This window comes from Balearica regulorum, chromosome 14 (assembly GCF_011004875.1).
Source record: "Balearica regulorum gibbericeps isolate bBalReg1 chromosome 14, bBalReg1.pri, whole genome shotgun sequence".
In the NCBI taxonomy this organism is placed as follows: Eukaryota; Metazoa; Chordata; class Aves; order Gruiformes; family Gruidae; genus Balearica; species Balearica regulorum.
Window position 1 is genome coordinate 17,485,776 of NC_046197.1, and position 144,179 is coordinate 17,629,954.

A 144,179-nucleotide genomic window follows, 5' to 3' on the forward strand; every position below is an offset into this window, starting at 1 on the left:
TTAAAAAATACTGTTTAAAAAAAAAAAATCTACTTCCTCTCCTTTTGCATTTACATTCCAGGGACTATGAAGGCACTGAGGTTTCTTATATGAATATTCATGACAAGCAAAATCCCACTTCATCAGAGCGCTTCTCATCTGGTCCCAGGAACACACACAAGGAAGATGCACACTGCGTATTAATGTGCTATCAGCAGAAACGATGTTAAATTCATGGTTTATTCTCTAAGCCCTGTTTATAAGAAATTAAAATTAAGAAGCCTTACTAAAAGATCCCTGAGAGAACTTAGAGAGTTTGAAGAGGAAAAATTAAAATAGCTGGATCCCAGATCAGATTAGACCTGAGATGTGCAGGTCTCCTGCCCCATGTCCCATCACCTCATGGCAGGCCAGTGTCACATCAACCCACCTGCTGGGTTAGATTTGATCCAGTCTGTAACAGTTCTTATTTTTGGCTTTGAAATACAGGATTCAATATTCCTTGGACGAATTCATACTGCAAAGGAATGGAACTTTGTCTGAACTCTTTGTAGACACAGAATTATGAGTTTTTATGGGAAACATGTTAGAGAAAGATGAAACTAACCTGAACTCTTCCACACAAGGGTGAGTATTCTCCAAGAGATGGTCCTAATTCTGCAAATCCCGCAGGCCAATCAAACTAGAATTTAAATAGACACCCTAAGGAAGATCAGAACAAAGCCATTAACTAGCCAATATTGATTTGCTGAGTGCCCAAGTCTTCAGACAATTGTTTCACACCTGGCAAAGACCAAACCGGTCAGCTGCTCCTAACAGGAAGGGAGCAAACAGCACAAGCCATTAACACACCTTTAAATAGCTGAACTGCAAGGTTTTAAGCCAGGAACCCCTGCTGACCAGAGGTGCAAATCCTGACACAAAGGAGCTGCCCCAGGGCACCTGGCATCATGTCACTGCTTGCAGCAGCACGGGATGGGCTTTGCAGCCCACGGGGTGGAGGGGATGTTTCATACACAGCTTTGCTTTCACCGCTGGACTAATTCTGCCTGAAACTTTACAGATAATGACTAATGACTACTGTGCCCAGTTCCCACAAAACATGGTTTAAAGGTAAATAAAAAGCGAGAATGGTGTCATGAATAATGGCTTAGAAGACCGCCTGCATCCTGACCAGAGCTCACAGCACATTAAATTGTCAGAGCTAGGCTTTTTTTTTTTCTTAATTAATCTACATGAGAAAAGCATTTCCAGCAGGCCAAAAGAAATTGCCCTAATTAAAAGATATAAGAGATTAAGGATCACTCATGAAGGACAAGCCAGGACACAGTCCATCACCACAAACGCAGGAGACCTGAGCAGCGTGGACAGGGTTTTAACCACATCTCCTGCGGATCTCTGCCCACACCCGGGGCCAGGTCTGTGCCGCATCCCTGGGCTGCAGGTGGGGACGGAGGAGGCAGCATCAGTCCTGCGTCGTGGGCAGCACCGTGCCGCAGAGCACCTCTGCTGCCTCGTGCCCCAAGCAGGAACGTGGCAAACAGGGCTTCAGTTCCTAATCTGGTCTGCATTTGCCTCCCTCTCTAACCAACAGGTGGGGAAATGCTAGTCGTGACTTCACAGCCAAGGCTACCTGGACTGTCCTGCAAGATGGCTTTCAGATGGGGACGACAGATGTTTCCTCTATTCAGACATTATAAATACTTTCTCTGTGACGCAGCCTGACCCCTAAAAGCAGCTCTGCCCTTGCTTTGGCCAGAAAACTCTCACCGCTACCAGAGGCAGAGATGCTACAGCCAGTAGGTCCCATTGCTCCCTTCTTCACCCACTAGGTTCATGCCCATCATTTTACCTTGCCAGTGACTGGGCTGTGAACCCTGCGGGTGGGAGACCTGGTGCTGGACACCAGCCTGCACAAACTATGGCCTTAAGGAACTAACTTACATTTGGAGTAAAAAAGGATAGAGAGGGCACAGGAGAAATAGCCCTACCTTCCAGTGAGGGAAGGGAAGCAGAGAGAAATTCAGGGATTTGCCTCAATGAGCTGGAAGCCAGGGGCCAAAAATGGGACTGTGGCTCTGAATCTTATTTGGGGCTATATATATATATATATATCCATCAGCTTCACCCTCTCTTGGTCCCTGTTCTGCATCTTTGTAGGGCACATACTCTGGTGTGAGAGGTAAGATCTGCCAATGCCCGACGCAAGCAGCACAAGAGCAACAATGGGAAAAAAGAATCATTGCCTCGCTTATCATATATCATTTTGGGAAGTGATTCCCTCAATCTCTGGGAGGTTTTAATGGCTCCATACCAATAATGAGATCAGTCTTCACTGTAGTTGAATTTAAATAAAGCCAAATAGAAAGGGAGATAATAACCAAAGGGGTAAAATAACTAAACTGGTTCTGGAATTTGCAATGCCTTTAATAGCAAACAAAAGGGCACTCGCTTAAGGTCATTTGAGACAGATATTTAACACAACCCTGCAGTGTGGTAAAGGGGATTTGGAAGGGCTTAAAAGGTTAATGAATAGCTAACGAGCTTGTTTAATATATAACTAATGTTTACTATAATACAGACTAATATTTAATTCCCTTACTAATGATTAATTATTCTGCTGCAAGGGTTTAATTAGGGCTTGCACAGCAGGCGTGCAGGGGGATCTGGTGCTGAGATGAATTTCCATGCCGCAGTTGCTGGCCCTGACTCCGGGCTCTGCTCCGGCAGCCACCCCTGCGGCAGGCACAGCTTGAGGTGTCACAGCGTGCACCGATGTCGAGGACACAGGAGACTGATGGCTGAGATCTTCCTTAGGACGAAGGTCATTCTCTTGTACATCCAAACGGGTGGCACACAGACTCCATAGCAAGTTGCTTTTGAAAACAAGCAAATAAATCCCCGAAGGAAACCTCTACCTGTACCCCGGCGGCTGACAGCATCGTGCACTGCACCCGTGCCCTCCCATCGGAGCAGGTCTCCCAGTCTCATTATCCTGGTATGCAGCATCACTTCTGATTGCAAGAACTGTGAAACAGGGATTATGATAATTCATTCCAATGTTTTCATTTGAAAATGAGAGCTTCCACCAATTTTAAAAGCTGATTTTATGCAAAAAAAATTTCTGTAAAAAAAATGTGCTTTGGACCAAATCTCCATGATGATTCCCAAACACAGAAGTGCACACATCCTATAAAGAAAGTTGTTGGGCACATACATTTAGAAACAACACTGAATGACCTGCAGCCAGCCAGGACAGACAGACATTTCTTCAGCAAGCTACTCTAAGACCATGCTCATCTTCCCAGCTCTGCATTTGCAGCCAGCCAAGTGAGCTCACAGCTTAGTGACTTTTATTTCGGTCTTTTTTCCCCAAAATCCACAGTGGCACCATATTCATGTTACAGCTCTTAGGACCATCAAACAAACTTGAAGCCTGTTGAAGTAACACTTAGGCAAGCCTCTCGCTGGAGAGAAGCCACCTATTTTATTTCAGGGGCAGTCACTAAGCACATCCAAGAGCAGTTACTCCAGCTTGTGGCTTTCTGGTACCTGATTTCTGCAAAGCAATGTTATTGAGATTGAAGTACAGCGGTGAGCAAATAATAGATACCTCATCAGAAGCAATACTCACTGCAGAGTAGGACACAACTGGAGGGAGACTTTTGTTATTAAACATGCTTAACCATAGGTTGCGTACCTAATAACACCTGACTCGGTCCCTGCTACCATCTAGGCATGACACATTTTTCATGGTGCTCCACAGTCACTGCTTGTGCTGTCATAGGTATCGTCGTGGGAAATCCGCTACGGGTGCGTGACAGCAGAGGTAGCTCATTGCAGGCACAGGAGCTGCAGAGAGGAATGAGGTCCTGGAGCAAACCAGCCACCGCGTTGCTGCAGGGGAGGATGGAGGAGATGATGTTATGGACCTGAACCACAAACTTTCAGCAGGTTTTACTTTCAGAGCAGGGGAGGGAGAGCAGGAGTCTGCAGGCAGGAGAGCCGGGGAATGAGGGCAGGAGATTTGTGCCCACAGCAAAATGTACATCACCTGTGGTGTACCTCACCTGGCTGTGCCTGATCACCCTAAATTATAGCCCCTGCCCTCTGGGTTTTACTTTTTTTTTTTTTTTAACTTTTGAAAAAATATTGTGGAGTTCATGTTCTTCAGCCATCCTACGGGGAAAATGAGGAGGAGGGAAAGGTGCAACTTGAAGTACAATGAAATGAGAGGAAAAAGTGTTACAGAGGGATGTCAGCAGACATAAATTAAAATAATAGCCTTCCTCTTCTGGAGTTAAATAAAGCCAACAGCATGCCCTGCAATCTTGGAACACCTCTCCCCAAGCTGTCCAGACACACTAGCTGGCTCAGGGATAGTTCAAGGATTTAAATGTGGCATATACATACCTATAGATTCTGCTAAAAAGCAATCCTCAACCTAGGTGCTGGGTATAGCTGAGAGAGAGCATCATAATGTAAAAGGAATAATTGTGCCTGGTTATGTCAATTAATGCCAGAGCCTGCAATAACCCCACAATCCCTAAGACCCCCCATCAGTCTGGCGCTCTGAGAGGAGAGCAACTATTTATTTTCCATTGTTTCAGGAGGTTTTTTTCTGGTTTTTGTCTGTAAAAGTTCAAACCTCTTGTCCCTGCAGAGACCTGCAAGGTGTTTCCCTATATATTCTTCACACTAAGGAGTAAAAGCCAGGGCTGTCTCGTAGGGATTTCAGTGGGCAATTCTATTGCCAAGGGAAAACAGACCGAAGCATCCCCAAACTCGCACACAAACTCGAGTGGGTGCCGGAGGAGGGCTCTGCCCGTGGCTGCCGGTGCGGTGGGAGCCGGCAGGCTGTGCTCACCAACAAGCAATCCGCAGCTCAGCCTCTCGCAGGCTCTGAAGTAAAACCAAAGCTACAGGAGGGGGAAGGAAAAAAGAAAAAAAAAAAAAAAAAAAAAGACAAGAAAAAAATCCTCTTTCTGCAGGGTTTTTCTTCAGCTCATTATAGCAACCTGCCTACATGCTTTAACGACGCATAAAGCCACAAGAATCTGGCGCTCATTAAACTGTGTTATTAAACCAAATAAATGTTGAACTGCTGCTTTCTTGTTAGAAAGAAAGACAATATTTCTTCAGCTGACTTTGATGCACTCAGATAGGTTTTCTTCTTTGTACTGTCTGACTCTTTTTTTGTGTAAATGTGTACCCTGCTCCCAGGGGATCACATCTTTCAGTATCTCGCACTCATTCACACCTGCACAAAATAAAGATAAAAAGCTCCATAAGCAAAATTTCCCCTTCTGCTGAATTTTGTGTTTAGGACCTACTGTGGCCACATCACCACCTGCTGCTTCCCCGAAGTGGAGATTGAGCTATTTATATTTATTTTTAAAAAAAAGAAAAAAAGAAAAAAAAAAAGAAAAAGAAAAAAAAATATTAGGTTCTCCTCCAATCCAAACCTAAGCCAAAACCAAACTGCTTTAAACTTGAAAACAAAGCCATGTTTCTGCTATCATCTCACATAATAAGAAGGGCTTTTACCATCCATCATTCAAATTTTAGTAGTATTACTAACAAAATGTGGAAAATACCTAGATCTGAGGTATCAAGACACTTGTGATAGCAAAGTAAGTGACAGCTCTTTTCAAATCCTAGCAGGGAATCCCTCCAGCATGCATCCTTCTTGGAGCTGGGATTTAGCCTTTAGCCTTTAGTCTTTCTAGGCACCAAGTCTGTTCTCGATTAAAGCCAACACTTCAGTCCCAACCTAAACTTCCATAAGTACAGTACTTTATTTCCTGCTATTCTTGCAGCAGTGAGACAGAAACCTTTGCGTTACGACAGCTTAAACCAACGAACTTGATGCTCCCAGATGCAATTAAGAGACAGGCAAAAGCTGAAGAGTCAAGTGCACCTCTCCTGTGCCGAAGCCAGTGCAACCTCATGCCTGGCATTTAGGTCTCCAGTGATACCCAGATGCACTGTCAGTAATAAGGGACTCCTCTGAGGGCTGGATGAAAGACAGGAGGGATGCAGAATTATTGGGATGACACATCCACCACATTCTTCAATTTTAATTGGGGTTTCACAGTAAAAAAAGCTGAGTTGTCCCAAATAAGGAAGTTCAACTGTTTCTTGGAAAAAAAGAATAAAGCGAAGACCCATAAAAAGCATGCTGTAACTGAATTAGTGAATATCAGAAAACCTAAAACTAGTCTATCAACAGCTCTGTGTGTCAGCTCCACTCCTTCACGTGCCGCAGCCCTTCTGTTCTGCAGCACTAGAATTGCAGGGACCTGGAGCCACCCCCACAGGCACAACCGCGTATCGGTGACGTACACAGCATAAACCACAGCCTGCATCTTGTTCAGGCAGAGGACTGCGGTTCAGAAACATATTGTTATCATCTAAGTCAACCAATTCCAGCAACTCGCTTGGAAAATACCACCCACATTCTATAAAAATTCAGATTTGAGATGCAGCCCACAGAGATTAATGAGGGTTTGAATTTATTCCTCAAGAGCTTCTAATAGTTTTATTTTTCTGCTATACCACTATAATCTTCCTATACCTGAAGGTTGCTCCCATACTTCCAGCTAGGGAAAGGGCTTGATTTCACAGCTAATAAAACTTGCATTCAGGAAAATAAATAAATAAAGCAATTGCTATTGCTCAGGCTGTATTTTACCACAAAGCTTAGTTACGTAAATTGGTGTGTAGTGGACAAACTGATGGGTGGGTGATATTTTTCTCAGTTGAAGCTTCTGCGATGCGCAGGTGGGCCCCGTGCGAGGCACGAGGCAGGGCAGCGCGGGTGCACAGCCCTCCCGTCCCCGGCACTTTGCAGCAGGCTCCGTAAAGCTGTACGCTATGGGGAGGGTGTTCCCTGCAGAAAGCTTTTTGCTCGAGGTTTGAGAAGCGAGGTCAGGAACCATAAAGCAGTGGCGGCAACCAACAAGACCCTTCCAGCATTCCGCAGCTGGACAGACCTCGTGCTGATGCCTCGCCACTCAGGCCGTAAACCTTGCTGAAAGCCATCCCACTGAGCGTGCCCATTAAAAGCAATCAAGCACACTTCTATGCTTACCAGGCACTTCAGTACCAGTACTAAACAAGCATGTTAGTTTGGGCAGAGCAGGCTGGAAAACATCTCTGTGAATTTATATTTTACCCTGTTATACTACGGACATAGACAAGCTCTAGCGGAGAACCAGGAATTTGCCTTCCTCTGATAATTTCATTTTTTCCAAGTTTGAATTGGACATGCTGGGAGAAAGGAGGGGAAAGAACCCCAGTATTGCCTGAAAAGCCAAATCACCTTATTCTCACAAAGATAAGAAAACCTGTCTGTCCTCCGCACCTCCTCTCACAAAGAAAAGAGAGAGCATTTACCTTCACTTAGCACTGAATATCTCCTGTTACACATTTCTGAGTTATTCCAGTACCTATAAAGCTGTAGGAGAGAAAACACATTCTTCCTCTCTATACATGTCAGAGGTTAGACACCCTTAAATAGCTCTCAGGACTGTTCCGTAGACCAGGACCAGAATGACGGTGCAAGCCATCGCTGTCTGACACTTGTGATATTCCTGTTTCAGCGTGTGCATCTGTTTGAGTTGCACTGTGCATAATTCAGCTCAATTGTACACATTTCTTGGTTAATGTACTCAAAATAAGCATTACTCAGCTTGATGACTAGGTCTTCGCTTACAGCCATCTGGATGGTTTATTTTAGAAAGTGATTTGGAAGAATAGTGCTTTATTCATAATTATTACGAGGGCTCCGCGAGAACACGAGGGCTGCAGGGATCCAGCTCCTTGGCTTGTCTTTCTCTCCTTAGCCTCCAGCTTCAGGTTTGCCTTAGCAGTTCCCACATTTTTTTGAAGGAGGAAGATAGCATTTATCACTAACCACAACACGGTCTCATCATCAGACTTTGAACAGCAACACCGTAAAGGCCACCTGGCTCCAGAGATGATTCACCACAAACCCACCTACGGAGAGTCACCTCTTACACACCACCAGCACGTGTCGACCTGCACGGAGCTGCAGCCAGATAACACAACTACGCTTAATATTGATGCCAATTAATGTCCAAACGACTCACTCAGACCTTTTCTGGAAGTGCCACCTTTCGGTGTACCGCTTGCTGTGGCTGGAGCTGTGCCTGGCAATGGCAGGCTCGGGGTGCCACCACCACGGGTCTGAGAGGCTGCAGGCCTCCTGCAATGCAAAAAGGGAGAGGCACTGTAAATTTAGGAGGGGTTCTTACGTATCTCAGCCAAGCCTCACAGTACTTAAATGATTTACTGTTTGTTTGCCGCGTTATTTATTGTGTCCCTTTTGCCCACACGTGCAAGGAACATGAGCTAGTGGCTCTGCCACATATTTCATATATCATCCTAGCTTAAATGATTTCTTCCAATTTTCCTCCGAAGGACAGATTACCATGCTGTTTTCAAGGTAAATATGTTTTCCCTTGGGTGCAGAGGTTCCCTTGGGTGAAAAGGTCTCAGTCAACCTCTGGAGAGGGCAGGAACATGCCCAGTAGCCATGGCGAAATGAGCTGAAATTATCACAGAAGGTCACTGAAAGAGTTTTTATTACAAACACGGTGCTGGTCACTGTGAACGAGCAGCTCTCTTGCTAACCACAGGGTATTACACACCCAGAGGGTGACCACAGGGTGTTTACATGGCCCGGAGGGAATTGCTGGACCCTCCTGCAGTGGTTTTCTCCTTGGAAGAGGCCACGGGCACTGCGGAGCGTTTCCCTTCTCTGAACCGCTGAAGGTTTCGGGGACTGGCTTTGCTGCCCTGCGCCGGCTCCTGCCGTGTGGGGCAAAGCCTCTGCACTGCGCGTTTCCCCCGAGCCAACGCTGCCTGTTTAGAAAACCTTTCCATCTGTAATTACTGCACAATGGGACGAAGCGAGGGTGCTTTGATCACATATTCATTATATCTCCCCTGCTTTGAAGATAACTCTGCAGAGTGACAGCAGCTGTTTTAATCCCCAGGTGGTGCCAATAAATACAGGAACTGGTAGTTTAATACAAAGCTATCTGTGGTCTCATATTCCTTTAATAGCTAATAATAGAACAAAACTACAAAATATAGCAATGATCCCACAGCTGCAAACTACCCATTAAACCAACGCAAGACGTGTAAAGGATGGCTGTTAGCACCCTCAAAGCCAGTGAATCATCCAATGCCCTCCCATCTGCACAAAGGATTGCAGATTTCATTTATTTCTCCAATACCTGTCAGAGCAGAAAAAGAAGTGCATTTTAAAAGGGTATCAAAAATCATCACTGTCAGGACCAGGATGGAAGCTCTTAAATTGTCAGATTTCACAGCAGAGACTGCATCATGACACTTCTGCAGGTCTTTCATAATCCTGCCATGTCAGAAAGTTATGGGGCTGCTTGCAATTTGATCTGTAAAGGAATTGCTAGTTGGGAAAAATAAGCAAGGCCACCCATTATATTTCAGAAAGAACAAAACAAATCAAAAATATAACAAGACAGAGGATAGATTAGGCTTGCTGAAACAGATGGATATTCCCTCAACTACATTGCCAGCCTCGGGAAGACACACCAGCGTCTTTCCCACTGTGGATTTTAATAAGAGAAACAGAAGCAAATAAGGAGGGCTGATAGCGTGAGTCTGCAAAGGCGTCTGTAATCTCAAGTGAGGCATTTTTTTGCCTATAGTTCTCACTGTGTGGTCTCCAGGGATGTGTTCTTAGCCAGCATTAATTGGCATGGAAAATCAATGCAGCCATGTGTATAAGCTGAGGTTGTTGTCTGGGTCTTTCTTTTCCTTCCCCTTCGCTTGCATAGAGGTGTTGTACACTGACAAATTGCTTCTTGGGGTGATCTGTGCTAACTCCACAGTCCCTCCAGTAAACTAAATTTTCTTTCATCCCCTCCGGTGCAGAGGCTTATGAAGGCAGTCGTGATTCCTGGATCCCTGCCTTTGGCTACACCTGTGATTAATACCATTCCCGGAGTCTTACAGACAGGATTTTAAGAATATGGTGGGAGAAAACTTGAATTTGTCAGGCCCCAGGAATCTGAAGTGTTTTGAGTGACACATCTTTCCTGAGTGGCATTAGATTATGCTCATTGATTCATTATTTTATCCGGACTTTATATTTCAAACAACAATCCTTTAGGGGTCCCTTGTATCCATTTTTTGTTAAACATGGAGAAACACACTTGTGGTCTTTTGCTGCTCTTTCTCTTGACACTCCATCCCTTTTTGTCTCTACCTTCCTGCTTATTTTTCTCTTATTTAAACCTGAGAAGTTTACTTATTTATTTATTTATTTCTACTCACTATTTCACTTCTTTCCTTTGGGTGTTTGCTTTTCTCTGGTGCTGGAGTGAGCATCCCAGAGAGGGCAGGGCTGAGGTCACGCTGTCCCGGCAGAGTGGTCCCCTCCTGCAGGACCTGCAGGATTGAGTACCGTTCCTTGCTTTTTACCGGAGATCTATTAAAGGCTGAAATAACAAATGTGACTCTCAATCATGCTGGTGTGTAACACACACATTCAAAAAAACAGCTGGGGGAGTGAGGCTGGTAGGAGATGTGGGCAGAGGAACACAGGCAGCAAGTCCCAGTGCGGCTCGGCCAAGGGCCAGACACCCGTCAGCTCACCCTGTCCCAGCCGTGTGCTCCTCGGCAGCGAGTTACCACATCTTCTTCTGGAAAAAACAGCAGTGCAATCAGCACAGGGTTAGAATATCCCTTGCAGAAATCATTTTGCTGTCTGTATTCTGCAGGACTGTCTGTGGAGAACTGACTATTACCACCGCAGGACAAAAGGGAAGATAGACACCTACCAAGAACAGATGGACATTCAGCAGCAGACATCAGATAAATCTAGAAGGCATATTACATAGATCCCAGCAAATCTGCAGCATAAATCAGAATTGTGACCATCCTGTATGTGGTTAAGAGGGGGCTACATTGACCTCTATCTTTGCTCTCAGTGGTTTCTCCAGTCCAGTGTCAGAGGGATTTTCCTGACAGTAGCAGAAGCGGATTGGAACCCACAGTTCAGATGAACAATATAAACAGGGAAACGATAAAATTGGTGTATGGGTTGCATTTACAGGGGAGTAAGAGCAGTAACGGTGGTGTAGCCAGGATGGTGCAACTCCACAAACAAGAGTTTGTAAGTGTCCCGAGGAAGGGACTTTCTACTCAAAACCTTGTGTTTTCCCAGAATTATCATCTGGTCTAGAGAAATTTGGTGTCAGTCGTGGACAACACTTGACGCAGGCTTAAGCGAGTGTTAATCCTCAACTCTTGTCATGAGAAGCGTTGTCCTCATCGGACGCTGCTGCAGGCACAGGGCGAGGAGCAACACGTCCAGCCTTGGCTCTCTGATGCTGCAAAACAAAGGACAAAATGAATCTGACTTAATGACACTATCCAAAGAGAAAGTGCTCATGTCTCTGAGGATTTAAATTATTCTATCAGACATTGCTCCTGGCATGAACTGTTGGCATGGAGACTGATGTGGAAAGTAATACAACATAAATAAAATATTAATGACATGGGAGAAACCAGCCGTGATTTAAAGGGATACTGAGCTGCCAACCAAGCTACAGTTCGGAGTTCATCCTGCAAACAACAGGGAAAACTATGATTAAAGCTCTAAAGGGCAATGGGGAACAGTCCCATTCTGCCAAAGTCTTCTGGCCATCAAAAACATTCAGAAAAGTCTGGTTTGGCAGAGCGATGACATGAAAAGCTTCCTAAAAATGCTTTTCCTTTTTTCTATACAGAAATGAAAAGTAGGCTCCTGCATCACGAGCCGCAGGGCCAGGTCAGCAGGCTGTGGCACATGGCTTAGCAGTGCACCAGATACAGCACAGCACGCACCGAGATCAGAAGAATGCTGTCACAGCTCTTGCCTCACAGTCTTCACAAGAAAAACCAATACCCAGAGGGGAGGAGACAGGACGTTGCTGAGGTGGGGTGCCGAGCGCCGGGAAGTATTGCTGATTTTATTAGCATGGACGTAGACTGAGAGATTCAGGCTCAAATCCCTGTTTCAAGAAGAAAAGTGTTCCAACAGGTTCATCTAAGCAAGAGACTAACCCCAGATTAGCAAAAGCAGTGTTAGGGTGTTCACTGGAGGGAGGAAAAGGCAGCATGAAAAATATATCCCGGTCTGGCACACCCTGAGCAATCACCTTTCCCAGTAGAAATGTGGCTTTTAGTGGAGCACTCCCAGTTTAAGAAAATTTTTCTCCTGCAAAGCTATTGCAATTTCCAACAATCCCTAATTCTGAATTCTCACGCTAAATTATATTTGAAGTCACACACTTCCAAAGCATGCAACGATAATTAGCATTTGGCACAACCTAGAGCACGATGCAAAATACTAAGTGAAATCTGATTCTTATATGAGCTTTTCACAGGCTCAGATAATTGCAAAGCTGTTGATAAACTGTTGGAGAGAGTCAGCAGAGGGGCAGAAATGATGAGAACGGTTCCTGAGCTGGTGTAACCAACACAGAGCTCAGAGTCAGACCAACTTTATTGAAACAGCGGATTTACATCATTGGACATAGAGGCAGAATTTCATCCCAAAACAGCACATTTCTTATTAATGTCTAAAAGAATGGGAATTAAGTCCTTTCCACTCGCATCCCTTTTCTCTTTGCAAGGCTTTGTGATCTGCATCCTCTACTCTAGATCCTCTTACTGGTTGTATGTAAACAATATGAAAAAACAAATACATTTTCTGAAGCCTGATAATTTGTCATTTACATAAATCATAAAAATTTCTCTTGCGTGAATTGGAAGAGGAAGACTGAGTGGTTTGGGAATAATGTAAGTCTATCTGGACTAAATATCTGAGAGAGAGCAGGAGATGAAAGACTCCCAGATACAATTCAAAGTATTAGTCATAATTTAAAAGCCCTGTCTCCAGGAGATAAAATTGTCCCAAGTAACTACTATAAATGCTGAATTTCTGATACAGAACTTACAGCACTTCTTATTGAACGCTCTGTGCATCACAGAGCAACATCACAAAGTGCTACTGGAGGAGGACATTATGTTGGGTGACAGTGGAAACCGAAGCATAATCACTGGCGATTTGCGTACCGTCATTAACTTGCTATTCAAAATGAACCAGAGACAACTGAGAGAATCACGTCCTCCAGAGCCACAGGGCAACTAATTCAAGGGCCTTTTTCTGTTTGCAGGTACAGATAAATCAACTGTGTGTTTGTGCATGTGCAAAATTTGTCACAGTGCCTTTTGCACAAACTTGTGTAACTGTATCTAAACTATTTTAAGCATAATCTGATTCTAGAAAGTTTACACAGACAAAGAAATCACTAGGAATTATTATTCTTATTCTTATTATTATATTGAGACAATATACATGGAACAAACTAAGTTCACATTTCTATCAGTTATTCAGTGAATGAGAGCCAATGTTTGGGCTGTCCACAGCTGTATCAGTTTATTACGCACTATCTAGAAAGCTGCATGAGGTGCTTATTGACTCATGGGGATGTGGGGAAATACAGAGAATGGTGTGGAAGTACTCATTAAAGCGTTTAGCACATGCACCTATTGTGCTTGTTTTCCTTCTATTGTCTCTTGGGCAAGTCAGGAGGCTGGGCCGTTCTCCGAGAGAGGATGTGTGAAGTCAACATCAAAAATATTTTCCTGGGAAATGGATGCTGCATTTATAAACAAAAGTGCTCTCAGTCAGAGGCCAAGTGTCCTCATTGCCTGGTTAACGTCACCTCTGCACCTTCCACCGTCCCTCTGAATTCTTCCCACAGAGTATAAGCCTCCTGCCTTACTTGCTGTGGATGAGCATCTGCAAAGGGCTTTGCTTCGCAGTAGCGATGCTGAATACCTATTTCTCTATAGCTTCTCCATATAACTCCCCTCTGAGGACTCTATATTTTAGACTGAAACTGTCTTTATTCAGAAATAACTACTCTGCAATTCTCACGTCATTGCAGAAGAACAAGACAAAGAAAACCAGGATGTCTTATTCAGAGCACCTGTCACTTTAAAAAAAAAAAAAAAAAAAAAAAAAAACCACAAACCACAAAAAAACCCCAACCCAAAAAGTAATGAAGAAAAATTGCCCAATGAAAACAAATACCCACTCGTGGTGCTCATGACCCCTAGCCTGACCACGCTTCTAAGAAAGGGTCCTTATCTCCCGGTGCCATGCACTCCCCTCTTCTGCCGTGTCCCTACGATCTTCCTTCTCCCTGTGCCCCTTGCCTGCTCACAGGCAGTGCAGTTCCCTGCGCTGTAAGCTCCGGCGAATCCTAACGAACATGCTGGTTTTGGCTGGGGTAGTGTTAATTTTCTTCATAGTAGCTGGCAGGGGGCTATGTTTTGGATTTGTGCTGGAAGCAGTGTTGATAACACAGGGATGGGTTCGTTGCTGCTGAGCAGGGCTTACACAGAGCCAAGGCCTTTGCTGCTCCTCACCCCACCCCACCAGCGAGTAGCTGGGGGTGCACAAGGAGTTGGGAGGGGACACAGCTGGGACAGCTGACCCCAGATGACCACGGGGATATTCCATACCATGTGGCGTCATGCCCTGCAACAAAACCAGGGTGGAGGTTGGTGGGGGGCGGGCTGCTGCTCAGAGACTGACTGAGCATCAGTCCTTTGGTGGAGAGCAATTGTTTTGATTTGCATCACTTGTCTTTCTTGGGGTTTATTTATCTCTGTTTGTTATTTTCCTTTTCTATTATTGTTATAATAATATTTCAATTCTTAAGCTGTTTTTATCTCAGCCCACGAGTTCCCTCACTTTTACCCTTCCAATTCTCTGCCCCCATCCCGCTGAGGGGGAGCGAGCGAGTGGCTGTGTGATGCTCAGCTGCTGGCTGGGGTTAAACCACAACACTACCCACTTGAGATACTAATCCCACTCAGATCAGTCTTCTTGTTGTCATCATGCTATCATGTTGCAGTATATTTCCATTACTATAGCTTCAGATGTTACTTTATTCTCATTAAGTGCTAGCAAGCTCATTTGTGAAGGCACATGCAATTAGGTAAACAATTATAAACACATTTATAATAATTCACCTAGGATGCAGAGCATTAGGCTGCTCAGGAAAAGCTCATTTCCAGGCAGGTGGGTCTCCACAGCACTGGTGCCTTCTCACTGTGGAAGGCAAAGGCGATTAGAGATGGATACCTGGGAGGAATGATCCCAGCTGTACTCCCAGCCTGACACGTTTTTCTCCAACAACTTCACTGGACGCTGAAGACAGCCAGCACAGAGGGCAGTCCCTCACTGCTGACCCTGGGGACTCGTACAGTCCCCGTGATGTATTGTTCTGGAGCACGGCCCCGTAGGAGTGTATTTTCCTAGCTACCATCTGCGGCACTGGGCAGAGCATCAACAGCATCCATTGGAGGAGCTGTTGATGAAAATCATGTACATGGCAGCGCTAAAATGTAATATTAGCACTGGAAGAGAAAAGCTGCAAATATTTTTGAACAGCAACAGCAAGGCACGAGTGTGCGAGAAGCGCAAATGAGCAGTCTCAGCAGCATCTCCTATTTTTCTCAACTGCTTTGTAACATCACACAAAAGCAAGATCTTTCAGCAGCACTACCAGAAACTATTCCCTAAGTTGCCTGCTGAGCAAACCTGAGACACTCACCAGCCCCAGGAAACCCCCAGGAGTCAGCTGCCATCCGCTTCCCAAACAGCATCACGTACCGCTCTCTTCAGGAACTGCAGTAGTGTGCCATTTTTAAACCACGGCTCAAACACCTTAAAAGCACCCACGTTTCATCAGACTTCTCCACAGGAGACCTGCCTGGAGGAATTTAGAAGTTATTTGCATCCCTCCTTCCACCCCAGCCCTAGGGCTGTCTGCTGTCACCTGGAGGTGCAGACACCGCCAGCGTGTCTCCCCTGCCCTCGTGCTAGCTCAGTCACCAATGGTACCAATGAAGGTTGCCAGCTGATTTTGTGCAGAAGTAGAAGCCCTTGTGTAGTTTCTGTCAGCTTTGGCTATGACAGAAGTTATCATCAGCTGAGGAGTCGTAGCAAGCACCAGGTGGGGATGGTTTCTGCAGCTGTTTCAGTGAGGTCACAGCAGACCTCCTGGCTGTGCCCTCTAAATGTTTCTCTCATTGAACATCCAAAAGCTGAAGGGCTCAGACACATTCTTTGCCCCTCATTTCATCTCAGCTGACCCAATAACATACAAAGGGAACCCATTTGCCTTTTGAATGCCAGATTTTGCAACCATGGCGATGCGCAAATGTGTTTCCTTCCCCCCTTCTCAGCGAAACAAACGAAAATACAAAACCATAAGAAGAGAAGAAAAGTTTGCGTGCTCAGTGAATCTGGCAGTCAGCAGGCGGTATCAGCTGTGAAGGACTCGGCAGAAGTGTCCAAAAGCGCCTAATACAAATTCACTACCAGGGACTGACAGCTTCGAAGATTCATGCATGTTAATGTACTCAGCTGAATTGCTATAGGCTTGGCTCAGCTTTTAAGACTTGCTACAAGCTGCCAAACAACCAACCCTGCCTGATTAGTTACAGTCATTCCAGCGCAACTTTTTGAGTCAGAAGAATTTAGGCTTTCTATTGCAGAAAATGATAGTTCTGCTTTGTACGAATAATGCTTGTAGGCAAGGAAAAGTCAGAACCTGAGATGAACCTCACTGGATTTTTCACCTCATGCACCCCCTGAGCTACACGGGTTTGTTTTCTTTAATGAGAAAACGCTAATACTTTATAGATACAAGCTTCTTCACAGCAGAACAAAATGTTCACATCTTTAATTAAACAGGCTCATGTAGTCTGTGGCTCACTTCGGATGTTCATCTCACTGATGATTACCACCCTAGTCTTTTCACACACCATTTCTCCAGGTGATTGCAGCCTATTTTCTAAAGGAAATGTAAAAGTCTCCTTGAGACATGCAACAAAATTCCTCCAGGTAGATAGGAAAAAACTTCCAAAACTGCTCTGTGACTGCTCTCCAGTGAAAGCTGTGCCTTTCCTTTCATGCTGGTCTGTTTGCATTGCAACAACAGAGCTGCTCTTCACAGAAATTGCAGTGTTTCACTCTCCCACATCCAGTTTCCCTTTAGTGTGTATTTCCCTGCCACGGATGCAAGGCGGCAGATGTGCGGGTACCCGGGAAGGCAGAGCGGACGCTGCGCTTCATCCCCCAGCCCACCGGCGCGAGTGAGCGGCTTGGCTCCGATGCCACTGCGACTCGCCCGCAGGCTTTGAGCCCCACACTTTTGACAGTGAAAGGTAAAGACGACGGCTCTTCATGCACTGCCTTAGTCATCACGGCAGAAATCATTTCCGTCTCCGTGTACCCACCAGGAATAGCTACAGGAACATACTGGCAGCATCCTGTTGTTTCTGAAAGAGAACTGCCCCACAAGAGCTTTCACATGTTACCTCACTCCTTTGCTATCCAAAGCGTCCGTCTGTCCTTGCTGGCTGGGAGAAGCTTTCTGGACACAGAGAAGGGCCCCGGGCTGTCCTGGTGGCAGCGGGGCACAGTGCTTAGCCACGCTTACTCTGCTCCTCGCAGATCGCCAGGCACATCGCTGGCTTTCGAACCACCGTGTTTTACAGGAGGTGTGCGTGCGGGTTTGGAGAGGACGCCCAGCTCTGACACAGGGTGAACGTGGGGATCCTGCTCTCCCCACCATCTGTCCCACTGACAGTAACCTGCTCTGCTGTGGCAACTCCTTTCTCACCGCGCAGCCCCCAAACTTGCAAAAGCCCACAAACAAATGCAATTCAATAACGAGGAGCTGAAATGCGCTAACGCGCGCTTCAGTGTAGAAGCTGCTGTTGCTAATAGAGGCAGACGCTCCATTTCCATAGAGGCAGTTTCCTCGGTAACTGATGCCAACACGGGGCCTCATCCTGCACGGTGCTGACTGCTCAATGGGAGCAGAGAACCACGTAGGAGGTGCTCAGCGTCTTTCCATAAACGCCCTATTAAAAATAGGCAGTGTCTGTAGCTGTTTCGAAAGTGGAGTTTGATTTCCCTGTAGTGTGAAATAGTTACAGGAAGGAGGAAAACATTCCCCCATCAACAGGACATTTCAACAAATGCTCTGATAGGAGAATAGTCAGTAGTCTGCAGCACACAAGCAATGTCACGCCTTTAATCTCACATTTTAATATATCATGGTGACTCTTTGCTGCTGTTGGCCATTAGCTTCAATATCAAAGAGTAGAAACCCCACAGGAGTTAAATAATATTAAGGAATTTATCTGGGCATTTATCAAATGACACGTGGGCCACACAGCTCAGGCCCTCCCTGTGTCCATACTCACCTGGGGATCCCAAGGGATCCCTGAGGGCTTTTCTGCAGCAGTGGAAAACTGTGGAAACTCATTCTGTTGTGACATGGACACATTCACAACATGGGATTCCCTGGGTGCAGAGGTCCCAGGGGTTACAGGGGCAGAAATGAGCAGGTGGAAGTTGGGAGGTGTGACACATCCTGCCATTTCGGGGCTGTGGGTCCCAAACCCAAGTCTGCGCCTGGTGACAGGATCTCCAGCCATCTGCAGACCACCGCAGCCGCCTGAGCGTGCCGAGCCCCGCCGCTCGCCCAGCACATTTTCCACCCGCCCCAGGGAGGAGGCGGCTGCCCACAGTGCCCCAGGCTGGCAGCCGCAGCCTGCACCCCGCGGGTCACGAAACGCACGGTCCTGTGCTCGTCAGATTACCTGGAATATCCTGCTCTGGGTTAGCCCAGCCCTCCGGAGGCAGCCGAGGTTGAGGAAATCACAGCTCACGCCCCATCCTTGACTGGTCCCCCAGCCAGCAGCAGGCACAAAGGTTGCAGGAGTCTGAGACACATCCAGAAAATCACACGAGACATGGAGCCTTCGACAAAGAGAGGTTGTTTCTCTAACTACTTGCGTGTACTATACCTGCTACTTTTCCTCCCATCATGGTCTAAGGGGCATGCATCCAGTTAAGCTCTTAACAACTGTTCTCAACTCCTATTTAGTTTTGAAGGTTGCTGTTCCTATTCACAACCACTGGGATGCTGAAAAGCTCTCCTAATTTTCCAGTAGTACCAAATCATCTGAAAAAAAGATTTTATCTCTGCCTATAGACCTTGCACTGCCTAGTCTTGAAGGCACTTGACAGGTTATTGGACAATATAAAATCCAAAATTTTATATCAGCCTTTAATCCTGTTTGAATGATAGATTCTCCCCTGATTTCTATAGATGTAGCATCAAGCAATAAGAAAAACTGTGATTTTACTGAGTTGCTTTTTTTTTTTTTCTTCTCTCTATAGACATAGTGTGAAGAGCTGTTACATTTTCCTCCCTCTGCCCTCCGATCTGCCTGACGCCTCCCATAAAGAAGCAGCCTCTCTTTATCCTGCTGGGAACTAAACAGAGAGCAGAAAGTATGGCTAAATGCATGCTTGCCTCTCCCGCAGCCGTGGGAGAAGACACAAGGTCCCTGCAGGACAAACAGCCACCATGAAAGCTCATCTGCTTGGCAAGGGAAGCCCCCGAGGGCTGTGGGTTTGGGGTCAGAGCACTCCCCTGATGTCGTGTCCCCCCCCTGTATTTTATGGGCAGCTGTTTTACTGTTAACTGCATTCACCGTGCAGGTACCGAGGAGTTCCTCCCAGTTCCCAGAGGAATGATGTGCCTACCCCGCAGTATCTGCTGCCAGAGAGCCGCAGTGGGAGAAGAGCAGCACGTGCTGTGGCTGGCCCTGGGCTCTGCCTGTGTGCTCAGTACGTACAGCAGTTGGCCAGTTTGCTGGCCAGGCAGAAGTCTCCAAGCCTGTACCTCAGCTGGCTGCCTCCTGTGTTGAGTGGCAAGAGACCTGGGAGGAGATGTTACCTGTAAAGTCTCTACCTGCAGTCCTGGGGCGAATGCTGCTGGGGATGCAGCAGACAGTGAAGGCCATGGGACACCTGACCACAACCAGAGCTGGAGGAGACCTCCAGGGGTCATCTCCCCCATCTCCACCCCAAAGAGCAACGAACACACCAACGTCACTCCTGGCAAATGCTTCTCCAGCCTACCCTTAGCGATCCCAGTGACAATGTCTCCAGACCCACTCCCCAGGTTCATAGCTATGCCGTTACCCCCACCAGTCACTCAGCTGTCTTTTGCCACCCTCCCTCCCAATCAATCATGTTTTGTCTTCGTTTTTGTTCAGCTCCTTTTTCTGTTCTCTCCCTGCTTGTTCTTTCTCTAATTCCTGACATTGATTTGTTTCTCTTCCAGCTTTGAGACTCATCGGAGCTTTTCAACACCTTTTGTTCCTCCTCATCCTTCTCTTCCTTTCCCCCCTCCCAGATCTTCCGCGTGTCGGTCTCAAGCACAGACCAGGCTGCGGAAGGCAATCAGCTCTGAAAGCCTTTCCGAACTGTATTTTTCTTCTTGGAAAGAATCCCAAAAACAAATAATAAATGTTTATTTTAATTAGTGAGAGGCCACTGGCCTAGTATTACGATCACCTTCTTCTGACAGGATGCACTTAACTGACTGCTGCTTTGCTCAGTCAACGGGGCTGCTGGATTCTTTCGTTAATTCCAGCCGAGAAAAAAAGTCGCACAACAGACTTGGCTCTGCACATAAACAGCACCCATCATTATGGCAGCACATCTGTAGTTAAGGTTGAGCCAGTCTGCTTCCACAACCTGTGATTTTCCAGGCTTCTAACCTGGCAATAATAGGACCTGCTGAATCAAAACTTCTGCACTTTGCTCCTCAGCGAGTCTCTCTCCTCTGCAGCAGCACTCCAGAGAGGCAAGAATGCACTTTTAAGCCAAATGAACTGGCAATTAAGGTAACTGCCCACCCATCGTGTTAGTCTTCCCATCAGAGAGCTGCAGTGAAGCAGGGAGCTTGACCCCCCTTCCCTGTGTGCAGGCACATCGCTGGGACTTACGGAAGTCCCTCCCCAGGCTCTATGGCTGGGTCTGTCTCAGATTTCCTCCGCAGACAAAAATAAAATATGACCCAACCTGAAGTTTCTCGGACTCCCTGGGGCAGGACAACTCACTTGTTTCATCTTTACAAGCACCTTCTCTTAGCACCAGTGATACCTTGGTTTCCCTATGGAGGTTTTTAGATTGATTGGGAGGGGATGTTTACCATCGCCATGCAGCAGACCAATGTTGACCTTTGCCATGTCACGTTACCTGTGCCTTTGTGTCCTCCTAGCAGTGGGTAGGAAAGGTGCTGAGCAAGTTCCTGGAGTTCATCAGGAGATATCCACCCAGCCCTTCAACGTCTCTATCTCTGAGGGTATCAGAGTATTCATTGACTTCATCTGATCCAAGAGGAGACACAGCCGTGAGCTTGGGCAAGCAGATAGACTTGCTTCGCTGCAAGGCATCATGTGCTGCAGCTGCCAAAATCCCCCCCAGGAAGATGACCCCTGGAGACTCACCTTTAAGCCTGGCACAGCCCAGACCTGGGGAGGTGCTGGGGTGAGCGCTGGTAACGAGGCCAACCTTGCCCCAGACAGTGGGGGCTCGTCTGTTCCTTGCAGCCACCTCTGCGATGAACCCAGCAAACGAGCTGGGTTGCTTTGTGATTCGTCGCACAACCTGCACCGTGTTACCCCAGGCAGTCATCCTGGCCGAAACACCTCCAAATGATACCCCTCAGAACAGTTTTTCCAGACGGTGTTTGCAATATGCCCACTTACAAAACAGGTGATGCTGCTTTGGGTGGAACTGCTGCAAGCTTGCATCATGCTCCAGCAAATCTGCTCAAAGGTAGAAAAGTTTCTAACCTGCCTACTAAATTGTTGAAGGCAGACTTAAAAAAATTTTTTTTTTTTTTTCTAAGTTTCTTTTAAATGGCAAGCTCCTTGTCTGCTGGATTGAAGGCTGATACTTCTTGTTTAAGAGAAGAAGCCTGGATTGAGACATCAGTCAGCATTTTGCTGGCTGACACATCCCTATGGACTGCGACAGGCTCACTTGTTAAAGTCCTACTGCCACACGACAGCAGAAATGTTTTGTGTGTTGTTCAGAAGTTACATCTGAGTAACGAGGCTACAGAAGGAGAGCAAGGGTCTTTAGCAGAATAATGATTTTAAAATATATGCAGGTTTGTCACAATGGGCTGTTCTCTAAATCAATATGATGGCATCAAGTGCCAAATTTCTAGTAAAAATTAGAAGATCTTTAGAACAGACCCCAATAATGTCCCATCCATTTGCTGGGGAAACCTAACAGCCAGCTAATGCATCAATAATCGCACATTCAAAAGAAACCGGCACTGTTTGTCACTCTCAAGCATCAACAGGGAAAAGTTTGTAGCCACTCTGCTACGTGCCCCCAGAATGAGGAGGAGGAGGATGTCCAAGGGCTGAGTTTGCAGCTTGCCTTTCTCCCAGCCAGTCACCAGGTAACGTCTCGGAGCCAGCAACCGTCAGGCTGGAACCTCTGCTTCTGACGAGCTGCTCGGCAAAGGTCAGCCACTTAGTGATGAAGCCATAGACATCAACGGCACAAAGAGAACACAAATGACAGGCAGTTCTGGGAAACAGCAGTCCCTGTGCTGCACATGCCACAGGATCTGTCAGCAACAGCCCCTATTTTTAATTTGCCCCGTGCCCCCAGTGAAGAGAATCAGAATAAATCAGGGAGTCAAGATGGGAAGTCATCTGCCCACGTTTCTTCTGCTCCATATCAGACCAGAACCACATCTGAGGCTTTCTAGGAAAAGGTTCAGACGTGAATTCACTCGCTTCATGTGCCACATCAAACAGCGAGCACTCATCCTGGCGTGCTCCTAACGCCACCCTGACTGCACGGGCTGAGCTGCCACCTCGTCCTGCACACAGGGACACACACCCAGGGCTGCACCCTTCCTTCTCCATGCTGGTGTCTCTGACGCATGACTTCAGTCACTTTTTGTCCATCATTTATCAGGCAGAGAGAGTCTCTGCATTTCTTACCAGCCAGAGGAAATCCTTGTAGAAGCAAATGCCATGATGACACATTCCCAAAGATGCCACACTGTCCCACAGGGATGGTGCCACGTGTCACCTTGCAGTGGGTACAGCTGTGATGGCTCTGACAGACCTGTGAAGATCTTAGCTGGATCCAGCATCACACCATGAATTATATTTATCCTTATAAATATGTGCTTGTGTAGATATATATACACATGTACACACATGCACACACACACACAAAATACAAAAAATACAGATATATTGTATCAAATAAATGATAGCAATGGACCTGAGGGTGCATTAGTGATTACCTGGAATAATGAAAGAAGGTGGCAATTTATTTCTTCCTACAGAAGAAGGGTATTTAACAAAATTACAATTTAAACATTATTTATAGGGTAACCTTGTCTCCAAAACCTCTTACAGTGGAAATAAATTGAGGCTCATCCATCATGAGCAAATGCTGCTGTTCCAGTCTCCTCTGGCGGCAGTGTCATACCAGAGTAGGCAATTTCCCAGGATTTCACCAAGCACCTGGAGCTGATCCGATCTCGGCTGCCTTGGGCCACGCTCGGCTGCGTGGTTAATGCACCCTGCCCGCACGAGCGGTCCCGATGAAGTCAGCACAACATTAAGGTAATCTGGAGCTTCCTGGTTCAGATAATCAGAGTCAGATCCCCAGGGCTCGTCTCCACTGAGAAATCAGTGCAAAACATCCAGGATGTGAACTGTCAGTGCCACAAGCATTTGCATTAAGTCCTCCTGCTCCCCACTAAAATGAATTTCTCCCAGTTCAGCCTAACCCAGTTCCCAAACTGAACTGAGCTCAGCGACACAAAGGTAATTTCGGAGAGGAGTGAAGGTGTTGTGGTGGAAATTAGTGCAAATAGCTGCAAGTCAGCAGTATTGGCTCTTTCAGACATTCCAGATGGGTCTTTGGACATATTGCCATTTGAAGGTAGGAGAGTCATCTTCCCTCACTTCCTACCCACTATCTTATTTTAAGTAATGAATCACATGTTTTACTTTTTCCTCCTTTTCCCTTATGAAGCTGCAGATGCAGATCTAGCTTTTCTAGTCCTTCGAAGCTACTTCTGCAACATCAGCAGCAAATAACCTCTGCTGCTATTAAACATTATTTTATCATTGCTACGTGTCATTTGTCATAGAGAAATGACACTTTTCTGATTTCTTAAAATATTCCCCATGGTGACAGACCTTGGTTTTCCTCTAATTAGCTAACTTACTTCTGATATTCAGAAATAAGGGAAATATTCCACCCTGAAGTTTCAGGATTAACTGGAGGTCGCATCCAGGATGTCTGTGAACCTCCTAAACCATGAAGGAGGTGAGAAGACTGTGCACGGCATTGGATCTTTTTTTTTTTTTTGTCAGAAAAAGATGATTTTATCTACTTTTATAACAGAACATGAGACCTTGGAAATTATTTCTGTGTGAAAAATGACAAGGAAAAGCAAAGCAGCAAACAAAACTGCCCCGGAGCTGATGGCACGTCACCAGTGCAGCGTGCACGATGTCCTTCAGCTGACAGCAGTTTCATTAGCAGCTGAGCACGCTACGTTTGCTCCAAGGTGCCTAAAACACGCCAGACTGACAGCTCTTCGGTTGCTTTATTGGGCCCGTTAGAGACAGTAGCAGGGAATCAATTAGCAGTCAGAATAGTTAAGTTGTATGTGACGGTGTGGACAAACACCCCAAAGTGACTCCCAGCCCACTGCAGAGGCTCGACCAGCGTTTCGGCACCCTGAGGCTGCAGGCGGTTTAAGCGAGGAGTCAGAGAAAACGATAAACAAGGACAATTTGGGCAAATTGCACAAGAAGTTGCCCCATCATGCAGATGGAGCCGTTAAATCTGGTCTATCCCACAGAGGAGGGATTTGCTGTGGGGCAGCTCGACCCTCTGCCAGCTGCTAGGAGCCACGTTGCCCCTGCCCCCCCAACCCTCACATTTTTTAAATCGCTTCACTGGTGTGAAAAACCTTTGGGGACTTGGAGGGAGAGAGTTTTCTGGGTCAATCCTGTCAGTCAAGTGCCTTTTACAGGCAGAAAATTAATTTCCGGCATAAAAGCTGAAAAATATGGAAACTCAAGAGGAAACAGAAGGTAGGAAATCTAGGAAAGTAATTGCCCACTTGGCCAGACTGAAAGCAGCAGATTGCTTTGCAAGCTCATTCAGACCCTAAGCAAGTATCCAAGACTTTTCTCTTGTAACCGGTAAAATAATCAATACCTACCCACTTGTGAAGTTTAGTGAAAAAAAATGAACTGGTGAATATTTATAGCAAAAGCCATGGCACATTAGGTATTCCAAAGGACTTATGTAAGCGCCACTTTCTTTAATACAGCTTTAGAGGAAACGCTTTAAGAAGCTTTATCAGCATAAAACATATTTTGAAATTCATGAAATTTAATAATTGGCATAGCAAAGTCAAAGCCATCTAAGTGGAATGACTTAACCCTGCTAGACAGTATTTTTCACTAACTATAATGGTTAATCTGTCAGTTGAGAGAGGAAAATTCTCTTCTATCGTCAAATGCAATGAAACAAAGGAGGAAACGTCTCCAGCTGATGGGGACTTTATAGTAATAAATGGAGTATGGGAAGTTCTATAGAATAAGGCCCATTCTTCAAAGTAAAACCAATTAAACCCAAGTAATTTCAGGAAAATGAGTCAGAGCAATTTCCTTGTGCCTGAACTAAGCGCTGAGTTTCAGTCTGGCCTCAGCCTCTATCTCCTCAGTGGGCATTTTCTTTGGATCTGACCCCGTGAGACTGGCACGAATTTCCCAGCAAAGTCCTTTACTCTGAAATATTTGCACTGTTTTCACACCCATTCAGTGATTGACTCCAACATATATGTTAGCATACAAATGGCAGAGCCTAAGGCTTGGATTTTCCTCCAGGAAGCTGTAGCAGGTAGTCCCTGCAGGGGCCAGGGCAGCACAGTCCTGTGCTGCTACGCATTCCTGAATTTGCTCAATTAAATGTATGAATTAAACACAAATTTACATATGGAGAAGTGTGACAAGGCCTTGTGCAGTTTAACTTATTGAGCTTTGTATCTTACCCTGCCATTCTTGCAAAGAGCACCCAAACCCCATTTACCACAGTAGATGGATTTGGAAGAAAATTCCTCTCTCTTGAGTCTCAGGATAATTTTGTGCTTTACAGAGTTGTTTGGGGTAGTTAAGGGCACCTCAGGCTTGGGATGCATCCTTCTGCAGCTACGAGCCAGCTCCTGGTAGTAATCATTCCTTCATGGAGAATTCACTTTCTTTCAATCATCAAATACATCTCTCATAACAACGAGCAAATGATGATCCCTGCCAGCCAAACTGAACAATTTTTGCTTCAAACCAACTAAATGTCTTCAAGCTTTCTCCTACTAAGGGCTGCAAACAAAAGTCTCTTATTTCTCCTGAATTCAGTTAACCTCTCTGTGGCTAGTTTCCTGCACGTTCTCCATTCTTTGCTGAAATTCTTTGCTGAGACCAGGGACACTGCTTACCCTGTTATATTAAATGGGTCCTTCTTGGTTCCCTGTTTAGAGAAATCCACAAGTGCCAGGGGCGAGTGCCCTGGGACGGGATGGGATGAGCTGACCGCAGCCTCCTCCCGGCCATCGCTTCTTGCTGACTTCTGCTCCTCCCTTAATCTCACGCTGCCATCGTGTTATACAGACTTCTCGGAGCTGTTTCAAAAGAGATCATTTTGGATCACAAGCTTTGCCTGAATCCTTCCCTTTTCTGGCATTTATCACCTGCTGAATTTTTGGGTTCTTCATTGGAAGAAGCCAACATGTCAAAGCAAGAGTGGTTGCCAAGGCTTGTAGAGTTTGAAATGAAAGCCACAAATACCACCAAACCACGTAGGATTTGGCTCTGAGTTAGAACGGATGAAGTTTTGTAGCCTACTAAAATCTAAGATCAAATGAAATCTCCAGCCTCTCTATACAACTAAGATGAATCATCCCCCTCAACAAATTGAAACCACTATACCTCCCAAGGTTCTCTTTGTAATCTACTCAGCCAACAGTCATTTCTACTTTATATATATAATTTGCTTTTGTTACAAAACCGTGAACTCCGAGGCACACGCTGTCCACCTGTCACTGTCTTCCACAGCCTCCAATATAGAACTGATGATGCAATTTTTCATAGAAACACTTCTTACTCTTCATCATGAACTCCTTGGGGCAAGGAATGATTTTATTTTTTTTTTTTTCTCTTTTTGCGTGTTGTGCCTGACACAGCAGGGGCCAGATTTGCATTAAGAAGCATATAATAGGATCTACAGCATAATACGGTATAATGAGTGGTAACAAGCAGAGTGCTAAATGATGTCATTTAGTGCATACTATCCCTGTGGTTCCCTACCATCAGCTTTTTATTGACCAGGCTTGTCCTCACAGTTTCTTACTGATCTAAAAGTTTTCTCTGGCATTACCCCTGTCTGGGTGCCTATTTAATGTTTTTCTGCTGCAGCTCCTTTTCTTCTGTCCAGCTTTCTCAGACTGCTCCAGGATGTTGGGGATTACATTCCTGTGTAACCCTTTCTTATTTTTTTTCTTTTCTTTTTCAATTTCCTTCGCTGCTTCACTTCCCAGCTTTGTAAGCAATGCGGGCAGTCAAGTGCTTCTGCAGGTCAACACATGATTGGCCCCAAAACCAGAGGCGAACCTCTCAACACTCCTTCTGCTCCCTCCAGCGTTTAAGAATCTAAACCCAAACACTCTGCAGAGCACATCGCTGCCAACTCTTCCTCAGCTCTCCTCAGCATCTACTCAGGCTCCACTTGCAATTCTCCTTCCAGAGCAAAACACGCACAATGCGAAGGCAGCTCTGCTCTCACCTGCACCCTCTGGCTAATGCCTCTGCCATGGACCTGCCTCCCACCAGACCCAACAGCGAAGGGGCTGAGGGCTTTCACATCCCGAGATTGTCGTCTCAGGTTTTAGCTTGCATCACTCTCAGTCTTCTTCCCATCTGTGCCACCTCCTGCTACTTCCATCTTCAACCCGCACATTTCAAAACAAGCAACAGGAGCTAATACAAGGCTGCTTGCCTGTATTTCTATTAATCATCCCCTCGTCCCATCTGTCACCTCTCTCTTTCATTCTGGCCCACCCAGCTCCCAAATTTATAGCACTCACAATGCAGAAGAGTTAATCAAATCCAATTTCTCAGCAAAATCTCTAGCATCTGCTGTTCCATATTTGGTTCCCAGCAAGGGCTGCTCAGTCCCAGCCTCATCTCCCCTGTTTGTACCACGGTTCCCGTTAGACCAAATGAAGAGCGTAATTAATTAATTGGTACCCAAACTTGAGCGTTCCACATGCATCATTAGAAATAATCAAAATAGCTCTGCTGTATGTGTAAATATCTTTTGACTCTGTCTTATCATTTACTATTTGCACGGTAGCAGTAGCTAGAAGCCCCAGCTCACCCTAGGATCTCATCGCTGCAGGTCAGACGCAGGCGAGAGCTGCAGACAAACAAACGGAGGGAAGGGAGAGCAAAACAGGGAAAGACAGGCAAAACTTCTCCATAGTCTATACCACACGTTCACTGGAATGACACTCATATGAGTGTGGTTTTATAATAGAAACCATTAAAAAAATTTTTTAAAAATAATCAGAAGCGGTATGTTCACCTCTATCAGGCTTATCTATTTTTTTAAACAGAATTTCTCGACAGTTAGTAGATTTCAAAGAATATATTTTTAAATTCAAAACACAATGTTTGATTTATCACAGATACTGAGGCCAAGGTGTTCTCTCTGCCAGGGCAGGTGCGGGCAGGGCTGGGGCCAGGCAGCTCTGAGCACTGTCGGATGCAGAGGGCGAAGCCCCCACAGCCCCAAACTGCCCTTTTGTACCAGACCCAGCTGTGTTTCCTGAGTTTCTTCCACGTGTCCCCCCTTGGAGAACACCTTGTCCTGCATTGCTTTTACCAATCATGGATTTCAGCAGGTAGCGGTGCAGAGCACATCTCTCAAGGAGACTTGTTAGCCCTTTGTGAACGAACACCATTGGTCTGCCAACACCAGCTCAGTGAAGCAGTGGGCTGGGGGACACTAATGGAAAACCCATTATCCACCAGCCCAGTCCCGCTTCTGCTCTCTTTTGGAGGATGGTACCTCAGGCATTCACTTATTTGACATTCATTGTTTTTTCTGGAGCCCAGCTGCTTTAGCTGTACCCGTCATTTCTTTCCTTTGCGGCGCAAATCATTTAGATGCATGCGTAGCTCTGAAACAAAACAGCCGTTTCTTCCTGCACAGCTCAGCCCGGTGCCTTCTCCTGAAGATAATTCATGTGCCTACTGTTCTCAGCAGCAGGGATGTAAAGGGAGAAGTTTGGGGTATGCTTAATTAAAATATATCTTATACTGTTTACTGACTGAAGAGTTGTTCGACAGATGCTCCATCCTTAGCTATGTTTAAATTATTCCCTAAGCAAACAATGCAAACTGCACACTTCATCTTACCCAATAGAAAAATAAACAGAACATGCAAAATATATGGTTCTGGTATAAGATCCCATACAAAGAACACTGATTTCTCCTTTGCTTAAATATTTTCTGCACAATGTTTGCTCAGTAATTTATTCTTCTACTGGCTACAACAAATTAAATGTCCAAATCTGTTTATCTTATGAATTTTCAAGACTAATAGTGAGTCTCCTATTTCAGCTTAAATAACGTTGTTGGTGAGGTACCTCTTGATGGATTGTATAAATAAAGCCAGATACAGAGATTAAAAAAAACCCCACAACCAAGAGCTGGTTTATTTCCCATTTTTCTTAGTTTACCGAAGAGGCATGTGAATATTGCAATCAATCAGCTCTATTTTCCCTAAAACTCCTGGGGCATTTGGGTCCTTTATAGAGGAAAGAAAAATCACCACCTGAAATGGATCACAGAAGACCTGCTTTGCTGCTTTCAGGTCCTTCCCACAACATCCCCTCTGCGTCCTGCCTCGGACACGGCCGAGAGGCAGGAGGGGATGGGGTGAGCTGGGGGGTTCACAGGGCACCAGGCACCCGCCCCCCCCCCCCCCCCCCCCCCCCCGGCATGACCCGAGCTCCGTGGGCAAGTGGCCCCCCTGAATCCAGAGCGGCTGGCTGGAGCCAAGGAGGCCAGCCCAAACCACAGAGCCCCCCTCCCCTCCAGCCACGGCCATCCCTCAACCGACTCCGGTCACCCTTGGAAGAGCCAAAACATGTGATTTGGCCATCAGCCCAGCCTTGCAGGACATCCCTGTAGGGCAGTGCAGATGCTGCCATAAAGACTGATAAAAATCACTTTTTACCTTGGCCTTTGAAATCCAGAGCTGCGTCAGACATGGCAGACACCAGATTAGGGAGCAGGAAGGAATGTATCTGAGGCAGGATCGGACCCATCGCCCACCACGGCCCTTGATCTCATATCAACCCGTGCTGGGCTCCCCAGCACTGCCAGAGAGCCTGGAGAGAAATCCTGGCTAACACACTTAGTACAAATGTTCCCCACTAATTAAATTATTTGTTCACAATTTGTAGATGGACTAAGCCTGGCAAAGACATTTCATATCTCTATAGCCACCTCATGTTAATTCACAAACAATTACAGCAATTTATTTCTCACGAGACTTAAAAGGCAGAGGATGGAAGAGTCAATTTAGAGACATCCTGGCACCGCTGCCAGGAGCTTCCTATCATTTTCACTGCACAAGCAGAAGCTGGGGTGTTCTCTTGCTTTCTTGAAGCTCAAAAACAAAGCAACATTTAATGTCGCTCTCGAGAGCCACCATCCACCTGCTGCCAGCAGTTCCTGCTGGTTGCCATGTGCTTGGAGCCCACCCAGGACAAAACTGTGAATTTTTGTATGGAGACTTTTGTAATAGGGCCAGGGACAAGTTCCTGCCTTGCTTTCACTGCTGGCAGACTTAAAATTGTCAGCAGGAAGGAGCGGAGGGGCAGACGGGAGCCTGTTTCCTAGTGTGTATGTAATTCACGTGCTGCGCCACGGCTTCGCCTGGGGAAGTTTCGATATTGACGTTTTGGATCTGTCTCACCATGTCACTTCCCACCAAATATATTTAAAGAGAAGTCAAACAAAAGAATAAAACATCAGGGAGCTAATGGGTCTGATTCATGGTGGTGTTTCTCCAGATTTAGGTAATTCCTCTCAAAACTCCGCTTCAGAAATGCAGAAAAACTGAACGCAGAGACCAGCAGTAGGAGCAGAGCAATTTCTGTGACTAGCGATGCAGGAACAGTGACACAGCCCTTGAGGGAAAGCAAGGATGCAGGTGGAAAGGGAAGAAAGAAGATGGCTTCAACTTATCGGTTACTAATACAATGAACAGATCAGCAAAACGAGGAGGGCCCTCAGGCAATGGGTTAGGAAAAGGTGCACAGTCTTGGCGTGAAAATTAGCAGCACATCCGAAAGAATTTACGAGCTGCCCTCCCTCTGCCCTGACACGCAGGGCTGCAGCCAGCATCGGGCTGTCCCAGCTGGAGTAAGGGCTGTTTCATGTTTCGCGAGTGCCGAAGGAGACACCCGCTCTGCCTGTCATCTGCCGGGGGTCAGACCAGCGGCAGGGAAGACCTGAAGGCACCCGTAGGGGCTGGGGTATCACCGGAGAGGCAGGTACAGCCCTCGGGAAGGAGCTGGGCAGAGCCGGGCTCCAACCTCCTCCATCGGAGCGGCCGGTTCTGCCCGTGCGTGTTAATGGTCTGATCAAATAGCGTGTGATGGGTCTGTTCTACATCTCAGGTGCTGCAAGGGGGAAGTCGGATACACGTTCCTGTTCCTGCAAATTGGTCACATCCTGAGGAATTGCTGTGAATCTGCTTTCCACTGATCGACAGCAGCTACGTGATCTCAACTGCCAAGTGCTGCTTGGGAGTTAGGAGAGTTTCTTGTTGAGGAAACAAGTATATACAGGGCTGGCCCGTTAGGACCCATGAGCTGGAAAATGCTTTTGAAATGCACTGAATAGAAATACAGATTAGGAGAAGAAACATGTCGTAAAATGCCTCTTTGGAACATTACTGTCAACAAAACCAGCAGTACAAATACCTTTACGGTATGTTTGCTTGTGAAAGAGACTGTGAAAGTCATTACTCTGCAAATATTGCTATATTTTCTTCTACAAGATGGTACTGCACAGAGGTATCAACACAGGCTCCAAAGGAGGAGCAACCCAGATCATCTTGAATATCAGAATGTACAATCATGCATTGCCTGCGAAGGAAATAAGGATAACTTGGCATTGCATAACTATAGCCTCATTATCATCATGACTCACTTATTATTTTTACTGCATAGCTTTTTCCAATGTCAGACCCACAGTTATCTCTAAATAAGAGGTTTATATTCCCCTTCTTGTAAATCAAACTCAGAATAAAGAAATTTTTTGCAAAATACGTTTTGCTGACCTTTTGCTGTTGCCTTCGTGTTAGTCTGTCCCAGCCAAATCCCTGCGAGTCCTCTTGGGCAAACAGTTAAACTCCTTCCACCAGAATTACACGCTGATTTTGCAGACCCCTTGTTTTTCACTATTGCATTAGAGACTAGAAACAACAGCGCAGGGCTTAGCCAAACAGTGACCCCAAAACATGAGAAACTTGCAACCTCTGCACAGATAGCCTATGAATTGAAAAAGGGCTCAGTGACTTGGCTAACAGAAATATTTACCCAGCTCTAGGGAAAATACTCAGCCACAGATTTTTATCTAACAACTTCTCTGGTGACAGTTTAATATGGAATTTGAACTCAAAAGGGTAATTGAACTTCAACAAGCTTTTCCTACAAAGAACACTGAAAATTGCACTTTCTTCTGGCCGATGGATACTTTCATTGCTTATGGTATAATATTCTCTTAGCATATAGGGGATTACTCGTATTTTATGCATTTACAGACATAGGTCCAAACACAAACACAGGTATTATGCGTAGCACTGAGATGTTGCAAAGAAAAATGCTGAGATTTTCACATCTTGGGAGAGGTTTTAACCAGCTCCCAAATGTCACATGGCAGTTAAAATGGAACTATACTCATGTTTTTATTCAAATAACTACTCTAAAATTACAAAAGATAAGTACCACCTTTCAGCATGAATAAACTTGAATACATACTAAAAATAATTCTGCATTAACTCCTGAAGTTACTGCCTTCTGGAAGGTGTAAATGGATAGAGTTTGCTGTTAGATGTTTTACATAACCTTATGTCAAAAAACTCAATAAAATGAAAATTGCATATCTGAAAAGTGAATCTGCAGCGTTTTGAGAGGTAGTTTCACAATTTATTTTTATAAAAAAACCCTCTCAAGTCTTTTAGCTAAGCCTGAGATTCTTGACACAATTCACTTTTTCACTCTGATTAGATAGCATCAAAATTTTAGGGGATGGACAAAGAGGTCTGAAATCCAGTTTAGGGATTAGGGTATAATTCTCTCACCCTTACTTACAACAGCTTGTACTTAAGAGTGTGAGTAGCCCTGGTGAAATCAATGAACTCAACTGCAGAGTAAGGAACAACTTGACCTGAGGAAGGCAGGCAGCATCTGACCCACTATTGATAAACGAACTCCAGTGGCAGGCTGTGATTTGAGCTATACCCCAGTGCCAGCACCCTTTCAAAACCTTTCTGTCCTCCCCTGCTTTTAACATATTACACTTGATTTTTTTTTTAACCCAGCCATCTGGGTAGTGGATGAACTATTTTCTTGAGCTTCTCTGGGTCAAGGTGGCCCTGGATAGTGCTAGAAAGAATTCTTCATCTACCCCACACCCTCCTCCTCTGGCACCCCCTCCCACCCCTTACAGCTGACCCTGGGAAGTCCGGAGCAGCGGGACCAAGAGGGGTTTGGTTATCATCCCTCCATCACAGTGCCGCAGCGTTACCTCCTGGTCGAGAAGCTCCGTATTATTCCTGAGTGAGAACAGCACAGGACATTTGGCTCTGCTGCCATGGAAGATGCTGGGGCTCCTGCAAGATCAGAGATGTGTTATTTCTTATAAATAAAGTTCTCTCAAGACAATGTGTGGCAATGAGTAGAAGTAATATACTGCTGTGAGAGGAAAAATGCAGCAACACCTGACATTTCAGCAATTGTTTGGGGATTTCTCGAGGAAGGGGAGTGCTGGGTTGTGTTTCTTTATCATAACTTGGAGGACAATTTTCATCCTTGAATCAGGCATTATTTTCAGAAAGTACAGCTGGTGAAATTCACCAGGAGAATATTTGAAACTGTGAATAATAAAATATTTATTAACCCAAGTACAGCAGATTAGAGCCTTTTATTTCTAGAAGATACCGTGCAGACAGCTTCTTTCTGTAGCAAGGACGAGTTCTGTAAATCCAAGTAAAGCAATAGCATAAACAGGCAGAGCATAATACAAAATGAATTCCTAAGTGCTAACTAAAGAGTCTAAGAATTATTGCAAACGGTTACTGCTGATCATTTAAAACATGGAAGGCTATACCTTACTGTAACAAGGACTGAGCTTTTGGGCTGTGTTGTTACACACAGATGGTTTTCCAATGCATTGCTAGGTTCAACAACATTGAGTAATTTGGGGAAAACACTTTCCTGTAGGAGGGGGTAGTCTTTGCACCAATTTCAGACATTTCCCCCTGTGCCAAGACTCCCCATCTAACCAAGGAAGAGATTCCTCACAGCTCTGCTAAGCTGTCCTCTTGAGAAGCCTGCTTTCCTTGTGGATGAGAGAGACAGCATAGACAATGAATTCATTCAGACATGTAAAGTGGATAAATACCCACTTACACGATACTAGCAAATGCTAGGCATGAGATGAGATGGTTCACAGACCTTCCCTGACCGAGGGAACTATCTCCGATCCAATCTTCTGAGTGTCACAGGTGACTCACCCAGCTTTACATACAACACGTTTGATGCAACCGTATCATCCTGAAAGGCACCCACTTGTAACTAAAAGAAAGCAAGACCTTAGGAATCAACCATTTTCTTGGTAGTTTCTTCCAGTTGCTAACTGCCCAGCTTTTAAACGTTTGCATCAGGTTAGCAATATGGACAGGGCCATTAGCACTTGCTGGTTGTTTTCCTGTTAGATGGAGAAGCCCTTCCATGTGCAGCACATCTCCCATGATGGTGTACATAAATTGTGTGGAATCACCTCCCAAACTTTTTGCTAAATGAACCAGATCAAGTTCTGAGACATTTTTCCAGCTTACAACACATTTCTATAGCTTTTGACTATAATGATCCTTTGTGGCATTAAAATCTAATCATCTGCACCAAATAATAAGCTTGAGCATTGTCCCAGTGAGCGGTAACGGTGTATCTACATGCTGTGATCAGTACTTTGGTGGTGAGTTGCAAATACAAAATCCGGTGGGCAAATTCAAGTCTTTACTTGCGAGTGCTGTGATGCTTTACTAAGAGAAGAATTTGTGTGTTTGAATATATGATTTTCCAGACAAGTTAGTAATCATCGGGTTCTTTAAAAAGAAATTTTGACCAAAATTGTGACCGTGGAAACAGCTACATGTTGGGTCTTCTGCAGATTTGTCCCATCCCATTCACTGTATTGTAGCAGTCCAACCCAACCTACTGTTTGGGTTGGACTGTAGGAGAGAATGTCCTAATTCTTTGTTACTAAAAGATCTATTCTGCATGTAACTTTACAGATCTCCTTGCTGTAAGTTTGCTCTACTCTGATGACTTCACCCCTCTGGAAGCGTAAGTGCCTGCCTCATTTGGACTTCAAATACCACACATTGAGAGTGGGAAGATTTTTGAAAGTCCACAGCTTCTGTCTTCTGACACGGATCAGAAATTTTCCCAACTCCAATGGGAGCAGAGTTAGACCAGCACAGGCTGGCTTCCTTTTACAGCCAATCCCTGCAGTCACGCATTTGAAAATCATTCTTAGCTGTGGTATTTATGCTGCAAACATCTCTTCTTTTATCAATAAACACCTCTTGAAGCCAAGCTTTGGCTATGTAACAAACTTGAATTCAACAAGCGGATTGTAGGCATTTGTTGAAGAGCCAAAAAAAATGCAAACGTACAGTTAAGGACCTTTATCTTTGGGAGCCGTCACTCACCATCATTTTCCCTCATTCTATTTACATGTTTTAGCAGAGCTGCATGATTTTGTGTCTTACATAATATAGACTGGATAACTGCCAAGTGTCCCATATGTTGTAGGTCATTCCCACGGCTGTTGATGCTTAATCTCGTCTCCTGTTTCTCCATGAGCAGGCACCCTACCAAGTTTTGATACACATAATGTATTGGGTAAAGAATTCCTTTTCAATAATAAAAAAGAAAAGGGGGGAGAAACCCAAACAAAACAAGAAAACAGAATGTTTTGAAGTAGCAGAGCAAAACATTTTAATTGAGCTGATAAAAAAAAATCAGTCCAAAAAGTATCAAAATCCCTCATGAGGTGGCAAAATTTATTCAGCTCTGAATTTGAGGGGTGGATGCTGAGGGCAGTCTGGAATCTGGAGCAGAGACAAGACATTATACAAACAGCAACTGCAGGAGAAGAGGGGGTATTTACATGAGACACGATAAGCAGCGCACAAGGAAACCATTGCAGGACCGCTCGTTAATGATTGACACTTCAGATCCCGAGGTGAAGAATTCCTGAGGCTCCAGCAGTCTCGTGTTTGGGGGAAGGTAATGAGAGCACTTTGTGAGCAAAGTAGGTCACAGCTCAGCAGGAGAGGCACGTTAAACTCTGAAGATGCATAGCTTCCAAGAGGGTTTCTTTTTTTCTGCAGTTATTTCGTTTAGCCAAGTATAATCCGTATTTTAAGGAAAACAAGATGGTCGTAATTTACGGGTCACCCCATTGTTCTTGCAACGGCTTTGTGAAAGAGGAAAGCGATTGCACTGTCTTGCTACAAAAGATGGTGATTTGGGTAAGTAAGCTCAATTGTCTGAACAATAATCTGCAAATGAGTGTAAAAAAATATATCAGAGAACAAAGCATGAGTCACACAGATTTACTCAATAAGAAACAGCAAGTCAACTTTCATAGGATTTGGGTAATGTGCGTATCTCCTGAAGCTACGCTTAGCTGCAGCAGCAGTCATGGTGGAGACAAGACACACACAGCAATAAAAATACCCAGTCGTTTCGAGAGTAGTCAGTGGAAAATTTCAGGTGACAAACACCAAACCAAAACAAAACTCAGTCGTGTCGTATTTCTGATAGCTCGCATAAACTCTGCAAAGCGAGCCCAGAAATTATCCAGAGAGGTCTGAGGAATGCGATGTTTTGCCCGCTATCCCGTCAGGAACAAGAGACTAATGACAGGAATGATTGAGGCTAGATTTTGACACTTGAGAGTACATAGAGTAGGTGTAGAAAAGATTACAGTTATGCACACAGATGGAAGAAGTAGATCACTGGAGAAGAGAAGTGTGACAGTATTAAGACAGACAAAGTAATTTATTTTATAGGAAACTATTATACAGTTGAGAATCATGGGGCTTTTTTTCCCATTAGAGTGAAAAGGAGAGAATATCTGATTTTCTTCCACATGATCCACAAGATGCGTCATGTGCTTCTGGTGGTGTCAGAGAAAAGAAAACGGTTTAGAGAGTGGGCGAACATTTGGATTTCTACCTGATTGACAATGTGCAAGTCAGGGAATTGGCCCAGCATCAATGAGTATCTAATTAATTTTAGCAGTAAATACTGCCAGCACTACACATAACAGGTTCAGAATCAATACATTGTCCTATATCTAAAGAGCCACCATGGAAAAGAGTAATTTTACCAATTCCCTGTCCCAGACTTCTCCCTGTAGAAGCTGGAACAACTTCTAGGTTTAGGAGTGTTATTTTGCCAGTGTTTCTTATGGTTCATTTAATCTAGTGACCAAACATTAAAAAAACCAAACCCAAATGCTGGCAGTCACCCACTGGGACTTACCCAGATCTCAGAGAGAGAGATTTCCCTCCCAAATCTGGCAAAATATGGCTGTTAGCTCTGAATTACAGGATTTTGTATTGCTTTGCAGCAGTGACGCCGTGCACGGACCAGAAAATATTTTGCATTGGGGCACTAACGCTTCTGTCTTATGCATCGAGTAAATGCATGCATAAAGCAGGACTGATTTCAGTTTTCTAACATCAGAATGGTTTGGATTTTGGCACACAGAGGCCAAATCCTGTCTTATAGCCAGCCCAGGATTTTCATGTAAATGAAAAGACCAAATCTGAAATTCTATTAGAAAAGGATGGAAGGAAAAAAAAAACCTTAAGGAGGAGAAGCAGCTTGACGTAGATCAAAATTATTTCAGAAATTGACTCTGAAGTAATTGGCAATACTATTTTAGGCACCAGGTAAGCAATGATTTATTTTATAAACTAAGAGCTCAAATGTACGTTAAAAACGGAGGCAGAATACTTGTACAAAATATACGGGTTTTTCCTTGCCAACCTTCCCTAACGTTATCCGTAAAACACACGCAGACGGTACAGAGGTATCAGAGCCTTTCAGAGTCTTTCGTATATTCTTCCTCTGCACATTAAAGTTAGAGACACTAAGAGTTGAACAAATCATCAAGAGACACGTATGTGCCTAAACTCCCTTTGTTTCAGCAGTCTACATATTTTCTGAAGATCTAAGTCCAGAGACACCAGATGGTCGTTTTTCGCAGATATTTAAGCACCTACACATGCAAATAGGTGCCCAGCGGTATTTTCAAGCATGTCCAAACACTTTGCTCTCTAAATAACCATTAAAAAAGTTGATGTGACATTTTCATCTTATGAGATTTTTCGAAAATATCAAAGGGAAAAATAGTTCTACGGGAATTTGTCAGTAATTGAAAAGATGTGCAGCTCCAGGCTACAGAGTGGGTACCACATAGATCTGTGATACTGCAGCATAACACGGTACCAGACAGGGCCAAGCAATGACAGCGGAACTAGAAATAACCTGGCACTGGAAGAATTAAAAACTCCAGTTAAAGCTAGATTTAAAAAAAAAACAGAGCCACATTTCTTCATATCGCAACCACGTAGTTATCGCTGGCTGTGCACACAAGGCAGCTGCGCTCCTGAGGTTCAACAGCCAAACGCCCCTGACCCTCCCTACCCTCCAGGATTCCCAAAAAATGGATGGGGGGCACAAAAATACACTTAAGAAAGCTGATTTTAAGAAATTCAGCTGCAGTTTACCCTATAAACATTCAGCAAAGAGTCTCAAACCAAAAAAGAGAAGACCGAGGCAGTTCAGAGTGCAGACAACCAGAAGTATAAACGCAAAACAAAAATACCAACAGTTATTCCCCTCCTTTCTATGAACATGGGTTTTGGGTACTCTAACACCAGCAAAGCTTCTGTTACACCAGACAGCCTGTGCTAGGTTTTATTAAGGAGAAATACGGTGTTACTTTGGTTCTTAAGAAGAATACACATGTTAAGAAAAATATGTGATAGGCTTTGTCCTAGAGATTGTTTTAGGTGCCTGACACTTCAGCAAATTAGTTTACAGCAAAATACAAAGGAAGACTGTCTTGGGGAACAATTAGAGAGTTTTAAAATGCAACAAAAAGTTACAGGGAAAAATCTCTTCGCTACAATTCAGTTTTGTCTCAAAGGGAATGAACAGAATTTTATTACTTTGATCTTCTAAAGAATGTGTTTCTTAACTTCATTAGTCATTTTGCTTAATTTTAAATACGGATGCCACGAGAGACAAAACCCCAGCAATTTAAAATGGACAGTGCCTTCTATAGTCGTCAAAATTACTCTGCTGAAGTTCAGTTCAAAAGTTCAGTTCAAGAAACTTTATGGCAGACAATCTGTTGTAATTAATAAGCATTCCTAATTAATGGCTGGCCTGATGTAACCTTTGAGAAGGATCACAACCTTTCCCTTTAAGATCTCAAAGTAACGATTTCTCTTCATGATCACAACCTTTCTCTCTAAAAGATTTAGCGATGGGTTAAATGATAGCAAGAGGTAGATAATTCCACTATTAACCAAAGTTAAAAGTCCTTTAGCTTGCAGTTCTCGGAGACCGTACTAACCGTGCTGATTATAAAGCATGAATTTTAATAACAACACCGTGCTGTATTTCTCACTAGCATAGGTTGAGAACTAATTAAAATACAACTGGAATATATTTGCCTCTAACTAAGCGAGGAACATGACTGAGTAACACCACCTTCCTGCATCATCTCAAAAAGAAACAGCACTTGAAGCACTCCTTTCCTCTGCAAAGTTAAAAGTCAGGTGAAGTTTTATTTTACTAAGGGGGGGCATTAGTTGCAAATATTTCAAAGGGCTGAGATTTGAGGTATTCCTATTCGCTTTATGGTTCATGCAGTTTTCCTTTTACGAGCACCATTATAAATGTGAAAAAGCTAACACTGTTATCTTAACTGATACTGGGGTTTTTGAGTTTTTCAAATTTATTTCCATGAAGTTAGGACAAGGAAGTTAAAATGAATTTGTTTTCTCTATGAAGAGCAGATATTCCAGAAGCAATAAGATTTTAGATTATTAAAATAGCCCTTGTCACATGCTGATAGATTTTCTTTCTCGGTGCATTCAAGAAGCACAAGCTTCAGACCACCTTTGCTGAGGGCACTGTACAGCTTCTCTGGGTGGTGGCCAGCAAACACCAGGATGCCGCACACCCACAGATGAGCCACCACCCTGCGATGGAGCGCCTTTCCAAGGCATCCCGAAGCAAGGACTGGTCCAGCATGGTGCGGTCCCATCCTGTTGGGCAACCGTGGGCAGCTACCTTGCCTGGCCTGACAATAATCACAGTCTCGGGCAACGAGAGCCAACGACACCGAGCCATCGGAGTCAATGAAGAGAGTGAAGAGGACTCACAAGGTTAAACTATGCTAACAGGAGAACCAAGACGAGTAAGAGTGGTTTCCCCTCCAGCAGACATTGCCGGACGGGCTTGCCACTCTCAGATCTCTCTTCTCATCTCCGCCTGGCAGCTGGGCTTTCCTCTTTCTTCTGGCTTACACAGACGCACAAGTCGCCTAAAGCAGTCACCTTGCTTTCCAGAAAGGCCTGACCAGTAACCTCCCACAGAAACAAGGAGAGGGTGCTCCTAGGCTTATGGGGAGCCTTACAAATGTCAAACTCGAGAAAAATGGACTGATTTCATCTGATTCAAGGCATCTTCCAGGCAGGGACATTGCATAGTTACTTACATAATTAAATGGAGCCTAAATATAGAGCGCTGATAATATATATCAAGTCCTTCTACAGGATTCAGACTCCACCGCAGAAGCAGAAATAAACAGACACAGAAACCTGACATATGGGTCTACGAGCCTTTTCCCCCCTTTTGGGGCGAGTATCTTTGGTGAACAGTGCAAACCTTTCAGGTCAGCGGTGCCGTAGGAATTGAAAGTACAACTTTACCCTTTCCTTGTACGCCTGAAGGTAGTTTTGGAGAGCAGAAGAAAGGAAAGAGGTTTGTTGTTGGGGTTTTTTTCTTAATGAAGTATTTAATAAAAATTTAAAAATTGAAACCAATCCTTTTTTTCTGCCATCCTACACATAACTTCAGTTTGGGAGACAAGAGTTCAGCTGATGGAAACCTTGGCCCTGCTGAGGACTGACCTTCCCTTGCCACGGGCAGGCCACCCGCTTCCAGAGGTGTGTTTTATAGAAGGTTTCTATCTTAACACCAAAAAGATCTTTGAGTTAAAAACAACAAGCAATGTGATTTGTTGAGTCAGACTGTTATGAATGAGAAATCAGAAATTATAAAACCGTTTTTCTTTGTCAAGCAGTACACAAACAATTAGCCTCCCCAATTCCCTGGCCTGCTGAGGAACACCGCGTTCACGTTTCCTTTTATTTTTTGCAGTCATCGGCGGAAATACGCCTTAAAGTTGTACTCAGCCACGCAGAGAGCCTGGTACTTTGTGAAATGAAGTTTATCTAAACCCCTGAAGTTTGTGCTCACTCCAAGAAGGGCGATGTGCTGCTCTCTAATTCGATTTGCTGTTCCTGTTACCGAGGGGCACCCACGGACCCGCGAGTCAGCCCCGTTCCTACGATCGCTGTGTCGCTGAGCTCACGCTGTACGCAGGCCGAGCTCACACCGAGACCGGTAATAAATAACCGACTCTGAGCAACACGCGCGTTTTATTAACTCGCGTAAGCAGGGAGGCACGTGCGCAGCAAACCCTGACGCTGCTGGGAGCCCAGGAGCGCCCAGCTGGGGCAGAGCCACGCGACGAAGGTTTAACTTCCCAGACAGCGTCCACACCTGTCCGCATTTCAGCTCCATCACTCCCAAGGTTCAGCTCTTCTTCCACCTTGTTCTAGATGGTTCTTTAGTCTTTTTTACCGCATCAGAGCGCCTTGCCACCTTCAGCAATTGATCCTTCAGCGCATAAGGAAGTATTATCGTCTCCGGTTTTCAAACTGGGAAGGGGGTTGCAAAATAGACACCTTGCACAGAACCCGATCAGAGATATCCAGGCTTGGCATGCATGCATGCAGGCAGGGGTGCCCCTTGCCTATAAAAGAAACTTCCATATGTACATCTAGGGGAGCACCTAGATTTAATAACTCACCCTCATTACTTGGTGTTGACTGCCCTCAAAATTTACAGTCAATAGGGACCTTAAAAAAACAAAGCAAAAATCAATAGCCAGAGGAAAAAAAAGAAGAATTCTGTCTACCTAACCTGTCATCTGCTGTCTGATAGACGCAGCCACAGCTTACCATCACTGACAGACCATGCCCAGACGCCTGCAAGAAAAGAGGAAAAAGTTCTGACACCTGACAGGTGAGTTGTACAAGAAAGAAGTCATGAATAGACAGGCTCCACTAATAAAAGAGCCCTGTCATCATCTGTGAAGCTTCCCGAACAATCCTTGCCTCATCCCAAACACTTAACGCTGGCAAAATTAAAGTAAGGAGAAGCAGGGCAGTGCCAGAGGAAGAGGATTTCCAGCTGAGAGTTCAACGCTTTCTCAAAAGATGGCAGGGACACCCCAGCCCCTCCTGATCCGAGTGCCCTACAATGAAGCTAATATTACGGTTAAACGTGAAGTTTCACAGCATACCAGTGGAACAGGCAGGAGGAGAGTTACACGTACAGGTGGGATGTGTTTTGTGCAGCAGAGAAAGACTCATTCTACTCCCTTGGAGAAGAGACACAAATAGGAGAGAGATGAAAAGCGCTATTCCCACAGCCTCCCAAAATCCGCTTCTGATCCCCAGACAATGTATTCAGGATGGGACAGACGTTGCCTTTTACTCATATTGCAGGTTGGTAAGGGATTGCTAGCACCAAAAGCAAAACGTATTCAAAACTAAAGCCTCGTAGTCAGTTGTAACACTTCGTCCCTTCTTTTCCTCGCTAAAATTCAACGCCCAATAACTGGGGTTAAACGCTGGGAATACAGACACCACGTACAGCACGTCGCCCTGTTAACGCACGTACCTGTTCTTGGACGTATCTCCCTGGGCAGGGACAGGCTGGGCCAGGAACCAGCCCAGGGAGCACCGCGGTGCTGCAGAGACAGCACTAACACGGCCGCACGTCCAGGCAGCCCACAGAGCAGCACCCCGTGTCCGTCTGAGGGCCCGATGAGGCGGGCGAAGCCTTCCTCCTGCCCAGAGCCCAGCACAGCGTCCCCCTTCGCACCCAGCTCAGCTCACAAACCAGCGCCTCGTGACTAGAAATCGGTTCCCTAAGTGCAAAGGAGGTAACAAAGACAACCTTTCTCTGCAGTTATACCTTTTGCTTTTCCTGCCAGAGCACCCTCCTGCTCACGCGCCACATGCGTGGATGTACAGATGCTGCATCGCTGGACGCCCACCCACGCACTCCTGACTGCACAAAACGCAGTTGTGCTTTCCCTTCTGTATACACCAAGCAAGCTATTGCAAAGAGAAAACGAGGGGCTTTCCAGCACACAGGGAACCCCCATACCTACCACAGAAGGACGCAAAATCTTTCGCTATGGGTGAAGCTCCTAGCACCACAAAACCTCTTTGAAGCTCAGCTGAGCTGCTGCAGTATGCCGGACCGGCGCAGGGAGGCTGGATGCTGCCACCCTTCACCAGAATCCTTCCCCTACATCCATTCGAGCAGCGGCAAAGCTTACCTGGATGCAGGAGGCGCAGGATGCTCATTCCCCATCCTCCGATGGAGCATGCCTTGGTGAATCACGATGCTCCTCACAACCCCGAGGAGAGCGAAGGATTCGGATGCGGCCCCGATAGGGAGCTTGTGTGCGCATCTTTTTTCCCAGACTTCTCTGGAAACTTTCTAAATGCTTCTGCTTCAGCTGGTGCAAACGTGCCCCGAGAAACCTAATGTTAGAAGTTAGTTTTAAATAGCACACACAAGCTCTTTAGAAACAAAATATTTTCAAGACATCTCTGCACTTGGGCCAATTTCTTCAGACAGCCAGCTTCATATTTAAGCACCAAAGGCAAGATCCCCAGATTAGATGTCTCCTGCTTAGTTTTATGCCCTCGCATTTGAAAATATGACCCTAAATATCTGGTTCTCAGGCACCTGGAAATAAGCGTTTTCCTTTGGTGTGATTAAAAAAGGAAATAACCTCTGTATATTGTTTTTATTTTCTTTCCTTTACATGATTTTAAGGTTGCTTTTATGCAGCACTGGAAAGTTTCAGCCAGTGATTTGTTGCATTCTGTTCTAGTCTGCTAACAGAAACACCCCCTCGATTGCCGCTCACTCCTCGGAGCAGAAGGATCGTAACGCAGATTGTAAATGGTTGCATTACTGAGAAAGATAATGTTTCTTTCCACTCTCATTTCCCTCGGTTGATATTTATCATGGTAGGGATTGCGTAAGCATGTAAGAGAGAGATCATGCATTATTTACCAGCCTGGAAATGGGGAAAGGCTCCAGCCTTTCACAGCGCCGCTGAACCCTGAGCGCTTCCCACCCGCTAAGGTTTGCGTGGTGTTTGGTGGTAGCTTGGCTGAAGGATTGTTAAAACAAATACAGTCGCCCTGCCAGCCCGGAGAGCAGCGGCTGCGTGGTGCTGAGGGTCCCAGGCTCTGTTTTCCCTTCCTTCTGCTCCCAACAGTTCATGTCACTGTTTCTTTCCCACTATGGCAAGACTGGACCAAGCTCAGGCCACCAAGTCATCGCAACTGTAGATAAATTCCTTGGGTCAGCTGCGTCTCCAGCACCTCCAAGATGAAATTTCCTGCTCTTGAATGCAGCTGGGGGAAGAGATGCCCATAGGGAATGGTGCAGGGGAGCAGGCGGAGGGCCTCTCCGGCTCCAGGATTGTCCCCGTGATGCCACCAGGGCCAGCGATGCTGACCCAGGGATGCTGACCCAGCTTCCAAACACGTCAGGAAGTTGCAACACTCAAAGGTTTATTATTGTTAAACTCCAGCCAGGGTCAGAGGCTCTGTGTTTGTCTTTGCAGCACCACTGCCAGTGCACATTAAAAAAACCTAACAAAACAAGTCATTAAATGCTGGAAACCTTAAAAAAAATTAAATGAAAACAAGGAACAATAACAATAAAACTACTAAATAAGAAATAAGTTAATGAGGAAAAATGACAAGATTTGAAACACTTTACCAAATTAAGGAGAACAAAGGGAAAGGATCAGCTCTTACTTTTGCAATTAAGGTATTATTTATAGCAATTTAGCTTTTTTAAGATTAAGCCTGGATACAGTGCTGCAGAAAACACATCTGATTTACTCCCAGGGCTTCTCATCAGTTTCTGTATCAGCCTCAGCCAGCCAAAAAGCAGGAGGAGTTTTGCGCACTCCCGAGCCTCCGTGCACGCAGGGCACTCGTAAAACACCCAGAGGGTTTGTCCCAGCGCCGGGCGGTTGGACCGTGACCGTTAGCCACGGTTTTCAACCCAAAGCGCTTGCACCGGAGCTGAACTAGTGTATCTTCGGGGCAGAAAACAAACCTTGTGAGAACGAGAGATAATGTTTTGTAGGAGCAAAAGGGGAAAAAAATAAAGATTCCAGCTCTGTGCCTGTATGCACCCTGCCTGTGAAAAGGGGTGGAAGGAGGAGGCTCAGAGGGGGCACCCCGTGTTTGCAGGGAAGAGACACGAGGTGCTGACCTGGCAGAGCAACCAGCCTGTTTGTCCCCTCCAGCAGTGAGGTGACCCACCCCCGGGGACACCCTGGGGACACCCCGGGCGGCTCCGGGGAACGGTCCCTGCAGGCACCGGGGAGGGAGGGAGGTGGCGGATGAGCACATGGTCACCGAGGAGCCACCAGTGAGGACCTCTCCTGCTCCACCTCTGCCCAGTCTGACTGGGAGCCATCGAGCAGAGCACCACGGGGCTGCCAAAACCCACAGTTCTGTGCAGGGAGAAAACGCACCCACGACTATGACATTCATGGGCATCTTTCGTAGTATTTTTTCCCCATCCTGCAGAGTTGGTAACGTTTACAGAGAAGCTGTTTATAACAAGCTTTTTGCTAAAGTATGTGAAAGACTGTCCATGCTATTTATAGGACTCAGCCTCCAGATGCCTTCCTGCTTTTCCTACAAACTAATAAAAACAATAAAGTAAATAAATAAAAAAGATGCAAAGTTTGGTTAAACTCAAGAAACAGTTCAGGGAGGAGAGAGCTGAAGATGGGATGGTCCTGGGAAGACATCCAGCCTTCCGGACAGCCATGTCACGATGCTGCTCACAAACTCTCCTATTTCAAGGAGGCGTGATAGGTGAAACAGTTGCAAACTATATTAGGGGGGGGTTTTTTAATGACTCTGTTGATTTTTCCAACCCCCATGCTGGCTGCCTGCCTCCGTGTCCTGTCCTTTGAACCTGCACAGAGTAAATAGGTGTAACTACTGCGGCTCTGCGGGCAGGAGACGTGTCCCCAGGAGGGGTGTTGGGTACGGGCGGGGAAAGACCCCCAGCCATCCTGCAGAGCGGCATGTGGAACCCTCAGCTCGCTTGGGCTGAAAAAGGGGAAAAAAGGAAAAAGACAGAAACAGAAGTCATCAAAGCCTTAGAGGAAGATCTCCTCGTGAATTCAAAAGGTCCCCAGGACTTGGAGGTAAACGCGCGGGCGGTAGTTTTTCTGAGGACAGGTGCAGAAGGACGTGAGCAGGGGTGCGACAACCTTCGACCGCCCCAGCAGAGCTGCTGGAGGCACAAGGGGTTTCGCTGGAGCTCCTGGAGCTTGGCAGGGGAGGAGGAACGCGCCGACCGGGGCCTCAGAGGGGGCTGCCCTCTAGCAGAGATTTTATTTTATTCTATTTAAATCTAACTGACCAGAAGATTTCTCCTCTCTTCATTCCCCCTCTCCCAGCAGAAACATTTATTATGCTAATTGAAACATTTAACCACCCGGGACCGTTGGCTGCAATATCTCATCGTAGGCAGTTTTAACGTTTGCTTGGATCAGCACCCTGGGAATGGAGAAAGTGTTTCGCCCTTTCCTCTGCCCAGTTTCCAAGGGCTCCTCTCGTCCCCGGCCCCAGCCCTGCCCCCTGCCCTTTTCCAAGTTGCAATGCGTTAAAATAAAAGTATTAACGGTGCTTATCTGATGCACGGGAGCGAGAGATTGTGAGAGCGAGCTGGCAAGCAGCCAGCAGCTAATAGCAGCATAAAAGCAATTTGATGAAAAAAAAAAATTAACATGCTAATTGTTAGGCTGGAGAGGGTGCTGGGGACCATGTAGAAGGGGAGGAAAAAAAAAAAAAAAGACATTTTCTGATTACTCTAGGTTTTAACAATAAAGGTCTTAGGAAGAAAGAAAGAAAGGCAGAAAGGTTTTCATGCAATTTTCTTCTTTTTGTCCCATTCTCTGCTACCATCCCCCAGCTCAAAACCTCTCGCCAGAGCCTCAGGCACTCACAGGGATTTATCGGAAGATCTCTTCCTTTTTAGCATCGTGTCACTGCCAGATGCACCACGGGCTGCAGAGCCGGTCGGCACCACCACGCAGTTCTCCCCTTCCCACGGTAGCAAGTGACGCTGCGGTGGAGCTTCTGTTGGGGGGAAAAAGTCACGTTTGACAGAACCCTGCACAGTCCAACCTCACAGCTCGGCTGATCCAAGGGCAGAGAAGAGGTTTCCAAAGAACTGACCCCCCCCCCCCATTCCCAGGGAGGCTTTTTTGGTGTTTCTTTCTTAAACAAAGGGACATCATTGGTCAAATTTATTTTTATTTTTTTTAAAATTTATTTTTCTCAAAGCAATTGAAAGGAGTGCCTGGAAAGCTGAAGCAGAAAAAGCTCAGCCTCTTAGCATTGGCTCCGTGGCATGCCGTTAACTGGGATTAAGAAAGTCAACTAATGCTTCACAGCACCAGGATTTCAACAGCACGGAGCCTCCCGAGGCAGAGAACCGCGACGGCAAATTCAGCAGGATCTCAAAGCAGCAGCTGCCTCTCCCCGCAGATGCCGTTTAACCCCGGATTTGCGTGCATCCCACTTCTGAAAATCAGCTGGAAATCCATCGTGCCTTCCCTTCACGGCCAGTGAGCGCTGCCAGCCAAAGCCTTGGCTCCTCTCTGCCCGGCTGCCGGCACCGGAGCTGGGTTAGCGAGAGCCCTTTCCCACGCAGGTGGAGGGGGGTCCCGGCAGACTCCCGGAGCTCCCAGCCCGTCCCCGCTGACCCGCGGATGATCCAGAGCATTTCCCCTGAAGAGGCGTGCTGGGGGAACGAGGGCCAGGACACGAGGTACCTGTATCATTTTTGATTAATATTTGTGGATGAATGCTGTAAATATGAGCCAAGAAGATTTAAAAGAAAGTCGCTGAGCCACGCAAGTGAATTAATTTGCTTTTAGACAAAATGCGGCTGGTTTTCAGCCTTTTGCGAGCAGGAACATTATTCCTTTCCTATGCCAAAGACTGACTGCGTTTGCTCTCCTGCTTTACTTCTACTGTGGAGAACATTTAAGCAAGAACATGTATAGCGAATTGCTAAATTCAACCAGTGCCACCGAAGCTCACCTAATCATTCAGACCAACACGCCCTACCTGAGCGGCACACCGCGACCCGTGAGCTCCTCCGCTTTTTACATGTCGACAGCCAGGGTGTTAAAGGAAGGGGAAATAAATAAGCCAGACCTGGTGACTTACATCATTCTGTTTTTCTTTCTGCTCTTGACTGTGACACTCATTGTGCTCTTCATAAACTGCCAGCTGAAAAATTCTTTTTTTGCTACTCTCCCTTACGACAGATCGCTCAGAGAAGCGAGGAGCCCGTGGAGGACACAAGCTGTCTGACACAAGAGAGAAACTGTGTCTTACAACAGTAGCAGGCACCAGAAACCCTGTGCAATAAGGTGTTATTTCCATGTGTCAGTGAACGGATTTGACCCTCTTTAAAGTAACAGGCTGCATCGCAGGAAACGATCGCTGAAAAATATGCTGTATGCAAATCGGAATAGCTGTAAATAAAGAGCTCTGTTATGAACTAAAGAGAGAATGCTTTAGAAAATTTATAGTTTTGTGCAAAAAAAAAAATTGCCCCGTGATTCCAGATTAAGCTCTATATGTATGCAAATGTCATCATCCACCCATTCAGTGTCCGTACAAGGATATTTGCATTAACAACAATCTCTGATTCGGGCATCTGATGGAGCTTGTTACCCATGTTTATGAAACCATAGCATCGAATGTAAAAAAACCCACAGTCTATTTACCTAATGGCTCCACGCTGAGGGTACGAGTTTACTTTCCAGACCCATTTCTCTCAACTGCTGCTGAAACTGCGTGGTGATGCAGCAGGAGTCCTGCCAAGCCGGAGGAGAACACAAAAAAATGCTTATTTAGACTTTTGACTGCGATTCTGTTAAGGGTGGTTTTGATGTTTTACTGCATCCTTGATCAGGTTTTAAGTTACCATTTATGTGAAACACTAAATACCCAAGGAATTTGTTTTCAACTTTCTTAAGCTACAAAGGAAATTATTCGCCACAGCATGAAACCAAAATAATCAAGATGGGGAGAAGGAAGGAGAGAAAATAAATATCATTAGTAGTATGTAAACTACTGAAAGGGGAGAGCAGAGTGCTCTGAGATCAGTACAAAAAAATAGATAACTTCGGAAAGCCATAAACCACAGTTTTCTGGGAGTAGTCGCTTTAACGCACATCATCCCCAACTCCTTGCTCTTCATATAAAGCTGGCACAATTAGAAGCATGCTTCATCGGTAGGGCAACGGTTTGATTCAACATTGATCACTGGCAAAACCCACCATTTTAAACTATTAGCTATCCGATTTTGTCCTAAAAAGCTTCTGCTTACCCTTGTTAGCTGACAGGCTATTTGAGAGGTGCCGTTTTCCAGGAAACTGGCAGTTACAGCACAATTCCAGATCAAACTGCACGAACCCCAGAACAGTATTTGGATTTCCCACAAAAAGTGGGCAAAGGGCTTTTTTTTTTTTTTTTTTTTAACCCCAGTGGCTCAACATACAAGTGAATTGCAGTTATCCAGAAACAGAGTCCTAAACTCTATTTTTGCTCCAATTTTTGTTAGTGCATCATCTATCAGAAGAATGGGGTTCAAGCGATGTCAGAAGCTGTGCCCCTAAAATCGTTCTTAACACGGCAGAGTACAGCAGAGGTGCTTTGTGTATATATGTACATAACTTATTTAATCCAAATGAGGATTTTACAATGCAATTACACACACGTACAGGCTTGCACTTGAACACACAGACAAAACATGTATATATGCGAGCCTGTTTGCAAGCTCTTTTTTTTTCTTTTTTTTTTTTTTTTACACAGAAACTGCACAGTTGACAACAGTTCCATGTCATCGTCTTGGTTACCATGTTTTATTATGCTCAAGTTAAACTACTATATAACAGGCTTAAATATTTCATTCCTCGACAGGTGGCCAATTTTTATTTCCTCTGAACCAAATTTAACTGGTGTCATTCCAAGCAATTAATGTAGAAAGCAAGAATAAATTCAAGTGTGTTTCTCTCAGTCCTTTTTGAATAAATCAAGTTTTATCAAATCAGGTATTTCTTATTTATTTTTAAGTAACAACAGCTTGTTTTCAGCTATCAGCCATAATGAGTTTGGGCTCAGAATTTCTACTGGCAAAAGCCTCAGTATCTGATAGAGCACATGTTGCATTGCACCCTACTGTACTTTAGTTAAACGTTTAATAACAACCCTGGAATAAACCTATTTTTCCCCACAGCCCGATAGTTGGAGTAATTCTCCAGCAGAACCTGTAACGCTTGATTTACTGGGAAAGCTTTTATGCATGCCATGTGTCGCTCCCATCAATACCCAGACTCTCTTCATTGCAGAAGAAATTTCTATTAATGACATTTTAACCAATGCATGAAACATATATACAAAATACATCAGATATATTCTCTTTCATCAGGCCCAAAATTCAAGCTGACCCTAAAATCCACTTCCCGTCCGCAGGCGTGCCAGGAGAGGGACCGACAGGCGTTTATTCACTTGTTGTAACTGGTTTATTAGGTGCACGACACACGCGGGGTCCCAAACTCGTGCTCCATCCCTTCCCTTCACCTTCTGCCACTCACACTCCTGCTCCGACACAGACACACCATTCACCGTGTCCTGAGAGCAAACCCCACTTTCGCAACGTGCCTTTCAAAAAAGCCTCTCGACGCTCACAGCCCTGCCGCAGCCTCCTGCCTGGCGGCTTCTCCGCAAGGCAGGCTGGGGGTCCATACGCTAAAATACAAAGGACGAGCGAAACACCAGAAATCTGGGACATGATGCTGTGAGAAGTAGGGTGACGCCAGCTCAAAGAGGCTCTTAATTATACGCTTTGCTTTCGAAGGATGAGTAGCTCCCATAACGCTTTGGAGAGCATCCGTACGCTTATTATTGTTATATTGCAGTCTGTCGGCTTTAATCTCAGTCCAGGACTGGTTCTGCACCCAGCTGCCCGAGGCGCTGGCACAGACGCTGCCCACGGGGAGTTTGCTGCAGTGCTGGCACTGAGTAACCACGGCGGAGCCACCAGCATGATGCTCCTCTGCAAGAGCACCCCAAAATTGGGAGCTCGCTATCCCGTTGCTCTGCCTGAATACTGGGTCTGTTAACATTTTGGGGACCCAGCAGGACCCATCTTTCTTCTCCCATTTCCCACCTGTAGGCTGGCTGCAGTGAGCTGTTCTATGGGCATTCCCCCTCCTGCATTTCCCTTTCCCCCAAAACAAAAATCAGGAGCCGAGCGTTTCCTACGCCCCATACCACACGGCCATCACAACTGACGCCCGGAAAGGACTCATCCATAGGACTCGCAAGTCTGTCAAACTACACAGCAAGGCGAAAGGCAACGAATAAATCCCAAAAGCTAAATATTTCACATCTATTCGGGATGCCTCAGGCTGGTAAATGCCCTGGTGCTAGATGGCAAAGCAGAAAGCAAAGCCGAGTTACACGATGACACTCTCCAAATCGGTGTCAAACCACAAGAGCCACAACAATTTGTAACTGCACTCGCTCTAATGAGTTTTCTTCTAGTAGCATCTTCAAAAGAAATGAAAAGCTCTTATCCCAGGACACCACTTCAAAACGGGAATCACCAAGATGAAGGCTCCTCTGCAGCTCAGCTTCCATTAAAAAAAGAAAAAAGCTGAGTACTTACATAAAACTGTTAGCAAGTGCTAACAGGAGCCAAGAGCTTAGTTGCACTCCTCCTGAGTTTCTTCTGTCCTTCCAAACTTACAAAGGGTGATTTGGAGAGTTTGGTTTAAATCCATTAATCCATACAGCAAGTCTCCCGTTCAAGTTACACACACAGTCACGCCGTCGGAAGGTTTTTTCCCCTCCCCTCTCTCTGGTCTTTGCTCTCCTGGCAACGTGAAGTTCCTCCCTGCGGGGCTGAGCATTTGCCCCGGCAGTGCCCATAGTCCCTCCCGTGAGTAATCTCTGTGGACACAACCTGTTCACTCCCAAACTTCCACTTCTAGGTTTAACATATCTAATTTACCTTTAATTTCTTACTGGAAACTCAAGGAGATTTTCTTCTCTAAAGATCTTTTAGAGTGAGACTGTTCAGAAATCTCCCAGATCTCAGGACACGAGTCTCCATTTGGCTCTTACAGAAAAGTCTATTTTGTGTATTTTGCGTTGTTTCTCAAATTCCTCCAATCCAGCTCTAAAGCTGACATCACCCACACAGCTCAGAGATTTCTCGAGAGGCTCATGAGTTGCTGACAGCAGTTTCTATACCTAAGAGACTTCAGAACGTGAGGTTTTGCAGGAACGACTGGATTACACAGCACTTCTTATTTAGTCCTGGAAATGTTTGCAATAGCAGATGTACAACTTCAAAAAGAGAATGGACAAAAGGTTATTTATAAGAATGAAAGAAAACTGCCCTTAGAATAAAAGGGTTGCTAATTTAAAAAGCTCTTTTTTTTTTAATGTCTTATTGGGGGGGGGGGGGGTAAAGAGGAGTCCAGCAAGAAGCAGGAACACAGAAAGGACAGAGATGACCCAACACCTTCCAATCCCCAGAACCTCACCCCCAAACCCCTCACCTCCCATCTCCAGGGGAGTGAAGTAGGTTTTACAGCATTTGGGGGTGGGGTGGGGGGTGGAATTTGATAACTAAGTAGGCTTATTTCTGAACAAAAGTTTGAATTCTATTTTCTTTTACAAGACTTAAGACTGAAAAAATTGAGATTTCCCATTAATTTGCTGATGTGTATAAAAACTACCTACTATTTTCTCTGCATTAGCCATTTTCCTTGCCTTAGCTGTCCTGCCTCGCCTGTAGTGGCGACGGGTGCTGAAGTGTTTCCTCAACGCTGTCACCGCGCCGCAGCCACCCCACCCGGGAGCAGCCAGGTAACTCGGGACGCTCCTTTGATGCCAACGTTGCCATCCCACACCCAAACCAACTCGTACCTTGAGCAGGAGCCAAGTGGGCTCCAGGTGATGTCCGGCAACGCGGCTGCCCCGTGACCACCTCCGGATGCGCTGCCTTACTGCTTCTCTTCCCTCCAGCGTAGCACCAGCAAGCACCATCCAAACAGCAATACGGAGCATTAATCAATTAAATACAGAACTGACTGGCCTGGCATAAACCCACTTTGCAGCTAGTCCGGCTTGTTAGCGGTTTCCCCAGTCACATACATTTAAAGGAAATACTGCGGTTAGCGCAGTAAAAATTCTGGATAAAAGAGAATTTAACAACGTGCTTCTCATATGATTTTCTGTAGATCTGTGTCTTCATTTCTTGCACTAAAGTGAATAAATACTTTGAGTGCTCCTTCAACGGAGACGTTCGCACAGATCTGCTTGCTGCGGCATTGCCCAACAGCAACCACTTGCTCTAAATCAGGTGAGAGCATGGTATTCGGAAAACAGGAGGCTGTCGTGACGCTGGCTTCTTGCCATCCTTGGAAGAGCAGATGATTTAATCATCACTCCAGCACAAACTTAAGGTAGTACTAAAAAAAAAATAAATGGTTTTTTATATATATATATATATAAAATCTTGCCAGGCAAGATATCTCTGCTGGGGTAGATTTCCTGCCTCCAGATTTTCAGAATGCACTTTCAGATTGATCTTTCTGTCATTTCAGTGTTACATGTTGTTGGTGGCTGCAATATTTATTTTTTACTGGACACCCACATGCCCTACAACCGCGTTCACCAGCTGATGAAACAGTGGCCTCAGGCTTACCTTTACAAGCACAGAACAGGAGGATTAAGAGAATCCCAAACCAGACCTTCCCTCAGATTTGCAGTCAACTAGAGCTAAAAAAAGTTTGCTTGCAGAAATATTTGTACAGCACGCTCACACACGTGGCCCAGTGAAGCAGTTAACAGGAACAGTATATTCAAAAAGAATTTGACGCAAACTGCCTGGAAATTGTAAAACACTAAAGCACTTATCACGGGGCTATTGTACGTGTTAGTGCTGCTAGTAAGGTTTGTTCCCTCTTAACGTGAACATACCACTAGGACTCCACCAGCTAGAGGCTTCTGATTCGGTATCTTGATGTTTTCCTTTGACTGTGCTGGACTTCAGGGACCTCCCAGGAAGGTTTTAGAGGAAAATACTACTAAATATAGAAACCTAAGGCAAAGAAAAAGCCAGACTGTGTGTTTTAGTCTACTGGACCAAATGGCTGGGACATACTCGAGGCATGACACGCCACTTTCCCCGGCGCATCTGAAAACCTGGGCAAGCAGTTTGGTAACAGAAATATTCTGCCAAGAATGGAGGTGTCCTACACACTCCCCATGAAGAGTTACACGGCCATGGCTATGCAAGCACACAGTCCTCCTCGCCTGGGTGGGGGACAACACACAACAGGAGGCAAAAGGAAGAGATACTTCAACATGTTTCTTACGAGGCTAAAAGACCTTTGTCCCAACTTGCACAAGTTGGAAAATCACGAACATCCGAACCGAACATCTGGGAGAAGCAGCGAGACATCAGGACTCAAAGACCATTGTCCTTTCAGTGGCTTTGGTGAGGGTTTTGTGCTGTAGGGGTAATTTTTTTCCTAAAATTTAGCTTCTATTTTGACTTCTGCTGTTCCCACAGCACAATAGGAAGTCTGGAGACAGCTGCTAGACAGCTTGCCCAAGTCTCATACCTCCACTCAACAGCTTGCGTAGGCTTCGTTTTTCAGTCTAGGTAAGCTACTTTCCGGCATGCAGCTTTCTCCCAATCTGCTATTAAATTTGCAAGTGGTTGGAGCGAGAATTCACACTACAGAGCTACAGACAACTATCTTTGCTGTGCCTGCATGATAAAAAACCACAAGATGACATTTCTTTACTTCAAAGTTTACACACAGATATCCAAAGCTAAGGGGAATGATTATTTGTGTGGAATGGTACCAATCCAAAGTGGTAAGGCTAGCTGACTACAAAATGCTCATCAACATAAGCCAATTCTCTCCCCAATACTAATTGAGCATTAAGATGATGGGGTATCTAAAAACATTTAGATGTAACTGAGTAGTTGACAATTCACAGGTCTTTGGGACTTTTTACAAATGCCCCAGTGTACACAGGGGATAGCTGCTCTGCATCCTTAGAAGATTAACAGTCATTAAGATTTCAAGGGAAACTAGAGCCAGTATCATCACTGATTGTAGTCCAGTGATTTTTTTTTTATGCTAGCAGTGTCTGGAAAACACACATTCTAAATCACGTAGGCCAAAATACTGAATTTGGCAAGGTATCGTGGGAATGCTGATTCCATTTAACAAGTGCTTACTTCGGGAAAGCTATTTGGAAAAGCCTGATTTAGTGCACTGACTTGACACTCCAATCACCAATATCCTCTGACCAGCATATCTATAGTAAAAGTAATTTCCCAAGTTGTCCTCACTTCTACGAAATGTTTTTTCTAGACGAGCAGGATTTCTTGGGATGGTGTCAGAGAAGGCACAGTCCTTGGCTACAACAGGGCAGGGAGCACTCCAGGACAAGAAAGGCAGATTTTTCTTAGCAGAAGGTGTAGGACACCCAACATTTAATTACTTTAAATGCCAGTGAGAGATCTGCTTTTTACATAGAGGCTACTTCTGTTCACTGCTGACTCATGTAAAACACAATGCAGGTTGGAGGGGGGGTGGAAGTGTATTTTGCCCAAAGCTTTTTTCCTTCTGAAAAAAAAATGTAAATTAACAATTTCACTTTTACTTTGACTAGCTACTCAGAGATAACTACCAACTGTTGCTATACCTCTGAATTCCACAGAAAGACTAGTAAGATTGACAACTCTTCAATTCTATAAAATGATTTAAAACTTTAAACAACCAAAATTTTTTTCATTTGTTTTTTACTTCTATAGAAAGCTACTAATACAAGTCCATATAAAGTTTCTGGAAATCCAACAAGCCACTGTAACAATTTGTCACTCATAGATTAGACTATCATCTAGGTAGTACTATCATAGTAAATCTTCTGGGAACTTTACATGGCAATCGATTTGGAAGCAAGAACATGAGAACAGTATCAGGAGATAAAAAAAAACCCCAAATTACTACCTAACTGATTGGATGCTCCTTCATATAGTGCAGTTGCACGTTCAGAGGAAAAAACTTACTATTACTGAGAAGATGAGAGAACTTCAGAGTATTACTGCAAGGCGGCAGTCTGCTAGCCAAATTAAATCCCAAAGCAGGAAGCACAGACAAGATCAAACAGTATCACTTCTGATTCAGTTTTATGCTAAATAAATAATTTGTCCTTTCTGTAGTTCTTATATGGATATCCCCATGGAATTGGGATTCAACACCTTTGTACTCACCCTACCAAAAAAAGAGAATTCTTCTAATTTGTGCACACCCCCAATTACTACTTCAATCTCTTATTTCCGTAATATTTTGGCAAACAAGTTTTCTTCCCCTCAATCTTAAAAAATAAGGCTAATAGACAGTAAAAGAACAGCTTACTAAACTTCTCCTAAATTTCCATTTTATTGCAACAGTACTTGAGTTTCACGAGATACTCAATAGCGTTCATTTCCACAAAAAGGCTTATCGGTCATCAGTTTAAAGCTCTACGCATTCAGACCACGATGCCGGTTGTTTAAAAATGTTACTGTCAGCCACAATGGTAACAGAAAAAAAAAAACCCAACCACCCCCAACACAATAATAAAAGTGTTGCTGAAGTCTGACAGATACACAGGTTTTGTACTACTGATTTAAACGTTTTTGTAAATACCAACAAATTGATACTGTTTTGGCTGGCTGCATTCTGCAAGAAGAAAAAAGAACTCTTAAATAAGTTAAGGAAATAATTCAGTCTCTGCTTTGGAGGGCACTGCAGCTTTTGCGTTACCAAAAAGCTGTAATTTTAAAAATACTTATCTATAAGATCACATTTGTATGAGGAGGAATACGTACATGGTAAGGCATCAGCAGTGAGAGTTACAAGAAGTCATAAAACAACCCTTGTAAACAAACATTTGAGACATACTGGGTTACAGATAAAGGAAATCAGATAAATCTGTGGGTTTTTTTGTTTTGTTTATTGAAATATGAGCAGCAGTATGCAAAAAATATCTTTAAAAACATAACATAGCAAAACCTAATAATTTTATAATTAATAAAAAGATGTTTAGAGTTAAATGAAAAAACTCATTGCTAGAACTGTGTTTCCTACAATGTAAACAAAAGCATAAAGGTTATGCTTGCAACAAACACAGAAGCAGGTTTATGGAGCAGCACAATAAAGCAACATTATGTTGTAATTTGATGGTTTGGTCTATTGATTTGAATTCAGAATGGGTTACCTTCCTAAACAGAAACTTCACGACTTAAAAGAAAGTTAGTCACGTATTTGTCTTTTGAAGCAAAACATTTAGAAAATGTTTTGGTTTGGTTTTTGTTTGTTTTTCTAAAAAACATCACTAGCAACACTTTGGGCAACTAAAATAAAACAGTATCCTGAAAAAAAAAAAAATTATTTCAAACTGGGGAGAGAGCTTGACACATTTTAACATTCTCTAGACTTACACTGCAAGAGTATCTGCCTCAGAATTGATAACTTTCACATTGCAAAACTGTGAGAGGGGGAAAAACACAGCTTCAAGCAAAAACCAAAAGAATTTCAATACTGAAACAATTCTACACCGAATCATAACAATGGGCTGTTTCACCATTCTTTTGATTAATAGGCTGTTCTGTTAGACTCGTCTCTTGTCGGTCAGTCACGCTAGAAAGTTTTTTTTTTGGTCCTATAGATACTATAGCCCAAAGTCATCCCTTCATGTACAACTACTTCATGCCTAATGCAGTAAATGAATGTAATACTTACACAAGGCACTGGATTGCCTGCCAGCAAGACTGAAGTCCTCTAAGGAGAAATATCCAAGCTACTATCTTATCTTAGTGACTACAAAAGCAAACCCAGAAAGAACCTCAGTATCTGCGTGTTCTAGGCTCTCTGCTGGTACTGCCAAAGCTGTTAGTTAATGCTGTGGTTGGTGCAAAGTAGAAAGGTGCCCCAAAAGAAGAAAATACCTACGCTAGAAAAGTTTTCACTGAAGACTAACATTCAGTCGAAGCTGGGCTACACTGGAAAGGCTCCATCTTCCACTACCACACTACTGGCTGATTCAATTTCTCCATCCGTCCGTCTAGATCCAGAAGCGACTTATGCACAACTATGCTGCAACAGAAGCAGCACTCTCTGCTATCGCTATACTTAAATCATCATTAGGGTCAAACAGTTCTCCAGACAATCCACCCGTGCACTGATACCTGAATTTTCTATCAGAAGCACAGATGAACTACATGTGATTAGGAACACCGTGAACCAGTAGGACACAAAATTTGCTAACTAGAAAGCTCTCAAAAAGTCCCACTTACAAGCAGAACATTGACAAATCTTACCGGGTCTGCTCCTATAAGCCCACCCTGGCGAAATCAGCATTCACAAGGATATCCTGCATATATTACAGTTCGAGAATATGTACACAAAGCAGAAAAATGCCAGAGCACTTCAGTACTTAATGACAGCATCAGAAGTGGGTTAACCGGACATTATTGCAGAAATTATGGTTCAGTGCATGGGTAGCCATCTAACCACAATACTAGCACTAAGCACCAGCTCTGGCTCATGAACACCCACTTCAGCACTCATTCTCGAGTCATCTAGATGGCCACATCTAAACATACAAGTGAAGAGAGATGAAGCCAGGTGAAAAACATTTTGGATAAAGTAAAATCTTGTACCTACAACTGAGATCTTTCTTTAAACCAATGTGCCATGACATTTATTATAAAAGCTAGTCAAGAAAAAAAAATCCTGTAGTGTCAAATATACATATTCAGCAACTCAAAAGTCAGGCCTTGGGAGAAGAAAATAGAAGCCTGATCCTGTGGCCAACTGATTTCGCATCTTATTCAATCAAAAGAACCATCTGAGCTGCAGTTGTAAAGAATGAAAGAGAAGACCCCAAAGGTGAGCTACAAATAATGTTATTCCCCTCCTCCTGAAGATGCACTTGTTTGTTTTTAAACACACTTGAGAAAATGCTTAAAAAACCCAAAACAAGAAAAAAAAACCAAAACACCAAGTAATATAGAAATTCCTGTACAAGAGAACATTAGAGTTCTGCAGAAGTGTTACAGTTTATTCCTTTAAGGCATTTCATAAGAAACATTTTAATGACACGTAAACAACTTTATTCCTTTAAGATCATTTGTCACTTAGGTACCATATGATGCATGATTTCCACATTTGAGCAGAAACTGCCATTCAATAGAAGACACAAGAACTTGAGTAAGCAATCAATGTCTCAGGATTGCAGTAATTAACTGCAACACATCATTTCATAAGAATTTGCATTTTAGAGTTTTCAGCCTCTCCCCCAAACACTGAACCCTTTTCTGAAGAGGTGTTCAGAAAAGAGAAAAAAAAGGGTAAGAAGTTAAAAAATACAATAGGTCTTTTTCTGCATGCAAAGAACTTTTGTATATAATTCACTTCTAATTCTCTTAGAATATTTCTTTCAGTCTCCTTTTTTTTAATTATTTAAAGGGAGAAGTATGCATACATTATTTAATTGATTTCTTTTAGTGTTTAGTACAGTGTTTAAATTCTCTACTGAGTAATAACAACAGCACAGGCAACAGGATTCCTTCCATGTGAGAGAGAAATTTCATCATCATATTAGTGCAGTCCTTCAATCCCATAAAGCTGCCAACTACAGTTACGAGTCTTCTGACTGAACACCTGCCATCGGGGCAGGATCGAGACCACTGTTTCATGTAGGCTACAAAGAAGTGATTACTTTTGGTCATTACCAACAGGTCTGTATTAAATTACATGATCTGGAAGTAAAAGCTTCTGCATTCGGTTACTAACTTGCTAAGCCACTCACAGTCTTCAAAGAGACTCAAACTCATACTGAAAGTGAATTAAATACAGTGTAATCACTAATACTGCATAATGTCTACTGAGAGAGTAAAAGGCCTAACACAGATCAATTCCAGACAGGTAAAATAAACAGCTAGAACACCAGAAAGAAAACAAAAAACTTATTCCTTCCAAAAAGTAGTAAGCACTGCCATTTACAAATAGTAGTGTTTATGTTAAAATAGAGAAGGGTACCTAAAAAAAAAAATAGCCTTGGCAACCAAATCCAAACAGCATGAGTGTAAATCAAAGCAAAACAAGAATTACTACTCCAGAAACGTGCAAGATGTTTACCTTGTATCAATTACTATTTAAAATGGTGGTTAAAAGAGATATTACAAAACTGAAGTGGGAAAAGGCTAAGAACTGCTATTCTGCATTAATATACAGTGTGTTTATGACAGCATTTTCCAATAGACAATACAAGTGTTTTTACACCACTCCAATATTTGTAAAAAGTATATTTCATGTGTACACTTAAAAAAAAATCACATTGTTCAATCTGAGGCAAATTAGCCGTAAAAGTGTAATTTTGCTTATGACAGATGTCAACCTTAAGATGTTAAACAACTACACTAAAAATACAGCTTGCAAGCTGGAGCTGCACATACTGAAACAGTTTCATAAATGTTAAAACAATCCCAAACTATGATATGTATTTATTTTCTGAAGTCAGTCTTCATAATTCTTGTCCCTACAGGACAAAGAGAAAAAAAATTTCCAGTTAAGACATATGCCTGTTTAAGTTCTACTTGAAGAAGGGGAAAAGTGTTCTGAATTTTTCAATAGACTTTTTTTCCCTTAGGGCTCAACTGTCACTTAAGCATCACAAGAACAAATTGAAATGTAAAACTGATTAGCTATACACAATGGAATTGGTCACAAAGGGATTTAAAAAAAAAGTTAAACCGTAAGATCCATTCTCCATATAGCTCACAGTATCCACACTGGAAGTTTCTCTAGAATTATAATAAGTTCTCTAAAAATAAGGCTGAAGATAGAATTTCAGCACTATGAAACAGATGAGATGGGATTAAGAGGAGAACCCATTTGTGTAAGTACTTTATCCAGCCACTGGAGGGGCCCATGAAGATGAATTTCTATCCAGCACGGGGTGCTCGTGACATCTTGTCGGTGATATTCAGCTCCCCAGCCCTATAAAAATGAACAAAATGTTATCCAACAAGTGGAGAACATGCTTGTCTTTCAAAACAACTGTACTAACAAGGAGCAGGAAATCATGTTTTAAGACACTTATCTGAAGGTAACTCACAATCTAGCAACAGCTCTTATGTAAAGGAAAAAATGTGAGGTTGGGAAGGAGTGGGTGGGAAGCTGCACCTGGAAGCCTGAATTAAGTCTTGTCTGCTACAGGCTTGGAGTGACTACACAAGCTCCTCCTTGGAGCACAATGCTGACTCGAAAATGACTCCTGGCTATGGCCACATCTCTCTGCTGTTTCTCCCTGCAGCTTCCTATTCTCCATGCTCTCAAACTGAGCAATATTTATCATAATTGACAAAACAAACAAGATGTCTTTTGGACAAGATGCAAAAAAAATCCTGGAAGGTCTAAGTCTAGACTCCATACTAAATCAGAAACGGACAGCATCTTCATTAAACAATGTTGAGAAAACACTATTGTGAGAATAACAGCACAGTTTGACTTCATAAACTCAAATCATGTCTTTTTTTCCATAATCATTTTTTTTAAAAAAAAACAATATTAACATATTTGAAGAAGTTGCAATTTTTTCTGCAGTCACTTATGCTCCTCTCACAGTCTTTTAGTGGTCTTGTAGTTCACTTTTTTCCTTCAAATTTAGAGCACCAGCTCAAACCTCCTTTAATAAATTTGGAGCAACCACAGTGATCAAATCCCTGTCCTGAATACTGAAGTAACTAAATATATAGCCAACATTCAATACAGCAATCTGTGCTTTTCCTTTCTCGATTCAATTTCCCTCTCCCCAAATGAACCATTTTCAAAACACTTATCATTAAGAACCACTACATCAGGTCAGAATAGCTTTGCTACATTGTTACAGTGCTAATGTAATTACCAATGAATACCCAAATCCCCAATAAATTTGAACACCCCCAAAATAATTTGTTTACCTTTACAAAACTCATTCGAATGGTGCACATTTTGGTGAGCTCATACACTGCTTCAAATCCATGGTTGACAGACTGAGCTAAAAGCTGAGCAAACTCCTGATTGTTAAAAATTTTCAGACTGCATCCACTAGGAATCTTGCATACAGTTGTTGGATGAAAGCCGTGGTGGTAGTTGCAGTTCCTGCTCTGTACAAATATGCTGCTATCACTTAAACACTCAGCATAGACTTCCCCACCAACATAGTAGAGATGAACTCCTTGAAAACAAAGATAAAAACATTTCAAATTACTTTTTTCCAGAAATATAGTACCTAATAAAACTCTCTCTAATTTAGAGACAAAGTAAATTTTCTGTTTGAGGAGCTTTTCAGAAAAACTTTTGCCCACACTGTAACATACTTTCTAATTTCAAAATACAGTAGGCTTCATTATACATCGGCCACTAGATGTCCTTCTCTCATCAATTACAGAATAGAATGAAAAAAATACTTCTACACATCAACAGTTATTTCAAGCTATCTTCCTAGAGAACTTATGTGGATTTTAAAACGCCAGTTTATAAAACTGGTAGCTTCTGCCTATGGCAATTCCACCAGAAATAAAAGCGTCCTGGGAGAAGGAGCAGTGATAGACTTGAATGAAAAAGTATATCCATAGTCTGCTCTGATTTTCAATGTATTTTATCAAGCAAAAGCAGAGGTAAGTCCAATTAGTTGCACAACTTAAATACCATCAAGGCTTTGCAGACCTTAAAATCAAAGCCCCTAGATTTATCACAACTGCCTGGATTCAGCTATGTACACAGATGCTTCCCTACCTTTATGTTCAGAAGCCTTTGTAACACTATGTCTGACTAAAAATCAATATATTAAAGTTGCTGATCCTTTCGGTATCCAAACACTGATTCTCACCACTATTTCAGCTGAGATTCTCATTCTCCTTCTCCCTGATCTCCCCCCTTTCCCCCACCCACCACTGTTATATTTATATGGTTGGGATACAATTCCGCTTGGCAAGTCTTCCTTGCAACACACTGAGAATCCACTCCGGACTCTCCCGTGGTTTGCCAGATGAGGCTGCAGCAAGTCAGCAGATGCAAGTTAATCTTTCAGACAGCAGCAACTGTTGTGAACATTGCTAAATCCACTCGGGACTAAGGTAAGAGGAAGGTTATGCAGAGGAACCAGTGGCTTCATCAACTATAAGCAGCTGTCAGAAAACGTGGGGTGGGCAAGAATGCATTTTCACAACACAAACCTATTTGTTTAAAAAGACAGGGACCACCACTTGCTAGCTAACTTCTTCTGGGTAAAAACCTTCCGAGAGATCTCTGAAGAGGGGAGTTGGATAATATAACAGTCTGAAAAGATGACAGATACTTCTAATTGTGCATTGGATTATTTTTGAAGCCACTTATGCTTGCAATGCAATGCTTCTACAGAAAAAAAAAAAAAACTTAGCAGACAGAATTAGGTAGTTTTAAGGAGGCAAAAAACCAAGACCTTCCAAAAAAAATCATAAATAAATAGTATTTTATCCCAAAACATTCTTAATTGTTCTCAACTGCTACCATAAAGTTTTAGTTTAATAATTAGTATTAGAGATGTAGACATTTTAAAGCTCACTGCAGTCAATACTATTCTACAACATGATGTTGTATCCTTGCTACATTTCTGACCTTAGGTAGATGCACAAGATTTCTGCACCAGTACCATTGCAAGGGGTAAGCCAAACCAAAAGAACCTAACAAACCACCTAGGCCCCAGAAAGCAGATGTTCCCCTTTATAACATCAGATTTTTCTCGGACAGCAGCATCGCAATGACAAGTTTCCAATAAATATTAATATAACTCATGGTCTCCAGATTATCTGCAAAAATTTGCCATATTTACAGTAGTTTCTAATTAAAAAAAAGTATAGGATATGTCCTGAAGATATATTACAAGCAACAGTGACTTTGATCGAAACTGAAGATCAACTGTACGAAATTATCTTAGGTGTTATAAAGGCCTCTAGATATGTACAACAGAAACAGGGTTCTCTTCTCAGGACTTAGTCAAAAAAAAAGAAGATATTCAGAAAAGGAGTACTATATTTTAAGATAATCCAAGCGCATTCCATCAAAGATGAAAATCGTGCATCTTTATGTGCTATCAGCCAAACAGTACGGGAAAACTAGAAGATCTTGCAAAACCTGCTGTCTCCAGGAATCCCTCCCACACACATACACACCCCATGGATTCACTCAGACAAATGAGCCCTTGCAGTTTTGCATTAGCACTTCAAAGTCATCCAAGATAGACAGCAGCGTAATACCTTGCATGAACAACAAAATAAAATAACAGAGACTATCAGAACTCCTGCAACATGTTTCTTGGTACTGAAACACAAAATTCTACAAACAGACTATCATTAACCGTAACAAACAAGCCCCTATGGCAATATAGTTTGGTAAGGAAGAGGTAATACTTAAGTTGAAGTAAAAACAAGGACTTAGCTCCTTAATCACACGTAACACAACTAAGCTTTACCTTTTCCAATATGTCGTCTAGTGTTCTCAATTGTTGAGTTGCGATTAACATTTGAGAGCAAACCTAAGCAGAACCTGTTTTTATTATTGGAGGGATCTGTAAACCCATCTACTAAGACACTTGTAGAAGATGCATGAAAAGCCTCCCCAACACGATTATTTAATTCATAATACACAATCGAACACCAGTGTTTGGGTTCTTCATAGGCAACAGGCTGAACATCTGAAAATAAGCAAAATGGAAATACCAGTTTACATAAGTGTTAAAATATTAAATATAAAGTGTAAAGCAGGCCTTCTAAAATATCAACACATAACTGTTGAGTAAGCTTTTAGTTATGATGGGCAAGAACTGTCCTGATCAAGATCTTAATGATTTTCACTTTCATGCATTTTAGCTAGTCCACTGATTTCAAAATTATTTTCCTATTTTAAGCCTGAAACAAAAAAAACTACACAAAAATTATAAATGACACCGATATCAGGTGAAACATTATTCTTCTGTCCACTTAAAAAAAAATATGTTATAATTGGTATTTTAGGACTCCCATTTTCAGAGCTTCTGTGCATATACAATTCCAACAGCAGGCAAAGGTAGCAGAAAAGACTAATTCTGAGAAATTAAAAACGTTCAACTTTTTGTAAGCCATACTATGCACCTGAGGCTTTAAAAGCAAGAGATGCAAAGAAGCAAGACAAATTTTATTTCTCAATTCTTTCTGTTACAGCCCCAATTTGCCTTGGAGGACTGCTTCCACTTATCAACAAGGTTCACTGTGCCATTTGAAGTTACTCATTCAATTCTGTCACGAGTTGTAAGAAGCCAAACCGTGTCAATTTTACACCATACTATACAACTTACCTCTGGTAGATATATTTGGCATGATTTGAGGGATCATTGTATTGCTTGTGTCCATAGACTGAGAATTATCCTGCCCCATTTGATCATCAGGGGGCATATATGCCGGAGGTGGAGTATCAGCTACAAACATGAAAAAATAAGAATAAACAAGAATAAACCTCAACAATTTAGAATATTTATTCATTCTACAGTTGTAAACACACAAAATACACTCTTGAACAAGGAGACGTTAAAACATTTGGACCCATTTTCAAAGTAACCTGAAGACAACCCAGCCAGCTGTCTTTACAGTAAACTCCTTCAACAGTTGGATTCTTACCTATGGGACTAGTAACAAGATTGGACACTTGAGAAAAACTAAGAGATGTGCTTTTTTCTTTTCGCCTTTTTTTTTTTATCTTTAACTGCATTCCTACAGCTGGACAACTATAGTTCCCAATCTTTGTCACACAGCCATTGGCTTTCTTGCCTACTGTCTTCTCCACAATTAAAAAGAACGTAGTAGAAGAAATAACTTTATTTGCCGTAGCATAGTGAAGGCCTAAAACAGGTTGTTTGGGGTTTTTTTGCTGCTTCTGTAGGCTGAGTTCATTATAAAAGCATGGATCTCTGCATCCTTCCATGCAGCACAGTAGTCGGGGTACCAACCCACTATTATCCCCTATTTCAGAAATTCCCTCCTGACACTATTAATCTATCCATCCTAGTGATCACCATACTTATCCAAGAGGGATACCCCACTCTTTTTGCAGCACTGGGCAACCAGAAAGAACAAAGGTGAGGCCACTGAGCTACTGCAAAAATAAATTCTTTAATCTATTAACTTCTTGACTTTATAAGCCACACCAATAACCAGAGTCGATAAGGCTTCTTTTCTCTGCCCCTATTGTTGTTTTTTCCCCTATTTTCACTCAAATTGGTTAAGTTCCTATCAAAAACTTGCTTTCTTTTTTTTCCAGTTAAATACCACACGTAAGTGTCTTTATTCAGAAAAAGACATCAATAAACTTCTTGCTCAGCCTCTTAAATCTGCTTTTTCATTGCTAAATATTCTTCTAAAGTATGCATCAGTTATTCTCCACTGAAGCTGTGCAAAATAACTCACTACTATTGTATCCCTGACAAAAAACCTTTGGAAAAATGAAACTGTAACAACTAACTCTGGTGACAAAACTAGGATGAAAATCCCCTAAAATGCAAATGAAAAAGCAATTTATTGCAAGTATCACAAATTCCTGAGGTAGTAAGTCACAACAGTATGTGACACTACAATTATTTTTATTAATTTGACTTTTAGGCAGTACTTACCCGGTAGCTGAAACGGACTGGATGGTCCAGAGCTAGCTGGGGAGCTTGGGTAAGTGCTGCTGGCTGGAGAAGGTGGATAGGGACTGTTTGGCGAAATGGAAAATGGAGTGCTGTTGGGTTGCTGGAAAGAATCTGGAAATGTCGCATTGTGTGGCATATGTGGTTCATTGTGGCTTAGGTTCCTGAACTGAACTAGTAGACTGTGCTGTGGATTGAATTCACTATGTCTAGGCACTAACACTGGAGGTAGAACTGAAAAACACAAAATACAGGGAAACTTAGATTAAAAACTGAGATAGAAAGAAAGAGATATAAATAATGTGCTCATCATGGCGATTTCAACACTTGGAGTGGAAAGAGGAGTCGGGGATTCATCTGTCATGCCTTTATCCTATCCTGTCTCCTTCATTATTTTACATTAGTCTTCATGGAAAACTCAAACTTTACTCCCACAAAAATTAGAGCAGAAATCCACTTGTATTTCATGCAACTGGAAACAGACCTTTTTTAAAAAAAACAAACAAAATAATAGTCCACATATGACATATACCAAGGTACTGATTTAGAAGTGCAAGGCTCACTGTATGCGTACATTATCAAATCAGTGAAAACGGACATACAGTCTATGTTACTATAGTCAAACTATATAGTTACACGCAGTCTTTTTCACTGAAGATAAACAAAATCTATACTATAACCATCGCTAAGCTGGAATTTTAACTTTTAAATTCAAGAGTGCTGGAGTCTGGAATTGAAGTGCTACAGCAGAGCACTTGAGCACTACAGCCACTTGCAGTAGAGTTACAACCATTTTGTGGAACAACAGAAGCAACTTTTCACTATACTTTCCAGAGCAGCCTACTTCATCTCTCCTACTCGTAACCACAATCCTCACCTTCTCCCATGGCAACATGCCTTAGCAGCAGCCTTGCTACCTGACATAAATTTGGTTCGTACCTTGCTCTAACTGATGACCACTCTTCGTTCTGTTCAGCTCTGCTGCTTGCTAGTGGGAAGTCAAGTGGGGAACACTGTATGCTAGATTTTTTTTCTTTTAATCCCCTCAATTCATGTCACTCACTGATGAAATAGTAAGCCACTGAAAGAAGGCTACCAAGGTCCTTGCAAGGACTGAGGTTTTTAAGCAAGTTTCTCAGAGAAACTGGAGTCTTTTGATTACTGCTTTCCTATTTTCTTGTAAGGACTTTGCCACTAACTTTAAGGGTAGCAGGCTTAAAAGATCTGTGGGAAGTGTGATTTACTGCAAAAAACCCAGCTAGTACAGAATGGGCAACACATCTCCCCAACATCAAGAAACTACACTTTGAACATTCCTCTTCCAAACTACCCCATACACCAAATGTAATTTCTTATCTAGTTCTGGAGGAGGAGCAGGGAGTGACAAGGGAGGTTAATAGAGATTTCGTTCAGTTTTTAGGCAGTCATGTTCAAACATACCTGGGCTCTCCACCCTCTTATAGTGGTATGGATTGATGCAGACTTCCTTCTGTTTAGATCCAAAAGGAAACTCACAAATATCCAATGGCTTCAGCTCGTGATGGCTTTGTAGATCAGGCCAACGCCAAACACGACAGTAAATTACATGGGGAAGGCCTTTTCTGTGAGAAACTTGAAGTCGTCCATCTAAAGAGCGGGGGATAGTAACACACTTGCTGGGCTGTCCTGGACTGCTCAAGGCTTTCTCCAGTTCTTCCATAGCACCTTTTTTCTTTTTCAGCTTTTTTACCAAAGCATCAACAGCTTTTTCTGCCCATTTTTCCTCTTCATCTCCTTGTTTCCAGCCCAACAGACGCTTTACAGCTGGGCTAGTAAAGGAGAACAAACTGGCCATTGACGTCATTTGACACAAGTCTTCAAAAGGTTTGTTGGGTTTTGTCTGTTGGGGTTTTTTTATTTGTTTTTTCAAATAAATGTCAGTGTATACCAAAAGCAGTTATTGCCACTGATGAGCTGTATTATTTCTTGGAGGCTGACAAATGAACATACAGATGTCAGTGATGAAGTCTTCACATCAAAAATAATGATTGATTCCTCCAATTTACTTCTATTAAAAAGATAAGTTAACAAGTAATTAGTAAACAAGTAAAGAATGTGGTAGAACAAAAAGGTAGATACTAAAAGAATGTCTGCTTCAACCCTAGCCATTGCACCTGATTTTATTTCAAAACAAAATCCAGAAGTACTAGGACCTCACCCCAAAGCTAAATAAAGTAAAATGCGATCAGAGTCCCCAGTTCTTGCATTACTGACCAGTGGAAAAAAGGACAGTCAAGGGACCAAAGGGACAGCATGGCTTCTCTTAACCATGTTCCTTAAATCCGTGAGTTTCCTTCAGAAGCCAGGCTTGGGGAATATGCTTTAAAACTGGTATTATATCCCTGTCGCAGTGCTTCACCAGAAGACTTAAACTTGCTGTGAAGAAACAGGGAAAAGACATGGTGGAACCAGTAGTTCCACAGCCAGAACTGTACAGAAGTACTAAGCTTCTCAAAAGAATCTTTATTTCCCAAAAGGAGAAAGTACTAAAGCATCTACTTGTTCCTGAGCTCTAATTAGGTACCCTGGTTTTTTTGGTTGGTTGTTTTTTTTTTTTTTAAAAAAAAAAACACAAGGAAGAAACTGTAGATAACAGAGAAAAGCAATTAAAAGAAAAACCCCATAAAAACCTCAAATCAACCCCTCCCCAGTCACTCAGAAAGGTGGTCAACCTTTTCAACTGTAGCTATTTTTATGCTGCACTTCCTTATATCTTTTAAGAAGAATATTTGAAGCACTGGATATTTTTAGCCTTTGGCAAAAAAAAAAAAAAAAAAGTTGTTTTCTTTTCCTCAGAAAAAGACAGGGGGGAGACAGGCATGGCAAAGTAAGTACTAGAAACGTGACCTTTACTACAAACTGCCTCAGAAAGGAGAGGAGAACAACAACACTGCAACTCAAACACTGCTAGTGAATGGTGGTGTTTTCTACCACTCATCAGCTCTAAAGCAAATCCTCCCCCCACCAATTTAAGGAGTAACGATGACAAGAGGAAATGATGTGCTGTGGCAACGAACTGATAAGAACTTGTAAAATCCCTTGTGAATACTAAATAAGCAAGTATAGACAATGAGCAGCTGGCAAAAAGCAAGAGCAGAGCTAAGAGAAAGGATGCCAATAACAAAAGATGCTTCCTTTCTTGCTACAGAGACTGCCAAACAACATTGTCTCTCAACTTTTCATAAACCGTGGTGAAGTAGAACACCTAATATACCCCAGACACTAAATCTGCACATAAGAGAAAAAGGTGGTGGTGGCGGTGGGGAGCAAGATTTAAGTACCTCTGTCCTTGTTCTCTTAGATTGCTACCTTTAATCAAGTGGATCTTTTTTCCTCCCATCTGTGATTAAAAGTAATCTGATAAGGCTTTTTTAAGTGTCTAGGCACATTTGCAAGCTCAGTCAGACACATGGATAGGTACTTTCCTATAACAGAACCATATATTAAGCATCACCAGCCAAAGGTACAGCCAACGTCCCTAGACAAAGCATTTGTAGTGTCCCGCATGTAATCACGCTAGATTTTCTACTGGGGAGGTGGACGGTGAGGAAAGCAAGGAACAGACCCAAGGACACTCAACTACAAAGAGCGTAAGTTAAAAAACTTATAAACACCCTTTACAAGAAAAAAAAATCAATTTATTTCACACAGTAGCTTAATCCCATTGCTGCTGCTTTGATTATTCAGCTTTGTTTCAGTAATATGGAAAAAACTGGGAAAAGCAAAACAAACAGAAAAACTGTTTGAACATCTTTCTTCCTAAGCTCTCATGAAAAACAAAATTAAAAGAAGACATTAAAAGAACAAAAGTATCTCACTGCTTCAGTAAGTCCTTAGAAGAGGGTATTGCAAAAAGAAAAAAAGAAAAAAACAATTTTATATCACCTTATATCTTCAGAAATAAGGACAGGTCTGCACTTTAAGTATAAATTCAGTTCCCTAGAACTATTACACGAGAACCTTTGCACCCTTCAAAGTAACAGGAAATACATAAAGGGAGATAAACTTGGCCAAGAACACAGACTAAATTTATTCTCTTTACTGAGGATAAAAGTTTAGTGTTCTAAAAAGTAAAAGCTGTTTACAGTCGCAATTAACTTACTTCCAAGCCTTGTGTACATTCAATAGCTGTAAGATATCAGCAGTTGCTCACACCCCTAAAAAAGGAAATGAACCCACCTAGAATCTCAGACCAGCAAGAAGACAATTAGAAAGTTCTATTTCTGTTTCTCGGCTATGCTTTCAAAGAATCTTAAGAATCAAGGCAGAACATACACTAGAAATTCCTATAGTTAAGTCGAGCTCAGAAGAGATTTCAAGAAACACCTCTTGGCTGTTGCCACTCTGATCTATTCCATTACAGCTGTCCCATCTATATCATGCAATTGAGTTTACAGATCTATGATTCTATTCTATGATCATGTATAGTATGGGGTTTTTTCTTTTTTTTTTTTTTTTTTTTTTTTTTAGTATTTTGAACACAGTAACTAGGAATGAAATTTTACTGGTTGTGTATCATTTCAACATCATTTACCCACAAGTATGCTCATGGAATAAACAAGCTAACTAAAAGCAAAGAAAGTAGGAACAGTTCTACTAAAACGATGCTTTGCAGTAACTATTATTTATAGGGCAAGCATCAAGAGAATTTTGATAAATTACTCTGTCCTACAAACTATGATTTTAGAAATAATCTGCTTGGAGTAACATAGTTAACTCTAAAAATTTTACTATAGTCTGAATACCTATCAACAAAACCAAAACCTAGTAGAGCAAGTATTCCAGAAGCATCGTAACAGATTTGATCAAAACTATTTCAACTTATTCAAAAAAAAGTTTCCACATACATGCCTGTACCGTAACCACTGAAAAATGAGACTGTTGAAGTTGAAAACTCTAATAGCATTTACCGTAAATCCATTCTGGCCACCCATGAGGCTTTCAAGACTCTTCTGCTGAAGCGTATTTTTACCTGTTCAAGAAAAGCAAGGGCAAAAAAAAGAAACGCTGCAACAAACTACTAATAGACTTTGAGAAGTACAAATGCCACTGAATTTATCTTGTTATAGGCCTTTCGGAAGTTCATTTTGGAAGGCAAAAATACTGACGGCTTACAGCTTTTGCTTTTTTCTTAAGAAAACAAAGTAGAATTAAAAAGCTTCATGAATTATTTGTACAGTAAAAGTGTTTCCTTCTTTGGAGCTATTTAAGGTCACAAAGCAGTAGGTTCAGGCATTTATGTAGAAACCAAACATTTTCATGTCGAAACTGCAACTCTTGTATGGTTTTAAGATTTCTGAATGAGTGGCATAAACCACATTTAGAACATTTACTTGCATTTCCTGTAATTTCAGCATCTAATTTTTGAAAGGTTTCAAAGTAATCACGGCATCTGCTAGGAACAGCTTCACCAGATCATCTATATTTACAATCAATTTCTTCCGAGGCTTTCAAAGTGCGTGTTATGAGCTGTGATTGCAGTACAACAGTGCATCACTAAGATTTGAGTACAGAAACAAATGCTTTAAAGAGTCAGATTTTTGTTCATAGTGTTGCACAAATTACTCGTAGTGTTACACCTCTAGACGCAGTTGGTAACAACTTCCATGGGGGAAAAAAGCTTTCTTAAACTTACTTAAGAGGCTGAGGGTCTATTATGCATTACCTTCTTTTATTAAATAACTTTTCAGCTGAAAAACGTGCTATTTAAAAAAAAAAAAAAACACAAAAAACCCAGAACAGCCACAAACACTCTTTAAAGAGTGAGTGTAATGCATTGCATGGGGTAGCATGAGGGGGCTTTTAATGGGTGAGTATAAAAGGAAGTAATCGCTGTATCAAAATTAGACTTTGGGGCATGCATTATTTATACATTTAAAGTTCTTGATAACGACTACAGCAAATGGAAGGAAACCAGTGGCGTGAACAGGTCCATTGTTTGAACCCCTTCTTAATACCTCATCAAGCCAGCTAGATATAAACAAAGTTGGCTAACAGCAGAACCTACAAATTGCATTTTTTTTGTGAAGACGGGAGAAACAGACCACCTTTCACCTACCATCACAAATACTAAGCAACTCAACTACCTTTTGGTTCATCTTCTGAGATTTTTGTAGCCTACTATATTAAACTGGCAAGTTAGCAGATTAATTTGATTCGCTATCAAAGAATCTTGTGGCTAAAAGGGCCTGAGCAGGACTTGCAGCAGAATGGATCAATATCAAATTACATACGGTGTATTTATTTCAATAAGATGCAGTTTTTATGTAACATGTTCTGCCATAGATTCCAAACTAATTTCCCACCTGCAAAATCTAAATTTAATGTACCATTAATCAAGCAACCCATCACCCCAAGCAGCATGGCAATGCATGATGCTTGTCACAAGCGTAAGAATAGAACGGGTAACAACTACAGAATCCTCATCCTTTCCTACCGCCAATACTAAGCTTGTATTGCAAACGTACGAGCACTGTTCTTTTCCTGCTTAATTTACTTGTTTGCAAATTAAGAAAGCTTCCTGTAGTATCATACCCAATCTGAAATAAGGAACTTCACTGTTCATGATTAGAAGCTGCTTTGAGACTCAATTTCATAATACAAACAACCACTTATAAGTAGCTTACACAATTGGTAGTTTATTAGAGTTGCTGCAGATTTGCAGTTAAAACTGTGTTTTGCAGTCAGCTCTTGTGCTTAACTTTATTGCCCCTTCAAACTTAGAAATGCTCAAGTATTTTGACCCCATACACACAACCTATTATATATTCATACAGAAAGCTCAGAAACTCAATTCCAGTATATTAGTACATATTGTGCTACATTCAGTTATAAATATTTTCTTTACAACTATCTAAAACTACAACCTCACACATCAATTTCAGCTGGTTTTATTATGGTCCTTCTTTCCTTCTAAATTTCCTGACAGGAATTGCACAGGATTGTGCTCGGGTATTATTATCATTTTCCCAAGTCCACATCTTACATTGCAGCCTAGCGTAGTCCCATGCAATGGCACACATTAGAACATCTTGAGGATAAATGCAGAAGAAATGTTAGCTCCACAGTTTTTCCACACACATCAAACATAAAATAAATCCTAAGGTTACAAAGTGGTTAAAAACCTTGGGTAATAAACTTGAAGAGCCTACATATTCCATACCATTGCCACAGCCTCTCAACAGAAAAGATTTTTCTTCAATTATCCTGTGCAACATCTTAGCCATGATGAATATCATCAATGACAGAACTAATTTTTCCCCCTCCTCCCCTGAAGGGTAAGTAAAAGCTGAAAGGAGATTTTATAAATGATATCAAAAAGGAACTTACAGTATTTTCATCAGAACCAGGCCTGCATATCCAAATGCACATCCAGTTAACAAAAACCTATGATAAATGCTTTTACACTAGCGCTAGATTTCTTTGCTTCAAACATGCCTTGTAAGGCAATATATTCTAACTAATCATACATGTAAACACGAACAGAAAAGAATTGTCTGCTATCTTCAAGTTTTACTAACCATGACTGCTCTCAAAAAAAAAAAAATTATTGACAACTTCAGACATGGCTTTCTCGCACAATACTACTTCTTTTCATTTCCACATCTGTACATCATCTAACACAGCTTAAAAAAAAACAAACTGAAGCGTTTAACTCTGTCAGCTGAGAAGTATTTAACCAGCACTCTCTTAAAAGAAACATAACAAAAACTCTGAGGCCAAGCACAAGCAGCAAGTAATACACTGTACATGGAAGAAGTGGAATCATAAAAACCATATAGCTCAGATAGAAAAAGTGATGCTTCTGTTTTTTCTTAAAGTCTTCCCAAAAATTACTGTTAAAAAAAAATACAAATTATAACGATTTATATCACAAAAGAGGTCCAGTCAGAAAGAGTTTACCAATAGAGCTCCACTATATTTCAAAAGCACCCTCACTTCCAACTGATGCCAAGAAAACCTCAGAAAAAGCGTAATCAAAGAACAGAAAGTTTTTAATTTCTTTTGCATCATGGCAAAACTTGAGTTTAACTGTGATACAGGGGAGGGGAGAGGGAGGGAGAAAACCCAAAAACTTCCTAAGCCTAAAAAAGTTAGTATCTATTTCTTAAGGCATCCACTTAGAACACAAAAATACAACACTCACATGGCCCTGGTGTCTGCAACTGCTCTAATTACTGAGCAATTAGCTTTTGTAGAAGTTCTCAAAAACTACAAATTCCTACAAATTCCATCTTAGAACCAAAATCTCTCTCCCTTAAGTGTTTTGTCAGAACCGCACATTTTCTCACACTTCTGTTTCAGTTAATTGGCACTTTCCAACAGAAGCATTATGCTGAAAAATGCCATCATCAACAGCAGTCAGCACAGCTGAAAGTCAGCCCTGAAACTGCCTCATGTTTTTAAGGTTATTTAAGATCTACTCTAACCACAGCAGATAACTACAAGTTAGCATCCATTTCTTAATTAAAATTATATACAAGAGCATCACTCAATTTCACTAAACATGAAAACAAAAGCCTATGCCTCCTTTGGTAGGACATGGACAACAAAGTGGGTGATTAGGAATGACCTCAGTACTACACCTGGAGAAAAAAAAGGGAAAATAAAGGACATCATCTAGTTTTCACAAACCCCAAAATATGTTAAAAGATTAACAAGCTGGACAAAGCCTCATATGTAAGACCTTCACTAAAGAGTAAAATCCTAAATGCTGCCACTAAACATGTGAATTGGCAACAAAAAGTGTAACCTGAAAGAAGGGACTGTACGCTTTCATAAAGCTTTAAAAGAGGGGAGGAAAAATAAAGATGTATACGTGTGCGTGTGTATACACTTCCACTCCGACTGAATTGCATTAAGACTGTGACAAGTTTACAAAAGCTACAGGATTTGGAGGGAACACTGACAATAGTAATTCAGCCAGCTTTTTTTCCCCTTGCACAGAATGAATGAATGGCAAAGTATTCTAAATTTGTCAGTTTGTGACATCCACTGACCCAGAATTCAGAGACACTACCTCATAGTTGGTGGATCAGTAGCAGCGATTCTGACAAAGATCCTCTGTCAAGGATGACAGTCCTGGCAGGCTCAACCTTGGTGGTAGGTCAGTAGGGATACAGACTTGGCAGGCGGCGTTCTGCACCTTGCCAACCCACACTAGTCAAGCACGCTGAAGTGCCAGCCAAACTTTTCTACGTGGTCACAGGAACACGGCTCAAAAGGCTTCCAGAAAACAGCGCAGAAACTCACGCTGTGACTAACGATAACTGCAAAAGTCTTAAATTACTGTTTGACTTGCCTTTAATGAGCTGTGTATCAACGTTAGCAATATCTAAAGCGTTCTCAGCTCACACAAGAACAAGTCTTTTCATTCTGAGCACAAGCTGCTCTCCTTACCTGTTGCTATAAAAAAATCATCTAAAGATCTTTAAAGAATAAACATTACAACTTTAAAATTAATTTCAGCAAATCTATCATAGACATTAGAAGAAAGCTGAATCAACGTGAAAAATTTAACTGGCAAGGAAGGAAGAAACAGGGACTTGCACAGAATTGCCATAGCAGTATTTTTGCAGGTATATAATTCAGCCAAGAGCAACAAAAGAGTTTTTAGAGTTTTCTTTAGAGAAAATAGAGGACATTTTTCTGAAATTAAAAGTGTCCTCTGGAATATTAAAGAGCACAACGTAATTCAAATAAACTTAAAAATATACATGACACTTAACAGAGCACAAGCACTCCATCTTGAAAGACAGGATTTGTTCCAGCTCAGATAACATTCTATCATCGTGAAAACTCTGCACAGCTCACCCACTCAAGGTGCAAGATGAAAAATCTGACTTCGTAACAAGAACCAAGTAGCACAGGGTCCACAACTATAGTTCCATCAGAGGTTAAAACTCCAAACCTCAAACAAAAAACACCTACCACAGCTGTAAGCAGTTGTGATCTTTTGTCATCAAGAGAAAGAAGTGCAGAGGAAGCCTCTCTTCCTCCTTTCCCATTTCCCACCCCCATCATGGCTGTCCATCTTGGGCTTTCACTAGGAAAGCTTTCTTTAGGGGAGAAAAAAAAAAAAGAAAAAAGGAAATTCCTCCCTCAAGTGTATTTTCTCCACATTTGAAAGGAAAAGAAAGGTTTGACAAAGGCAGGTACCCCAAAAAGCATAAGGTTTGCTGGGGTTTTGTCTTGTTTTGCAAAAATAAGTGCTAGCACTTAGCAGTAATTTCAAGGCCAAGCGAACAAAATTTTACTATCAGAGGTAAGAGTAACCCACTATCAAACAGTCAGGATTAAGACATTAAATCCAACAGCACCCTGCACAGAGAGGGCACTCTCAAAAGTTACAACACACTAATTATGAAACATCTTCAATTAAGTTATTTGCTGCTTCTATTAACTTCCACTACCACCAGCTGCCAACTTCATAAAGCATTACAGCTTTTAATGAGCACGGGCACATGACTGCAATAGTGTGTTTGCACCTTTTTTTTTTTTCTCCTCGCTTTGCTTAAATCAAATTCTGTCATTCCTCAGAACATCAGAAAGATACTCTCTGCAGAACTTCCATAACTGAGATATACAACGAACAACGCTCATTTCAGTTTTCAGTATTTTAAAGCCACCAGGTAAATTATTTGAAATTAACAGAGGAATGAAAACCAGCAAGAGATTTCATCTGAACCCATCATGTACTGACAATCTAATTTCCCATGACAAGGCAAAACTTACAGGCTGATGCAAATTTTGACAGTTATTCCTTTGGGGTTTTGTTAAAGGAGTCCAAGTCATTCAATAGCTAAAATCTCTAAATCCCTACAGATTCCACCAAAAGATTCAACAACTATTACTGAACCTACTCAATAATATATTCGACAATTACCGAATCAGTTCTTCCCTACCATATTTTACTGAGAAATAACTTCATTTAAATAGCTTAAACTCACATCAGAAACTACACAACTGGAACAGAGCACAGATCACTTGATTTCCAGTCTTGTGCTTTTAACCGCAAGACCATATTTCCTCTATTAAGTTTACAACCCGCAGAAAACAAAAATTGCCATTCTAAATCACTTAAGCGGTCCATCTGTTGTCAGGCAGCTGTCAGTGCTGGATACGCGCAAGAAAGGCCACGGTGGACAAGCGTGTGTGCCCTAACATCGCCTCTTTACCCACGGATCTGAAACACGCGGGTTTGTTACTCTCCCCTTCGGTCGGTCAGGCCTTAAGGCAGCTGGGAGCGGAGCAACTCGTCTCAAAAAAGAAGAAAAAAAAAAAAAGAGAGAGAAAGAAACAAAAACCACCGAGCCTCTTATTAGCATTGCAACAGTTTGCTCCTACAGTTACGTGCACAGACTTATTTTTATCAGCTCGAAGCGTGTTTTAACAGCCCAGCAGCGCGGTCCTGCGCTCCCCTCTCCCTCCCGGCGCTGCTCCTTCCTCCTCCTCCTCCACACGCCGCTCACCGGCCCCCTCCCCCCTCCCGCCCCCCGGCAGCCCCCGGCCCGGCCCGGCCCGACCCAAAGCCTGTCACCACCGGGCCCGCGCGGCCGGGGGGAGGCCTCGGCCCCTCCAAGTTTCCGAAAGGGCCCGTTTCTCCCCCCACCTCCTTCTCCTCCTCCCCGGGAACCCGAACCGCAGCGCCCCGACTCCGCTCGGCGCTGAGGAGGCGCCGCTTCCCCCCCTCACCCGACACCCCCCCCACCCACCCCTCCGGGCCGCCCCAACCCACCCGGCACGGAGCGAAGCGGCCTCCCCGCCACGGCGGTACGGGACGGGTGTCCGTTAGGCTGGAGGCGCCGGCTGGGCCGCGGCCGCCCGCTCGCAACAAAACTTTATTGGGAGCCCGCGGAGGGGACAGCGGCGCGGCGGCGCCGGCGGGGCCAGCGCCGGGACCCGGATGTAGGCGAGGGGCGGGGGGGGAGCGCGCGGGCGGGATCCTGGGGGCCGCGCATGCGCAGCGCCGCCGGGAGGAAGCGGACGCGGCGGGAGGGGCCCGGTCGGGCGGGCTGAGGGGCCGCGGCGGAATCAAAGCTGTAGCCGCAAGAGAAAGTGAAATACATAAAAACCTGAGGTGGTTGGGCTTTGTTGTCGAAAAAGTAATTTACCCCAAGACGGAGGAATAGAAAGGCGTCCTCGAGCTGAGCGCGGTCCTGCGGTGCCCCCCTGACGCGAAACGCCTCCGACCGGGCCTGCCCAGGCCCCTCATGGCGGCCGGAGGGCCAAGGCCTCGCTGCGGTGCCCGGCGCACAGCTGGGGCTGAGATCCAGCGCTCTGTCCCGCCGGTACCGTGTGCTGCCTTCCCGACGGCTGAGACCGTCCCGCCGGCCGCGGCCCTTGCGCTTGGGGCTGTTTGGTGGCACTGGGTTTTAGCCACGGTGCCGAGGTGCAGCTCGGGTGCTTCCGATGGCTGCATCTCGTAGTAACTAAAACCACAAAGCTTCAAGAAAACCTGTTAACAGTGTTAGGAATGACTAAACAGGACTGTACGGTTGAGGATTTTCATGCTGTGTGTAATGGCGGTATGGACAAACTCCTGCTTTTCTCACAATCTACCTCATCGTGTGAAATAGAAGTGACCACAGTTTCCTCAAAGCTGTTTTTTGAACAGCACAGAGGGAAGGTGAGGTACCAGGCCAAAACCACCTCCAACGTGCCACACCACCACCAGACCTTGATTAAGCATACTGCAGGCATAATTGTTTCTTGTCATTTTTAACTAAACTGATAGGTAAATTGAAGAAGAATTGGGTTCTGTGTCATGACTTGATGTCAGCATGTTTTCATTTTTTAAATTGCCTTCAATAAACAAAAGACTTTCGGAACTCCAAAAACCTGAATTTCCACTAGATCTAAAGAATGTCGTTACTTCCATTAAAATCTATAATAAAAATCAGTTGTCCGTTCAAAGGCCTCTCATCGTAGGGAAGGACTGGCAAAGTCTTGTTTCCCGCACAGAAGAGGAGATACCTTAGAGCAGTGCGTGGGAGGCTGAACCGCATTCAGCTCTGCTCTTCTTCACTCAGTTCACAAGCAGGTGGAACCGCTCGCCACAAAGTGCTTTTGAGGCCCAAACTTTGATGGAATTGAGAAATTTAGCTTTATATGGGCAACGGGAACATCCACAATTAGGGGAAAGTATTTCACGCTTCAGCCGACAAAGTAATTTTAAGAGGAAACTTTTCCTACAGGAAGATTACTTCATAACCCAAAGGCTGTCTTCCTCAGAGGAGGCCGATCGGAGCCTGTTTCAGACATACAACTGAACTAAGCCGAATCCTAGTCTGATCCACCACAGAAATTCCAACAGAAGAGTTCCTCTGGCAAAAATATTGTGTAGGAACAGATAAATGGGGCAAAATCATAATTTGTACATAAATACGTCTCTCTTGTAGGACGTGTAAGTACACCATCTTGCAGCAGTTAAAAATCTGGCATACCAATTGCATTGGGCATGCCAACTGAATCTTGCTATCAAACAAATTCCTTTTGGAAAAAAAACCAAGCAAATGTAATGAAAAATTATTTTATATATACATATAAATGTATATATGCAAATACATATATAATTAAGGTAAAAGAAACCCCATGAAACCCTGTGTTTTATTTGTGTAAATTAAAGGTAAAACATCTACCAAAAAAAAAAAAGAAAAAACAACCAAAAAGCAATGTAAAGTTTCTAGAAATGGAAAAATATCCAGTGAGCCAAATTGAAGTTTCAATTTCAAATATATTTAAGCCTTGAAGAAATTTTCTTCTGGTTCAAAACTATGTGGCTCTTGATTATTTTTTTATGTAAACAGAAGGTTTTAGCACCAGTGTACTCTGATCAGATCTATACAGAGGTCAATTAATAGCCCAACAGGATATCTCCACTAAAGTTCAGGACAGCGGTGAAGGAGCAAGGCTTTGGTGTAATTTAGTCACAGAACAGAGGTAACCTTTGGGGACTCCGATGTATCTCTGCACCAGCAATTGTTCTACTTTGGCCAGGCAGTCCAAAATATGGGACAAAAAAAAAACCCCTGTTGGTGTTTTTCCAAATCTTTTGTGTAACTTAATTAATAAACCAAGTAACAAACAACAAATTGGCAGCAGGCATTTTAGGTGTTGTTCGTGTGCCAGCCACGATGTCCCTATGAAACAAAATGTTCTCCTATTGAGAAGTTACAAAACAGTTGTATGTTGTCAGATGAAGCTACAGCGCAGAGCTCCGATGTGCTTCCTGCTGTGGAGGTTTTAGCGTTCCAGTGGTGAGGAAAGCGGAAGGTGTGCATGCAAGTGTAGGGGAGAGGACAAGGAAAACTCATCAGTTTTCCAAAACTATCTCAGTTTAAAACTACAGGCAAGTTTGGCATGTCTTCTTGCAGCACACGACTCCTCAGCAAGCAGTGATTCTTAAGCACAATGTACAGGCTATTTTGGAGTATGGGAATAATGAATATGACCTACCGGCCGAAAAACAGGTTTTCTCTTTTTTTTATTGCCATTTTGGCACAGACTAATGTTGAATGGCCAAAGACCAAATGTCTAAAGTCAAGTTATCTCCATCTAGTTAATGGGACAGAGTAACAGCCAAAGTAAATGACATTTGCTATCTAATGATTCAAATCTATATATCCTTAAGGTCACAGTAAAATTAACACCAGTTTCACCACTCTCTACTTCATGCATGGTTTCCATCACTGAAATGTCTAGAGCCCAGCTCCAGTGGGTCCACTCTAATATCAACAGAAGGCTTGCAACAAGGAGACTCGAGGCATCCTGAACACAGGTTCCAGAAATCACGTGATTTCACAAATTCATGAATTTTGCAACGCATGGAACCAACAATCCTCTTTTAGCATTGGCAAACCTAGATTTTCCAACAAAGACATACAGCTGTGATAATCCAAGGAAAAATGACTCCCCAACCTTCTACTTACCTGAATGTTTTAATTATTAATTGTGTGTTCAGATTCTGCAGAGACAACTGGTTTATACCTTTGTTCATACATTTGGTCCTGCCTTGTACAGTCAACTGAAGTACAAGTACCTGTCTCACATTCCTTTGCGCACAGTCCAATGGCAACGAAGACAGCAAACTGCCTTCTCGTAAACCTAATGCTACTGTAGATGTTTATGTTGGAGCCAGCTGTAACCTTACAGTCTGATCAAAGTGCAAAACAATCAACAAAAGAACTACCACCGATTTGCATCAGGCCTTGCATGGTTGAGAAGCAATCATGAAGTTCAACAAGTATCTTAAATTACATTATTTTGATTTTTCTCTCCAGATTTTGAATATGATCTCTGTATTAATGAGATCTTTGGTTAGAAATGATTAGTTTGAAAATCAGGTAGACTGTTTGAATTATAAGGAAATGGTCTTGGAAAAAAGTTGCTTTATTATGAAACTTCAGCCTTCCGGTGACTTCTAAAATGACTGCATTGTTCAACTTCATTCCCTATCAACTTTCTAAATTGCTGGGGGGGGGTGGGAGTGAGAAATTTAAAAAACAAAACAAAACAAACCCACAGTTACTATGTCTCTACCCATAATAAAAGTTGGCAAAGCCACTTTATAACTATGTTAAGAAAATTCCTGTAGTGTGAAAGATGGTTTGGATATTTAAACCAAATCTCGCTTAAAAGCAGAATTGGGGGAAATGGATAGGATAGCTCAAGAAAGTTCCACTCGCACAGCTGTCAGCTGAGGAGAAATGGGGGAAGGGGCAAATGGTGAGAAAGGAATTTTTTTTTTTTTTTTTTTTTGGCAGTGAAGAGAGGAACATGCCATCCCTGTTTTAAAAGTTTCAGGGTGGGAAAGGCTAAGGAGGGGCTAACATACTATACATACCTTTACGTATATTTTTGAGGCAGAAAAACAGTGTTATGTTTGAGCAGAGTTCAGCAAGTGGAAAGGGAGGTGGCGTTCGCTCTGACCATTTGGTCCTCTTAAATACCCCCGCAATTTACAGCACGCTGAGAACAAGCACAATAGATGATAAGTGGCTGCCTCACAACAAGAACGCAATACAAACATTGTTTACATCGCATCACATATGTAAGAAAATGGAAAAAAAACCTGTTCAGTGTCTGGAGGAAATATATTAAAAGTGTTTATCTACAATGCCCCTGGTGGTGTGGGCTCCTGTGAAATTACACTCGCTGGCTCCCAGCCTTTGAATTCTAGGAGAATAAGTTACGTACCCTGTTATGGTTACAGCCACACTTCGGGGTACCTTGCATGACTCAACTCATGCACCAGCACAGAGGAAGGGAGAGAAGAATTAGTCTTGTTTCCTGAAGCTACAGATATAAGACATTAACGTGAAATGGCAGACCAGGAGAGGGAAAGGCAAACCAAAGATATACTTCCCAGGAAGTTTAAAGCTGCAAACTTTTCTTCCTAGACTGGAAGAATAAAAGAGATCAAGCATGTAACTGAATCCTGGTGCATCTATGAAGATGTTCAAAACAAAGACATGTAAAGGGTTTGTAAGTTCAACTCCACTGTGTCTTTTCACACTCTACAGAATAAAACTGTGAATATACTGGGGGTGATATATCCAGTTTAACAGATCTGAGAATCAACTAAGGGTACAAAACTGAACAGGCAATTCAAGAACTAAATGTCTGAAAAACATATTAAAAAGACAAAATCCTAAAAAAGGAGAGAGGCTACTGCAGGAAGAGTAAGACTTACAAGAAGTAATAAATAAGAGAAGCTTTTGCCTGAGAACCATCGTAAAGTCCACATCAGAGTGTGAACCCTCTTCCACTGACACCTGTGGACAGAGTCTGGTCAGGGCAGAGTACTGCTAAAGTGGATCTGCTTTTGGGCCAGGGGTGGAAACCTTCCCGGAGGAATGGAAAAAAACATGCCAGCTGATTAACACGAAGTAATACACTGCTGTCACAGAGGAAACGATAAAGAATTTTAAATGGCTATTCCTCCAGTGTTGTTGTTTTTCTAGACCATCCCCCAGCTTGCCCTCACCATTACATCAGCAGAACAGAAACATGTAGTATTCTCCTTCTTCTAAATCAGTGATTTTCAACTATTTCCAGAATATGACCTCATGTTATAAGAACACTTCCTGGAGTCTGACACCCACTACTAAGCTCAGAAAAAAGATAGCCCCTGCCTCCTAAAAGCTGCCTGCAACAACCAAACCAAATACCTGTGGACAACAGAGAAGCTGGACCATAGAAGAAGCAGTACAGAAAGCGAATGATTCTAACATCGCAGTTAACTTCCTTCCATGTACCATAACCACATGATCACTATGAGGTTTTTTTTTCTTTTATGAAAACTCTGCTCAAAATTAGCCATGAACAAAATTGTGTCTTATTTTCTTCTTAAAGATTTGCTTCCTTCCCTACTACTTGTTTAACGTCCTACACTGTTAGCCAAACACGGAGCCTCCTGGGTGTATTCCTCAACATTATCGCCTGCACAGACCCAGTTTTTCCAAGGGGTCTCCGCTCCCCAGCCCGAGCGCAGCCTCCTGATGCTCCCTTTTGGAAGTGACTGGCGTTCGGGTGGGACGCATTCTTGCTTGGGGACAGCGAGGAGATCTAACGTGCAGCCTCACGCTCAACATAATCATCTGCTGACACAGTCACGAGCTGGAATTCCATTTCTTGTAGCAATAGTTGGGACCAACATCCACAATAACTGCGCACTGAAAACTTGTATTTGTGGCTCTATGGCCAAAACCACAGGAAAACTATTTTTAGCGCAACAGAGCTCTAAATAGTGGAAGCACTGAAAATTTAGCTCGCACCATGGGCCAAATTCTTCTCCTGGTTACACCCACTCTATGGAGAAGCTTGGATAGAATAAACAGAAACACTCTGAAACAGAAATTAAAAGAAAAAGGAAACTTTTGCTTATGAGTAAAATCAGTATTTTAAACTTTAAATGAAGAAAGGTACACATCCTCCAGCATTTCCTCTGGAAATAAAGGGAAGGAAAAAGGAACAGTTTGAAATAGAAGCTATCTATTACAATAATTGTACCTATTACGATAAAGGTAATTCATCCCACTATATATGTCTGAACAATGCCTATAGCTAAAATCTCGCTCCATTCATTATGCAGATACTTTAGGCTTAGACCAGTGAAGAGGACACTGAGTTTATCGGTATCTTGAGAGAAGACAGAGATGAGTGTAGCCTGTGAGTCACAAATCAGGTTTTAATAGCTAGACCTACACTTAATTGCTCACAAGCCAACTTTCTAACAGCAGTTTATCACCCCAGGATTTCACAACACAAAACAATTAGTGATGGCAAAGCTTTCTCAGGTAGGAACCGACAGGACCTGACTTTCTCCTTCTGGGTGTGTTTCTACCAGAGTCCCCAAGTTACAGGATGCTGGGCCTTTACAACTTGTATTTAAATTTCGTGGCACACTTAGGGACACAACCTTCCACCCTCATGACCAAAGACCTGGGTTTAATAATTTCCTCCACAGTATCAAGATCTGCATAAACAAGCGTAATAATGTTGATTATAAAATTAAAGGGCTTTTGGGCATAGTGTAGTGCAGGTTTTGGGCGGGATGCTGCAAGCTATTTGCTTCTCTTCGCCAAACTTCTGCAGAAATTGTGTTTTCCTTTTTTGTTAGGAAAACAGGGAACTGGATCATTTTCTAAAACAAAAATGAAAACTTTTTGGAGAGGCCAGTAAGATGAGGCAATCACAAAATAGGGCTAATAATAATAATGTTATTTTTCATTCACTATTTTATTGTTGATTTCTTCCACTCTTTAAGCACCGCCCTATGACATGTATTTTAAAAGGAGATACAGGGACGAAAATCAAAAGGCAAACAACACATTTTCAATTTTGGTTACATTTTTGCAAATCCAAAATAAATTAGGATTATTGCTATTGTCTAAACACCTTTGTATTTCACACAGTGAAGGAAACATAAAAAGTTCATAAACTTTTTTGCTTCAGCTGCTTAGCTGGGCCCCATGTAAGGCGCTGTCACTAAAATAGTTCACAACCCTAATTACAATTCACCACATCTTGGGAATGACATTTAGGATTCTCGAGGCGCTTTTAGATAATTTTTAGACTCCGCGTAGAAGCTCAGCTGTCACGAAGTCGGTTTTATTTTGTAACAGATTTTATCCTTTGGAATGTTATGTTTGGATTGAGCTGAAGATACGGAAAAATACATGCAATATAGTTTGCTTACCCGACTGAAATATAACTCCTAAAACAAAGCTGAAACTTTCTGTCCTTTAATGTTCATATTCCAGCCTGTGCTTGCCTATAGCTGTTTAGATTTGGAAGTTGGGGGGGGGGGTAGCAGAAAAAAACTCTCCCTTACTGCATTATTCTGACTCCATTAGTGTAGTCAGAGAGAATTCCTGCTCTTTATCCAGTAATTAAATAAATATTTAACATTGTGGGATTTAATTGGAATCCCAGAAGTTAACAATAGCCTCTGCTATCGGTGTCGCTACCTCAGGGGTTCTGTTTTCACAGGCGTATATTTAGATCTCGGCCACATCGCCCACTTGCATTACGAGTAGTACAACACCCCCCCAGCTCCCTAGGAAAAAAAAGAAAAAAGAAAACAAACAAGAAGCTCAGTAAAATCTGGAAACTTTTATAAAGTGACGCCATCTCTGCGGATCTCCTTCCCTCTGCTGCAAAACATACTTCAAAGCTTAAATTAAGTGGCAGGCAGGCTCTCATGAAAACAAAACCCAACCACCACCAATAACAAATGAACACAGCTTTACCTTCCAGAAAATTACTGCAGCTCCATTTTCTGACCCTTTATTTTTTCACTAGTTCCCTTCCAAGAGATTTCTATTTCTCTCATGCTGGCGGCAGGGCGGCTGGGGAGGAGCCCTGTGCGGAGGGTCCCCAGCCCGCCGGGGAGCGGGGACCGGATCGGGTAACACACCCAGCAGCACACCCAGAGCTGCCTGCAGAGAATTCAAATTCCCACTTTAGAAACTTTCTGCAATACTTGTGTGTCAAGTCTATTTTTGCTTCCTTCCTTCATCCTGTAATAATGCTCTTCGGTCCGATGCAACGCAGCCATCTTTTGTGCCGTGTCTTTCGTACAATCTGTAGATCAAAAGCGCTTTGCCAGGGTAAATCCTGGCTTTGCCAGAGCTGGCTGATTCCTTTCGGTGAATAAGTTATCTAGTTTGCAAAATGGGAACAAGTACAATCACAGTGTATTGACTCTTTGCGTTAAGTCTGTCTGCACTAAAAGAATACTTGCAATCTGAATGCATTTAATGGATATAAATGTGTATATACATGTAAAATACATATAAATATATATATACACACGTTTAAGGCATTCTTGTGGTATGTCCGCGCGCACATGCACACACACCCCCCCAAACCAGGACAGTGTAATTAGGATAATGGTGTTTTTCATGTAAAAAATACATTTATACAATGTGAATGATCTTCGTACCAGGCCTTCTACATTGGCATTTTACCGCTCTCTCTGTATATACAAAGATGGCAAAAATAGAGAGCAACATTTAGAAATGAGTGTTTAAGTCTGCAAAATGTGGATCGTTCTCTTTGAATCTACTGAGCTAAGCACAATAAAAAGTGATTAGTCTTGTTGACAAGAGAGCTCACAGAGGTTTCAAAGTCCAGTTAATAGGAACAGCCTGACAGCTGCACACCCTAGAAGAAGCACTTAAAACAGAAAATAAAATTCATGCAATTAGATGCTTGCAGAATCAAAGCATTTCTTACTAAAATAATGAGATTATTATGATTATGTCTAATCATTAGCCAGTGGTCTTCATGAAGATGACCAAGGTTGCATCTAAACGATCAGCTCAACCCTCTCAAACTTTGTGTCTCCCTCACACTGCAAGCTTGAGTTCCCTTGCCAGAGCTCCAATTGTCTGGCAAGATTTGAGCCTACAGTAGGAAGGAGGGTTCAGACACCCCCCTGTAAGGCACATGGTGGGGAAGGATGAGCGTGGCTTGTCGAAGGAAAGTCAGGCTTTGCAGACCACTGCTGGATTTCTTTGAAGGATCCAACCAGAGCGTGAGGAAGATAATATTCTTGATGGATTTTACCTGGATTTCTGAAATACTCTTGGCAATATCTCCCACCTTTCTCAGGGAAGTTAATCTGCCAGGGGAAAGGAGGTAATGGTCTCCTAAGGTGTAACTACTCAAAAGAAAGGCAGCAAAGAGTGGCAATGTCTGGTTGCTTTTCGCAGCAGAGGGAAGTGGAATTTCCCAGGCAAGTGTGTGCACATTGGTGCTGCTCAGTGTATTGCTGAGTGAGCTGGAGAAGGCAGTAAGATGATCTATAGATAACGAAGTTGTCTAGGAAAGTGAAGATGAGGACTTGGCGTGAGGAACTGAAGAAGGCGTTCGCCATACTGAGTGGGAAACAAAAGAGGAAATTTGTTGTAAATATAAATGTAAAGTTGCACATGTGGGAGTGAAGTCACATCCAAGATGATGTGCTCTAACATATTATTACTCAGGAACAATATTTTATAATAGTTCAATGCAGGTGTTGAATGTATTTTTGATCACCAAGGAGTGCACTGAATGTCAGCAACTGCTACAAAAGGAATGGCAAATAAAGCAGAGAAGATCACTCTGACGCTGTGAATCCCTGGTGCACCTGCATCTCAGGTTCCATGCAGAGGGCCTGTTCTCCATCTCAAAAAGAAATGCTGCATCTGGCAGAGGTACAGACAAGGCCAAAGAGAGTGATCTGAAGCATCAGATGGGTCCCATGCAGAGAATGTCTAAATAGTGTCTTCCATCTGGAAAAGAAACAGCTGAGAAGGATATTGCAGACATCTGCAAAAAGCCCAAGTGGAATGGGGCAGGTGAAAGAAGACTTTGTCTTCTAGTTCTGGAGGAGGTGAAAGGAAGCTTAGCTGCAGGCTTCTGAGAACAAAAACGTGGTTCTTCACACAAAGTGTAATAAGGAGTTCAGATCTCTGCCACCGGACATTGTGGGTACCAAAAATTTACGAGTTCAAAAACCAAAACAGGTGACAGAGCAAATCCACAAAAGAAAATCCCATTAAAGGTGACTATAAAGACATTGGCCTCTGGCTCCAGAAGTCCCTCGGTTGCAAATTGCCGGTGAGTATTCTGTGCCATTACTGTTTGCCCTGTACTTACATTCTTCCTCCGGGCATCCCCTGATGCTGGCTGTTGGCCAGGACACCGAGCTGGGCAGACCTTTGATCCCACCCGGTAGGGTCATACTCACGTTCTTCACGTGCTGTTAGAACTGCTTTTCATCCTGAAACTCGTATCTCACTGCAGTCATATTTTATTGTCTAAAATATCACAAATTCTGGTCTGCATTTTTTCCAAATTGTGGGATACCCCAGATCTACCTCTCCACCATTCCACAAATATCGTTACATATTTACAAATTAGACATATGAATGCGTCTGTTAATAGGAATAAAACTCTTCTGGTTAAAAACTGAGATTGTTTTTCTTTAGTGTACCACTCTGGCTTTCTCAATATGTTCAGGAGCAAAGCTTCCAAACAGTCAGTAATGAGTTTACACTATGTAACTCAAAAATGCATTAATTATTCTAATTTACATTAAGAAAATATTGTTAAGAACTCCACATTAAATGTAATTTAAATAGAAGCTTCAATTTAGTGAAGCTTCAGTGTGGTGTAGCCCAACGCAGATACTAACTGAACTAACCATATAACAACTTTTCATCCACGTTTTTATATCATTATGTACGACAACAAATTTCATGTTTTGAAATGCGCATCTGGTCTCGTCAGTGATACCAGAGCTGTGCAATAATAGGAAACTTCCCTGCATGCCAAACAGGAAAAAAAAAAATTGCTTTTTTATGTATTTTGTGAAGGGAAAATGATAGCAGGGAGGACGACCATTTGGCATTTGAAAAGTGGTGTTTTGATAGAAAAAAAATTCCTTTTAAAAACAGTAATGCAAATGAGGAACATCTAATGGAAAAGTCATTTCCAAAACTTGTGTTTTGACAGTGCTGAGATGGGACTGCAGCTAAACTTTTCCATTTGTCTGTCTCCTCCTTCCCTAAACTAGCAGTAAAATGCAACATATTTCACAAGGTATTTTAACAAATCTATATATGCCAGTGGGACAGATTTAGGCCAGAGTTTCTTTGGTCCAGCTCAAAAGGACAGCAAAATACTTGACGAATATTTAATTATTACGCTTTCTAAGAGAAAGGCATTTTCATTCCTATTAGAGATACAATGAAAATTAAGTTCAGCTAGAAAATGCCACATGTCCAAAATCAGTCAGATATAGCAGTGGCAACTTGAGAGCTGAAATTTTTCATTCAATCCCCTATCTTGAATTCCAGAGACTAACCTGATAGCGAGGATCTCAGGTGTAAAAGCACAGAGCAGTTGTAGTTGCACTGCAGTCTCCACTACCCCTTAAATACTGACATTTTGGGGTTTCGTGGAACAAGGAGGCGTTTCCATTCCAGATTAGCAAGGACGTGTTTCTGAGAAAGCCACGCAATTCAACTTGAAATAAGCTCTTTCCTGCCTTTCTTATACATAACTCATCACACCCAGATTTTAATATTTCTGTTCTTGCGTCAGACCTACTCTGGCAATTTATTATATAAGCAGCACCTTGATCTTCATTGTGTCGAACAAATTTCTTAGAAAAACTCTGATTTTGGTGCCAGTTTTTATTAGTGGCATAGTTGGAACTGCTGATAGAAGGCTATACACCTCAATTTTAGGAAAATACTGATTAGTGCTTATATTTAAGCATGAGAATAATCTCCCATCTATTCAGCGATGTATTTATGGCTATGCTTTACTTTAAGCACACGCTTAAATTCAATTAAATTCATTTTAATCATGGGCTTAAGTACTTTGCTCTCTCAGGATAATAAGACCATCGGCATTTCATTTAGCTGGCTGAGCTTGTTTTTAAGTAAATCTCGTGCTGTCAAGCACAAACTGACAAACATGCAAATAAGAGTTACCTTTTTGCCTAAAGACAGCAAATGATAAACCCAGTAGTTTTCCAGTTCATGAGGGGAAACACCTAGGCATGGAATAGATTTTCATTTCCCTGATACTATCATATTAATTGTCTGGTAGCGAAACGCTGCCTTGCAAGAAGAGATTGTGCCATCTTTGATCTCCTTCTGTCCATAAGCAAGGGAGAGACATAAGCGTTATTTTCCATTGAAATGAAGAATGTTTGTTTGCTTGTTTGCTAGACAAAAGGAAATGTCTTTGAGACATTGCGGGCCATAGCTTCACTGGATATAAATTGGCACGTCTCTCTCATTCCAGGGGAATTACACTAATTTTACACCTCGGAGTACATCTCGGAGACTTTCCACGTCATGTATAAACTTGAATAGAGAGATTCTGTATCGTGAGGTGAGATCATAATATGCAAGTGTTTCACAGACATAAAACTATGAGGTCTGGGAATGCTTGACGGTAGCTAGTAAATACGGTATGGTCTGGTCATTAAGTGGGACCAATTGTTTATAAGAAGAATAAACCAGTTGGTAGGCAGAGCCAAAAAGCAGTTTTATTTACTATGGTACTCCTAATTAACAGCTTTTCCCCACTGAAGCAATAAAATGCAAAATTATGGTTTTATTAAGTCTTACGTGGCTCAAAAAAAACTCTTTCAGATGTCATTAACATTTGATTCGTTCACCAGAGAAGTGACCCTTTTAAACAGATGTAAAAGAATAATGGAAAAATTTGAACATAAACCAGCTTACGCCACTGGCTAGAAAATTTCTGATGCAAATTGAAAGCTGACGTAAAATAATGCCAGTTTTACCACCATTCAATTTTAAAGGAAATTGTTTTATGTTGCCATAGTTACTTCAATTAATGTGAAATAAAAGATTTTCATAATTTTCTAACACTGTTAGTGTTTATGGAACCAGACCGAAAGGAAACCCAGCAAAATTGGAATTTGTGTTTTCCATACAATTACTTCTATGAATAGTGATATTAACGAAGGCTTGGTATAAAAAAAAAAAAAAAAAAAGAATACGTATAGCATACTTCCATTTTTATCTTGTGAACATTACTGCAATTATTTTCATATATAGGAAAAAAATATTCCTAGCGGAAGAACAACAATGCTGAACGGATATTGGGAGAACTTCAGACAGGAAACCTGGTACCTTCAAACCCAAGAGTTTTGAAAGGTTTTGAGTGATTCATGACCAGTTTAGAGACCTGAGAAACTGCCACCGGCTGCTCAACTCTGCAAGAAGCGGAAGGCGACTGTGAGCGTAACCAGGGCTCTGCGGGTGCCACACGCACCTTCGAGGATGTCCCCAGCAGAAGGCAGAGCCATCGCTCGCACCGTCACATGCCCCAGGGAGCTGGTCCAGCCCGAGAGGTGGAAGGAGAGTGGACTTTCTGTCCTGCAGGCAATGAAGATGAATGATAACGAAGTGAGACTATGGGAAGCTTGCAATGAGCACTGGGGTTTTTTTCTCAATTTACAACACATTGGTACTGCTGCTGGTGGCTCCAAAATTTATGGACAGCAAAAAAGCTGAGTAGAATGGCTTTTCCCAGGTCCTACCCTTCACCTGACTGACAAATAACGTTTTAAGTTGAAGAAATACCCTTTTTGGTTTTGCAGAGGTCTGTCTCTGGCTGATTGCTTCCCCTGCCTGTCTTTTTTTCCTTCCCACTTATGTTCACAGGCTTTGCACTGAGAAGAGCCTAATGCCATGTATAAGCCCTAAATATATTATTTAGTCCTTTCTTCTAAAAGGAAAAAAAACACAGACATCCGGGGGCAGAACGATTTCAGGTTGTTCAAATTCCTGACATGGAAAAACCTGTGGTTAGTCAAAGATAATCCTGTTATTTCCACCAGTTTTACAACACTATAACCATCGCTTCCCGTTGGGTGGTTATGAAGCAACGTCAATGCGAAGGGAGAACAAAGTTAAACCATCTCAACTTCTGAGTACAGAAAGGCTTTTGCACCTCCATAAAAGTTCACTTCCTTGTTGTAAATGACAATAATTCAGGACCATTCTTCCTCGGTTCTTTGCATTTAAACATCAAATAAGATGCAAGGCTTCAGAAGTGCTTTCAGTCTGCATTGGAAATCAGTGGGAAAAAAACATGCAATAAGAGTTAATAGCTTCTTTGGAGCAAATTATCATTTGCAGCTGGTTCACCATTAATGTGTACCTGAGCAACCACTCTGAGTTCATAAAGTTCAAGGAATTCAGTAAAATTTGAATGAATATTAAAGGCCAAGTCATACGGGGTTTTTATGCAGGCAAAAGCCTTGCTGCGTTCTTTCTGAATAGGGCCTGATTAACGACAGCAGAATTCAGCTCTATGTTAATGCACCATTTAGTGCCCCACTTTTGCACGCTGCAATGCTACATCTGTGCCCATTTCATGTTCTCAGTTAAATTAGAAGCAAAAAAGAATAGATTAGAATGGTGCATTCCAAGTATCTCCCTCATAGTCTTGCTCGTAAGCTGAATGCCCCTTTTCGTAACCAAAAGGACCAGAAACAGCCTCCTTTCCCAACTGGAGGTCGTCTTTAAGTCTGGCTTTTAAAATTCTGTATGGTAGCAGAGAGGAAAAAAAACCCGTAGTCTATATTGATGCTCTGCCTGCGGATTGTCCTCCATTGCAAGGGGCACAATGCGCTTCCCTGGCCGATGCATGGTTGCGCGAGAATCATCCATTTTTATCACTTTCAGTTATTGTTTCCTTCCCTCGCCACAAATATTTCCCACAGTGCCACTGTTTTCTCTTGGCCTCCTTACTCATCCAAGCTAATAGTTAGGGGCACACTGGGCATTTTGTTATGCTTTTTTTTATGTTCTGGTAGGCATGAAAACACTCAGTAGGGATTCCATTATGTTTTAGCGCTTGTGTTGAAGGGTGAAATAACTTCACAGCCTGTCAGAGGAGTGATGCATCATGAATAGTTCCTTCTTTATTCTACATATTTTTATTTAAACATTCTTAACCATGTTTTGTAACAAGCTGCTTTCACTGTACTAGACTGTCTGGAGGAAGAGGATCTGTTTTAACTTTCAAATGACCGTGAAAGATTGGAGAGAAGCAACAAACAGGACCATCTCTGTATTAAGTTATCAAACCTTTTCCAGGGATCAGAGGCTGGAGAGCCAAACATTAGCAAAGAGTTTTTACCTTCATTCAATGTTTTGCTGCCTTTCTTTTCAAAAATGTGCATTGTTTTCACCTGGGTATCGATTTCATCTCAAACTTTGACAACTTTGCTGCTTTTGTGATTACTTTGAAGACCGAAGGTGTGAGAATTTACATGGGCAGAGCAAAGGGCAAACCAGTGTCAAAACCCCATTGGCACCCTTTTACTGATAATCTTCAAATTCTTGTCAAATCCTATGTTTCAGACACAAAAAATGTCAGATTTGCCAATTTTACTAGAACTCATCTCATTACCACATTCAGTTAAATAACTGCACCATGCCTTTGGTTAACGGACATCTCTGATGAGTTCATTTTCGTGAAACACCCAAACCTCCGTTTACAATGTCAAATATGTGAAGGTCGTTTAGCCTTAGCGGGTGGCCCTGTCTGGAAGGGACTGAGACACAGGTCAAGGATGGAACATCAGCAAGGGAGAAGAGGAAAGGGCATTTTTCTCCTCTCAAAGCTCCTCACAGTGCAATTCAAGCCAGAAGTTACTGAGTATTCCTGACCCTCCCTCAGCTCTTTAAAACAAGTTTGTCAGCGATGGAAGGATTTTGTATATTCATAAGATGCGGTCGAGTCACAAAAAGTCTTCTCAGTCTGGTAGTGTGCTTCTGACTTACGCCAGCTCCCTTTTGGGTTTGCTTTTGGAACCTCTCGGGGTTGGCCAAAGCCACTAACGCTGCTGGCGTATCAAACCGGGACGATGCATTAGCAATAGTACAGCCTTCATTTCCTTGCCTTATGCACTAACCTGTGCTCATTGGTAACGTTTCTTAAATAAGCCACGGCAGTATATGTTCCCCTAGATGTTTTAAAACAGTCTAGACACTAAGTTCTACAATGTTAAGTTAAAGCCTAAGAGCAATTTCTTCACAATACTTGAATCAGGAGCATCTGTTGTGGCTTTGCCCTAGACCCCACTCACCATGAGCACGACACATGCTGCCCAAAGGCAGGCTGAGACTTCAGTCATGAATGACTCAAAGTGTTGTTAATCTTCCTTCCTTAGGGTTTCCTTCCTCCCTGGCTCCAGGACATGGGACCTACACCATCTTTCTGCCTGGAACAAATGGTGGCCACACCACGGCATCTCGGGCTCACCTCTTGCAAAGGAAAGGAATTCACTGCGCGTGCAGCCCCATCAGTTCCTGACATCCAGGAAAGGGACAGAGCTCCTCTGCTGAAACCACTCGCTTTGACGCTACTCTTGGTAGTAGTATCAGGAGCATCAGGCCATGGAGCCCATCCAGGGGTCTGCTTAACAAATCCAGACCTGGCTGGGTTCAGGCACTCTGTGTAAGGTCCTTCATTTCACTCAGCATCCACAGCACCAGGATGCCGGTACCCAGCAGCTGTAAAAAGCAGGGTCATGAAGTACAGAGACCGTAGCAGTGTGTTGGCTTGTGCCTTGCCAGAAGTCACAGGCTGTGCCCATCACGTGATGCACCTCCAGAAATCGTTGGTGTCATGCCCCCACACTGAAACCAAACCTCTGCTTCCCAGCTGATGCACTGTTATCAGCTGCAGCCTGGCCTTTACAACAGATAGCAAGTTACTAACATGCAATGACAAGCTTCACACCCTGTCTTCTGTTCCTACAATGAAAAGCAGAGGGGGAAAAAATATTTCAGTTGGTCTATTACTCGTCTAAAAAGATGGCAGTGAACTGGACTTCTGCAGCCTTCACAGTGGCAGGAAACATGAGAACCTCCTCTCCAAATCCCTGTAATTCTGTGCCGATTTGCAAGCCCTGAAGATGAAGTTCATTAAGAATATTCCCCTTACAACTTGACTTGGAAGTCTTTTCTTCCACTGTTGGCTAAGAATATATCCTAAGAATAGTAACACAATATTTTCCTGTTGACCCAGCAGAAAAAAAGATTCAGGAGTGATTAAAATAGGTAGCTATATGGATTCAGTGGCATAGATGTGCAAACTAAAGTGCTTGCAATAAAATAATATCAAGAAGCTTTAAATAAACCAAAAAGTATTTTGGATCTATCTTTGAGCTGATTTTCCTATAACGTGAAGAGATTAAAGGAAACTTTAACCTCAAAACCCATAGTGAACAATAATAAGGTTTCTACAACAAATTTACACAAAATAAGAAGAAAATTTTGGGAAGCTCTGCACCGTGAATCTAGACTGCCCTTTTACAGAATACAACGTAGTGGCAGGGCTTTGCAAAAGTGATTCAGTAAATTTAGCAGCACAAAAGTAACAACAGTTGCTTGTTTTTTCATCAGTTCCATGGTTTTGACAACAAACCCCTTTCCTTTGTTTCAATTTTCTGAGAATTTTGAGAAAACCTTTTTTCTACTTTTTGAAAATAAATTCAGCAACTCTCTTACTGATCCATTTGTTATGGGAATAACCGTGAACTGCAGGGTAAAATTGCTGGCTGCATGCAGTTTGAGCTCAAAGAACATGGAGCAGACTTCGTGCTCCCTCCTGCCACAGAGACATTTGATCAGCTGGAATAAAATTAATAACATCCCAGCACTGATTTGCATCCACAAACTCAACGAAAGAGAGGCAACACAGAAAAAGCAACCACATGGCAATGTACAGAGCATTAAAACCAGCAGCAAAAGGTAGCGTATAGTCAAAACACAGGTGCTTCATTTTCATATTTTCACTCAAGTATCCATATCCTCAGATAACCTGCACAAAAATCCCTGGAAAAGGTAGTGGTGGGAGGACTCCAGAGGATCCAGGAGACAGTCCAAGGAGGACACAGAGCCGGCGCCGGAGGATCAGAGGCAGCAGGAGGGTTCTGGGTTCAGCTTCTTCATGCTCTTACAAAGCTGCCAGATCACACATAGGCTGAGCTCTCTGGTGGGCCACCTGCTTTCATTTTCCCAGAAGAACAGATAGGACCCGCGAAACAATTATAGCAGTCTGCAAATACAGAATAAATAGGATAAACCCGTTGGGCTTGCTTGGCTGTAAATTTTACAGCTAACAATTCAAAATCAGGTTGAGAAGCGGACCCTTGCTGAAGAAGGGGAGAGGAGAGGGCAGGACACCGCAGTGCCAGCTGCCGTGAAGAGCGGCGTTCTTAATGCCGAATGCGTTGAAACTAAATCACGATAGAACAGATACCCAAAGTCTAATAGTGCCTGCGTACACCTTGCTCTGGCTACGTGCTGCCTTCGTCAGGGTAAGAAAGGTGCCTGAATAGCCAAAGCTGGCTGTTGAAGAGCAGATGCCTTTTTTACCATCCTGGGTCAGAAGAAGGAAGGAGACAAACCATGTATGCTTGCAATTATAAACCAGGGGCCTGATCCAGAGTCTATTGAAGTCAACAGAAAGGTTTCCATTGACGTCAGCAAGCGCTGGGATGGGCCCCCAGAGCTTCGCTGCATGCTAACAACGTCTTGGCTGTTCTCAGCCGGAGCTTCGCTGGGTGAATTTCAGGACTGGCCCAGGTTTCCTCTCCTCACACGATGGGAAAAAGGGCACCCTGCAAGCACGGGGCTGCAGGTTTTAAGGCTGGTTCTAAACAAGGACCAAGCTTCAGCATATTGTGCAGCAGCCTTGGGCTGTGCTAAATTAATGCCATCTGCTACTGGCCTTCCTCCCCTCCTCTCCTCCCACCTCCTCCCTCAGGGGGCTTCTGACAGTGGAGAATAGCTGGAGTACAGTCACAAGGATCACGCCTCTTCCTGTCCCTAACACACCCTTTACACCCTTTGTTTCTCTCTAAGTGTCATGGGTGGAGTAGGATCCCAGTACGCTGGCTCCAAACCAGCTGGCAGCATCTGGCCAGGCTCAGCCCCGTTTCTCCCAGACTTGGAGGACCTGAAGCATGCTGAACCTCCGCTCTGCAAGCTCCAGGGGTTAATGATGGGCTTTTTCACCCAGGAGAGGAGTTATTTTCAGTGACATCACTGCTCTCCTGGCTGAAAGCTTATGAACCTTCCAAATTCAGAGGAGAATTGCAAATACCGTGTGAAATCTCTTCTCGCCCTGGGTTGAAACCTTTGCCAGCAGCCCTTTCAGGGGAAGGCTCCCACTGCTAGTCTGAAAGTTCAAAAGGTAAGAACCATTTCTCACCATCAGTGTTTGTAAAACGCAATTGAAAGTAAAGATCCTAATTACATTTGGCATTTCTAATAGTCAGTCTCCCGCTAAACAAATGACATCATTTGTGGCATTGGCAGTAAAAGCGCCCACTGTAAGAGACTGTAAACAAGAGTCCATCCAGCCTCATTCTGCTCTAACAAAAGGAAGGGGAAGGGGGGGAATCTTGCTAAATGACCATGATGTTCACATTTTTTTCAAGTATTAGACATGTTCTGATACATCTGCAAAATGGTTTGGAAATGGGGGAAAACAACGTGCTCAGAAACTGGGGCTTTTGGCAACCACACGGAAATCACCGTAGTCAGCAACACGCAGCTGCGGGCATGGTCACCCCTTACCTTTCCGGATCTGAATTTTGTGCGTATTAAAGATCTGTGAGGCTGGATGGAACATCCTCCTGATTATCGAATGCTGTATTTGGCAGTTCTACGGGATGCATTTTCCAAAACAATATTCACAATTCCTCCTGGAAAAATGGTTGCACATCATCTCTCTCTCTTCCTCATCCCACATTGCGTGCTCCTTGCCCTTCACCTGCAGGCGTCACAGCTCCCGCCTCCATTGAAGGGGGAAGAGATGGTTGGGTTGTATTTAAGCCTGGAAGGAGCTACCTCCAGGGAGGAGCAAAGCGACTCTTCCCCAGCAAGGAGAAACTCCACACAATTTTGGTGTCGCAACGTATCAGCCTGGCCTTTTGAGGGAAATACCAGGATGCTGGAGCTGTGCGCCAAAACACAATGAAGGGAACAGACAACAATCCCTTCCTCCTTCAAAAAAAAATAAATCTCAGACTGCTGTATTTCAGTCTCGGGTTGTGTATTTTGTAGTTTGCCCCCATACCACAGCCTGTCCCACGGCTGTGCTGGGGATCAGTGCAACGCCAGCTCAGAGCCACCCGTGCTGCCAACACAGGAGGATTCTTCAGAGCTCTCCTTTCCTGCTCAACGATCCTGCTCAACTCTGCTTAGTTTGTGATATTTGAGGGCATCACAGCGTGAAGTGGTATGAACACAGACCATTAATTGTAACAGGATGCGGTTAGAGGCTTTTTGATATCTACAAGCCCGTAACTGTAACCTGCACTCAGCTATTTTCAGCCCTTCATGCAAATAGAAGTAACATTTGCATTCAGATTGCCCTTAGTGCATAGATGTGCTGGGTGATAAATTAAAAGTACAGTGCAAGGGCAATACCTATCGGTTATATATAGTATTTTTTTCCTTGCCAGGTAGTGTAGATGAGTGCCCTGTGCCAGATTTCTTTTTAGGCAATTGAACTCAGCACTGAAAAACAACTGCTCGTTTGGACTGTGAGTGGAACTACGATCTTAATACTTTCCCACTGCTCAATTTTTGAAATCTCCTTCCTAGCTGTGCTTCTGATAGCTTCCTTACCCTAAGGAAAGATCTTCTCCTTGGTCTTTTTTTCCTTTGCAAAAGTAAAACATGGGATACATTCTTGATCCCAGTCTATGGAAATATCCCCTCGCCTACGAAGCGCGATGGGTTCATAATGTTCCTTTCTCTTATTAATTTAGTTGCAAGACGCTCTGAATCACTCGCAGTATCATCATGCAAACCCTTTCACGGTAGTTAGGCTTTATTCATAGGAGCACTCGCCTTGCGGAGTGTGAAAGAGGCCATTTATGCTTAATAATGATAATAACCAGCAGTTGGAGACTGGGAAAAGAAAGGAAAATAAAACCCTGCAGAAGTTTACAGGAAAGGACATTTAGTGTTGCCAGGAGGGTGAGAAGGTCAGACATCTGGTGGTTGGTCTCGCCCTGGATTACAGGCAGGAATGCATGGCCGCGGAGCTGGGGATTGCAGCTGATGGGACTTCGGGGTGCCCTGGCGTGCCCCCCGTTTGCACGAGACCTCTTTTGTTGGGGGATGCAGAACACAGAGCGGGCTCGTTCTGCACAGCCCAATTCCCAGGGGATGAATAACAAGGAGGAGAAGAGGGGGCCCTGAAAAAGTTTTGAAGATTAAGCTGAGGTAGAGACTATGAAGGAAATATTTATGAAATCCCTGAGAAACTGTATCGTATTCATCCTCGTTAATCATGAAAAATCCCAACAAACAGGGATCACATAGACCTGCGTGCACTCACTCGGTGGTCCCAAATTTTCTGGGCATAGACTGTCAGATATTCATAAAAAAGTATGTTTCGGGCAGCCAGCTGCAAACCACCTTGCTACTTATAGATCCTTCTATAAAGAGCCACAGACCTCGCTGCTTTATTCCGCTCTAGTAAGGCACAAACATTGCAAATGTGCTGAAACTGCGAGTATCAAAACCATGCAGTGTCCTGCTGTGAGAACAGCAGGGTGGAGAATTTACATGGTCAGCTCTCACCTGGCCACAAGTCATTGAAATATGTAGATTAAGGGGATCTACGTTTTCCTAAAGCCTAGGATAATGCCCGAGTTTAACCTTCAAGAGCTCAGCAGCCCACAAGAAAAGGAATATCTTATTATCAAACCCTCTAAGATCTTACAATGTTTTTCCTTCGGTGCTGCAATTTCAACACTGCCAGCATTTATTGTAAGTTATCTCAAACATTCACTGTGTTCAGTTTACGTTCATCTCCGTCTATTTTTAACAAAAAATAAACTGAAACGCGCACTGGAGCAGTGCAGTATTTCTCTTGAGTATCATAAGACTGCTTGATCGCATCTTTTCCTGGCACTTAGTCCATTGGCTTATAAATTATTTTGTTACACTGAGTACATAGTTGATAGTTTAATGGCTGGAAGTGATTGTTCTCGAAATATGGATGGAGTTGTCATGGTAATGCATTGCTAGGAAGATTAAGGCATGCTTAAATTAAGGCATGCATTGAATTCTCAGTTGTTTTAGCTACTCTTTCCTTGCCATGTTTGGAGAACATCCTATCTAGTGCAATCCTCCAAGACGTCTTACTGGATTCCCCGTCACGTAGTGACTAACCCAAGCTTTGAGTCACCGCTTTGCCCTCCCTGGGCTCCGGCCAGTCCCGTGCAGCGTGCGCAGGGGCCGGCGGGGCAGCGATTGGCCTCCAGCGCTGCCTGTTTTGCAATACCAGGAATTCCTTCCAGCCCCTTTGAACTAAATCCTGAACAGACTCACGCTCCGCCGGAGCATTTGGCTCCAAGATACACAGGAAGGTTTTTCAAAAGCAGACGACAATTAGAGCTGAGTGTCTAGAATTTGATTTTTAAGGGGTTTTAAAAGCACCGATAGAGATAGATGGGTTCCGAGATGATTTTCAGAAACACGTATTGAAAGTGTCGCCCCGGGGTTGCCTCCCACCCGCCCTACACAGCAGTTTGCTCAAAGAAAGTCACCAGAAACTCTGACAAAGAAGATTTTAGTTGAGTATCTCAGTAATTCTGATAGACCGATAGCATTTCTGGCTTCTGCTGAAAGAGATCGGCTGACACCGGTCAAATCTCTGGGCATGTGTGCCCTGTCACTGGGGATTTTTTCACGCAGCCTCGGTGACAGAAACGGAGACCGTGTGCGTGGGTGGGAAGGGAGACGCATCATTTCCCCAAAAGCGGCTCTCTGTAACCAGCCCACTTCGATGTTCTCGGTAGATTTAGTCTGTGCCTCCCCATCTACGCACAGTGAAAAAGAATATATACTAAAACCTTATCTTTGAGAAAATTCGTATGGGAAAGGAGCATTATTGGCAGTCCCGTGCAAGGTCTCAAATCCATGCTAGTATTTGAAATATGAGCAAAGACAAACCTTCAGACATTGAAACTCAAGGAAAAAAACCAAACCAAAAAAACCCACAACAAAAAAGACCAGCCTACGAACATGCAGAAATACGATTTTCAGAATTGCCTAAATGAACCAAAGCCCTATATTTATTTTTCAACATCCAATTGCCGTGGACAAAGCAAATCCACAGCAATGGGATTTTGCAAAGAAAACAGTTTATCGTCAAATCCACTGACACAGAGTAATAACAACTCATTGCAACTGCAGTCAACACCTTCCTCGTAAATCCAGAAAATGAAAATTCACTGTACGTGATCTGTAGCTTGCAGCAAAGATGACCCCAAGCACATGGGAAAAGGATCAAAACAAAAAAGCACGTGATGGTTCTTAACAGAAACTACATTATCCATGGAAGGGACAAACACACATGGCCTTCAGATCCGCGTAAAACAATACCAGGGCTGCAGCAGGGCTGAAACTGGGAAAAGCAGATGCTGCCCAAAGCAGAATCTGCTGGAGAAGTTTAACATGCACAACACACATCAGGAAACCAGAGCGCTTTCATATGAGCAGAGAAGAGCTCACTGCAAGCTCATTTCCAGCTAGCATCCGTGAACCGACCCACAGAGACATTGAAGAGGCAGATTTCAGACCAGGATCCGTACGTTCACCCGGTCTGGCTGAGTTAACCCTTGTGTTCAGCTTCTTTTAGAGACAGGAGCCAGCACAAAAACGAGGCCTGGCTTAAGGTCAAAAGCTACTAAAAACCGTAGGAACAGTTCTGCAGCGTTTCCTGTTAAGAGACGCTATTATCCACAGCAAGGACCAGAAAATTTCAGCTGGTGCTCATTCACGGGAAATTAAAACCTCACACAAAGCACGAGGGTCCCTGAGACACGGCGGGAAGGGGGAATCCCTCCAAACCACACGGGTTTGACTCCTTCAAAGATGCATTCAGTTTAACCCTCAAACCTAGAGCTGTTTCTGCAAACATAAGAAAACCATCTCTAGCTTTTCATAGGTGCCAAATCCATTATTTTGGCTAGAGACTCAAATTAGCTTTGGGCCAGTGGAACAGAGTAGATGATTTACTGAAGTCCCTTTCACAGTGCTCGCCATAATTTTATAAACCAATTACAACATGGAGAGAGTTTTAAAAGCATCCAAGGGCAATGTTTGACCTCCTCGTGCAGTACAAACCTGGGCCGATTGCGTAGGAGTTACCAGCGTTGTTTCTAAGGACTAGTACATCGTAATTCCTTTAGTTATTCCCAATTCGCAGTGACAGACATGGAAAACTTACACCGTGTTTATGGCTGATTTAGAACTAGAACTCAATTTATGGCTCAACCATGGAAAAATGGCAGATAAATCTCATTAGATAAAGTGGACAAATATTGGTGGTGTTTATGTGGGCTGAGGATCTCCAGAGGAATGTTCTTTCCTTAAATGGTCCTGGAGGAAGGTGTGGAGCTTCCTGCATGCGTGCAGGTGGGCATTCACTGTTTTCCGCGCACGCAGCTTACAGATGGGAGAGAAAGAAACCTCCGCACTCAGCTACAACTGCCTACACGAGTAGGGAAGGTCTCACCACATTTCAGGTCCTCCGTTCTCTTTCTACACCAGAGTATTTGCAATCAAATCTTGAAGTGCTAAGGCGGCAGCAAAGACCAAAGCTTTTCCTCATCTACCATGACCAAGCACAAGAAGATGATGCTCAGAGTCTCAGCGAGGAGGTGCCGGTGTGCTGCATCCACGATCCTCACCGCTGCAGGAGATCCTGGCCTCTGTGGATCTCCCGTGGGATCTTGCAGAGGAACTGCAGTGCCATGCGAACAGGGTCAGGTGAATGGCAAAGCTCAAGCCAAAAGTGACAACGGAAACAGCTGGGTCTTGCGAAAGGGAGGTGGCTGCAGCGCTGGTATTGCTGTTGGCCGCCCGCCCTGCCCCGGGGCGGCCGCAGTGCCGTGCAGGGAGCGCGGAGGTTGCAGCAGATCTGCAGAACCCAACGGGATGCAGCTGCCCCGTGTTTAGGATGTAAACGGAGCCTGTCGGGGTGAAGGAAAAGCAGTTTGTGCCCTGAGGCTATTCTTCCCCTTCCCTTGTAAAAAAAAAAAAAACAAACCCAAAAACAAAAACCACCAACAAAAAAATAAACCCAAACAAGATTAAGAGCATGGGGCTGACACCTCTAAAAGGATTTTGGAAAAAATCCTTTGCCTTTTCGGAGCGTTGTCTCAGGGACAGTTATCCCATAGGCACCCCACGAGGCTAAAACTCCCCTCCTCATCAGGAGCGACAAACATCGCTTGCACAATTAAGGCAGCTCTGGTGCGCAAGCTGCCAGCCAGAAAAACATGCAAAGCAGCCACTTGAAAAACAAAATTTCCCACTTTCTTGTGCATGTGGAATGAGCATGATTTATCTGGGAAGGAATTTGCCCTCAGTGTTGATCTCCTTAAAAGAGACGGTAACTAAAATAGCTACAGGCCACTCAAAAATTAACCAGTTGTCGCGTGCAGCGACGTTCCCCTCTTGTCCTAAACCCAGGCTTTTATCCCAGCACCTGCGTCGGTACTTCCTTAGCCCCTATCCCACAGCAGATCGTGGCGATGTTTCTGCATGGGGCAGAGATTGGTATCGCTGTTGAATGATTCCTAATTCATCGGAGGCGCCGATGGCCAGGGCCGGGGGGAGCAGGAGAGCCGTTGCCTGCTTGGCCGAGGCAGAGAGCTTCCCAAGGGCGAGAAAGAAGAGTTCTTTGGTAGGCAGGGAAGAAGGCAGCTGACACAAACTGCACACCCAGCCAAACCAGGATTGCAAGGATCAGGAAGCAGGATTGGAATCACAATTTGTTGGCACAGACGTTATTGGCTTAATCTCGTTTGTGAAACCTAAAGTGAAGCGGGGTGGGGGGGGGGGGATAGGGACCGGGATGACACAATCATCCACCAAAAAACCTCCCAAACAAAACAGCCTGTCTTTTGTAGGTTTGTGTACAAACTCTCCCACGCAGCCTGGGACGGAGTTTTGGATCGAGGCATCAGCTTGGCTTTCATTTACCAGCCAAAAACAACGGAGTGGATTTACGGGGGGCAGGGCTGGGAGATGCGAGGGAGGTGGGAGGTTGTCATCTCCTTGGGTTCTCTGGGGTGGTTTACACGTCCCTGTTTGCACCCCAGCTGTGGTGGCCTTCGCATCCCCATGCAAGGAGATGACAAATCCTGCTCGCTTTGAAGAGCTCCTCACCCCTGATGGGTGCCCAGCTTTTCACCCCTAACACCTACAGTTGTCTATCACCAAGAAGCATTATCAAATCTGAAACACCCAAGGTGGATGGGGCACACCTTGGGCAGGAGAGCTGCTGAAGGCACCGTATTCACAGGGAAGCTCCAGGCAATTAGATGCTATCCCACATCGAGACGCTGTAAGGATGATTGTACCATCCTCGTAGGGATGATGAGGTATCACACGATGTAACAGAGGTTTTATCGAGTCTTTTTACTCGGGTTATTTTTCACAAAAAAAAAAAAAAGTCTTTGTTTTAGTCTTTTGCTTAGAAAAAGCAAGAGTTCATCGAAGGGTTTAATGGACCTTTAGAGACATCACTGCAAGGAATGCCAAATTAACCTGCCAAAACAGCATTATTGAGCTCCTGGAAATTCACGACAAGGAAATGTGTGTTTAATGTACTTCATTTAACTCCTATTATTCAGAGGAATCAGCAGGTGTATTTCTCTGAAGCACATGAGATGTTAATGGAGACAGCATGTGGTCATTGAGCCTGTGCCTTTCTAGAACTGAAGAAAAACAGTCGGAAAGAAAAACTCTTTCCCCTCTCCCCGGAGCCCTCCTGAGGCAAAGGGGGTTGTTCAGTCTCTCTTTAAAGCTCCAGCATTTCTATTCTTTTCCACTTTATCCTCCACTTGCTCTGTCCTTCACCGCAGTTCAGATGCCCCATCCCAGCAAACTTCCCTTTACGCACCAATTCCTAAACACAGAGATACTGCAAGTGCAGTGCACAAATAAGTATCAACGTAAATACTAATAAATGAGTTCCTGGAGCAGAGCTCAAGTATCTGCCTCAAACAGCTGATTATCGCTGCTGTGGCCCCTTGTAGCAAAGCAGCACCGACTGGTGCGACTGAGCAGATGTCCGCAGAAACAAAACCAGGGCAATGGTGCCGGTGAGACAGGACAGGAGACCTGGCTGAATCTCCCAACCTGCCAGAAGCATCCCCAAGTCCATCTGACCTGTACTGTGCTCCTCTCCCATTTTGTCCACTTCAGACCCAGGCTGCAACCCTGAGAACCCTTACTGCCCTGCTCGCTCACCCAGGGAAGCACTTTGACGCCTCACCTGAAACATCACCAAGCACTTAAACTTCTGCACACGCCCCAGATTGCTGCAGTTCCCACGGCCCCAGCGTGGCACCCTCCAGTTTCCCTTCTGCAGACCCAGCTTCTTGCGAGGTGCAATCACAGTCAACCCCACACTCACACGGCAGGCAGTGGTCCAGGCTGAATTCCTTTTTTTTTTTCCCCCCCATAAAGAAACTGAAAGTCACATCTTGCACTTTCCAAGGGAGCACCAGGGCTACCAAACTATTGGCAGTTATTTGCGATGTGGTGTTTTACCCTGCAGATAAAGGCACACAGACAAGTAATTGAAGAGTCACTGATGCTGAGAGAGGGATGCTATAGCACACTGCCCAGATCCTGGGCTCAGGCAGGGTGGAAGGGGAACAATTCTGGTCTTTGCTTCCGGAACTGCTCCATCTGATGGCGAGTTGATGTAAGACATACCATAACCCTAGAAGTGAGAGCCCAGCTCCATCTGAGAAGGTGGCCCTTTGCTCTCAACTTCCACCTCGAGCACCAGCTCCCTTGGTAACGTCACAGCAGGGTGCAAGTGCTCACATCCAGCAACAATAACACCAAGATGTTCTTATCACAGCAGCCCAGGTTCTTAGGAAGAGGATTGCATCAAAAATGCTGTTGGTGAGTCTGCAAATAACAATACCAGCTCCAGGCTTTCCCAACGGGACGTCCTCCGCTTCTGGGCAGCAAGGGAAGGATGACAGGATTGTAAGAAACAGATCTTTATTGCTTGGCTTCGTGCTCCCTATGGAAAGGGGCGCTGGGGAGCTCTCCCAGCTGGCCAGTGCTCGCTCTCCCACTCGCTGCTGGTGCCAAGCACGTGGCAGCAAAGGTCGGGATTGCAAGCAGAGCCTCGCTGTTGGGCTGGGTGCATCCTAACATAAGACAGCGGAGGCAGTTGGAAGAGATAAAAGGGAGTTATTCTGCTATTTCCTCTAACGTGACTCTAGATTGTGCTAACAAGAGCCAAGGACACCTTCTGTAAGTAGAGCAGTTTGAAGCAATAATGCTATTTCCCTTGTTTCATTAGACCTTCCTGTTTGACACTGAAGAGGACAATCCTTCCTGTATCTGCATGGCTCAGTATCCGCATCCCTTTTTCCCCACTTGTCTCATTCCCATTCGGCAGGTATGTGCGGAGCAGCGCGACCAGCAGCCGACGAGCACGAGCTCCCCAGCCCCTCTGCCCTCCGTTTCCCTCGGTGCTATGGGTGTCTGGAAACAATGTTGGACTGCTCCTGCTTACTAAATCAGTCCCGGTTTTTACAGCACCATTTAAACTACTTCCTCAGGAAATTTCACAGGCACGCTGGCAGGCATTGATTTCAAGCAGAAAATATCCCAGCAGGAAACTTAAAAAGGAAAGATGTGCTGTAATTATATCTCTTCTGGGCTTGCAAGACGGAGGAAGACAAGATATAAACTAACACATGCACCGAAGCTCTAATGTGCAGTAATGCTGTAATTAATACAATCAAAGCTTTCAGAGCACTTTTCTTGCAATCAGAGTTTTGAAGCCTAAGTGCACAGCTTTTCATTTGGTCACACACATGATCACAGCGGTGTCATCGCTAAATGGCACAGACCACCTCACCTCATCTCTCCGCAATCCAGTTAAACAAGCGCAAGCAATTAAATACCTGGGACGGCTTCTGGCTCACAAAAAGGGCCTGAGATGCAAGTCCAGGTTTTCAGTCAATTTCTAGAAATAACGCATGCTTTGATAGAAGAAAAACTGCACAGTGAATGTGGATAAAGGCTCTGAGGTCTGCAACTACTTCACACTATCACAATAGACATTGATTTTATGCAGTTTCTTTGAAACTACCTTTTTTCAGCCAGTTTAGGATCTCCCCGCATGCTCCCCCCGTTTACCTAAATGAAAATTAATCTGTGGCATCTTTTTGCTTCAAAACATAGATTATTTATAAAGCATGGATGGGTTTTAGGGTGATAATTATTTTCAAGTGAAATTCCGAGATGCAGAAATGAGGGTTGGAGCGAGGGGACTACATTAACAACTTTTCTGGTTTCAGTGAAAGCCCGAGACCTTAAGATCTTGCCATAAATCCCATGACGAGCCCGCAGTTGAACCCAGGTTTCCCATGGTCCAGACAGCATCTCACCTTGACAACAGCGTGGAAAGCCCAAGAGTCGGACGGTATCGCATAAAGATTTAGTGAGGGATTAACTCTTTTAGCCAAGGTCGGTCGGAATGAGGTTGCAACCACAGACCTCACCAGACAGACCGTAAGTCAGCACCAGGAGCCACTGAACAAGAACTGTTTTCACTTTTAACAACTCAAGCCGTCCTTGAACTTGCACTGCAGAAGACAGTCGCCCTGCAGAGCGCTCCCAGCCCTGACGCAGCCAGTCTCTCTCCAAAGGCAGAAAATCAATAGTTTCACCTGAAGGATGAATGCGATGAGGATTTGGGTTTTGCTAGGTTTTGACCATACTATTGGGGGGGGGAAAAAAAAATAAAAAGAAAATCACTAGCCAGTTCTTGCATCTGAAAATTTGTCAAGCAGAAGCTTCAGTTTTATTATGCTAAACCTGATTTTGCAAGAGGGTTATATAATAAGTAGGGTTTTTTTTCTCCCACTTCTATAATCTAAAGCCTGTTTGGCTTTGCCACATACACTCAGGTACAAATGTCACATTTATTTATAAAAGGGGTAAACACACTTGTTATTTTACAGAGCGGATTTACCTGTTGTGGTTTGCAGGGGGGGAAAAAAAAAATCCTCACTATTGGCAGAAGCAGGAAATTCAGGCATAACTTTATAGCCACGTTTTATAGATCTGATCTGCGGGTGGGGCGTTCCTGCAGACGCTCCTTTCTCGCCCTGCCGCTGCCGGGTAACTCGTTCCACTTTCCTCACCTCAGAGCTAAAGAAGAAACCGAGCTTTTATTTCAAGGCTCAATTTTGCGTTGTTACCAGCACGGCTATTTATAATCCCTGGAACAATAGCTGACCTTGGCCCAGCGCGAGCACTTGGATACCCCGTGCCTGCATTGTCCCGCAGCATTCCCACCCCGCTGCCTGCGGCTGCCTTCCCTCCCCGAGGCTGCCAAGCCCTTGGACGCAGGGTGGGGACATCACAGAAATCATAAACAAAGCGAGGGAAGCCACAACACTCAAAGCTCGACCGACAACGCGCCAGAAGCTGGGGAGAGGTGATTTCTCCCTCCCCCAGCAAGCGCAGATAAAAACTTCCCGGCTGACCTCTGTCATGAGATAGTTTGCTGTGCTATCAGCAGTCGCTTCTTCGAAATATAAAGCAAACTCTTCTCCCTGGTGGTTTTCTTCCTTTTTTTCCTGGAAAATAAGCCAGGTGTCCTGGTTTTCTTCCTGGGTTATTTTTGCAGTAAGGAAACTGCGGTTCGATAGGAGCGGGGCACGCGCGCCTTGACCCTGCAGCCTTGCAGAGCGGCAGCTGCGGGCGCAGTCCTTGGGCAGCCCCGCTACGGGTCAGTGGGGCGAACCGGCTGTGCCGCAGGGAAGGAGATGCTGCCAGCCCCCCACCACCCTCCTACACGCAAACAAAGCTTGGATCCACCCCGCTTCGGTGCTTATCTGCCGTCCCTGCCCGAGCAGCCCCGGCAAGGCTCCTCGGCTGCACGCTGGGCAAATCCCCCCCGGCGCGTTTGCCAAAGCAGAGCGGTGTGGTGCGATAAAGCCAAGGCCGCCGGCCGGCGTGCAGCCAAAGGGGTTAGGAAAGGTTAGCGAGGAGGGGTGGCGAGCAAAGAGGAGTGTCAGAAATCAGCCCCAGAGCAGGGGTTTCTCCTGCTTGCTATGGGGTCTGATGGACAGACCTGCTGGTTTCCAACACTGCCTGCGGGAGCAGGTCTAGGGGTGCAGGGAGCAGCTGGTCAGACCGGCTGGAGGTCCAAGTGCTGCTTTTGGGCTTGCTTTCGAGCAGAGATCCCCACCAGAGGGACCTCTTGCTCAGAGCTGGGGAAACCAGGCTCCAGCCATCCTTCTAGGCTGGCTGCTGCCCCGGTGCCCAGGCTCCTGCTGCGGGGTGAGGCATGGGCCGGCCAGAGGCAGCTCTCGGGCCGCGTTGCCCATCTGCTTCTGCCTGGGTCAACACCTGGGTTCAGCTCTTTTGGAGAAGACGCTCGGATTTGCTGCAGAGGGGATGGGAGGCTCATCCAGGCAGCACCCCGTCTTCTGCAAGCACAGGGGGGAGGAAGGAGGGCAGCCCCACGCTCGGCTGTGCCCCTTCGGCACAAGGCCATCACAGATGCTGTGAAATTGGGCTGTTCGTGGCAGTCACGTTCCCGCACAGTGATGGCGGGGAGCAGCAGCCCTTGCTTTGGGCCCAGGCTCGGGTGAATCTCTCGGGATACAACTACCGAGCTCCCAGGAGAGCAAAGCGCAGTTCTCATTTTCAAGCAAACAACACATCCTCCTTGTGCTGGCAGCAGCTGCCACCGGTGCATGAGAGGAAGGAGGTGCGGGAATGACGTGGTGGCTGAGGAGCCACCACGTACCCACCACCAGTGTGCAGGGACTTCAGCACGTCACCAACTTCTGCCCTTCTTCGTCTATCTAAAATCAAATCTTGGTGAATGAGAGAAAGCACACGTGCACGGTCCTTGTGGCACACCATCAGATGGCCTGAGATCTGATAACCATTTGCTGGGAATCACGTTCCTTTCCACCTAGCTTAGGCCGGACACTTGGATTTGCAGCTTAAATCCAAGGAGGAGGGCAACCTTTCATCCCCCACACTAACATTTGTGTAAGAATTTAATTTAATTCCCTCTGATTTTGGGATTTCCCAACCAGAGAGAAATTTGATAAGTATATTTGCATAAAACCATTTGAGAAACTGGATTCCCCGTCTCCCGTTAAAAACCACTTCTTTGTGAGATCTCCCTATCCACGCCTGGGAAGAGCGGCAGAGCCCCCGTCTGTGCCCAAAGCCAAGGAGACACGCACAATTAACCCCTCCGTGGGCAGATCTGAGGCTGCACGGACCGAGTGGACATTATCAGAGCGGCTGTTTAAGACTGAATGATTTCCTCCTCCCTCTCCTAATAGGATCCTCAGCTGGCGCAGGGCCCGGGGGCAGGAGGAACCTGCCAAGGAAGCAGTTCTGAGCCCCGGCCACTCTGCTGGCAGATTTTTATTTCTCTCTAGCATGACTCTGAGTATAATTAAGCTCCCACAACAATTGGATTAGAGGTTAGATTGCCTCCCAAAATCCCCAGGAGAGCAGCAAAAACAAGGAGAGGATACGGAGCTGCCTGAGAGGCAGTTTGTGCCAGCACGCACCTGCGGCAAACCCCAACCAGCCGCACAAACAACACCCAGCAGGTCACGTAACGCCGGGAGGACGGGTGGCCGACAGCGCCCGCAGCAGCCACCGCTTCCCGTTAATACTGCATTGCTTTTTCACGTTAGCCTGGGTTAGCAAGGACAGCCTCGGAGCAGAAATGCTGGGATGGAGTTTAATTGCTGACACTATTTGGAGAAGAGGTTCAGGGACAAGTAAACACACACAAACATTTACGAGCAGAAGCCTGCTATTAACCCCGGGTTCCAGATGGCTTCCTTGGAAATGCGCTGGAATCGCGGCACGTACGGTGCTATCGGGCAGCACCCGAGCTGAGTGACACCTTCAACCCCTTTCTCGGGAGCTGGTTAAAGCTCAGACCTTTCCTTCCAGCACCACCCGCTGCCTCCACCCAGGCCGGACCTCCCACGCGCATCACCAATTTTTACAGAATTCAGTTTAAAAAAAAAACCAAAAAAAACCCAAAACCCTTCCTCTCCCTCACATGAGCGCAAGAGCAACCTTACGCGGTCAGCGGAGCATCGCTGGGTGCTGCGCCCGGCCCCGCTGCCCGCGCGCTGCCTGAAGGTGGCAGTGCTGCCGGTACTTTGCCTGCAGTCTGGCAGGGGTGAGCACCTCCGGCCCGGAGCAACAGGGGAACGCCGTGATCCAGCAGTTAGCGCCTGGCTCTGCACCGACTCAGAGTAACGACCCTTGTAAAGTATAATTCGGTATAATAATAATAATAATAATAATATCACTTGGTAGAACTACCTTTCTAAAAGGGGCCTGAAGTTTTTATGCCCATTTGCTATACTGTACAGTAGCATCAGATGTTTTATTGTCATCCCGGGGAGCATCCTTTTCCCTGCTCCCAAGTCTGACCACCGGTAGCGAGCCAAGGGCTGCTCCTTCTCCTTTCCAAACACTACGCTTTCCTGGGAAGGGAATAAAAATAAAAAAAAAAAAATTAAAAATCAGGATTTTTCCTAGCTCATCCTCCAAGAGCAATGTAGAGGCAGGGGAAACAGGGAACTTTCCCACTTCTGGGAAAACCTCAGAGACCAGCACCGTCACTGCGGGACAGGAACGCTGCTCTCCAGCCTCTCCCGCAGCGCCGCAGGTAGAAACAACAGTTAGACAGACAACAGCCTGCCGGGCAGAGCCCTGGGCACAATATTCATTTGTAGTTTGATAATAAGCATGTGGGCATAACGATTTAGTTTTTAAAATATTTTTGGGCTTTATGCTTTCATATCAAAGAAACCAAAACCTTGGGAACTAAGCCACACAAAGAGCAAGAACTTTCCTGTTGCATAGGCACTGGAAGCAGATGGACTCAGCTCTTGACTAACGTTGGTTTTGGGGTTTTTTGCACCACAAAGCCATAGTTATAGCCGTGAGAAAACCTCTTACATTTTGGACACTGAGATCCTGCTGATTTAAGGCATTTTAAGGATGCCCAGCGCAGTTTGGCTGTTTCAACGCTTTGTTCTGTTGTTAAAGCAAGTTCATCCATTGCACCCGCTGGATTGCGGCCGTCCCCTGCGTCTGCAGCCCTGCCCCACCGCATCTCCAGCAGCACCTGGGGAGGGGAAGACTCCTACTGTACATGGTTCCAAATTACCCCTTCACTTCCCACCTCTTCTTTCCTTTTGTGTTTTAAATTTTCATTCTCCCTAATGCAGATTCTGATCTCTGTTTCCAGAGTTGCCTCCTGCCACCCCCCTGCTCACCCGACTGTGTGCTGCAGAACATGCCGCTGCTGACCAGAGCTGCCCAAAACCACCGACTGCCCCCTCGACCCCAGCGTTTTCCTCCTCATCCTTCGCTGCACGAGCGGGGTCCAGCACTGCACAGGCACTGTCCTGCCCTGACGGCTCAGCTAGAGAATCCAACCGAATTTAGTTTGCAACTCACCATACATGTGGTATATCCACATATTGTTATTTACTTTGGTAGGAAAGATATTTCTAAGAACAAAACCAAACATCCAAAGCCACCACGAATACTTCATCCCATCATCACGCAGACTTGTGATCACACTAAGCTACTCTGTTGTGGCATCACGATCTCCTCTCCTGCACGTTGCTGTGTCTTCAGTGCCTGCTTCTATCCTAAGCCTCTGCTTTAGGTGGCTTTCTCCTATTTAGGAAAATTATTCCCATCTGTTTTATACTAGATTCCAGCAGTTATTGGGGTTTTTTTGCCCGCAACTGATTGTGCCACACTTCAAACATGCTCTGAATGCACCATGAATTAGCTATTGATTTTTTTTTGTTCTTTTAATAAATAATTTTGCTGTGGAACAATTTTCAATGATAATAAAAATGGTAATCCTAAGTCGTACCTCAAAAAAGTGGTAGTCACCCACATACACAACTCCACCTGGTTACCAGTAAACTTTGTGATGACACCTGAAGTGGTTAACAGTTAAATGGTAAAATTCCAACCTCAAAGTTGTCCCAGAGCCTTTGCAAACAGCTTGTGCTTCCTTGCCTAAGTGGCAAGGCCCAAAGCGAGCAACCTTTCCACGAGTGACAAACAATGGCTGCAAGCTAAGAATCACAAGTGCTCTGAATTATGTGCAGATTAATTCTCATATTGATGTTACGGGGGTTTCCTTTCTTGATACGATCATTTCCTGGAACTGCTGAACTTGGACGGGAGCCGTCCCCTGTGCCACTGTGCGGGGCTGCGCCGCGCTGGCCGTGGGGCGGGTGGTTTTTTTTGGGGGAGGGGGCTGCATGTGCCGCCCCCTCCTCTCCTGCTCCAAAGGAGCTGCCGTGCCCCCGGGTTTCGTAGTGCGGCAGCACGGGGAGTCATTCTGCAAACATCAGCAGTGAGGCGTCCCGGCCACGCTCTGCTGCCTGGCAGAGGAGGAAAGCCCCCGGGATCCCCTTGGTTTTGCTGCTCACGCAGGGGGATCGCTGGGGGCGGGGGGCACTGCTCCATGAGCCTGACAGCCCCCTGCCAACTCCCTGCCCTTCCACAGGAAACTCAAATCTTGTGCTATTTAGCCTTGGTTTCCTCCTTTCTGGCAAAGGGCGGCTCCTCCCCAGCATCGCCTGTGTCCTCGAAACACCCCATCCTTCCCTGACCCGTCACTCGTCGCCTGCCCCAGCCTTTTACCTTTCCTCCCCAGCCCCACAGCTTTTGCTCCAGCGGCACACGCGTGCAGATGCTGTTTTGACAAGCCATTAGGCAACGTTTCTCCGCAGCAATCTCCAGGCAGCACCGCACCAGCATCTGCTTCAAACCCCGCTTTCCCAGTGCCCCAGACAGGATTTCAGCACAAAGCAGCATTTCATCGTTAGCAGAAGCAAGGGTGCTCTAAGAATTACGTGCCTGCCTCATTGCGCTGCTGCTGATTAACTCTCCGCAGTCTTGGAAAAAACAATTCAACAAACCCCAAAGAGCTACAAAGGGAAAAACATTCCCTACAGCCAAGTTGAACTCCCACTGAAATCCCTGTAAGTGTTTCCACTGGCTCCAGGGGGAATTGGACCTGTCACTATCCAGGAGACAACCTATAAATGGATGAGATTTCTGTGTGAGTCATCTCTGTATACAGCCAAATTTAGCTCCTTTCTCCAGTGGGTCTTTTGTCTTGTCAGTGCTGTTTATGTGAGGAGCTCTGTCCTTCTGTCACCTCAATACTTCCACGGCCAGACACCTGGCATCGCGTGCAGAGCGGTTACCGCAGGCTGCAGAGCATGAAGCGTCACCTCCCGACTCTCTGCTCAAACATGAAGTCATTTGTTCCTTTGTGTCAGCATTTGCTTATGAACATCATCACCTTCCACACTAAAAAAATCTTTTCCCTCCATTTTGAAATAGCACATCATGAAAAAGGAGGGCTTCGGAAGACCACACTAGGTTGTAAAGACATTTTCTTAGATAGCACCAAAATAAATACCTGCCCAGCCTCACTCCCCAGGGAGCACACCCAGGAGGAATGCTGCTCCCCTGGGATCTCCGGCAAGGCTCTAGGCAGTAGCTGTCAGCTAGCTCTTGCCATCCTCCCTCACCAATAACTTTGTCTAACCAGCAATAAAGAGCATGGAGTCTGGAAGTCGTACTGGAGAATGGCTTTCAAAGCTGTAACTCAGCACTCGGCCATTACCCGACATCTGAATGAGCAGCGACAGAGAAGGAGCTACACCACCACCTTTGAAGATCTAGACATCAGAAAGTCATTAATCAGAAATAAGCAGCCTTATCTGTTAAAAGGGTTTTAGCAAATTGAGGCCAAGACAGCTCTTCAAGAACACCCAGAAAAACAAGCAGACAGGGAAAGTCTTCCAGATCCAAATCCACCCTTGTCTGCTTCACCAAACTACCACTCAAGTAAATTTAAGAGGATTTAGGAGCACCTGATGTGTTTTAAGAGGGGATTGCTGAAGACACTGGCAGAGAGAAGAAATACAGCAGTGAGAGGGAAGCCCTTAAGAAGCCATGAAGCCTCCATCACACCACATGTTTGAGACAGAGGAACAAACAAAAGCTGTAATTACTAGAAGGAAACATTTCCAGAGCCAACGATTATCTAATTAAAATAAAGGCAGATACATACAAGACAGACCTGAGGACAAGCAGCAAGTCCGTGTCCCCAAACTGGCCCTCTATAAACAACGCTTTCTGCCAGAAACCAGGCTTCCTGGCAAGACACGGCCAGTCCCCACTTTGAGGGATTCTTCTGGCCAGACAGTTTGTGTTTGTTATTGTCATTCAGTGCCCTGAAAATAACATCATCTCATTTGCCTAATTGTGGACTGTCCATCCCTTCCTCAAGCGCATCACACCAAAGCCAGGGCTTTCACAGCCACATCCCTCCCCTCTCCAGGGCTCCAGAAGGACCCACAGCCTCAAAGACTCAGAGATCCAATGCAAAATGGGATGCTATCAGGTGATGACCAGTGATAACTCTAGACAGTGTAACAGGATCACATTCAGAAGATGAAAAAAAAAAAATCTTCATCTGCTTAGTGGATGTTTTGCCTTTAGGAGACAGGAGAGATGGGTTTGGTTGGCTGCCTCCCATGCTTGAAACACATACACTGTCCATTTGGACCTGTCCAGGCTTCATTGACTTCATTACACTCCCACATTCCTTGGCACGATTGGCCAAGTGTAATCCTAGAAGGTGTTTAACTCTCACATTTTCACAGGCTACAGCCAGAGGCTCAGTGTTAATGTCAGAGATGGTCATAAAGTCATTGCTTCAGGCTATGGAAACTGGGTGTATGATGGCTCGCTGTCACCTTCCAGGGTCATCTTCCCCACACATCCCAGCGCTTTTGCTCTACGTTTCATTTCTTGGTACTATAACTTAAATTGTCCTCACGTTGAAAAAATGAGAGAGCAGATTTCATGGTCTCTGCAGTTAGGAGGAAAACATATTAAAATATAAACATAAATGTAATATTACCTATAAAAGTATGGTTGAATGATGGCTGCTTTTTTTCCCCCCAAGTATGACTTTCAACTTTTCAAAATTCCATTTAATTAAATTAATTTATAGCAACAAAATTAGGATCTAGATAACTAGGGAAATTTTCTTTCATTTACATTTTTCCTCCTGCTTTTTTAATTGCTTGGCTCAAAAGCAAGCAGTGCTTTTCTTATCAGTCTTTCATGCTTATTGTTAATTTTTTTTTCTATAAACTAAACTCCAGACGTCTTCCCTGTAAAAACATGCCAGAATTTACAGTGGCACCAAGCTAAAGCAATAATTCCTGCAGAAACTAAGCAGATTTCATTACTGTCAGCATGTTTTTCACATCAGAGGAAAAGGTTGGACAATTCAGATGTCACATAAAAGGTGGGATCGTTTCACTAGGAGAGAGGGCTGGACGATCTCCGTCCCCAAGGTATTTTAGCAGTTATATTTCCTCCAAGGCAGAGGACTTAGCTGCAGAAATCTAGAGACAAAGTACTGAAACAAAATATTTCTCTTAATTTCAGCAGAATTTGGATCAGCACAGGTATGCAGAAATAAGCTTCTTTTGCATCTTCTTCAGCTCTTACAGAAGGTTTTGGGATCACTTTCAGCTGAAGCAGACTATTGCTGCGTAAGACAGATCTGCAAGCAGGTTTGCCAAACTGAAGAAGCAGCTAATAGATCTTCAAAAGAGAAATCTGTCCTGGAGGCCAACATCTAAATTTCTCATTAATTCTCTAGTCACCTTGTGCAGCCCCCAGGAATTCATCCAGGAACTCTGGGGCATCGGGCATTATCTTTAAACCAAATCCTATCCTATCAGCACACCATACGTTGTATTTTTAAGTTAATTTTTAAGCAAGTCTCCTTTCTGTCTCTCCTCACTTGCACCTCCTCTAAACTCTTGTTTGAATGTTTGGGGACAACAAAACCAGGTCCTGCCCACTGACAGTTCCTTGGTCTGTGTGGAAGATTACAGTGCAGGAATAGCAGATGGCAAGAGTCTGTCCTTCTTTAACCTTGAAATATGTTGTGATTTGGAGGAGCTGCAGGGCAGGGGGGTGGAACCAAACCACAAACCAAACAAAAACCCCAAGAGAATATAGGGGAAACCCAGCACACGCTGGGGAATACAGAAAAATCTTTCACCACAATCACTAATGTGGACAGGGAAATTCCAGAAAACTCCTTAAAGCTAAGAGACCATTCTTAAAAGTTGGAAGGGGTTTCTTGCCCCAAATAAGGCCCAGAGGAAAGGCAGGCAGCCTCTAAACACCTGGAGGAGCTTCATACCTTTGGGCTGTTTTTCTGCAAGAACAGCCCGAGAGAGATGCCCAGAGACCTACATCTGTCCACCCCAAGCTCCATTTGTTCCCCACAGTTTATGTATATGGTGCTGCTGAACCGGTGGCAGGAAGAGAACTTAGGAGAATTTTCCATTTACCAGCCCACACCCACATTCTTCCACTTTTCAGCAGAGTAACAGGAAGTCTACCAAGTCCTGACACTGTTCCATAAATGAAAAAGTCATCTTAATTACATGGTAACGGACACATATTTATGTTGATGTTTAACAGCTGATGCAGAAGTAATTGAAACTTGAGATTAATAGTTGATTTTTGAAGGAATTCATGACTATGCCATCAGTACTGACTGGAGGAGGTTCAGTCCCAGGGAGACTAAGGCTCCAGTGTGCCTTAACATCACTACCAGTGATTGCTAGCAAAGTTAACGAGGAGCCAACTGGTGCGTGCATTGTCCATGCCTGGCTCTTGGTCTGCATTAGCATTTCAGATTGCACAACTGATGGTGGAATAACAAAACCACATGGAGAGCCACAGCCATTGAAAACCACAGGACCCAGCCAAAGGCCTGGGCTTTTTGTTTGCAATAGAAACAGAATATTTTCTGACTAAAATCAGAGGCAAATGCTTTCTTCAAGACCTTAGGGTCACGCTTTGAGTTTAACATGTTCACTACAACTAAGGAAAAGAGGCACACGGTAGAGCAACATTCAAGAACACTAATGGCGGTACTACACTGCTTTTGGTTTTGACCATGAATTACAGTTCCTCATCACAACATAAAAAAATAAATTAATGGAGAGCTACTTTAATTCAGACTTAGTTGGAAAAATACCAAGTTAATACGCAAACCATAAGCCACATCTTTTTTTCCACTAACACTGCGTTCAAAAGCTTTTGTCTGACATCACTCCAATGACCTCACTGTTTCACCATCCATTTCTGTTCAACATCCAGATGCACTAGACTCCACTCCCGCCAGCTTTGAACAGCTAGCAAGAAATAGAGGGGCTTTTGCAAGAAGGGAGGAGTCTAGGACTCTTTCCAAGAGGTTCAGGAGAGCTGCCCAGTGTGGAGATCCACAGGCAGCAGAGGGAACAGGAGTGGGAAGAGATGATGCTGACAGACCCATGCTCACCAGGCACAGTGCTCCATTCAGGACCTTCCCAAAAGGTGCAGAGGAAAGGAAACCTCCAGTCATTGCCTGACCTTTGAGCCACCATCTCTGCAAAGCCAGGTGAGATGCTCTGGATGTCACATCACAGCCCAAACCTGGCCCAGGTTGGTCTCTTCCCTTCTGAAAGGTGATCCTGTTCAGATCAACACCTCTGCAGAAAGGATGAGGTGGCCTGGGACTGACATTGGGCCAAGGCTCAGTGGAAAAAAAAAAAGTCAATCCTGATTCTGCAGGACAGAGTGAAGACGCTTCTACTTAGTACAAAATATTGATTATTGAGGAAACAGATCAAGATACAGTAGCACATTTAAAACAGATGGTGAGTAGGTTGCAAAGGAAAACCCAGGATTTACAATATTATAGACAACATGAAAGGTTGAAACAGTGCTAAGTTTAAGGAAATTATTTCTGAAGTCTCTAGACTGTTTGCATACAGTCTGACCATATTAAAATGATGCTCTTTCCACAGCTAAAATAGTTGACATGCCTGAAGAAACCTTATGTAAATAGGCAAATAAACTTGCTTACATTTTATCTAGCAAAACTGCCATTTGTTGTGGCACTGTGCTGTTAGGGTTGGCACAGCAAGTCCTTTTCATTTTTGAAATGGAACAGAAAAGAGGAACAGGCAGCAGGAGAGACCCTCCCAGGAAAACCACACAAAAACGTGCAAAATGCCCTGACAAGCAACAGCCTGCAACACCTACCTTCCCCTGCTCTGCTTCTGTGGGAGAAGCTTTGATGCCTACAAAGAACAACCAGTGTAAAGCAACAGGCATTTCCAAAGAACAGTTCTAGTTTGTCTAGCTAGGATTAAAATCTGCAGTTTTGAGAAGCACCTTCGTGATATCTCTTTCCAAGTATTCCAAATGGATATTCTTTTTCCATTTGCTGCTTACTATTTGCAGGAGATGGTTGCTTTGGAGGAACCAGGAGTATGCCAGAAGCCTATCCAAAGGCTACAGTTTGGACATGAACGCAAGAAGGGAATAGCTTTCAGTATTAAAAAGACATTTTCCATTAATATTTGGATGTCAAGTGAGTAATTTCAGTATGTGGAAGCTACTGCTGGGAAGGGACGTTCATGTATTAGTTAATGAGCAAAGGTTGTCTAGCCCATGCAGCCTCTCTGGAACAGATTGGGTGCTGGAGATGGGACAAGTAGAGCTAGATTCAAAACTATATGGCCTCAGCCCAGCCTCTGCTAATGAGTCATTTTGATCTGGGAACATTTTTTCAGTACAACTGCCTTCAGATCTGAGCGTTGACATGCACAGTTGAAGTATTCACTTAGAGTCAGACACTGTTTCCAACACTCCCTTCAAGAACAGGGAGTTCAAGTGCTCCACGCATCAGGCTCCACATATGAAGCTTTCTCACTCAAGTGGCATGAGTGCTGGAAATGGCCAAATCTTCTCTACAAGTTTTTTCTCCCCCCAAAATACCCGTATTCACGGATGTTTCCTACACAGAAGTTGGAAGAAAAATGACTCTGAATATTCAGTGTCTTAGATACTTGACTCTTGAAGCTGAGGATTTAGCCATCTACCTACAGTCAGAGGAGAGGTGTTCAAACAGCAGCAGCTCAGTGTCAGAGCTGCACCTCAGCTGGAGATGTTCAACACCATCCTCTGAGGAAGGTGATCACCTACAAACTGGTAAGCCACCTTCAGTGTGAAATCGCTGCTTGCTGGCTCTGCTCATAACCTGGATCATTTAATGTTTCTGGATGTCTCCATAGACCTTCTGGGTTTCTCTGGTACTGAGCCTTTCCCTGGAGAAGGAGTTCTGCTCAGAGAGACCGATGGAAGAGCAGAGGCGGTATGATGGATGTTTTCCAGAAGTGATATGCAACAAGGATCACAAGTGAAAGAGGGAGGGATTGGAACGGAGAAGGGAAAATATGAAAAATATGAGAGGAGGGACAACAAGTTGCGCCAAGAGGAAAAAAATTAAAAGTAGGCATTTCTGAGGTGAACGCAAGAGGGAAGGAAGGGATCTTACAAAAAAGTAGAATGAGGGAAGAGATACATTGGTAGATGCTTCTCTGAAGGCAAAGCTGCTCTGACAGCCCAGCAGGGAGGGTGCTCTTCTGAAGATTGCTTGCTTAATGTGATGTTTAACACTCTTATAGCCTGGTCAGGCAAGGTCAAGGATGAGGAGCAGAGCAAGTGGAGGGAAGGCAGAAGGGCTGACATTTGTAAGTCACAGGTGAGGAAGCCAAAGCTGAACAACACAGACACAGCAGCAACAGGAGGATGACAGCTGCAAAGATGTTCCATGGGCTCCCAGGGTTTGAATATTTGGGCTGAAAGCTACTGGTGCCCACATTCTGTGCACTGGGGGCAGCAGAATGACTTGAGGGAAGCCACAGGATCGCAGAGCTGCCACCTTGGGACAGCAAGTCTATCTGTAGGATCTCTGGGAAGAGAGGAATCCCACAGAAACCTGCACTAGAGCCAGTTCTTTGCACCAGCGACAGAGGGGAGGTTGAGGACCTGCTCCCAAGCAGCAACAGATCCCTGGAGACGAGGATGACCCATTTTAAGAAAATTTTGCAGCTGTAGAATAGTTCACAGCTCCTCTATGGCAGACCAAGGCCTGCTCTACCCAGTGTGATTTAATCAAATAGTTTTACCTTTGTGCCCATGATTTAATGAATGTAGGAGTAGGAGGTAAAAACCCAAGTACCTCCTACATTCATCTGAACCTTCCCTTTGCTTCTGACATTCCTTCTATCCCTTCTCCCCCTGGCCTCCCAGGGCCAATAACATTTCCATGCCATAAGCTGGAAACAATTAATGCAGAGACAACAGAATAACATCCTTTACAGATTAGTTCACATAAGTAATTGTATTAGCATTTTCAGCAAAACTGTGTTGAGGCCAAAAGGCTCCTGGCTTCAGTGACTGCAGGTGGTTCCAATTATAGTCACCCTCCTACAAGTAAAAAGACAGGCTTGCTGCAAGTGACAGCGATTCTGCTCCTACAGTAATTGTTATGATATATTTGACTGCCAGAAACATGGCTATCTAGTCTCCAGAAGCAGATTACTGGAACCAGAAGAATGTGGATGGAGTTTATAGTAAATGTAATTATACAACTACCTTAGAGCAGTGGTACGTTTTCTACATAAGGCTCAAAATGCAAGGCATCTGTATGTGCAAAATGTAGAGTGATGGAGAAAAAAATCCTCATTAAAATCCAACAGATGAAACACAGAACAAATTCCAGAGTCTTTGCCAGTATTAAGCTAGCAGCAATTACAGCCACTGGAGACCAAAACTTTACAGACATCTGCATCCCATCGGCACATAGTTGCAAAAGGACAGGTAATGGTTCACAGATAGACCCCGTGCCACGGTTTGAGAGGCCACACTAACCTGAACGTACACTTTCTATCTGGATGGAGCTGCTGCTCTAGACATAACAGTGGTGTTACAGTACCGTATTATATATTTAAGTACACATATTAAGCACTTAAATATTTATTTAGGCAGTGTACTTAACTGGAGAGGCAACCTTGCATGGCTGACAACACTAGCCAAAGCACTTGCAGCTGAGCTTCAGCATCATCCCAGCTGAGGTCTATGGCCAAGCCGGATGACATCGAGATGGGGTAGGGAGGGACCAGAGCAGAAGCTGTCTCACACCCGCTGCAGGCAGGGCCAGTGCCATCAGGGGCACTGCTTGCTATCTCACATTTGCAAATCCTTGTTCGAATTCTGGCCCTGGTTAAAAATAACAAGGGAAACAGAAGGTAAAGACATCTTTCCACAAAGGAGCGGGCTGGAAGTATATAACTCAAGGGTACATCTATGAATAGATCCCTGGTGGGTGGAGCTCTTTTGGAACAGCAGCACTAATACATCTTTGCTTTTGGACCAATGTGTGGCGCACACAAGTCACCAAGAGGCATTACTCTCAGCCCAGTAAGTCCTATATGGCATGACCCATGCCGTTAACAAGCCCAGAATTACTAGGACATGGGTGCTCAGGCTGCTGACTTGGGCTGATGGCCACTGCACTCTTGTCTCTGAGCCTGCTGTCCTGTGCTACAGCCCGAGCTGCACGTTGTTGCATGGATTGAGTAGGTTCAACTGCAGCCTCCAGCTGCAGCAGAGGAGCTTGTTCCTTCTGTCAGGCCCAGTGCTAGAGTCCATACAATGGGAACTTTGATTATTTAACAGGATAAACTACTTCAAGGGGCTGTCCCAGTTTCAGCAGGACAGCCTCGCTCAGCTAAGCCCCCAGCATGGAGCAGAGCAGCCCCAAAATAGGAGTAATGTTTCTTCCTCTTTTCCATCCCTCTCTAATCAGCTGGCATCCCTGGTGAATAACTGATACAGTCCCAGAAGTCAGGGAAGAAAACAATTTTGAGGTAAGAGTCATTGCTTTGGGGATGAATTCTTAGAGGCAGAGTGTAAACAGGCATGGTACATTTTAATGCATGTGAGGATTTAAGCAAACTTAATTTCCTCTTCCACTACTGCAACTGAGAAGAGTCTGTGGAACTGTAAGAGATGTCAAATGTTTAAACCTGACAATTCCTGCATTGTGGAGCCAAGAACAGATGTGAACCCATTAACCTCCACCTGTTGTAAGTCTCCAGCAAGTTCTGTGTGCTCAAGGGAAGCCTCACGAGCAGCCCATCAAGCATTGCATGGCTGGTCAGGGGAGATCCTCTCCTCCGGTCTCCAAGAGCCCCCTTGGGCTTTGTAAGGAGCCAGCCAGCTCTGACAGTCCCTAATGTTCAGTTCACAGCACTGCCCAAGTCCATGCGAGCAGCTGGGAGACCTCCTGCATCTCTGAGGGGAGCAGGGGGGAACCACCAAGCTGCACCTGAGGTGCCTAAAACCCAGCCTGAAAAACCAACCTGTTTCTTAAGCCCACGTGAGCTGTGCTGTGATCTCTCTTACCAAAAAGCCCACTCAGAATATAATGAGAAAGCATTATCATTATACTAAGTTTTGGGCTCAGTGAATCAACATTTCCCAGCAAATGAGGATTTTACTGGAAAATTCCTAAGCCAGATCTAGTTTGCTCCTGAATGTAATCAAAATTCCAGACCAGATCTTCAAGTGCTGCAGCTCCAGCGCCTGAGGCAAGGTGGAGCGATGCCACCTCAGCCAGGACCTGGCACACAGCGCTTTGGCCAGCTACTTTCCTCTCACTCTTTATGGACATTCCAGTCCATTACCTTAAACAACCCAATCTTGCAGTGGGCAGCTGTAGTTAGATCTGCAGCTTGCTCCTTTTTTCACGTCTTGCTGTGCAAGCTGTCGTGGTGATCTCTTGTTCTGAACAATCTGTAATCTTCTGTTTGGCAGTGGATGGCGCAGGCCAACACGTTCATGATTCAATGCTTGCCTCGGTCAGGAGTGAGCCAGCTTTGCCTTTCAGGACATGGTTATCTACTCCCATGTGTTGTTCTCCCCCAAACCCTGCAGAACAGGCTCTTGGCATCACTGTTCCTGTCATTCCATATTATCATATGGAGGTTAGGAGAAAAATATCAGAACAGCACCATAGTACTTATTTATGTTAAGTAAAATTTAAAAAAAAGTCAGGGTAACACCCATCCAAGCTGATGGGCAGAGACATAAAAGTAATCTGCAGCCCAAAGCCATACAACACCACATTCTGGGAAGAGTAAAGTTCCTCCTAAACCATGTTCTTATTTAGAGCTTAGTGCAGAGCAGCCAGAATTTTCTCATCAGTTATGCAGAAAATGGATTTAATTGCTGGCCTTTCAAAACTAGACTGGTAAATAGACCTCCTTGTCACAGCAGTGGCATCTGACCGCAGGTCAATTGCTTTGTCTTGCACCTGTGTGTTTAAGATGTTGCTGAATCCCTGTGGTCAGAGGAAGACGTTGACTGTGGAGACATCCAAATCTAAACAAGACTCACAGGACAGCAGACAGTGAAGAGCTGAGGCTGTTCCAACAGTTTCCCATAAAGGCAGGGAAGCACGGACCTCAGGTTGTCTCCTTGTCTATGCATGCAAGATCCACATCAAGGCTTTGACCAACTATTGGGTAAAGCCATCACTAAGGATTTTGAAAAGCCATACCTCTGGAGTGAAGGTGCAACCAGTTGAGTATCCCAGCCTCACACTGTTAGATCTGTATCTAAGAGTGCAAAGAGCTCAGAGACTTACCCAGTGGCAGTGAAATGCGTTAACTGCTTTTTCAAGCCTCATTTGGTGACACTTGTGGCTCTTAAGCATTAACTAGTAGTGAGACAAAACATTTCTCTTTGCTAAGATGTGCCCCTCCTGACTGCCTACACATCTGCGGAGGCTCAGAGGCACATTTCTTTCCCACTAAGTGTCTGGTTTAAATTAGACTCAAAAACTTGTTCCAGATACCAGGACATGGAGAACTTGTGACTCATGCTCCGTCATGCCTATTCTGGCCCAGGGGAGCCTGGTGCCTCCTATCAAGCAGGGAAAGGAAAACCCAGTGATGCTTTACAGGATACAGCAGGAGGGTGCTGCAGCAACGGGGAGATGCCAAGGACTCTGCACATCATATGTATGCTCAGCCAGAACCTGCAAGCAGAAGTCAAGACTCTGATGCGGGTGATTTAAGGTCTAGGATAGATATTCACTTTCTGCAACAGGAAAAAACCCAACCCATGCTTCTGAGCAATTCCCAAGGGAAAAGTCATTCAAGTATGGCAGACTGCACCGTGGCAAACCTGTGCCCTGAGGGAGATTCTGCATTAAAGTAGGCTGGAGGATTGATTACGTGGTGACAAACAACTAGCGAGCTATCCTGTTTAAAACTCTTGTGATCAAGAACGTTTATGCGGATGCTATCCAAAGATCCCCACCTTTCTTTTCAGCTGCTATGATGTCTTTCCAGCTGCTGAAAAATTCAACTTGGTTTTCCATATAGTATCTACAGTGACAGCATAAAAAAAAAGAGAAAAAGTAATTGCAAAGGGATGTTTTTCTCTCACGCATGGGGAAAACACAGGCAGAATTACTGCCGATAGCACCTGCCTGTGAAGGAAGGAGACCGAACCCTTTCTTTTCCCCACGTGCATCCTTCCAGGGTGCCTGGGTATCAAGTGAGAAAGACCAAACCTAAACCCCTAAAGTTTAGCAGCAACCTACAGAGGTGGTCAGCAGAATGGAAAGTGGGGTTTTTAGGGATAAAACTCCTGGAGTCAGTAATGAATTTCTGGATAGTGAGCTGGCAGTCTAGTGCACCACCTTCCCAAGGAAGCTGGGACCTCTGAGCACCATGGATGTCTCCGACCATCCAGCCAGCAGCACTCCCCTCCATCCCATACCAGGCTGAGACTTACTTCATCGCAGTCTCATAATAAAAATCAAGTGTTCACAGGGCTGCCCACCTGGGTGCTTTATTTCCTACCCAGAATTAAACCAGAGTCCATTCAAGTAGAAAAGCTATGAATAAATTTGCTGCTGAACTCCGCATTTTATACTGTAATAAAGCCTTCCTGAAATCCTACTGCTAATAGTCACTAAAATTGAGAGGAATCCTTAAAACTTTATTTCCTTATACAGTCTTTTTGCCTCTTGAAAAAGCGTGCTGCTCACCAAAAAGACACGCAGACACTGAAGTGCAATTCAGCCTACATGCTCCTATAGCCAAGCTCACTGCACACTTAACTCATTTCAAAGAAAATTAACTCACATAAAAGAAGTGGATAAGGATTTGGTACCAACAGCCAGAAGTTAAAAAACAAGCAAAACAATTTCTCAGCATCAGAAAGCTCCTCTCTTTCCATTAAGGTACCACAGTAAACAGAGTTTATCAAAAAAGGAGCTCAAAAATCTGTGTATGTGAAGGCAATTGGGGGGATGGTAGAGACTGAGTTATTGTGATAATTCATTCTTCAAAAGACTCAAGGTTTTGGATCTGCACTTCATTTTGAAGATGCTTGAACTGAAGAATACAATTTCAGAATTAATATGCACACTGAGGACATTTGCTTCATTGCATCTCTGTTTTAATACCATTGACTATGACATGACATGAATCAGTTTTTAAAAGCCTAATAATGTCTTTTGCCTGAAGATTAATTCAGTTGAATTCATAAGTGGCACAAGTTGTTTAAAACAGATAATTCCACTAAGACTTAGCATTTTTTCCATGTCTTGGTGCTCAAAAAATATTATCTCAGTACCAAATAATGAATGAGCAGAAAAGAAATCCTAGAAGGGGAGGAAAAAGAGCCCAAAACTTGAAGTGCAAGACAAGACGGGGCTCCTTTCCCTCAGGTGGCCGCTGCTCCCTCCAGCCTCATCCCTGGCTCATCGCTTTCATTCAAGTTCTGTTGTTGTTGGGGTTTTTCCCCCCCTTGAAATTACATTAACCAACAGCTTAAAATGGCAGTACGCAAAACGGATAACTACCACAAGAGCAGGTACAACATACGTACCTTTACCAAAAGCTTCCCAATGGCCCTTTTCCACTGAGAGACAGCCCTAACGTAAAGGCTGTACCATGACGTGGGGCCGTCGTGCCATACGGCACAGCTGCCTGTGCTGAGCTATAACCCAATTTTCTTTGGTAGAGCCACCTTCTATATCACTGTGCAGACACACCGCTTATAGAAAATAGCCTATCTGGAAGGGACCAAGACTTCAAGAAATCATGAACTTCTTTCATGATATGAACAGTGGAAGCCTGTTGCTATTTAGACTTTTTTTTTTTTAAATATACTGGTCTTAGCTACAGTTTACTTTTCCCACTTAGAAACGTGGAAAAGTTTGTTCAGCTTAAAATTTCCTGTTTGGCATTAGCAGCTGCTGGCTATGATATTTATAAATATTTCAGCAGACATTTCTAGGGGAATCTGGTTACAATTAAATGGCAAGCAACGCGGCTCTGCAGTCCCTCGCTCCCAGGCAGAATTCATGCCGCCCGAGGTTACCCGCGGGAGAAGAGGGGTTGCTGCTCAGCGAGCTGCATGTGCTGCAAGGCGAGCGTTAACAGCCAGCAGCGTAACTTTAGGGGGCCTGTTTTTAAACAGGAAAAGTGAAATCACTTGCTTGCGGTATCCAAATGTAGTAGCTCAGGAGGAACATTTGGTCAGCAGGCCTGGGACCACCTACTCCGAGCATTACTCATTGCGCTTCCCTCGCTCCCCAACGCCCTCGAGCATCCCCAGGTTGTGCAGTGCAGAAACACACTTCTCCGAGCTAAGCATCCCTCCCTGCCCACCAGCCTCATACATCCCAGGATTTCGTGCTCTCCCTGGGAACACCCAGCCTCAGTTTCCCCCAATTCTTGTTAATATGACCTAAAGCTAAGCAAATTGGAGCGAAGGGCAGAAGGAAGAGCCCAGAGGAAGATAACCCTTTGATTTCCCAGGCAGGTCTGCCCATGGCTTTCTGAAGCATTCACCTCTGCTGAGCCAAGGGCAGGTTATCTCTCCCCAGGCAGCCACCTCCTCACTTCAGGGCTTCCCAGGGCTAATTTCTTCCCATCTTATTTTAAAATAGCCTCTGATATGATCTGGACTGCTCTGGTCCTTAAAAAAAAAAAGGCTCCAAACATCTCAGCATTTCCTTGGACTCAGGAATACTTTTGTGCAGTGGATGCACAGCATCACACATGGACATGCTTTTGACCCTCAGTGCTATCACCCAGTGACAGGCAGAGAAGAAGAACGTGGCTTCCCAGTGAGCCAGCTCACTCTGAGGAGTCAGAAAACCTCATAAACAATGAGGCAATGGTATAACCTGAAACAGCAGCTGCCCTTTTTACTGTAAAGGTACTTAACAGGGGAGAGATTACTCAGAGGAATGGAGAGGACACACATGCCAGTGGGTTGCTTTCCCCTAGGCTGTCTGGGTTTTACCTCCGTGATACTACGTCTTGCCCTCTCACTGTGTAAAGCCAGGGCAGCCCCAGAGCCTCTCCACTGTGCCCCAGTAACGCCAGTCACATAGCTGGGGCAGCTGGGACCTCATGGCAAGCACAGTTCCAACGCCCAAGCCAGGGCAGTCAGGTGTGAAAGAGTATCATTCCTGCCCTGTCTGCACACCCAGTGGAGGACATCTCCCAAATCTGCACCAGGAGCTCTTTGGGCACAGGACAGGACCACGTCTAAACCTGCACAACTCAACCAGTCCTATTGTGGCTCACAGTTCAGTGCTGATCCAGCTCAGTATCCCATCTTTTGGAACCTCAACAGCTTCACAGGCATTTCAGGAAAGCTTGGAGCATAGGTCATTTTATTACTATTTCTCTACATTTCAAGGTAACAGCAGCAAGAATGCAAAGTAGAAGCAGCCCAAAGGAAGAAAGTCCATAAACAATTCTGCAGTCAAAAGCTTTTATGGGAGAAGTGACTTTAAGTTCCTCATTTGCTGGTTTTACGTAAAAAGAGACAAAATATGCTGAGTAAATAAAAGGCATAATTGCACAGCCTCACCCCAGTCTGTTTCCAGCTGTATGCAACAGCACCATGAACTTCTTAAAGAGCAGCATTTCCTGAACCTCAAGTGCTCGCAGATGGTGTTGTCCTGGAGCACTTTCTGCTGATGTTCCTCGGTTCCCTTTGCCTTGCGTGACTACTCTGCAGCTTTGGTTTGTTTATTCCACTTTTTCCTGCTCTTTAGTTATGAGCTAAGGAAGGGAACCAGCCATTTTTTGCTCGTTTAGTCACTTGCTGGTGCCAGTGCATGTCCACGGGGGTGATTAATGAGGTGTATCACTACCATTCATGTGAGCAAAGATTGCTAAATCAGGTCCCTTTAGCTTGAGTCCAGGGATGGGTGCACTGTTGTCAGGGACAAGTCTGTAAATATTTCTCTGAGCACTTTGGGGTCTACATGATAGGAAGGGTGAGGATCTGTTATCTATCTACGAGTAGGACCAGGCAGAGACAGACTTGGTAGGGCACCCTGTCCAGCCAGAACTCCGAGATGCCCACCATAAGCCAGTTCCAAGCTGGAAGCTACATCACTACATGAGCCTGTCCAGTGTCCAAAGCCACTAACACCACTGACAGCATTGCTGGGAGAGCACACACCATGCTGGGTATGGGGATTAGGATGCCTACGGCAAATGGATGTGTCATCAGAATAGTGTTATAAAATCAGCCTTAATTATAAAGCCACAACTGCTGTCACTGTCATCATAATACTTTTTTTTCAGAGCCATCCTCTGGCTCCCTGTGGAGGTCAGTGACTCCACAAGTACTGCATGTACAAAGATAGCATTGTAATACTTGGGGTTATAAGGGATTTCTACTGATGGCAACTGTAAACTTTCAAACAAAGGCAGGGAACTAGAAGACCTACACAGAAGCACTGGTGGAAATCCCAAAACCTATGAATTCATCCTCCTGCCTCTACAAAACCACAAATTCAAGAAGTGCCCTCAGAAGGCCTCCGGGTTTTACATAACTATTTTCCAAACAGGACTACATCTCAAATCTTCTCCCAGAAGTAACAGTTAAAATATAACCAGTTTTGCATTTGTCAGATAATAGGGCTTGATGCATAAGCTCCAAGTGGAAAAAAAAAAAGAGGGTGTGACTTCAGAATTCAGATGAAGTCCCATTGGAAAGACCGACTGAACAGGAAAAGAAGAGACAGGTGGCAAGTCAAGAGCCCAAGAGCCAGCCAAGCTCTCTGAAATGCTGCAGAAAAGTCAAGGGTAAGCGTACCAGGAAAGAGACGTGCCTGGGCCAACTCATGACAATTCTGTAAAGAATTTTTCAGTGTATCATGAATGGCAGCATCCAACGAACCCTTCCTGTCACCTTCCTTTCCAGGAGGTGATAACTGATCCTTCGGAAAGCTTTTCTACCTTAGCAGGAAGATGCCTGAATGTGGCACTGTGCTGCATGACTCACTGCACACTTGATACCCCTCTGTTTTGCACCAGATGACTTCTAGGAAAAGCGCTGAGCTTTTGCAAAGTATTTACTCAAAAAAATTACAAACCAGTAAGGCATCATTCATTGTTGGAAAGAAAATCCCCCTAAATATTTTTCTTTGGGGAATTTACAGATTACTGCAAAACCTCTCAAATGTCTCACCAAAAAAGGACTCAGAAGAAAAAAAAGTAACGGAAGAGTTGCCTGAGCCATGCCTGGACGCCTCTAATGCCGATTGCTCCTTTGAGGCCGTCTTTCACCAGCGCTAGTATTACCCTTAGTTTTCCTTTTTGCTCCTCCTGAGACAACAGCTAACAGGTACGATGCCTTTCCAATAAATCACGTGGAGAAACAAGAATTTATGTAAAAAGCAGGGAGTACAATTTATTCCAGCGATGGCATGTGGGTGGCTTCACCCCTGCCTTCATTCTTTGGCTTTCAGAGGTCATCCTTCCGCAGCACATCTGGCTGCGATGCCTTGGCTTCATTCAAGCCTCTGCCTGGCCTTTGACACACGCAAAGGCTTTTACTTTTCCACCTTTCATGTAACGAGGCGCAGGGAGCTGCCATCGCCCACCCCACAGCCCTCCCAGCCTGACCCCCCCAAGCCCCAGCACATGGGGCAGGTCAACTCCAAACCTCTTCCGTAAGCCAAGCAAACAGTACTCCAAGATTTCCGTGATGCTGGAACAGCACGTGTTTTCCACTACGGCACTGCATGTGAGATCTCTCCTGGGACAAAGCACAGTGCTGCTTTTTCTCTTGCTTTAAATATATTTGCAGAAAGCCACCAGAAAGTAAAGAATTTTCTAGAAGAAAAGCATCTCTGGCTTTTGTCTCGAGATGGTAAATGAGCAAAACCACCACATTAAGCTTCCCAAAACGCAGCATTTCACATTCGACATTTGCTTTTCCAGCCCTTCAGAGGCACTGCTTGCTTTTCACTGCTCCAACCCAGACGATCACTGGTGCTCAGCCGGCACAGGAGCTACCCACCAGCATCAGCCCAGCCGTGATTACTAGATATCAGCAGGATTTCAGGACTTGGAGCACACACTTAAAAGCTGTATTTTTCCTAAATGGATTTCCACATACATTTAATTATTTTGTTGAACTGGAGCCACTGCAAGTGAAGGAATCATTATTCCAAAAAAGTAAACAAGGGCAGCTGCACATTCCTGCAAATTTTCAATAGAAAAAACACTCTTGACTCCAAAGGAAGAAAGAAAAGCAAGATTCTCCAAAAAGCTGTTATTTTCTCTCAGTTTGGCTCTTTTTGCCCCAGCCCTGAAGGGAGTTCCTGCAGAGAACAACCCTGGTTTGAGCTCACGGTGGTACGCACCCACACACTCTGAGTTTTGGGAGAGACCAAAAACCACTGGTGCAGTATGGTTATGTGCTGAACACCCCAGTGCTGTTTGCCACAATCCTAAAGGCTGCTTGTCACATGGCTGTCCCAGGGACTCTGCAGCTGAAGCAGCCCAGACCTTCACCCAGCAGCACCTTAATTAGACTTTGTTTCTTCCCCCCCATCGCTGCCTGGAGACTCCTGGAGCTGTGGGGTGGGTACACAGGGGAGCCCCAGCTCCTCCATCCCACCACAACCCTCAGCTAGGACATCCCTCAGGTCCCACACCCTGCCAAGCTCGCAGGAGCTCTCTGCCCCTTGGGCAGCACTTCCCCAGGAGAGTTAATGTTTCTCCTCAGCACCAGAAACTTCCTTCTTCCTTTCACTTCCACCTTTTGTTGCATTAAAAAAAAATTAAAAAAATATTTAGAAAATGACAGATAAGTTTTACATTCCCATCATCTCAGCACTCCTCATTTCCCCATCTTTCAGCTGCTCTCCTCTCGCTTCCTCCCTTTGCACCCCTTAAAGGCTCAAGCAATAACATCTCGCTCCCCTCGGTGGGATGACTGCCAGCACCCCCCTTGCTCTGTGGGGGGTAAGGTACAGGGATGAATATCCATGGGGGAAGACATCCCCAAAGTGTCACTGGATCAAAGTGAGAGATGCAGTCCCTGCTGATCAGCTAAAGCAGCTCAACCATTGCCGTTGATGTAAGCCATCTGGGTGACCCTCCCTGAGTACAGTGGGGTGAGAAACCAGCTTGGATTAGGGAAAAGGAGGGAAATAAGTAATCTCAAGAGTTTGCACCAACATGAACTGTCATCTGGAGACACCAAAGCCCTGGGGGTCTTCCAAGCACAGAGCCCGTGGGAAGGCGCCCTGGGATGGCTTCCCAGGATGCGGGATCCCAGGGAAATTATAGAGGCAGCACAAGGGAGACACCAGCCCTACACCCACAGCACTGTGGGAAGCTGCTGCTGGCACCCACAGCAGCCGTGGGGATGGAGCAGGCAGCAGGAGGAGCAAGGGAGGGAGCAGTGCCTGGAGGCCAAGGAGGACAAACAATGGGAGAGAGCGAAAAAGGAATTGGACTGAAAGGATAACACACCTCTACCTACTGTAGACTCTGCTGGGACTTGTAAACCTGGTATCCCTCTCCTCAAAGCAAGCCTAGCAAAGTCAGGCTATTTGCAAAACATGACTATCACTGCATTACCACCAGCCCCAAAGCCTGCCCATAAACCAGGCAGTGGAAAGCCAGGGCTGTATTCCCAGGAGGCAACAAAAACTGCTCTCTGAGCAGGTGGGACTTCTTGTAGTTACTAAGCACATCTAAGCAAAGCTTCCTCTACTCAAGTAATTCTTTTTGCAAAGAAACACTTAATTGGTCACCAGGTCAGACACGAAGAAGGTACCAGCGAGGGACACTCACCTCGATGAGGATCAGATCTACTGCCCAAGATGTGAAGGACTTTGTATCACTAAATCCTGAAGCATCAAAAATGAAAAAGCAAAGCAAAACAAACCAACCAAACAAAAAGGCAAGACTCTGCCCATACAATCACACATGCTACTACTGAGCAAGATGGAAGTTAGTTCTCCCTCTCTCTCAGGCTTTTGTAGGAGTTAGTAATTAATTATTCTAATTACAAAAAGCTGAGCCTTCCCCAGGAGCCAGTCCCTTGATACGACTTCTTCCTTGAGCTGCTGGGAATGCGTGGCTCAAGGCGTTCTCCATTACCACTCCAGCCTTAAAACATAGGACTGCATCATGTCAGAAAAATAAAAAGATGAGATGGGAGGTTGGGGAAAGGAAATAAAAGAAGAGCTTGATTATTTTTCACACATTTAAGTTATGCAGATGGCTCACAGCATATGGGATTTCAATACAAGAAAAGCTACCTGTGTGTTTCTCAGCCAGGGCGACCAAAACAATCTGGATTTTTTGTATTCTGCACTTGATACTCTTTCTTTTTTTTTTTTTTTTTTTTGCCTTGTAATCCTGGGTTTCAGCGAGATAATAACTGGTCAGGGAGTGACTATAACGCCCTGAAGGGGCAAATCAGAGCTGTTGGCATCACGGCATGCAGTGCTGAGCTCCAGCTGTCGGCGAAGGTGGCTGAGCATCAGCGGGAGGGATGCGCACGGCTGCTCTGTGCTCCTTGAAGTGCACGACAGCGAATGCTCATGAAATTATCACCAAAAAATGATGACAGGCCAGGATCAGAGAGGAGAAACGCTTTGACATTCCACTCTAGTAACTATTACACCTGTTAATACTGATCCGGCTAAATCTGACCCTTCTCCTTCCCTGTGCCCAGGTAGTCAAACTGAGTCATCATGCAATTCAAACCAACCAAAAAACCAAACAAGCATTATCATCACTTGTCATATTTATATTTTTGATTTTATTTTTAATTTTTATTAAAAAAACAACCGTTATTAAAAATGCATCATTTACTGGAAGGCTTCAGCCAGGGAGAACTCTCGTTTCAATCTCGTGAACAAAATGCAGCACAGTTAAAACCCATAGGCATAAACAAAACTCAATAAAAAAAAAAAGAGAACAGTTCAAACCATAGCTTATAATTATGCAGTTTCCTCAATGTCAATAGAGAGGCTTTTGTTAAAAGCCTTCAATTCAGAATTTCATAGACTTTTAAAACACAAGGGAAGAAGAAAACACATGCTTCTTAAAAAAAAAAAAAAAAAGAAAAAAGAAAAAAAGGAATAAAATTGCTTGGGTAATGGTTAATGAATTCAACAAATTTGCTTCCTCCAAAGCAATCGCTGTTCGCCCAGCCATACAGCTGGCCCCTGGTGATACATTTCTCAGAAAGTTGAACATACACAATTCCTGCCAAGTCATTCTGGCCAAAATTTCCCACTTCTGGCACTGGTTTGGAGTGGGTTTTTAGTGAGATCATACCTGGCTTCCCACTTCGGGAGCCTGGAGTTTGCAGTGCCAGTAGGTACCACTGGGAGCCTGGAAAAGGGGTTCGATTCAGCCCCTTTCAGTCTCCCCCAGTGAGAGAGCACCAACGCGAGCTCTAAGCATCTCTGAGCTCCTGAACTGGGGCGGAATTAAGCACCTGCCCTTGTATATACATATCAAGCCCAAAACTGGGTATGTTAAACATTGCAAATTAGTGACTACTTTGTAAAAAAAAACCAAAAACAAAACCCAAACCCTATCCTCAGTCTGGAAACTTTAAGGTCAAACCCAATAAAAATGGTCTTAAAATATATACATATATATATGGCTTTTCATTTTTCTTATCCATTTCATTGGAAACAAAAATAAATTTAAGGGTGATATTTGGTTTTTAAAAACGATTCTGGCCTTCTCTTTAGCTGTCAGCCGGATCGGATGGGATGGAGGCGCTGACTGTGGTTGCTCACGATGTGGCTCAGAATCTACCCGAGTTCTCCTTCATCCTCGCTAGTAACCGGGAGTAGACAGGTGCTGCCAAGGAGAAGACCAAGTTGGGTTAGACAGACACACAGCATCTCCCTGTCCCTTCCCTGTTACACTACATCTTGCTTGGAGCAAGAAAACAGAATAAACTTCTCTTCAAGCGACAGGGACATGTGATAGAAATTAAAAACAAGATAGAGAAGTTGTTTTACCTAGTCGAGGATTCCTCTGAGAAACCTGCATGGAAAGAAAATAGAAGGTTTGCATAAATACAACAAATCTCGGACAGCTATAAGAACAGTTTGCATGTCAATATATTGGTCCCTAGGCTCCAAAAACTATGGATGAATAACTCTTCATTATTAGAAGTTGACACATACGGTACCGTGCCAAGGATACATTCACAGTGTGCTGCAAAACTGTAGGCTTCATGTTGCAAAATGTATTATTTCTTAGATAATTAAATCATGTAAGAAGAGAGGATTGGTCATTCCATGCAACACAGACACTCACTCTCTTTGGAAGTTAAAATCTGAATGTGACACTATCTTCCAATCATTATCACCAAAATGCAATTTCAGTCGTTCTACAGTGAGAGATATTTTTTTGTCTTTTACCTTGGATAACGCAGAAGCCTGTTTGAAGATTTCCAATGCGGGATCTGCAGGCTCGTCACCTCTTTCTTGTGGCCTTGAAGCTAAGGGTGGGACATAGATAGCACTGAAATACTCTTCAAAGCACATAGGCTTCAGTATTTTGGAGGATGCGTTGAAAATCCCATAACAGGCTAATCCTCCTCAATAAAGTGAAGCAATTGCCATGTGTCACCTCTCCCTCCCAAAGCAGCTCTGCTGTAACAGTGTGGCTTTAGATATTTCTAATCAAGGACCTACCCTGAGGCTGTAAGACAGAGTTCACGGCATAAATCACACCATTCGTAGCCATGATATCGCTTTCAGCAACAGGCTCCTTGTTGATATGTACTACGTTGTTTTTCTGTTCAGGAGAAGAAGAAAATACAAAAAGTAGAAAATGAGAAACTTTTGTCATCAGTGGTTTCCAATTTTATTAAAAAAGCCCTCACTTTGCATTTGTTCATTTACTGCATGGCCCTAGGCATTTTCTTTCCTCTTGCCAATTAAAGAGAATATAAAAACAAATTATAGCCTGAGCAGTTTGTCCTGGAGCAGCTGGCAAGCTTTGGAGCATGGACTTTCTCAGTGCTGGGAACGCTGTCCCAAGGCAGCAGAGCACATCTCCAGCTCCCTGGCAGCAGCGGGCACTTCTGCTCGTGCCAGGAGGGATGGCTGTGGAGATGGCATCAGGAGAGGGCAGATCAGGACCGGACACGGGAAGAGTCTAGCAGGCAAGTTGGTCAACTCAATGCAGTTGGAAACACCGGCCTTTCTGGTTTTGTCCTGCATTTTCTTCCTTAGGCACAGAGTGGCTCTTGGGTTATTTATTTTCTGAATTATTTTTTTCCCCATCAATAGAGGATCCTATATTTTTTTAATGTAGTGCAGAATTTGTGAAATTAAATTATACATCTAAACAAATCCTGCTGGGTTAAGGGAGCCCATGCAGAGACCATTTTTGTTACGCTAGAAAAGATGTGTTAGCTGAACAAGCTATTTGCTTAATTTATTTATGCTTTTTCCCTCCTGACTCAGGTTTAAATTTATAACAGCTCCTGGAAATCATTTACAATTGGTCTTCTGGGGAGAAAGCTGAAGAAAACCACATTTCAAGACAGCCAGCTTGTTGAACTGAACACATGGCAACAGTCCCTCTGCTACAGCCCAGAAAACACTGTTTGGTGGGTCTGTGTGCACATTTAGAAGGGGTTCCCACACCATCCAAACGCACACAGATGTACTTTGGTCCTTGACATGGACAGATAACCACAGACCAGAGCCCTGCTGACAGTGAAATCCCATCTGAGGTGACTCACCATGCTGACTTCCAGCTTATCTCCCTGCATGGACTTCAGCCTCACGAGGGCACCGACTGCACCGCTCACCAGGATCTCATCAGCCACATGGAACTTGAGGATGTTGGCAAGCTCCTTGGCATTACCTGGGGGGAAGAAAACATTTACATTCACAAAACAGCATCAGCGTTTGCTTCCTGTATTTCATGTGCTGGAATGAGATTGCATGAAAAATACCATAATTTCCCAAAAGTGCAAGGAAACAATGTAAAATTGAAAAGACCAGGCAGAAGGACCTTGGTTGGAGCTGGTTAGGACATTGAAGCCATTCCTGCCTGGACAGGTCAGGATCCCAGTGAGTCCAGAAGGACACTCTCCCAGTGTCCCACCTTGGTATGTACCAATCCTGCCCCATACATGAAATCCCTATTTCTTGGGTTTTCAGTCCCTCATTCTCTCACTGTGCACAGCGTGAACCTGCTTCTGTTGCTGCTTTCACTTCCCAAGGAAGTCTAGGAGGGGAAAAAAAGACCTATGTGAAATAAGGAAGCAGATAGACTACTTCGGTATTTGCAAATGTCAATACTTTTGCCAACATCAGTGTCACTTGGCAATAATCTTCCCAGCTGAAACTGCAGGATTTCTGGGTAGGAAGGGGAAAAGTGCAGGAGAAATGTCACTAATGGCTCGCAGATTGCTGGCCTGATCCCCACCCCACTGAGTCTCTACTCATCTAGCCGTGGTTTGAAATAGATCTTAGGAAGATAAGATGCTTCCTCTTCACCATCTATTTTCCAGAAGAGGCAGTGACATGCATGGCATGGGCCAGCAGCCCTCCTCCATCTTCTCCTTTAGAGGATGCAGTGTCACTGACAAAACCCACAGACAGGCGATGGGGAGCAGCTAGTGCAAAAGATGGCCTCTATCTACAAAACCAGAGAAGCTCCTTCAGCAAGGGGGACTTTTTCTTTCGTGCTTGTATCTGAACACACTGTGAGCTTTTTTTTCCATTACAGTTTTTCTAGGGTGACCACAGTTCACACCGCATGTCCTCACCAGCATGATTCACTTCTTCATCAGGAGCATAAGCTAAATATTTGCATGAAAAAACAAGAACATCTGAAGTGTCCACATCTGGGATACTTCATTCCTGTAGCCGTTTACAATAGCTGCAAAACAGTTCTGAAATATTTATACATTAAGCATTAGAGTGGATGTGCAGCCTGATATTACCAGTTCCTCATCCCTGCACTTAAAAGGATAACCAGCTACCATGGGCAGATGCTTCCCAAATTATGATGTCAATGTTTGGTTGGGCTTTAATGACGAGAAGACATTACACTCAAATACCTGACATTGTTTCCAACCACAGCCAGTTTTCAACACGAACGAAATAAAACATCATGCTGCTTATCCAGAAGAGCATTATTAAACATTCCCATGCTTTTTTTCCACACCCAGCCTGCATGCCCGTGCTTTTCAGGATATTGGTCTTCGTCTGTGCTAGACTGGAATATTTGTTGTCTTCTCAGGATCAGACTGGACTTCCAGCTTTGTCCATGTACACATAGATGGAGCAACAGCTCCATCCTTTTACTACTGAAATTTCATGCAGTGTAACTTGAGGCTGAACGTGGACCATGTTTTCTATTTGCAAAACCTACTGATAGGTCTGATAGATCAGACCTGACCTCAGTCAGTGTTGACACCCACATTCTCACTTCTTCCATCCCTGACTTGCAAGGCAGAGACCTCATCGGTTCCTCTAAAAACACCTTAGAGTTACCTTGCTTGCACCAGCCAGCACAGCCAAATTAAAGTCATAGTAAGTTTGTAGAACACTCTTAGAAACATGTCTTCCAAGCATAAGGAAAGTACAAACCCATGCCCACGCTTTGTGTGAGAGTTCAATGCCGCTCTGTGCATCTTCAGCCTTCTGCTGGATAAGGCTTATCCAAATCAGTTGTGTAGGAAGCCTGTGCTTCCAACAGACGGGGTCAGAGAATGAGATATGGCAGAGAAATGTAGCCATTTCTCTCATACTGTGCCAATAACACGCAGCAGCTGTTCATCTAACTGCTCTAAAAATGCTCACCCATGAGTTTGTTCAGTTCCCCTTGGGGCATGGCTCGGAAAGCTTCGTTTGTTGGAGCAAACACCGTGAAGGTACCTGGCCTGTTCAGGTTCTCTGTTAGACCAGCAGACTGGATTGCAGCCACCAACGTACTGCAAGACAAACATACATGAAACACTTCACCATAAACTACTTTTGTTGGTCTTTGAGCAACGGCATGTTGTGTTCAAGAGAGAGCTGAGAAGTTACAATTGCAAAATCCTGCTGGGGTCCAGCAAGTCAATTAACCAAAAAGTTGATTAGGTAGGAAATGATCTTGTGAGGTCTGACCAGAACATCTGAGAAATGGCAAAGCAACCTGGGAATGCTGAATCCTTGGGGACTGAGTGGTAATGCGGAGACAGAGAGGCCTGGCCACGGTGGCTCTGATGGGTGGAGATGGCTTCGGAGCCAGCTTCTTACTGTATTGAGGGGGACCACACGCTCTTGACTCACAATTAATTGAAGGGTTATTTGAAGTCTCACTCCCTATAATTTAGGGCTGAGACCATGGTTTTGGATGCTCTTTCTATGTTAAAAAAATATATATAGTCATGACTACGGCCCATAATAAATAGAAACTGCTTTGGCAGCTCTTCTGCTCCTAGCTAGCACATAGGAGGAACAGAAAGGTTACCTGAAGCGATGGTCTGCCTTCAGAACGTCCATCACTGAGCCAGACGGTGGAGTCAACATTTTGTCCACGCTAAACAGGGTCCCAAACCTTCCTCTCTTGTCATGGGCAGCAATGCAGGCATTTTCAATGCAAAGGTTCTGCAAACAAAATTGCAGAAAAAAAATACTTTGTCAGCATATGCTTCAGAAGAGAGATTTTTATACTTTCCACAATGCTCAATTACACTTATTACATGATAGCCATAACCTTACAGACATCATTCAGCCATATACAGCACTGCACACTGCAGGAACTTACATTGCGGTACACAAAAACTCTCAGTTCCTTGTCACCCAGAGTCTGTAGTTTCTGTCCATGGTAAAGGTATTTAGAGGAGAGCTGATCTCTAACAATGTGGTTCAGAAGCACGTTTTTCATGTTGCTGTCAACAACTGGGAGTCCATCTGCAGCAAAAAGTACAGAAAGAACCAGTGATTCACTTAAAATGACCACTGAGATACTAAAAAAGTGCAAATACAGAGTATTATCTGCACCAAGTTTTAATTCTGAAGCTAGATGCCATTGCCCATAGCTGAGGCATTTGGGAGAGGGTCTGCATGCTTCTGCACTGAAACTTGGCTGAAGACTGTTTGAAGGAGATCTATGGCCCAAACTGATAGAAGAAAGGGATTTACTGCCCGGTTTACCTTTGAACACATCATTCACTGGGGCAAGGAGGGTCACTGTCTCACTGCCAGTTAGATGAGAACTGAGACCCGCTTGTCTGAAAAGGTCCGTAGACTTGGAAACTTCAGATTCTTGTGCCAACTCAAACAGGGTCTTAGCTGAAAAGAACAGCAACACATAGAAACCTTGCGTTAAAGGCAATTCACCCATCACTACAAAATATCTACACCCTCTAAATCTAGCATTTCCTTGGCAAAATAGACAAAAGAAAGGCAACAGAAAGAAAAATGCAGAGAGGCACCAGTACCTGAGTCTGGGATCAGCAGCTCATTAACAAAATGTACGACGCCGTTGGTTGCCAGGACATCCTTGTTGGCAATGATGGGCTTCCCGTTGAGGGTCAGCTCTTCCCCACTGCAGCCCACATCCAAGGTGGTTCCCTCCAGAGTCTCCATCGTCAGGCCAGCAATGATGGCCTCAGCACACATGGCTGACTTCAGGATGTGATGGTTCAGCAGGTCTGTAAGAGAAGCAAGTGTCTTAGTGAGCTGCAAAAATCAACCATGAAATTATTGCAGCTTTTAGGGATCCTATTCAATGGCAAGGGCCTCCTCTACTGTACTCGATGGGGCTCCACTCCAAAAGATGCACAGTCATTTCAAATTGTGCTGATTTTAATTCAGCAGCCGGTGAAATGAAGCGCTTAAAAGAGTAATTTTTATACACCTTTGTCAACTTCAAAAGGTTTCATGTGGTTATTAGACTCATTTGTCAGTGGAAGTTATGTTGGTTAAATACCAGTTTTCTTGCATCTTGCTGGATTGACAGAAATCACCATCACATACAGGAGTGCTAAAGGAAAACTCAGAAAAGGGACTGCTTCAGCTCCATCCTCCATATCTGGATAACACGCTGTCTGCCACATCTACATGTCTGCCATGTCTACATCCAAAGAAGTCTGGGCTGTCCGGTTTAAAAAGCTGGAGTTTGTCAAATGTGTTTACTGCAGCTGTTGTCAGTGTATCAAGGAGCCGTTCAGATGTCCTTGAGAAGGAATTTAGAAGAACTGCAAAATACTCTTCAGTGTCTCAATGGGCTCAGTAAACAAGCACTTACCCCTCAGCGCTTCTGGGTCGCCCAGGATCCTGTTCAGTGTTTCTTGTGGGATCTTCTCAAAGGCTTCGTTGGTTGGAGCCAAGAGCGTGTACTGGCCTTCACTTTCCAGCAAGCTGTTGAGGTCAGAAGCAGCCACAGCAGCCTTCAGAGAAATGAGAAGAGGGTAAAAGACATTCAGCCAGAATACAAAGGTCAGCATCTTTGTCCAGGCACACACTAAGGGCCAGATTTATTAAGGCTTTTATAAATTCAGAGGACTTAAAAAAAAGTCCTGAATAGCTTCTTTCAGCATTTTGGTCCCTTTATAAATTTAACCCAGCCCCATGGTTCTCTTGTACTCCAGAAATTTGAGTACAAGAGCCCTTTTTTGGCAAGACTGAGAACTAGTTCGAATACCCTAATATGCCTGGAAAGGGTCACAGTAGTTCCAGTGAATAATTCAGATCAGAACTCACAGCTGGCTAAATGCAAAACCCCTGTGCTTTTTAAGTTATTCCTTAACTTGGCAAATACCAAGGGAAATAAATTGGTACTCATCAAATCTGAACAGTTAATATCTCCGAAGGCTGAGACTCCCATAGAAGAGTGAGGAGCCAGACTCAGTCTCCATCTCTTTACTGACAACAATAGCAGGGTGACAATTATTCTCACAAAACCCTACTTGCACTGATATCAAACATTTCTCTTCCTAAAGCAAATTAAGCTATATTGGTACAAGAATTTTATCAACAGCTTTAGGGTCATAGCACCTAGGCACTAGCAAGATCTTCATGACAATTCACT

General features: G+C 44.0%; 3 protein-coding genes and 2 long non-coding RNA genes across 10 annotated transcripts in view; 1 reads left to right on the forward strand and 4 right to left on the reverse strand.

Moving 5' to 3' along the window:
- Positions 1 to 3,485: 3,485 nt before the first annotated feature.
- On the reverse strand, positions 3,486 to 47,939 carry LOC142603838 (uncharacterized). Of its 4 annotated transcripts, none has more exons than XR_012837716.1 (8): positions 47,812 to 47,939; positions 44,835 to 45,181; positions 44,086 to 44,268; positions 33,877 to 33,961; positions 32,408 to 32,542; positions 11,106 to 11,384; positions 8,100 to 10,490; positions 3,486 to 5,239 (listed from the first exon to the last, which is right to left on the reverse strand). It is a non-coding gene; the product is annotated as an uncharacterized LOC142603838 (long non-coding RNA). The 4 variants fall into 4 exon arrangements; XR_012837715.1 differs by lacking the exon at positions 3,486 to 5,239 and having other exon boundaries at positions 7,688 to 8,209; positions 10,327 to 10,490; XR_012837718.1 differs by lacking the exon at positions 3,486 to 5,239 and having other exon boundaries at positions 7,688 to 8,209.
- Positions 19,238 to 32,360, reverse strand: LOC142603839 (uncharacterized). Its single transcript, XR_012837719.1, has 3 exons — positions 21,439 to 32,360; positions 21,188 to 21,318; positions 19,238 to 19,860 (listed from the first exon to the last, which is right to left on the reverse strand). It is a non-coding gene; the product is annotated as an uncharacterized LOC142603839 (long non-coding RNA).
- SMIM32 (small integral membrane protein 32) lies at positions 46,772 to 50,933 on the forward strand. The gene is made up of 3 exons (XM_075766421.1): positions 46,772 to 47,007; positions 47,778 to 48,638; positions 48,811 to 50,933. The coding sequence occupies exons 2-3, from the start codon at positions 48,580 to 48,582 to the stop codon at positions 49,187 to 49,189; spliced, it is 438 nt and encodes a 145-aa protein (XP_075622536.1). The 5' UTR covers positions 46,772 to 47,007; positions 47,778 to 48,579; the 3' UTR covers positions 49,190 to 50,933.
- Positions 50,934 to 59,983: 9,050 nt separating this feature from the next.
- Positions 59,984 to 87,552, reverse strand: SMAD5 (SMAD family member 5). Of its 3 annotated transcripts, none has more exons than XM_075766837.1 (7): positions 87,442 to 87,552; positions 69,089 to 69,695; positions 67,631 to 67,882; positions 66,323 to 66,442; positions 65,462 to 65,683; positions 62,931 to 63,187; positions 59,984 to 61,968 (listed from the first exon to the last, which is right to left on the reverse strand). In XM_075766837.1, exons 2-7 carry the CDS (start codon positions 69,489 to 69,491, stop codon positions 61,825 to 61,827), a joined length of 1,398 nt encoding a protein of 465 aa, XP_075622952.1. In that variant the 5' UTR covers positions 69,492 to 69,695; positions 87,442 to 87,552; the 3' UTR covers positions 59,984 to 61,824. The 3 variants fall into 3 exon arrangements, with proteins under 3 accessions (XP_075622952.1, XP_075622950.1, XP_075622951.1); XM_075766835.1 differs by lacking the exon at positions 87,442 to 87,552 and adding an exon at positions 79,425 to 79,593; XM_075766836.1 differs by lacking the exon at positions 87,442 to 87,552 and adding an exon at positions 76,989 to 77,092.
- Positions 87,553 to 135,901: 48,349 nt separating this feature from the next.
- Positions 135,902 to 144,179, reverse strand: part of TGFBI (transforming growth factor beta induced) — a 22,742-nt gene continuing 14,464 nt past the window's right edge. Inside the window, exons 7-17 of the mRNA XM_075766386.1 lie at positions 143,397 to 143,538; positions 142,588 to 142,800; positions 142,301 to 142,438; positions 141,912 to 142,057; positions 141,615 to 141,751; positions 140,960 to 141,090; positions 138,886 to 139,010; positions 137,828 to 137,930; positions 137,552 to 137,631; positions 137,147 to 137,171; positions 135,902 to 136,982 (exon numbers count right to left, since the gene is read on the reverse strand). Coding sequence (XP_075622501.1) covers positions 136,927 to 136,982; positions 137,147 to 137,171; positions 137,552 to 137,631; positions 137,828 to 137,930; positions 138,886 to 139,010; positions 140,960 to 141,090; positions 141,615 to 141,751; positions 141,912 to 142,057; positions 142,301 to 142,438; positions 142,588 to 142,800; positions 143,397 to 143,538 — 1,296 coding nt within the window. The 3' untranslated portion in view covers positions 135,902 to 136,926. The remainder of the gene's footprint in view (positions 136,983 to 137,146; positions 137,172 to 137,551; positions 137,632 to 137,827; positions 137,931 to 138,885; positions 139,011 to 140,959; positions 141,091 to 141,614; positions 141,752 to 141,911; positions 142,058 to 142,300; positions 142,439 to 142,587; positions 142,801 to 143,396; positions 143,539 to 144,179) is intronic.

Excerpts from the sequence above, each read along its gene's own strand:
- SMIM32 (XM_075766421.1), top strand. The coding sequence starts at position 48,580 with ATGATCCAGAGCATTTCCCCTGAAGAGGCGTGCTGGGGGAACGAGGGC. Across the intron at positions 48,639-48,810 it reads AACGAGGGCCAGGACACGAG|ACTGACTGCGTTTGCTCTCC; the intron begins GTACCTGTATCA and ends CCTATGCCAAAG.
- SMAD5 (XM_075766837.1), bottom strand. The coding sequence starts at position 69,491 with ATGACGTCAATGGCCAGTTTGTTCTCCTTTACTAGCCCAGCTGTAAAG. Across the intron at positions 66,443-67,630 it reads CAGTCCGTTTCAGCTACCGG|CTGATACTCCACCTCCGGCA; the intron begins GTAAGTACTGCC and ends TCATGTTTGTAG. Across the intron at positions 61,969-62,930 it reads TTCGAATGAGTTTTGTAAAG|GGCTGGGGAGCTGAATATCA; the intron begins GTAAACAAATTA and ends TCATTTTTATAG.